The sequence below is a fragment of the Symphalangus syndactylus genome, chromosome 21, assembly GCF_028878055.3.
Source record: "Symphalangus syndactylus isolate Jambi chromosome 21, NHGRI_mSymSyn1-v2.1_pri, whole genome shotgun sequence".
Taxonomy (NCBI): domain Eukaryota; kingdom Metazoa; phylum Chordata; class Mammalia; order Primates; family Hylobatidae; genus Symphalangus; species Symphalangus syndactylus.
In genome coordinates this window covers 54,590,381-54,734,067 of record NC_072443.2, presented here as the reverse complement: position 1 = coordinate 54,734,067, position 143,687 = coordinate 54,590,381, and the positions used below count along the sequence as shown (strand labels likewise).

At 50.1% G+C, this 143,687-nt stretch overlaps 1 protein-coding gene across 1 annotated transcript; it reads right to left on the bottom strand.

The window, feature by feature from the left end:
* Window positions 1-75,898: 75,898 nt before the first annotated feature.
* WNT7A (Wnt family member 7A) lies at window positions 75,899-137,134 on the bottom strand. Its single transcript, XM_055259454.2, has 4 exons — window positions 136,890-137,134; window positions 132,140-132,366; window positions 111,863-112,134; window positions 75,899-76,776 (listed from the first exon to the last, which is right to left on the bottom strand). Exons 1-4 carry the CDS (start codon window positions 136,958-136,960, stop codon window positions 76,297-76,299), a joined length of 1,050 nt encoding a protein of 349 aa, XP_055115429.1. The 5' UTR covers window positions 136,961-137,134; the 3' UTR covers window positions 75,899-76,296.
* Window positions 137,135-143,687: the final 6,553 nt, after the last annotated feature.

Genomic DNA, 143,687 nt, shown 5'->3' with positions numbered 1-143,687 from the left:
TCTTGTGCTGGTTTTCAAAGGGAATGCTTCCAGTTTTTGCCCATTCAGTATGATGTTGGCTGTGAGTTTGTCGTAAGTAGCTCTTATTATTTTGAGATACGTTCCATCAATACCTAGTTTATTGAGAATTTTTAGCATGAAGGGGTGTTGAATTTTGTCAAACACCTTTTCTGCATCTATTGAGATAATCATGTGGTTTTTATCATTGGTTCTGTTCACGTGATGGATTACATTTGTTGATTTGTGTATGTTGAACCAGTCTTGCATCCAGGGGATGAAGCTGACTTGATCGTGGTGGATAAGCTTTTTGATGTGCTGCTGGATTTGGTTTGCCAGTATTTTATTGAGGATTTTTGCATCAATGTTCATCAGGGATGCTGGCCTGAAATTTTCTTTTTTTTTTATTGTGTCTCTGCCAGGTTTGGGTATCAGGATGATGCTGGCCTCATAAAATGAGTTAGGGAGGATTCCCTCTTTTTCTATTGTTTGAAATAGTTTCAGAAAGAATGGTACCAGCTCCTTTTTGTACCTCTCATAAAATTCAGCTGTGAATCTGTCTGGTCCTGGACTTTTTTTGGTTGGTAGGCTATTAATTACTGCCTGAATTTCAGAACTTGTTACTGGTCTATTCAGGGATTCGACTTCTTCCTGGTTTAGACTTGGGAGGGTGTGTGAGTCCAGGAATTTATCCATTTCTTCAAGATTTTCTAGTTTATTTGCATAGAGGTGTTTATAGTATTATCTGATGGTAGTTTGTATTTCTGTGGGATCAGTGGTGATATTCCCTTTATCATTTTTTGTTGCGTCCATTTGATTCTTCTCTCTTACCTTCTTTATTAGTCTTGTTAGTCGTCTATCTAGTTTGTTGATCATTTCAAAAAACCAGCTCATGGATTCATTGATTTTTTGAAGGGATTTTTCATGTCTCTATCTCCTTCAGTTCTGCTCTGATCTTAGTTATTTCTTATCTTCTGTTAGCTTTTGAATTTGTTTGGTCTTGCTTCTCTAGTTCTTTTCATTGTGATGTTAGGGTGTTGATATAAGATCTTTCCTGCTTTCTCTCTTGGGCATTCAGTGCTATAAATTTCCCTCTAAACACTGCTTTAAATGTGTCCCAGGGATTCTGGGACGTTGTGTCTTTGTTCTCATTGGTTTCAAAGAACTTACTTATTACTGCCTTAATTTCGTTATTTACCCAGTAGTCATTCAGTAGCACGCTGTTCAGTTTCCATGTAGTTGTGCGGTTTTGAGTGAGTTTCTTAATCCTGAGTTCCAATTTAATTGCACTGTGGTCTGAGAGACTGTTATGATTTCCATTCTTTTGCATTTGCTGAGGAGTGTTTTACTTCCAATTATGTGGTCAAGTTTAGAATAAGCGTGATGTGGTCCTGAGAAGAATGTATATTCTGTTGATTTGGGGTGGAGAGTTCTCTAGAGGTTCAGCCATGCACTCCACTTTGGGGTAGTTTGGCCTCAGTCAGGAGAATCTAAGACTAGAACCCTCGCCAAGGCTGTGTTTCTACACTCCCCAGGCAGCCTTCATGTAATAATGGCCTCCCAGGCAACTCATGGCACTGAGGTCTGCAGTCTATGTGATGAGCCCAGTGAGAAGGAGCATGGACTTTGGAGTCAGACAGACTGGAGTCAACTTCCACATACAACTTGAACTTGCTGTGTCATTAATGAACTTGCTGTGTCGTCTCAGAAAGTTACTTAACAAAAAATAAATAAACAAAGGCAGGGTACGATGGCTCACGCCTGTAACTCCAGGACATTGGGAGGCCAAGCCACACAAAACAATATTAACCTTAAATGTAAATAGGCTAAATGCCCCAGTTAAAAGACACAGACTGGCAAATTGGATAAAGAGTCAAGACCCATCAGTGTGCTGTATTCAGGAGACTCATCTCACTTGCAAAGACACACAAAGGCTCAAAATAAAGGGATGGAGGAAGATGCACCAAGCAAATTGAAAGCAAAAAAAAAGTAAGGGTTGCAATCCTAGCTCTCTGATAAAACAGACTTTAAACCAACAAAGATCAAAAGAGACAAAGAAGGGCATTACATAATGGTCAAGGGATCAATGCAGCAAGAAGAGCTAACTATCCTAAATATATATGCATCCAATACAGAAGCACCCAGATTCAAAAAGCAAGTTCTTAGAGACCTACAAAGAGACTTAGACTCCCACACAACAATAGTTGGAGATTTTAACACCCCACTGTCAATATTAGATCAATGAAACAGAAAATTAACAAGGATATTCAGAATTTGTACTCAGCTCTGGGCCAAGCAGATCTTAAGCTCAGAGGTTTGAGACTAGCCTGGGCAACATAGTGAGACCCTGTTTCTATTAAAAAAATATATAAAATAATGAAAAAATAGTTGCTTAATCTTTCTGAACATCATCTGTAAAGTGGGCTTATGATAATACTGACCTCATAGGGTTGTGAGAATTAAGTGAAATAATCCATGCAAAACCCTCAGGACAGTGCTTGGCACAGAGGACGAACTTAGCAAATGAAAACTATTATTATCAATTTCATTATCTGGAGCCTGGTCTCTCTGTTTCTCATTGGGAGTTGTTGCCGTCTGGTCAATCTGAGAATGAGGCACTCCAAAGATGAATATTTGAGGTTCTGGTGGGCTTTGTCCTCTGGTGACTTTCCTCTCAAGGGACTGATTATTTTGTTGGGCATCTCCCAAATATCGGTATGTAGAGATTTTTTCTCTGGTTTTTCTCTGAGTCTGTTCAGTTTTCCTGAAGATCTTTCAATTTCCTGTGTGGAAGTTGTCCTGCTGATGTCAGTGTGGGGCGTGGAAAGGGGACAAGTGTCTGACCATCTTTGTGCTGCACTGTAATTAAGCTCTTTTCAATGCTCTGTCTTCTGTCACCTGAGGTCCTGAGCCCCTCCCTGTCACCTGCTCCAGGGAGTAAAGCTCTATTCTCCTGTCCGGATGAGGCCAGGGGGGTGGCAGTGAGGATAGATGGGCACCTGGTTCCTGGGGTCTCTTGCAGGTGTTGGGGATACAGGTAGATTATTCCAGTGCAGAGACCTTCAACTTCTCCTCACTCCCCACTCCCATTGTCTGCTGAATCTGGGGCTCCCACATCCTGAGGCTCCTGGGGCCTGTGGGGGAACTGGTCCTCTTTGGTACCCTCCTTCACAGGTACTTAGGATTATAGTTTCTCTGTCCCATTGAACTTCCTTCCATCCGTTTTTCATCTCTTTCAAAAATCTGTTGAGGTCTCTTGCCTGTTCCCTTTCTCCTGGTGGAGATCAGAGATGGGCACTGGAGTCTCAAGACTTTGCTTCTCTGTGCTGAGCAGGCCTCACTACCTTAGACCCTCCATGAGATTATCAATCCCCACACATCCCTGACCACCTTCTCTGGACACTCTTGGTCTATTCCCGGGCAGGGCCTGGAGCTAAGCACAGGATTTGGAGGAAAGTTTGAATAGCACAGACTAGCGAAGGTCCCTCCTCTCTTCTGGGCATCAGATCTTTGTTAATGCAATCCACATATACAGTTTGCTTTTTGAACTGGTACCTCCCATGGGCTAGTTAGTATGAGCCAAGGGGAGGCGGGGCAGCACCAGGGGTGGGAGACCATAGGACAGAGCCAACACCAGCAGACTTGGCAGGGAGGGAACCACAAGGAGCAGCTTCCAATTTAGTGTGAGAAAGAGATTCCTTCCCCTGGAGTTGTCCAGGGAGGATTGCCCAGGTGGGAGGAAGCACTTTACCATGGCAGGTGGGGAGCAGGGTTTGGGTGCTGGAGGAAGTGCAGGGGGGAATTTGGGCATTTAATGGGGTATGAGAGGCAGGGAACTGGATTCCTTTGAAGGCCTATGAGGTTCTATGTCTTCCTGGCAGAAAGAATTCCATCTGATTAGTGAGAAGCTCCCCCAGGCTGCCCCTTGAGAGCACAAATGCCATTTGTGTCGCCTTAGCACTCAACCCATTGCTGTGGGAAACTCATTTCCCAGCAAAGGGAAAGGCATTCTTTTTAATTTTAATTTTAGATTTAGGGGGTACATGTGCAGGTTTGTTATATATTACATGATGCTGAGGTTTGGGCTTCTACTGACCCCGTCACTCTGATAGTGAACACTGTACCCAATAGGAAGTTTTTCAGTCCTTGCCCTCTCCCTCCTCCTTTTGGAGTCCTTGCTGTCTACTATTGTCATCTTTTTGCCCATATGTACCCAGTGTTTAGCTCCCACTTATGAGTGAGAATGTATTATATTTGGTTTTCTATTTCTGTGTTAATTCACTTAGGATAATGGCCTCCAGCTGCATCCATGTTTCTGCGAAGGCCAGGATTTTATTCCATTTTATGGCTGTGTAGTATTCCATGGTGTACATGTACCACATTTCTTTATTCATTCCACCACTGATGGGCACCTGGCTTGATTCCATGCCTTTACTATTGTGAATAGTGCTGTGGTAAACATACCAGTGTAAGTGTCGTTTTGGTAGAACAAGTTATTTTCCTTTGTGTATATGCCTAGTCATGGGATTGCTGGGTCTAATGGTGGTTCTATTTTCAATTCTTTGAGAAACTTCCAAACTGCTTTCCATAGGGCTGAACTAATTTACATTCCCACCAACAGTGCATAAGCATTCAGGAAGGTAATTTTTTCTTTAAATGAGGCGCAGGACAAGGATCCTGGCTGTTTCCCTCAAGGCCAGCTACCCCATTGCCCATCTTGCCAGCCCCTCCACCTCCCTGAGCTTGGCTCTAGCCTGTCTTTGATCTTTGCACAGCTGGGCTTGGTCCAGCCTCAGGGCCTTTGCACCCGCTCTTCTCTTGCCTGGGGTGCTCTTTCCCCAGTTCCTCACAGCTCTTGCCTTGAATGTCATCTGCTCCTGACCACCCAGTCTAAGGTGGATCTCCTTCATTCTCCATCACAGCAACCTCTGCTAGTTCCTCTTTTTTATTTCTCAAATCCTCATCTGCAATTATTTAAATTATGTAAGTATTTGTTTCTGGTTTCCCTCTCCCTTTATAAAAGGAAACCCCACAGGCTCAGTGTATTAGTCTGTTTTCATGCTGCTAATAAAAACATACCTGAGATTGGGCCATTTATACAGGAAAGAGGTTTAATGGACTTACAGTTCCACATGGTTGGGGAGGCCTTACAATCATGGCAGAAGGCAAGAAGGAGCAAGTCATGTCTTACATGGATGGCAGCAGGAAAAGAGAGAGCTTGTGAGGGAAAATCCCCCTTATAGAACCATCAGATCTCGTGAGACTTATTCACTGTTACGAGAACAGCACGGGAATGACCCACTCCCATGATTCAATTACCTCCCACTTGGTCCCTCCTACAACACCTGGGAATCATGGGAGTTACAATTCAAGATAAGATTCGGGTGGGGACACAGCCAAACCATATCCCTGGGAACGTGTCTATCCTTCACATCGCACTGGGACTGCTGCAGAGCTAATACCCATGCTAACAAATGCAGAGAGAATGGGTAAGTGAATGAGGGAGGTAGAGAGGGAATGAATAAATGAGTCAGTGAGTAGTGTCTGTGATCTTAGAGCACCTTGATGTAAAGCTCCTGGGTGGGGGCAAGAGGAGGGGGCATTTGGGCCTGCACCCTGCTGAGAACCAGGGATTCACATGTGTGTAAACCCAGGCTGTGTCTAATTGCCCAGAAAGCTTTATTGGGGGACTATGATGTGCTGGGAGTGAATCAAAACTGACTGAATTTCCTGATGCTTTGGCAAACACAATAAATAACTCCATTATATACTGTCATTTAATATCCTCTATGATAAAACAGCTCCTCTATGTTAGAAATAAAGCAGAGAGAGGGAGAAAACGCTGGAAGGACCAGCTGCAATTTAAAATCATGTACATGTCTCCCCAGGGTTATTACAGAAAAATAAAATATAAAACATTGCACGTCATATTCATTCTAATATTACAGACAATATATCCCTTGTTATATTTATATGTTATAACACTGTAATATCATGTAATACAGTAATATGACATATGATACAATATGTTATATGACAACATGTAGGTAATTATAACATAATTATGATATAATAAATTATATGTGATGATGATATATAATGATATATTGTATTATGTGCTCTATTACTTATATTCATATGGAATTCTGACCTCCTGCAGGCAGGCTCAAGGCTGACTTCCATGGGAACATGGGGAGTGCCTTAGGCCCCCTAAGACTAAGATACCAGGTAGCCTCAGTTCTGGTCCCGTGACCATCATTGCATGTCTCTGAGACTCAGCTGCTCACCACAAGGGTTGTGGGGATGATTACATGAAAAGGGATGAGGGAATTATCCTTAATAAGCACCTACTGGATGCCAGTTAATTTTCACACCCAGCAGAATGAGTCTTCCAACATTGCAGGCTGACATTCCTTTTAACTTATTATGATTATTATTGACATGAAAAAAGAGCTGAGAATTGGAGGGCCCAGCATAATCATTATACAGACACGAACTCTCCTGCACCTCTGCCCCAGCAGCAGCCATTGTTGTCCCATTCTGCTGCTCTCATTTCATCCCAAAGTCTTTAGGTGTGTGTGTGTGTGCACGCGCGCGTGTGCCTAGGGGGAGGGGCTGGAATGTTTTCAAGGAAATCCTGGACTTTACAGATAAGGATTTTAAAAAAACGTAACCATGAAACCCTTATGGCATCCAAAAAAAATTGACAATAATTCCTTGCTATCTTCTAGCTTAGTCCATGTTCAACCACCCATGGTCCTCTCAAGGGTGTTTTTTCACACCCAATTTATTCAAATCAGGATCCCCGTAAGATCCATATAGTGCTTTTGGTTGATAAGTCTCTTAAGTGTCCTTTATAACATGTGCTCCCTCTGCTTTTCATTTCCATGCCATTTATTTCTTAAACAAGCAGGGTCAAAGTGTGTCCTATGGACATACTTTGGAAATGCATGATAGCTCACACTCATTCTCTCGGGGCATCTTTGCAGGAAAAGTGGGCAAGTTTTGAGTTCAACCTGAGGCCTCAAGGATGTGTGCAACCCATGGTACTTGAATTTACTTATTGACTGTTTTTTTGGAAATCCTTATTTCCCAAAACTTGTGGAAGGAGCTGGCTTCTGGCAGGAAATGTGGAACTGGCAGCGTGTCGTGCAAGCATCTGCAATCCCAGTCCTGAGCTGGACTTCTCAGAGAGGCTGGGCATTATTTATGGAGACGTTGGAGTGACAGGGGGAACTTCTGGCCAGGAACTGCCGGTGGTGTCATATCCTTAACCTGGCTGACATCGGAACACCCTGGGGGGAGCATTTCTCCAGGAAAGGATGGTGGGTCAGGAGCCCCCATGGTGTCTTTTCAAAGCAATAATAAAGATATCAGAAGGGCAATCTGTCAGGCACAGACACTACTGGGCCTTGCTGAAGCTGGGCAGATGGTGCAGAGGAGAAGAACAGGGCTGGGAACCAGATGTTTCATTTCCTGAAAATAGACATGTCAGGTCTTCGGGGCTGTCAGATGCCCCCTCATTAGCCCATCAGCCTAAATGGAGCCATTGAGCACTGACATCTCACTCAGCTGTGGCACCTGGCAGAGGACCCAGGCCCAGAGCTGTCCAGCCTGGGGCCCTGGCCTGGGGTCTGAAAAGGCCAGGAAGGGGGCAGCTACAATGGACAGTCCTTTCCCCTCTACAGATGAGGAAACTGAGGCCAAGAGAGGGGACGGTGCTTCAAAGGGTGGCAGTGATTCAATGGCAGAGATGGAATGGACCAGGTTTTGGCTCAGGGGTTCATAGAATTTCAGTGCTCAGAGTCTTTGGGAACCCACACGGGAGGGCTTCTGGTTGGTTCAGATGCTCCTGAGTTGTTCTGGAGCTGCCCTGCCCCTTCCTATTTTTGCCATATCCTTGGGAGACTTGTCTTTGGGCTCATCTTACTTCAAGCACACTCACGTTTTTCCACTTAAGCAAATGGAAACTTGATAAACCACCTTAAACAACAACAACCCCAAACCCAGCATCACACACCATGCATGCGAGGCAGTGTGTGATGAACACACTGAACAATGAACCCAGTGATTTCTAAGGAGTGGTGACAAATGCTGGTGAGCATGTGTCTCAGGATGCCAAGCCTGAGGTCCATTCCCTTGGCTAATAAAGGCGGTGGGTGGACATTGGAGGGCACTAGAGACAGGCTGGCAGCAACCGAGACCTTCCCTATGCAGCAGTCAGCGGGAGGAGGAGATCATGGACCTTCTCGTCAGGCGGGCTCACATTACTTAGTGTTCTGGTCCCATCTAACGGCATATTTTGGGAAACTTGGGGAACCCAGGCCCAAAGAAGAGGGGGCAAGTGCTTGAAGACCCACAGCAGGAGGCTGGTTCTGAAAGACTCATGGCTAGGGGGCTGGCTCTGCTTTCCAGAGACCACCAGGTGCCGGTGACCACACAGAGAGACACACAGACAGACACACAGACACAGACACACACAGACACAGTCACGCACACACAGAGACACATCCACAGAAGCACACAGACGCACACACATGCACACAGACACAGACACACACACACAGGTGCAACCAGATGCACAGACACACAGATGCACATGGACACACACACAGACACACACAGACACAGACATATGCACACAGATGCACACAGATACACACACAGACACACAGGCACACAGACACACACACACACACCACGTGACCGTGACCCTGGGAGAAGCGCCTGCCCTCTCTGGGACTCAGTTTTCCCATCAGTACAATCGGAACAATAACTCTCCCTTTTCTAGGTTGGTCGTGAGTTGTCATTGGGTCATTCAACAAATACTTGCTGGACATTGGATGTGAGGCATGTAGTAGGTGCTCAACACACAGAACCTCCTTCACCTCTCAAAAGAGGCTCTGACCTATGAAGCACCAGGTATTAGCACCCACTCTACAGCAGCACGTGGCCAAGGCTTTGCCTGCCTGTGCTCATTTATCTGCCACTCCTTATGCTGGGTGCCTTCTAACCATCTAACCCATGAGGAAACTGAGGCTCCCAGACCTGAAGTCGTGTGCTCAGGCATGAACAGGCGCTCTGGACAGTAAATAAGCTGGAGGCTCCTGGCGGGCAGAGGCAGCTCTAAGACTCAGGCCCAGACCTTGGGACCCAGGAAATAGAGGCCCAGAGAGAACAGCCTTGCCTAGGGCCACCCACCCTCTATGTGAGCATCTAAGCTGCCTCCTGGTAATTCCAGATTCAGGGAGCTGAATTTCCAGCCCTGGGAGAAGAGCAAAGCCTGTCTCCGAGCGCCTTGGGGGAGAAGATGTGTAATTATTTCTGCCGATTGAATACTCTGACAAAAAGAAAGAGGGAGGAGGGAACAATTAGCCCCGCTTTGCAGGCCGCTGGTATTTCTCTTGCAGTGAGCACTGCAGCCCGAGACGCTGTAATTAGGCTTTGGTAATAACAGGCTCGGTCGCTCCCGCGCCCTGTCAGGGAGAAGAATCCATCTTACGGATAATTGTAGGGTTGGCGGTCTCTGAACGTCTCTTTCCGCTAGCCTGGGCCTTTCCTGGTGGTGGATGGCAGGGCTTTCTGAGCGAACACTGCCTGGGCCGGGATGCAGGGAGGGGTGGGGGTGGGGACAAGTCTGGAGGAGCCTCCCTAAGAGTTGGGATGAGGCGCTTCCCTGCCCCACTCCTGGTTACCTCCTGGTAACCAGGTGAAAACAGGTACTGTTTTCACCATTGGGGGTACAGCAGTGAACCAGCCAGACAAAAACCTGTGACCTCATGGAGCTGACAGCCTTGTGGGGAAGAAAGTTATGAGTAAAATATATGGTGAGTTAGGGGTGAGAACTACGAAGGCTGAAAATAAGACAGCCGTATATTGAAACACAGACACTATTCTTCAATGTAAACACGTTTTTAACTTTTCAACAAACTTAAAATGGCCTTAGCAGAATTTGATACTAGCAAAATCATGGATAGATATAGCAACTCTAAAGTATTTAGGTTTTTTTTATTATTTTTATTTTTCAGAAATTTTATTTTGTTGATTAGGAAATATAACATGGTTCCTTCAAATTTTAGGTGGATAAATTATAAAACAATATGCCCTTTGTTTACTTTCTTTTTTGTTTGAAGGTTTTTTTATTATTATACTTTAAGTTCTAGGGTACATGTGCACAACGTGCAGGTTTGTTACATATGTATACATGTGCCATGTTGGTGTGCTGCACCCATTAACTCATCATTTACATTAGGTATATCTCCTAATGCTATCCCTCCCCCCACCCCAGTATTTAGGTCTTTAATTGCCTAGAGTCCCTCAGCGAAGGAGCCTGGCCTTGGTAAACCCTTTCCTCCCTCATTAGTGCATTATAAATAATTTTTAATTGGGCAAAAGGGCATCCTGCAGGTCCCTTGATGGGAGCTGTCAATAATAAAATAGGAACACACTGAAGAAAATGGGAGCCTGGCACTTGGTATCATGAGAACAGTCTGAGCATACTCCAGAGTGGTTTGAAGTTTTTCCACGTGATTTTTTTTTTTTTTTTTTGAGACGGAGTTTTGCTCTTGTCACCCAGGCTGGAGTACAGTGGCATGATCTTGGCTCACTGCAACCTTTGCCTCCTGGGTTCAAGCGATTCTCCTGCCTCAGCCTCCCAAGTAGCTGGGATTACAAGCACCCACTACCATGCCTGGCTAATTTTTGTATTTTTAGTAGAGATGAGGTTTTGCCATGTTGGTCAGGCTGGTCTTGAATTCCTGACCTCAGGTGATCCGCCTGCCTTGGCCTCCCAAAGTGCTGGGATTACAGGCGTAAGCCTCGGCCTCCCAAAGTGCTGGGATTACAGGCATGAGCCACCATGCCCGGCCTCCGAGTGATTTTTAAAATGACTTTATGCAAAGCACTCATTGCATCTGTGATGATCCTGACAGTTTGACTGAAAACATTTCTTAGGCTTTCACAGCAAATATGATTGAAACAACATTGCAAAAGAATACTTTGCCCTTGAAATCTTGTTCTAAGTGTATTTACACTTAGAGTACTTACAATATGAAACACTCAGTGAACAAGACCTTTAAAAATCAGCCCCAAATCAGGGCTTTGGCATCCTGGCTTTCTCTGGAGTAACGGGCAGGCTTGGATGATGCAAAAAATTTCTGTGACATCATCAGAGCCCATCAAAATTTTGGCCAGGCGAATTTGGGATGTGGGAAACACGAGGTTTAAAAGATCCTTTTCATGTAGCTCGTAGGAAGACAATAATATTATTCTTTAGGCATTGATCCACGATTCCAAAAAAGTCCTGTCCACCCTTTCATTCAAATGTCTTGTCCAACGGCTGTTACATCTGAAGCAATTTGTCTTTTCTAATATTTTCGAAGTCTACCCAATGCTTAGGTCTTCAACATGCTGGAGAAATATACATGCAGCCTCTTTGCACCTCAAAGAAATCAAGGCAAGCTACACTCTTCCTGGATGATCTGAAGAGGAGTTCTAGCTCTGGGACATTCAGGGTGAACTTGGCTGTCCAGTGGCTCATGGATATAACCTTCATAGCAGTTGTTCTTTGTGCCTTTCAGAAGAATCACACAGTGAGCCCACTATGTTGGGATTTGTAATTTCCACCTTCAGAATTTCAGATACAGGAGGTTTGGAGTGGGGCCCTGAAATCTGCAGCTTATCCCAAGTATCCTAGTGATTCCTAGACAGGAGGCCCGCGAACCACACTTTGGGAAACAGCTATTTGCCAACTCCTGTCTATATTTCCTTCAGTACTGGATGTGTTTAGCCCATTAAAGTTCTGGGGGAGGGGTCTTTAACATACTGCACCACTGACAGGATGATTGATTACTCTGTGGGTCACTGGAATAGAGATGCACACAAACATTTGTGGAATGTCATCAACGGTATTTTCAAGAAGGCCCATCAGAAATGAAAATATGTGTAGTAGCGTGATAATACCATTGCCGGATTTTAACGAAAACTCAGGCATCGCTATTTTAATTACAAGAGTTTTAGAACACATTCTGATATCTGATAAGGCAAGCCTTTAATCTTCTTCAGGTATGTCCTGTCCTGTTTCTTCTTGTCATATGTATATGTATATGTATGTACATATATATGTATTTTTATATATGTAAATGCTATATAAAATATTTATAAATAAAATTTTATATATGTAAATACATATATGTATTTTTGGTATTTATCCTTTTTAAAAAAATTGAGATATATTACACAATTCAGGGGCTTTTAGTATATTCACAGGATTGTGTAAGCATTACCACAACCAGAACATTGTCATCCCAAAAAGAAACCCTGTCCCTATTAGCAACACTCTCCATTGCTCCAAGCAACCATAAATCTATATTCTGCCTCTATGGATTTGCCTATGCTGGACATTTCACATAAATGGAATCGTACTACATGGCCCCTGTGTCAGGCTTCTTTCATTCAGCATCATGTTTTCAAGGTTCTTCCTGGTCACAGCGTGTGCCATACTTCATTCCTTTTCATGTCTGCATAATATTCCAGTGTGTGGATAGACCACATTTTGTTCACCTGTTAATCAGTTGATGGATATTTGGCTTGTTCCCACCTTTTGGCTATTGTGAATAGTGCTGTTATGAACATTCATGTACAAGTTTTTATGTGAATATATGTTTTCATGTCTCCTGAGTATACACCTAGGAGTGGAATTGCTGGGTCGTATGACAACTCTAATGTTTAACTTTTGAAGAGCTGTCATATTGTTGTTCATAGCTGTCACACCATTTTACATGGTCACAAGGAATGTATGAAGGTTCTAATTTCTCTACACTCTTGCCAGCACTTGCTATTATTTGTCTTTTTTATTGCAGTCATCCTAGTGGGTGTGAATGGTATCTCATTATGGTTTTGGTTTGCATTTTTCTTATGACTAATGATGTTGAGTATCTTGTTTTGTGTTTTTGACCATTTGTCTTATTTGGAGAAATGTCTATTCAAATTGTTTGCACATTTAAAATTAGACTATTTGTCTTTTTATTGTTGAATTGTAAAAGTTCTTTATTTATTTATTCTGAATACTAGACCCTTATCAGATATGTGATTTACAAATATTTTCTCCCATTCTGTGGGCTTTTTCACTTTTTTTCTCTCCTTCTTTTTTGGGGTAGGGGAAATGAGGCCTTGCTGTATTGCCCAGGCTGGCCTTGAACTTCTGGGTCCATGTGACCTTTCCACCTCAGCCTCCCAAGTAGCTGGAACTACAGATGTGGGCTGCTGTGCCTGGCTGCACTTTTAAAATGGTATCCATTGAGGCATAAAAGTTTTAAATTTTGATGAAATCTAATGTGTCTATTTTTTCTTTGGTTACTTGTGCTTTAGGTGTCACATATAAGAAACTGTCATCTAACTCAAGATTGCCAGAATTTACTCCTATGTTTTCTTCTCAGGGTTTTATAGTTTCAGCTCTTACATTTAGGAATTTGACCCATTCTGAGTTAATTTTTGTATATGGTGTGAGGTAGGGGTCTAAATTTATTCTTTTGCTTGTGGATTTGTAGTTGCCCCAGGACCATTTGTTGAAAAGACTATTCTTTCTCCATTGAATTATCTTGACATCCATGTTAAATATCAATTGATCATAGATGCATGAATTTATTTCTGGGCTTTTAATTTTTTCCTATTTATCTATATATCTGTTCTTATGCCAGTACCACACTGTCTTGATTACTGTAGATTTATAGTAAGTTTTGAAATTGGGAAGTGTGAATTCTTCAACTTTGTTATTTTTCAAGATTATTTTGGGTCCCTTACATTTGTTTGGGTTCCTTACATTTCCATATAAATTTTGGGATCACCTGGTCAATTTATGCAAAAAAGGAAGTTAGAATTTTTATGGAATTGTGTTGTATCTGTATATCAGTTTGAGGATTATTTCCATCTCAACAGTTTTGTCTTTTGATAGATGAACATGGGATGTTTTTATTTTTTTATTTAAGTTTTAGGGTACATGTGTACAACATGCAGGTTTGTTACATATGTATACATGTGCCATGTTGGTGTGCTGCACCCATTAACTCTTCATTTGACATTAGGTATATCTCCTAATGCTATCCCTCCCCCCTCCCCCCACCCCACAACAGGCCCCTGTCTGTGATGTTCCCCTTCCTGTGTCCATAACATGTGATGTTTTATGTTAATTTAGGTCTTCAATTTCAACACTGTTTTATAGTTTTCAGTGTACAAGTCCTGTACTTCTTTTATTAAGTGTATTTCTAAGTATTTTATTCTTTTTGATATTATTAAAAACAGACTAGTTATCATATTTTCATTTTTTGATTATTCGTTGCTAGTTATAAAAACATAACTGGTTTTTGTATATTGATCTTGTTTCTTACAATTTTGTTTAACTTGTTTATTAGGTCTATCTTTTTGTTGGCCAAATAATATTTTGAATCAGCTTGCTAAGGTCCCCAAATAAATCTGTTGGGATTTAACTGGAATTGTATTGGATCTATAGACAGTTTGTGGTTAAATTGACATCTTTGCAATATTATATATCCCTATTTATGGTCATAAAATATCTCTCCATTTATTTAGGTCATCTTTAATATCTTTTAGCAACATTTTAATTTGCTGCATACTAGTGTTGCACATAGAAATTTTTTCTTAGATTTATTCCTAGGGAGTTTGTATTTTTTCTACACATTTACAAATGTGTCTTAAAAGGCAACTTTTAAAAACCATTTAGTTTCAGGGGCACATGTGCAGGTTTGTCATATAGTGTCATACAGTTACGTGTCACAGGGTTTTGGTGTACATATTATTTCGTCACCAGGTAATAGGCATAGTAGCCCATAGGTAGTTTTTCAATCCTCTCCCTCCTCCCACCTTCTACCCTCAAGTAAGCCCCACTGTTATTGCTCCCTTATTTCTGTCCATGTGTACTCAATGTTTAGCTCCTACTTATAAGTAAGAACATTTGGGATTTGGTTTTCTATTCCTACATTAGTTCAATTATGGTAATGGCCTCCAGCTCCATCCATGTCCCTGCAAAGGACATGATCTCATTCTTTGTCATGGCTGCATAGTATTCCATGGTGTATGTATAACACATTTTCTTTATCCAGTCTACCATTGATGGGCATTTAGGTTATTCCACATCTTGGCTATTGTGAATAGTGCTGCGATAAACATATACATGTATGTGTCTTTATGGTAAAATAATTTATATGCCTTTGGGTATATACCCATTAACAGGATTTGCTGGGTTGAATGGTAGTTCTGTTTAAAGTTCTTTGAGAAATCACCAACTGTTTTCTACAATGGCTGAACTAATTTTTATTCCCACCAGCAGTGTATAAGTGTTCCCCTTTTCTCTGAAACCTTGCCAGTATCTGTTATTTTTTTGAAAAAGATAATGTTTTGAAATGTTTTTTGTTGGTATACAAATATAATTGCCTTTTTCATATTGATCTTATAGTTAGTAACCTTGCTAAGCTTTTATATTATGTTTAGTAATTTATCTATAGACTCTTTGAGTTCCGAAGAATTCAGGATTAAGATTAACCAGATTCTGTGTATTTGAGAATAGGACAAAGGGAAAGAACCAAACTGATGTCAATTTAAGTAAAATACTATTTGTTTCCTGACGGCATCACACTGAACTTAAACACAGTAAGCCATGCAATAGCATGATCTATGCTATTAAAACCTTCATCTCTATTGGTTCTTTTATTGATCATGGGCTTGGATGTAATTCGAGAGGTGCAGAAGCTTATCCTCATCATGGGTGGAAGCAGAGTCTACAGAGGGCAGAACAGGAAGAGCAGAATTTCTGCTCTGTCCTGAATTTCTCCTAGTAAAAGTTGAGGGGGGCAGTTAATGGAGTTAGACAGGAACTGTCATGGCACCATGCAATGGAGGATTCATTTTGTGTTTGCACTCAAGCAGGAAGAGACTACTCCTCAAAGCCACTGAACAAACCTATTTCCTGGTACAGAGATTTCGGGGGACACAGTCCACAGGCATGGGTGAGTCTGAGTGAGAAGACAGAAGACTTAATCCTCCACTCACCAAACCAAGACCTAGAGCACCCTGAATTTGGAATTAAGGCCTGAACCGAGGAAGTATGTAGGGCTATTTCCTTGCATAACTCAATCCGGATACACAATCCACATTGCATTCTAGAATTACCATTTACTGGGCACTTACTCTGACCCAGTCCTGTTCCAAGCCTTTTACTCCAAGGGCTTATCTCATCCTGCCCACATCCTTACTATTCTATTATATTATCCCTGTTTGTGTAATGAGCAAACTGAAGCTTGGAGGAATAAAAGGGCATGTTTAAAATCGCCATCTAGTAAGCAGCAGAGCAGGGGCAGATTCTAGAACCCTGGCTCTCAGTGGCTGTACTATATGACTTCCCAGCCAGGAATAGAGAATATGAAACAGAGAAAGCCCCAGGGAGAAAGAAAGAGAGGGGCTCTGTCCGGATTTCCCCTGAATTTCCAGGTCTTAGCTCCTTTCACTTCTCAACCATTCTAATAAATCACTTTAAATTACTTTTTCTTTTTTGAGACAAGGTCTTGCTCTGTCACCCAGGCTGGAGTGCAGTGGGGTGATGACAGCTCACCACACTCTGGAACTCCTGGGCTGCTCAAGCAATTCTCCCACATTAGCCTCTCAAGTAGCTAGGACTACAGGTGTGCAACACCATGCCTGGCTAATTTTTTAATGTTTATTTTTGTAGCGATGCGGATCTTGCTATGTTGCCCAGGCTGCTCTCAAGTCCTTTCTTGTCCATACCTCTTCATGACGCTGTCTCCTCCATCTGAAAAGTGTTGCCACATTTCTCTTGCTGAAAAACTTACTTCAAAATCTGGTGTACCATGGAACAGAATACAGAGCCCAGAAATAATGCCACACACCTACGACCACTTTATCTTCTACAAAGGTGACAAAACCAAACGATGGGGGAAAGGACTCCCTATTCAATAAATTGTGCTGGGAGAACTGGTTAGCCACATGCAGAAGATTGAAACTGGACCTCTTTGTTACACCATATAGAAAAATCAACTCAAGATGGATTAAAGACTAAATGTAAAACTGAAAACCATAAAAACCCTGGAAGATAACCTAGGAAATACTACTCCAGACATAGGCAGTAGCAAAGATTTCATGACAAAGATGCCAAAAGCAATTGCAACAAAAACAAAAATGGACAATTGGGACCTAATTAAACTGAAGAGCTTCTGCACAGCAAAAGTAATTATCAACAGAGTAAATAGACAACTTACAGAATAGGAGGAAATATTTGCAAATTATATATCCAACAAAGGTCTAATACCCAGAATCTATAAGAAACTTAACAAATTAACAAGGAAATAATGAACAACCCATTAAAAACTGGGCAAAGGACATGAACAGACACTTTTCAAAAGAAGGTATACACGTGGCAAACAAGCGTATGAAAAAAATGCTGAACATCACTAATCATCAGAGAAATGCAAATCATAATCACAATAAGATTCCATCTCATACCAGTCAGAATGACTATCACTAAAAAGTAAAAAAATAACAGATGCTGGTGAGGTTGCAGAGAAAAGAGAATGTTTATATATTGCTGGTAGAAATGTATATTAATTCAGCTATTGTGGAAAGTGGTGTGATGATTTCTTAAAGAACTCAAAACAGAATTACCATTCACTGGGTATATACCCAAAAGAATAGAAATCATTCTACCATAAAGACACATGCACTTGTATGTTCATTGCAGCACTATTCACAAGAGTAAAGACATGGAATCAGCCTAAATGCCCATCAACAGATAAAGAAAATGTGGTTCGTATACACCATGGAATAGTACACAGTCATAAAAAGGAATGAGATTATGTCCTTTGCAGCAATATGGATGGAGCTGGAGGCCTTCATCCTAAACAAACTAACAGGAAAACAGAAAATCAAATACCAATTGTTCTCACTTATAAGTGGGAGCTAAACGTTGAGTACAGATAAACACAAAGAAGGGAACAATAGATACTGGGGCCTATATGAAGGTGGAACTGGGGAGGAGGGAGAGGATAAAAAAAAACTATCTATTGAGTACTATGCTTATTACCTGGGTGATGAAATAATTTGTACCCAAAACCCCCACAACACACAACACCTATATAACAAACCTGCACATGTACCCCTTAACCTAAAATAAAAGTTAAAAAAAAGTCTGGTGTATTCCATTGAGTCTAAAATGTCACTGATTGTAAGATGCACCTTTATTATATATACATCTGAGGAAAAAACATTCTGCCACTTAAACTTTGATGCAATGATTTCTTTTGAAAGCATTGGCATAATGCTTATCTTAAAAATTCACTTGGAATTTTTATTTCATTAAAGAGCTCTTATAGACATAGATTTTTTCATTCATCCCTCTGGTGCATAAAAAGAAAGAGAGTAATACATTGGTTAGTTAGTCCTAAAGCTTTTTTACACTCAGAGTCTGAGTGTTTTGAATAATTTTTGACTCAGTCATTGATGTCTGGTTTTCTATATAGTATTGTCCTCTGTGTCATCAAGGTCATTGATGCTGCAGCGTTTTTAAAAACCTCTGACGCCCATTCTGCAAGTTCCCATGCTGGTGTTTTCTTGCTTGGTGTGTGGTGGTCAACCAACTCACATGGTTCAGTAACAGAAGATGACAGAGCTTTGTCTATTTGTGGAGATCTTCCCTGTTGGGGCCTGGTAAAGTACTTGGTGGTCACTCTTCAAGAAAATATGATGATTCCTCCTATGGTAAACATTTGCTTCACTAATGTTGCCTTTATACTCTATTTCCAGAGGCAGTGGTAGCCACACTCCACATATACCTGGTGATGAGAATGGTGAGCTGCTGAGGTTCCCTCTCAGAGATGTTAGAGAAAAACAGGTGCATGGCAGAATTAACAAAATACACTGTCAGATGCTGCCTGCTGCCAGAAGGTGCCTGTGCTGGCTGGCATTCTGTTGTCTTGTGGCTGTGTGTTTACCTGATGAGCCCTCTGAAGATAGTGAGCTCCTGTGGGCAGGTGATATGGCCCATTTTTCCTGGTACCCCCCAGGGCCTGGCCCAGGGAAATGTTTTGGGGCAAATAGATGAATTGAGTTAGACACACAGTAGCTGAGGGCAGAGATGGTGTAGAAAGATTCCAGAAAACACTACAAAGCAGATGTAAGAACTCAAATCACGGAAGTCTGGGGCCAGGTTGTGTAGGGTCAACATGCCCACTTTGCCTGAAATAGACTCTGAAAGTGTCACAGATTTCCAGCACAGAAAACAGTTGGTAATGAGATAAAGGCAGACCTGAGAGGCTCCGAAGAGATCTTGTCGAAACCTCACCAGATAATTTATGGGGGATCCAAGATTCAAACCTAAGTGGGTCTGGCTCCAATCATGGTGCCACTGTTCGCCACCTCTGGCCAAGCAGGGCTGCCTTGGGTAGCACCCAGCTCCCTGACACTTGAGGTTTACAGGTAGTGGCAGGAAACTTGGAAACTGGACCGAGTTCCACTTTTGGCAGTAGACAAAGGAGGCTATGAGATGTCCAGCATTTCGAAGTCTTATCAAATAAGTTTAGCCCAGCTTGAATGTTTTATGGATGAGAAAATGGGCTCAAATATCACCTCCTTTAGGAAGCTTCTCCTTCCTCTTCCAAACACCCTTCAGTGCCCCAGGCCATTTGCCACTCGGTTGGTGGTTTGCCTGTTCCTCTGCCATAGTGTACCAGCCATTCATGTCTGAATTTCTTTCCCTGACTACATGATAAACTTCAGTAAAGACCCCATCTCCTTAGAATGGCCGCATGATCTGGTGGAGGGAGGGTTGACTTTGAATCACTTACACAGCTGTGTAATATTGGGAAAGTTACCCATAATATCCACGCCTCAGTTTCTCCCATCTGTAAAATGGGGACTAAATGAGTGGACTAAATGAGATTAATAGTAGGAAAATGCCCCAAAGAGTGCAGGCATTACGAAGTGAGTTCTCAGTAAATGTGAGGTTTGAGTCATCATCACCCTCATCATCATCACTATCATCATCTAGGCTTTCTCCACAGTGTGAAGCAGGTGTTTGTCTCTGCAGCACCCATTACTCCTTCTCTGGCATGTGTCCCATCTTCTTGTGTAAATTCACTCCTCTACATACAGTGGCTAGCCCCCAGGCTCCTGGTGGGTTCCACCCTAGCTCAGTGGCTCTGGCCCCATACAATCTGTGCATCACTTCCTCAGCCACAATGATTGGCTCAAGGATTATCACATAACTGAGGTCTAGCCAATCGGAAATTACAACAATTCTGGTCTTTGTGCTGTCTTTGCCCCCAGGGACTTTGAGCTGGGAAGATGTAGTGTTGACACCTCTACAGTCCTCCTTTCGCCCCAAAAGAGGAGCCTGCCTGAGAATGGAGCCAGTGCAGAAGGTGTAGACCCCATAGAAGGAGTAAGAGACATCAGTGCCAGTGACATAATTTGACCCTGAAGGCAGATCTATACCTTTTAAATTATGTGAGCAAAAGAATAATAAAATAAAATAATTAAAACTTGTTAAAAATCCCTTCTAGATTAGGTTAGGTTTTCTGTCACATGCAACTAAAAGGGTCCTACACAATAGTTATTCCGAGTCCGTATGACAAATTTACATACATTCTAATTGAATTTTTAAAAGAACTTATGTACATATGTAAAATACAGTGCAGTCAGTGTGGAGATCACAAGATACTTGGCCTTTGACTGGCTTATACATACAAATACCTGGCTCTGTGCCTGCCTGGAAACCTGGTCGCCTGCTTCCCTCCACATCCTCCACAGGGTCTGAGCTGCAACCAAGCTGTCTTGTGCTAACACTGCTACCCTGTGGCCAAGGGCTGACTCGATGTCCTTCCCACACCTTTCTTCACTGTGTCCCAGGAGGAAATTATCATCATCTGTAACCTTGTAGATCTTTTTATATATAGTCATCTCAGCTCAATCCAGGCAATTTGGTAAGTTGTGGTTTGCTTTAGGAGCTCCCTTCATCTTCTCCCATCTCACCTCTGCCGGTACCTGTTCCCTAGACAGTGTCACTTTGAGCCACCTTCTGGGCTAGGCTCCCATGGCTTAGAGCTCAAACTCCTGTCTCCCTTTCAAACAAGTATATTGTAATGGTTCCTTTTCTCTCCAGAAATCAAATTCATGCATAATATTATCTACTTGCAACCCATAATTTAAACAAATCAACATAATTCCCTAGTTGTCGTATTAAAGTGAAATAATAAGAAAAATAACCCGTGAGAAAATGACATATATTTCATTATATAAATGCTTGATTAAGACTACCCCAAAAGGGAGGATAAAGTTGTCAAATGACTGCTCCTATTTAATAATGAATACATGTAGATTTAAGAGAAATAAGACTCTCTAACTGAATAATGTGACCCTTTGAAATAAAGGGCTAAAAATATACATTTATACATATGCATAGAATTCACCATGAATACAACAACTGCAAACACAGACAGACACAGGGGTGGTTCATTGATTACTGAGGGCTGCAGGTGATTTTCTGAAAGAGTGAAGCATTCTTGGAAAAGTCCGAGGAATAGAAAGCATAGCTATCCTTGGATACCTGATATCATACCTGGTAAGTTCATGTGCATTAATAAACCTTGCAAATAATAAAGCTACTCTGTTTAAATGGAAAATTGAGTGAAACTCTGGACACTGGTCATCATAGGTCCAATGTCCAGTATCCCAGGATGCTCTTTGCAAACTGGGAGTAGCTCTACCTGCCAAACACTGGTCGACATAGACACCCCAAAGATGTCCACATGCCCCTGGGGTGATACAACGGCCTTTGAAAAGCTCTAGTCTAGGAAAGAGTCTGACAGCTGCAGGAACCAGGGTGGACTCTGTGTAGCCATGGGCCGACTGCTCCCTGCGCCTTGGTTTTCTGCTCTGTAAAGTAGGGCTTTTTAATGTCAGGTAAGATGGTGCATTCACACCAGGCAGGCACTCAGCAGACAGTTCTCCTCTTGTCTATTCTGTGGTCCTCAGCCAGGCCCTCCATCCCCCACCCTTCCTTGCACTCCAGGATGCTGGGCATCAGGCCCTCCTAGCCCTGCCTGCTTTAGCAGCCTCCGTGGGTTGCCTCACATTGCATCTAAGCTCCCTCGTCCTGGAGGATGAGGAACTGAGCAGGGCCCTGAGGGTGAAGAGGGCTTAGATGTGAAGCTCTGAGAAGGACATTCTGGGTAGAAGTGTTGGAGCTAACATCTGAGAGGCTGGAACATGGAAGGGAATGGAAAATCACTCTGCTTACTACCTGCCTGTTTCAGGTGATAACCACTCCGATCTGCACTATTGCAACAATGCGTCCTGGCCCCAGCTGTGCCCCTCCAGTCCAGCCCCGACACCTTCTGCCAAGAGGAAATAGTCCCCAAATTCACGGTTAACCTTGCTTGTCTAGCCCCTGCTCAATCAAACCCTTAGTCGCTCCCATCTCTCGTTGGACACTCAGGTCCTTGGTGCCTTGGACCCACTGATTGTTCCAGATTCTACCCCATTACTTCTTGCCCTCACCTGCTAGTTTATTCATTTCTTCATTCAACAAATACTTACTGAGCACCTACTGTGTGCCAGACCCTGCTCTAGAGGCCAGGTATAGAGTAGTGAATCCGAACAGAGAGATTCCTCGTCTCATGAAATTGATACTCCAGTTGGGAGATAGAAGATAAAGCAAACAAAAAAATATAAGATGACGTGGAGTTAAGAGCAGATTAAAAAAATATAGCAGGATCAGGGAGCAGAATGTGAGAAAAGAGGTTTTAAAAATGTATATTTTAAAATGTAAGGGTTGATCAGAAACTATTTTGTTTTTGCTGGTTTAAAGAATACAGATTGGCTGGGTGCGGTGGCTCACGCCTGTAATCCCAGCACTTTGGGAGGCTGAGAGGGGCAGATCATCTGAGGTCAGGAGTTCAAGACCAGCCTGGCCAAGATGGTGGTGGAACCCCATCTCTACTAAAAATACAAAATTAGCTGGGCGTGGTGGCAGGCGCCTGTAATCCCAGCTACTTGGGAGGCTGAGTCAGGAGAATTGCTTGAACCTGGGAGGTGAAAGGTGAAAGTTGAAAGTTGAAATGAACCAAGATCATGCCATTGCACTCCAGCATGGGCAACAGGAACGAAACTCCATCTCAAAAAATAAAAATAAAAGAATCCAGATTTTGTTGCTGTGACTGTTTGGTGGCTAATTCTGAGAATACATTCTCATTGGATTTGGCTGATTTTGGCAGGCCCAGTCTCCTTTGCCAGGGATGGGTCCAGGGATGGTCACGAAACTCCGCTTTGGCCAATAGGGCTTAAGGGAAAGACCTCCAGGGGTTCCTGGGAATGAGTTTCTTAGAAGGGGACATGTGTGGAGAAAGCCCTTTTTTCTCTCCTTACTTTTTGCTTTGAGCTGCTGTCATGCAATGATGTTTGGAGCTATAGCAGCTATCTTGTGACCATGAGGTCTTGTGATATCATGGCATGCAAAGAGTAGCAGAGTGTGGAATTAGAAAGACTTATGTCCTCAGGGACAACACTGAACCCCTCAACAAGCCCAGGGACCTTATCTTGGAACTTCTTATTCGGTCAACACTAATGTTTTAGACAAAACTTCCTAACCAGTGGGTGACAAACAGCTTTTAGTGTACAGACAGTCCTCAACTTATGACGGTTGAACTTAGGACTTTTCAACTTTCCAACGGTGCTACTGAAAATGCATTCAGTAGAAACCATACTTTGAATAACCATATGACCATTCTGCTTTTTACTTTCAGTACAGTATTCAGTACATCACATGAGATATTCCACACTCTATGATGAAATAGGCTTTGCGTTAGACACTTGTGCCAACTGTAGCTAACGTAAGTGTTCTGAGTGTGTGTAAGGGAGGCTAGCTAAGCTACCATGTTTGGTAGGTGAGGTGTATTTTTTATTTATGCTGGGTTTATTATAAACCATGGAGCATTTGTACTGAGTTGACTCCAGGTAGCTGGAGGGGGCCAAGTGGCCTCAATGCCTTCTATTTCCCACCAATGATGAGATGAGCCAATGCATGCCATCATCTCTCTGCACACCATGGTAGGACGGGGTGAAAGCTGGGAAGCACTGCTTGAGGCCCCAAGAGTTGCATGCCCCACCATGGACAATCCCTCCCCATCTTCACTCCCTCCACTCCTCCTGCTTCCCAGACACCTCAGACTCTATCTAACTCCATGTTTTTGCACTTGCTGTCTTCTCTACCTAAATGCCCTCCCTATCTGCTCATATCTTCCTGGCAAACTCCTACTTACCCCTCAAAGCCCAGGTGTTGCCTCTTCTGTGAAACTCCTCTGAGCCTCCAAGCCTCCGAGCCTCTGCTCCATCTCTCATTTGTGCTTCCTGCTGCCCCACTGTTCATTCCCACTGACTGATGGTCTATCCTGCTATAGACTGGGCCCTCCCCAGAGCTAGAGACTGGGTTTCATTGGTGTTTGTACCCCCTGTTCCTAATGCAAGGCCCGGAGGGCTCAGACCAGGGGCTAACCATTTTTGTTGGTTAGCTAAATGAGCAAGGTGAGTGAATGAATGAGCAAATGTTTTCAGCTGCCAGACCTAGGGCAGAGGCCAGGATGGTCTCTCCCCTGAGCAGGGCACAGTCCAGAGGTGGTGCTGGCACAATGGATGTTCCAGTGGTGGAGATGACTCTGCAAAGGTGGGCCAAGCGCCTGCTGCCGATGGGCGGGTGGAGGCCTGCCTGCGCCCAGCCCTCCTGCTTCCTCTAATCCCGCTTCTCCCCCTGCACCTCGGGCTGCCTCCTGGGGGCCGGTCCCACCCTCATTCCTCCCCCAGGCTTCTGCCAGCTGAATTATTCTCTCTGCCATCTCCTTCCCTCAGATGTGCTTGGGGGCTGGGGTGGGACACTGGGGTAGGAGACAGGTGATAGCCCTCACTGCTCTGGGGAAAATTAATTAGCCTGGGTTCTGCAAGTCACTTTGAAGACAAGAAAAAAAAAAAAAAAAAAAAAGAAAAGAAAAGAAAGGAAAGGAAAGAAAATACTCACATGGGCCAACTATTATTGTGAGGTGAGGCTCATCGCTCCCCTATGCTAGGGCAGGGTACGCACCCATCATTCCATTCCATACCTGTTTTTTTTAGAAAATCCATCTTCTGAATCTCAGCTGTCTGGTGCACGGTGAAAAAAGGCACAAGGAAAGCTGCATTGGTGCCCTCTCTGGGCAGGCCCCACCTGCGGAAAACTGATTCCCAGTTGCTGCTGGGATCCAGAGCTTCAGAGCTGGGTTAGAATTCCCAGCCTCCTGACGCCTGCCTGGGGACCGGCCTTTCCAAGCCTCGGTGTCTCAGCAAAGTGACGACCTCAGTGCTTCTGGCATACAACAGGTGCTCAATAAACAGAGCTCCCAGCCTCCTGTCACTGTCTTGGGATGGAGCCGACAGCATCCGCACAGCTCAAGGCTGTGCCTGCTGTCAGGTCAAGGCTGAGCCTGCTATCAGGGCCTGGTTTTCCGGCTGCCTCCCTAGGGACCACCCAGCCAGCCCGCCTGCTGCACTCCACTCCAGCTCAGAACCGCAGAGCAGCTGACAGCCCTGGGCGTGAGGATGCCAGCTTCCTCTCCACAACCGGGAAGGCCTCGCCAGGCCATGCTGGGCCAGGGCAGACCTCAGGGTGGACCCTTGGCATTAACACCCCCAGACTGGAGTTGTCTCCTTGACATACCCTGGAATGCTCTCCCTGCCCTTTCCCAAGGTGGAAACTGAGGCTCGGAGGGGTCTGGTCTCTGGTTAACAGATACCCAGCCGGGCTGCCGGGCTTCCAACCCCAGCTGGGCTGGGGGAGGGGGTGGCTGACAGGCAGGCAGGTGAGGTTTGGCAGAGGGAAGGTCTGGGAGCTTTTTAGGGCTTCAGAAGTTTGGCATAGGGAGCTGGAGGTGAGCGACGCTTCCTTCTTGGGACCCTCCTGCTCTCTGGTCTTGGCAAACCTGCCAGGCACAGGTGGGCCTCAGAACCAGCCCGTTTATGGCTCCAGGTGAGCACTCATGGGGCCCCCCACTGAGGAGTGGGGGAGGAAGGCCGGCCGTGGGCTCCAGATGAAAGGCCAGAGGCGCCTCTGCTATCTCCGCTGCTCCTCACCTGGTGTTCCTGGCTGGCTTCATCACCTGGAAAACCAGAGGGCTTCTCTTTTCTCCACCCCTACCCCCACCCGGGCTCCGCCCTCTCCAACTGAGTCTCCTTTGCCTTGGAAGATGTATTATAGTGCCCAGTAGGTGCCAGGCCTGCACAGGGCACTGCAGGGGACCCTTGACAGAAGGACTGGGTTGGTGGGCTTCATCTAGAGCAGGCCCTTCACCCCTTCGAGCCTCAGTTTCCTCTTCTGTAAGGTGGAGATAAGAGTCACCTCCCTCACAGAGTTCCTGGGAAGACAAGAGAGCTAGAGAAATAGCTGAGTGGAGTTGTGGCCCTATCTTCAGGGGACCCCCAGGTGTTGGTTCCCAGCAGCCATGGGCTTGGCCTGTGCAAGGCACCTCAGATAAAGAGAGGAGGGGGCCTTGGACTCTGTCTCTCATGGGAAGGCAAGATGGCTGTTTACTCCTTTGTCTGACAAGTAACTCTCGGCACCTACCTGGTGACAGACCCAGTCTGAGCTGGTCTTTGCCTTAGAGAAACTTTCAAAGTGATACAGGAGATTAAAACATGCTGATGCTATGGGGAGGGAATAACAGTGACCAGCATTTATTAAGCACTTACTGTATGCCAGGCCCTGTTTCCAGTGCTTTTCATGTTTTAACTCATCTAAGGCTCTCAGCCAACCACAAGGTTGGTATTTTCACAGGCTGAGGACACAACACGCAGCTAGGAAGTGGCAGACTTAGGATTTGAACTCGGGCTGTTGGGCCTGAGAGCGCCTTTCAGAGAAGGCTGAGGATTTCTAAACTAAAGAAGTGTGGCTGCAATGCCATAAAGGAGAATGGAAGAGGAACTTGGGAGAGGCCTTGCTGTTCCTCCTAGATCACCACCCTCTCCTGCTCACATGCTTTCAGTGACTTCCCAGTGCCTACAGGACCAGTGCAGGGCCTGGGGCTCCTGACCCCATGCCCTCCGCTGGCCTCACCCTTCACCTCTGGCTGTGCCCTTGCCTCCCGCACAGGGCTGTCCTGCCTTTTCTCCCTTTCCACAGGCCCTGCTCTGGTGTCCAATCCCAATCTCCCAGCTCCCTGGGTTAGGGTCAGTCTGAGCAGTGGCACCATCTCGTGAGTTTCTGGTCCTGCCAGCCAGACGCACTCATGCCAGGAGGTTCAAGGGGTGCTAGTTTTTTAAAACTGGGATTGTCTTATCACATTTTATTGTCTTTCTTGGTTAAACCCTTGAGTATACAGTAGATATATATGCATAGCAGAAAACCTGGAAAATAGGACAGTAAAAGACCAGCAAAGACTCAGAATCCTGCAGCCCTCCCCAAGAGTTAGCTGCTAGTAAGAGATGGCATCTGGCCAGTGCACCTTTTCTTTCCTTTTTTTCTAGTAATGCATATTTTTAAAATGCATTTTCCTTTCCTACTTCAGGGTTTGTTCCCCAGGTGATCAGTGAGTCCTTCTTGCTTCTAGCCTAAAACTCTCGTATGGGGTTTTCTCTCCAGAGTGGGGAAGCCCTGAGAAGATGCCATTCTGGGTTGCAGGGTGGGCAAGAAGAGGGTCTTCCCTGACATGCGGTCAGAGAGACCAGGGGTTCTGAGTATCCCATGAAATGAGGACTGGGGGTCGCTAAGTGACCTCTACAACCTGGAAGGCCCATTCCACAGGGCAGGTGCCTCTGTCTGTCTCGTCCATTCTTTAATCCCCGTAGCTACAGCAGTGTGGGCTAGGAACAGGCACTCACTAAGTATTTATTGAATGAACGAGGCCGTGCGTTCTGGACAGAGCAGAGAATATGCAGACCAGAGGGGAGAAGGCCTTGCCCATGGCCCTATGCTCAGGAGGCAGGAATCAGAGGCTGGGTTGTCCCTGCACGATGGGGTGGGGGTGGGGAGCCCTAAGGCCAGGATAGGGTGCTGCAGCTTCCTGGTGGGGTCAGAGGCCCTGCCCAGCCCCCTCCCATCATAGGGCAGAGGAAGTGGAGGCTGCATGTCAGAATGCCTGAGGACAGCCTGGCTGCAGAGCCATTTATCACCTGCAGCAATTCCAGGAATGTGGAAATAGGCCAAAGTCAGAAAAGCTTGGAGGGTGGGAGGCCAAGGGATCCCCCCAACCCCTTTTTTCAAGAAATAGAGAAGCCTTGGCACCTGGGATGTGTGTTCCCTGAAGAATCAGACTCATGGAGCATGGGTTAACTTTTGCTTTTAGAGGATGCCCACCGTGTGCCTGGCACTGTGCAGTGTACTTCACACCTGGTCATCTGGGGCTAAAGCTTGTGCAGTGACGCCCTGTGCTTTCTTCAAACCCAAGCCAGGCTGGGGCCAAGCTGTCTGCCTAACACCCTGCATAGCTCCCGGCTACTGAGAGGAAAAGTGGAATTCTCACAGAGGCCACAGCCCTGACTGAGCCAGGCCTCCTCCAGTCTCCTTCCTGCTCACTCTGCTCCAGCTGCCGCCCTGAGCCTGCCTCAGGGCCTTTGCCCCTTCTGTTTCTTCTGCCTGGGATAAGTCTTCCCCATTCAGCTGCTTGGTTTATTCCTTTGTTCCCAGGGCCCTGATCAGAAATCACTTCCTCCGAGAGGCCTTCTCCAACCACCCTTGTATGAGAAACACCCCTAGCTGCTCCCCAGTTGCCTAGACCAGCACGGTCCAATACAGCAGCCACAAGCAATGTGTAGTCTTGAGTATTTGAAATGTGCCCAGTGACAATCCAGGTGTGCATAATGTCCAGTACGCACTGATTTCACAGACATGGCGTGAAAAAAATAACTTATTAATCATTTTTTACATTGATGGCATGTTGACATGATAATATTTGGACCTAGTAGGTTAAATCACCTATATTGTTAATATTAGTTCCATCCGTTTCTTCTTGCTTTTGTTCAAGCAGCTATGAGAAAGTGTAGAATTACACAGGTGGCTCGCACACTGGGGCACCATCACCTGATCTGGTTTTCTTCCTGGCCCTCACCCGTCTGCCACATCGCAGGTTTACTTCTTCATCTGTTTATTATCCACCCTCCCCTGGAAAACGCCAGCTCTGTGAGGGCAGGGATTTGTGCCCATTTTGTGGCTGCTGTACCCCACACACGTAGAGACTATGAATGAATGAAGGGGTGCCCTGTGCCCGCATTGTGCTCAAGTGCTTAACCTTGAGGGAAGGTGGGGAGGAAGGGAGGCGTGAGCCCACGGTGGGTGGCCAGAGTACTACCGGGAGATGAGACCTGGTCTCGGGTCCAGACACTGCCTCTGCCTATGGGTGGCAGGAGCCTCAGTTTCCCTGTCTGTCCTATGAGGGTCTTGCTTTCTGCCTAAAAGTTCAAATGGGGGGGTCCTCCATGAGGCTGTCTTGGGAGCTCCAGCGGGCAGGGGAGCTGGGGACAGCCCTCTGCTGACTCGCACCAGAGCTAGACAGTGGATGAAAGGAATCGCCTCCAGAGTGAGCCCACTGTCTTCATCATTCCTACGGAGGTGGTGGGAATGCAGGAGCTGAGACTGGCTTGGGCAGGAAGTCTCCATGCCTCAGGGTGGGGGTGGGGGCCAGAGGTGCTTGGGGACACAGAAGTGGACATGGCACGGTCCAGGTTCTTGAGAGAGATGTCAGATAGCTCCATTGAAGTGAGGTGGATGATGGGAGGGTGTCAGAGGGGCGCTGTTGGCTTCCAGGGCAGGGGTGGCCACTGCTGGGGTTGATGGAAGAAGGACTGATTCCCAGGGGCAGAGGCGTTCCCACTGGTGAGAAGGCTGCATGGGTGTCTGCAGGGCAGGGCAGCCCAGGGGGAGAAGAGCCGGGCAAAGGTGTAGCGGTGTTTGGGGCAGCAAGGAGGCCGATGAGGCTGGGAGCTGGGGGCCCTGGGTAGTGGTGGAAGCTGGCAGGAGGGCTTCTCAGGGGCCTGGCTGCTCCCAAGTGGATGGGGCCTTCCATAGACTCTGTGGTCATGGCGGGCATGGTGGCTGCTGCTCCCAGTGTACTCAGAATGGGGCCACCTGGAGTGATGAGGAGAACGAGGGACCCTGGGTATCCCTGCTTCAGGGGTGCTGGAAAGTCAGCCAGCCACCAATCCAGCTAAGATAGCACTCCCCACCCCCCCGCAGAGGATGGCTGGCCAGCCCCAGCTTGCACACCTCCCAGCACGAGGCAGTTGCTTCTTCACAGCAGCTCAGGATGGGGATAGCTGTTCTCCACAGGGCAAGTGGAGTTTGTCTTCCTGTGACCCTGCCCCTTCCCAGGCCAGGGCTCTGTCCTTGGGGACAGAGATGTAAAACAGCCCTACAGGGACTGGGAACCATGATGAATTCTCCAGCTGCTCCTTGAAGCCTATCTCCAGCCTGGTTCCTCCTCCGGTGACTCCCTGCCTGTCTCTGCTCTTTCTGCTGGGAGACGCAGAGGGGGAAGAAGCCCCGTTCTGCAGGACCAGGGAGTGGGGTGCCCCCAGATTACCTGTGACTTTGGGCATGTCACGGCCCTGCTCACAGCCTTAGTTTCCTGCTCTGGGAGGTGGGTATGAATCACAGAGCTTCCCTCGCAGGGTGAGCATGAGGCCCTTGCAAATGGCGCCAGGCCTGGCCCCATGGGATTGCTGTGCGTGCTCCCCTGCTTTCCTGGGGAGCTAGGTTTTGAGTTTGGGCTGCCAGGCGGGCAGGCAGGCGGGCAGGCCTGGCCCGTTACAGGGATTAATGGGTGGCTGGCTTTGGAATGATCACCCCCCATACATGGGAGGTAGGGTGGGGGGCAGCCAGGGAGCCAGGAGTGATTTCACACCTGCACATAATTACCAAAGGATCTGCCTCCTGGGAATTATTTTTATCTTAATATTTTATGTGGTTCCAAAAATTGGGAGCGGGTTGAGCAGAGCCTGGGACACAAGCAGCAGGGGTTGCTGGGGCACCAGGAGGTCACTGCCCCTCATGGCCACCTGTCCAGGCACCTGGCACTGGAGTTTGCCTGCCATCGGGAGAGGATGCCCAGCTGCTCTGGGGCCTGCAGATCATCCGGGAAAGGCGAGAGCCCATTGAAGGCAATGGAGGCCCTGTGCTGCTGTGGCTGGGAGAGCACGTGTGTGCACACGTGTGTGTGCAGTGTAGTGGCTGCACACTGTAGTGGCTGAGTGGAGCTGGATGTGTGAGTGAATTTAGATGGGACATATCTGAGCAGGTGGGTGTGCGTCTGAGTGTGCTAAGTGTGTGTGTCAGGGCAGTGTGTGCCTGCGCATCTGAGTGTGTCTTGGAGGAGGGCTGGGGTTGATCTTTAGTGGGGGTCGGTTGTGGGTGTGCGTGCACCACAGTGTGATGGTGTGTGTCTGTGCTGTGGGGTTGTCGGTGCATTTGGTTTGGGTGTGTGGCAGTGCTGGGCTGTGAGTGTGTGGCTCAACTGGGCAGCTACTGGAAGAGGTGGGGAGATTGTGTGTGGGGTGGGATGTGTACACGGTGGGTGCTTAGCACCATAGGGAGATGCTGAGTCAGTGGCAGTGAGGGAGAGAGCTGTAAGTGCGCAGGGGTGAAGGTGTGAGGGCTATTTGTGTGTGACTTGGTGGGTATGAGTATCTATATTTGGTCTGAGCCCAGATAGGGTGTGTGTGTGTGTGTGTGTGTGTGTGAGAGAGAGAGAGAGAGAGAAAGAGAGAAAGAGAAAGAGAGAGATGAATATGTGTGTGGGATGAGTGGGTGGGTGTATTTACATCTGTGCAGTTTTATGGCTCCTACCTGGGTTGAGGGACTGGTGGCTGAGTGCCTGTGCGATTGCCTGGCTGGGGCTGACCACCAGTGGGTGTGGGATCGCCCAACCAGTGACGTGCCTGTAAGTGTTTAGCAAGGGTGCGATCTGGGCTCACTGTGACCTATACCTCCTAGGGTCAAGTGATCCTTCTACCTCAGCCTCCCAAATAGCTGGTACCACAGGCATGCACCACCATGCCTGGCTAATTTTTGTATTTTTGTAGTGTTGGGGTTTTGCCAGGTTGCCCAGGCTGTCTGAAACTCCTGGACTGAAGTGATCCACCCCGTCTTGGCCTCCCAAAGTGTTGGGATTACAGGCGTGAGCCACTGCGCTTGGCCGGATTGTTATAAACTTAATGAGATGGTGGCTCAATCGTGGCAGCTGCCTCATGCTTGTTTGCTTGTTTTTAACGTAGAGCAAATCAGTATAGCCCCTTGCAGCTGGTGGCACCTGCTTTCTTTGCTCTCCTCATTCAAGGGGCCCTGGAAGGCTCTGGCTGCCATCTGGAAGGGCAGCAGCACTCCTGCCCTTCTTGCCCTCAGTGTTCTAACAATTCACCAGCCCTCCCTTGAAATCCAGAGCACTCAGCCATCCTGCAGGCCACCATGCTGGTCTGCTTCATTGATGACATGCCATTTGGTCCTGGGAAATGAGAACCATGAACATCTTAGACACCTTGGTCAGATCCATGTTGTGAGGAGATAGGAAAGAAGCCCCAGAAAAATTCAGGAAGCTGCCACCTTGGTGAAACTTCTAGGGGTCCCATAAGTTGAGGCCTGTCAGGGTATCCCTTCCTGGGTGAAGACGGCTAGATGGCTGCACCTCACTCCTCTTGCCACTAAGGAAGAAGCCATGCCTAGTGGGGCTTTGGATTGTGAGGACAATGTTGAGTGTGTGGCTCTCACCCAGATTGCTGCCAGTTTTGAATGTGACTCCAAACAAGAAAAGGCTCTGCAATAGGTCCAGGTTGCTGTACAAAAGGCCTTGTCACTTGGGCCATATGACCCAGCAGACCCAGTGGTGTTTGGAGTGGCAGCGGCAGATAGTGAAGCTACATGGAGCCTTTGGCAGCTCCTATAGGTGAATTGCAGGGAGGATCCTTGGGGTATTGGAGCAGAGCCATATGATCGTCTGCAGAGAATTGTTTTCCTTTGGAGAAAAAGTTTCTGGTTTGTTACTGGTAGAGCTGGGAGAGACTGAATGCTTGATCATGGGCCACAAAGTTACCATACTGCCAAGCTGCCTGTCATGGCTTGAGTGCTGTCTGGCTCACCAGGCATAGGGCTGGGTGAACTCAGAAGCATCCCATCTGAAGGTGGAAATGGCACATACAACACTGGTCTGGAACAAGTGCTGAAGACACAAGTGAGTCATATAAACAAGCAACTCAGACTCCCGTGTCACCTGCTTCTCCTCTCCTCATACTTATGTTTTGTGGGGATATTGCTACAACTACTTGGTGGCAGAAGAAAACATTCACCCCAGTTTACAGATGACTCTGCATGATGTGTTGACACCACTCCACAGACAGCGACAGCACTATAGCTCCACTCAGGGTGGCCCTGAAGGACAGCGGTGAAGAGAAATTCTCTTTGTGGAAAGAACTTGAACAGTGTATCTGGATGGTCATTTTGCCTTCAGGGAGAGATAAAGGTATGGATCTACATAGGTTCATGGGCAACGGGCTAATTATTTGGCTGGATGATCAGGAACATAGCAGGATGGAAGGAACACTATTGGAAAATGAGTGACAAGGAAGCCTGGGATGAAGTATGTGGCTAGACCTTTGCAAATGAGCACACACTGTCAGGACATTTGTGTCTCATCATTGTGCCCACCAAAGGGCAAGCTCAGCAGAGGAACCTCCCAGCAATCCAGTGGCAAGATGACCTGTTTTGAGGATGTCAGTCAGCCTCTTTCCCCAGTCACATCTGTCATTAATGGCTTTATGAACAAAGTGGCCATGGTGGCAGAAATTGAGGTTCTGCTTGAGCTCAGAAAAACATGGATTTCCACTCATTAAGGGTGATCTAGCTGCAGGCACTGCTGATATTCCATCCTGCCAACAGCAGACACCAACACTGAGCTCCTCTATGCCCTTATTGGCATAACACCAGCCAGACACCTAGTGGCAGGTGGATGACATTGGACCACTTCTATCATGGAAGGAGAATGATTTGTCATCACTGGAATTGTCACTTTTTCTGGATATGTATTTGCCTTCCGTCTGCACTGCTTCTTCCAAAGCCATCATCTGTGGTCTACAGAATGCTCAACCCATTGTCCACAGTATTCTACACAGTACCGCATATGGCCAGAAGAACTCATTTTACAGCGCATTAAGTGCAGCAACAGGCTTGTGTTCGTGGAATTAACTGGTCTTTACATCTCCCCATCTCCCTGAAGCAGCTGGCCTGATAGAACTGTGGAATGGTTGTTTAAAGACTCCTAACTGCATGACAACAATTTGTGGGGCTGAGGGAATGTCCTACAGGACGTGGCATGTGCTCTAACACAGTGACCAATAGATCTGTGTGGTTTCTCCCACAACCAGGATTCACAGATCTGAACATCAAGGGCTAGAACTGGGAGTGGATCTTCTCACCATGGTCTCTAACATCCCATTCACCAGTTGCTTGCTTCCTATCTCCACGACTTTATGCTATACTGGTTCAGAGATTTTCATTCTCAAGGAAGAAATGCTTCCACTAAGAGACATAAAAAAATCGTTCCATTGATTGAAAGTCAAAACCACCACCTAGCCCTTCATACCACTGAACCAATGGGCTTAGAAAGGTGTTTTTCTCATGACTGGGGCAATTGATATGGATAATCAGAAACAGAGGGCAGGCAGAGGGGAGTATAGCTGGTACAAGTGTTCTCTGGGGCACCTCTTGATACTCCTGAATCCTGTTGTTACTAGAAAACTATAGCAGTGTGGTATAGGTAGAACCATAAATAACATCATCCTTCCAGGAATGTAGCCATCAGCCTAGGAACTAAGCTGAGATGAGGGCAAAGGGGATACGGAATAGGGAAGGAAAGATGGAAGTTACAAATACAGCCATGTGACTAGTTGCAGAAACAGAGACTGCAGAATTTGTGTGTGTAGTGTGTTTCTTGCTTTTCTATGCATATACCTGTATAGATTCATCCACCATCTTTCTCTTTCCTTCCTCTCCTATTTCCATACTGTTGAAATACAAAGTAGATGAATAGTAATGAACCTGTATCTTTGCATTAAAGTTATACATATCAAAGGGGGCATGTGCCTCCGCTAGCAGAGGGGAAGTGACATGTGTAACATGTGTCTCCTCTTGGGGGAGAAGGTAGTTGCTTCCAGTTGGTTGAGAGGTAGTTGCATTGGCTTAGACATAAGTGCAGTGTTATGGTCTTCATTCAGAGGTTAAATGTAGTTAAAACAGGTGTGCGGGATGCCGACTGGACAGAGTGTGGTCGTGTTGGATCATCTGTCATTCAGCTTGGCACACTACAAAGGCTGGGAGCAATGTCTTCATGGATCCCTTCCTGTTTGGTCCAGGGAAGAGTTTTTCCAATGAGTGGTGTCCATGTGAGGTTGGGAGGTAGAACAGACGTGGCTTGGATGTGGCAGGGTCAGATGCTGTGGCCTGGGCAGACGTGGTGGCTTCCACGAACCTCTGCATGAGCTCTCATTTCATGGCCCCCTCTTGGGAGGCAGACCCCACAGGTTATCAGATTTCTTGACTTTTCCTATATGGAAATGTATTGACCAGCTGACGTGTGATAAATGCCTAGTGCTATGACCTGAGTATTTGTGATCCCCCGCTGAAATTCATATGTTGAAATCCTCACCCCGCAAGGTGATGGCATTAGGAGGCGGGGCCTTTGGGAGGTGATTAGGTTATGGGGCAGAGTTCTTATGAATGGAATTAGTGCCTTATGAAAGAGGCCTGAGAGAGCTCCCTGGCCCCTTATGCCATGTGAGGACACAGTGAAGGAAGCCATCTGTCAACCCCAAAGTGGGCCTTCACCAGACACCCAATCTGCAGGCTCCTTCATCTTGGACCTCCAGCCTCCAGAACTATGAGAAATAAATTTCTGTTACTTATAAGCCACTGAGTCTATGGTATTTTTTTTTTTTTTTCCACAGGGTCTCACTGTGTCACCCAGGCTGGAGTGCAGTGATGCATTCTCGGCTCACTGCAGCCTCGATCTCCTGAGTACAAGCGATCCTACCAGCTCAGCCTCCTGAGTAGCTGGGACTATAGGCGCACACCACTGTGTCCGGCTAAGTTTTGTATTTTTTTGGTGGAGACAGCGTTTCTCCGTGTTGCCTAGACTGATCTCTAACCCCTGAGCTCAAGTGATCCACCTGCCTTGGCTTCCCAAAATGCAGGGATTACAGGCGTCAGCCACCATGCCTGGTCTTATGGTATTTTGTTATAGCAGCCTGAGTGGGCTAAGACACATCTACAAGCTGCTGAAAGGACAAAGGTATCTCCACATGGGTGGGGACCCCAACATTGCAGAATTGCTAAAATGGTAGCACCCAAGTCCTCACCCCAAAGCTACTAAATAGGCCAGGATTTCTTGGTGCCAAGAAATCTGCATTGTTAGCAAGCTACATCCCTTCAGGCAATTGTGGAGGCTGCGCAGACAGGCTGGGAAACTGAGACAGAAGCCTCAGACCTTATCTCCTAGTCGTGGTCAGCATACCACACTGAAGAAAGATCGAGCCATCCAGTGAAGAGTTCTGATGGTTCTGATGACTCTTTGAAAACAACGGCAGTAATAATCATCAATAAACCAAAGCAGCACTTTGCACTCAAAAAAATCCTAAATAACAGGGGTATCCAATCTTTTGGCTTCGCTGGGCCACATTGGAAAAAGAAGAATTGTCTTGGGCCACACATAAAATGCACTAAGACTAATAGTAGCTAATTTACTTAAAAAAAATCACAGACAAAAAATCTTATAATGTTTCAAGAAAGTTTATAAATTTGTGTTGGGCCACATTCAAAGTTGTCCTGGGCTGCATGCGGCCTAAGGACCGAGGGCTGGACGAACTTGCTAAATAATATAAAGCAGTGTTGGTCAAAAGTGATATGTGTAGCCTTGGAGTTCATTGAGACAATTTTAGGTGGCACAGGGAAAAAAATATTTTCTATTTTAGTAGCTGTAGCATGTAAAACCTATCACAGTTTGAGGGATGTTCTTGCTTATGGTTACATTAAATCAGGCAGCAAGTTTAAAAGAAGAGGGTTGGTTTAGGCAAAAACTAGGTGACAGGAGAGGTGGGCAGCAGTAAGACACGCCATTGTGTACACCCCTGGGCAAGGCCTTGGGAAGCACCCCACGTCACTTCTGTGACATTCTTGCCAAAAATACATAACCTCTTTCTGATCATGAGTAAACATCAGACAGATCCAAACTGAATCCAAACTCTACAAAATAACTGAGCTGTGTTCTTTAAAAACATAAAGTAAAACATAAGTGACCAATCACGACTGAGGAACGGTCCCAAGTTGGCAGAGACATGACAACTAAAGGCGATATGGGATCTGGATCTGATTTGGGACCAGAAGAAGGACATTTCAGGAAAATTGGCAAAATTCAAGTAAGGTTTTTATGTTGGTTAACAGTATTTTATTCATGACAATTTCCTGGTTTCAATCATTGTACTTTATTGTGCAAGATACAAACATGGGGGAAACTGAGTCAAGACTATACAGGAAAACCTTGTGAGTCTAAAATTATTCCAAAACAACAAATTAAAAAGGAAGATAAATGGTATCTGATTGAATTGAAAAATGAAAGAAAAACAGTAGGGACTATGTGGAATGGGCAGAAGTTTTGCAGGATGTGTAAGGGTGTCTGACTCAGGAGAAATTCACTCAGAAGTGTCTGCTCATTCGAAAGTTTGAATAATTCTTTAAAAATCAAAACATTTGGAAGTTCTAAGGATTCCAAACATTCTCCCTTCCCTCCCAAATCGAATATTCCCCAATTCTAAAGATTGGAGAATCAATTATTGCAAAGTTCTCAAACTGCCAAATATTCTACAATGTTAGAAGCATTGCCTTATTTTAGGCAATGCTCTTCAAACTGGAGGATGCACGGGGTCACATTGTTTAAAATACAGATTCATGAACTTTGTCTCCAGAGATTTGGAATTGGTAGGTCTGGAATAGGGCCCAGGAATCTGCGTGAATGCCCCATCTGTGAGCTTGTTGTAAGCACCCCAGAGGCCCCTCTGAAATCTCTGCTCTAGGGGTCCCCAGCTGCCCTCCAGATCAGCCCAGTAATAGGGACCAGCCCGACTGGGAAGGGGTCTGTGTGGAGCAGAGGATGGAGCATTCTCTGGTGGGTGCTGGACAGCAGCCCAGCAGACCTCACCTGTCCCAGGCTTGAGCCTGGCTGTGCCAGGGGGATGGGGAGATGGGGTGTGGTCTCTGGGGACTCAGGGTTCCTGCCCCCTCCTGATCCTTGTCCATCTGCTGCCTGGGAAGCCAGGCCACTTGTGGGGCTGGATGTGTGGGGCAGACAGCCTGACTGGGTTGCCACAGGTGCCCTGTATCTTGGGGATGAAGCAGGCATGCTTCCTGCCACAGGGTCAGGAAGGAGCCAGGGAGGGAGCAGGGGGGCCTGCAGCAATAGGCAGGGTGGTGACACAAAGACCCATTCACCATCTCCAGGGCAGTGGCGACTCTCAGGGGAATCTCTCAGTGGCTGAGGGTGGAGAGAAGCCAGTTCCCAGCAGACAGCTTCATGCCTGTGTGGTGTGACATCTCTATTTCCTCCCGAGATTCTAGAACACAGGAGCCTGCAGCTTAGGCCCCTCCACCCCGCCATCCTAAATAATGGTGGCAGGCGCTATTCTCAACACCTTAGCTGCTTTTGCTTGCTGAATTCTCACAACAACAGAGATCTCATGGGGAGGTGAGTAGAGGGACATCACTGGGTAAGGACGTCATGGATCAAGGGCTCAAACCCCAACCCTGGGCTGCAATCTGCTCCCCAGCACCTCTATGCAGGCTGTCCTGCTTGCACCCCACCCCCAATACCATGGCTTCCCATTCAGTCCCACACAGCTCTGGCAGTGAAGATGCTCTTTCTTGCAGGGAGCTAGAGTCTGCCTCCCTGTGAGTTTCCTTATGGTTCTGGCTCCTCCCAGGCTGGAGTCTCCAGCCCATCTCCTCCTCTGTTCTAAATGTACCTAGGATATTCCTGCTTCTCCTCAAGGGTAGGACCCAGTTCTTTCCAGAAGACTCTGCATTGTACAGAATAAAACTGAACAATCCCTCCCTTATGCTGGGTATAGGTCTTGGTTAATGTGATCTGAACTACTCACTTCTTTAGAGAAGCTATCCCACTGTTGATGCCAATCAGTTCTCTCAGGTAGGCCTTAAAGTGTTAATGCTTTTCACTTGGCTTTACTATGAAGTCTGCATTCTGTGCATTTTCCTTTTGCCTCTTTTTAGCTCCATCATGCTCAAGGGAATCATGGGGCATTCTTGCAGGGCCTGACTCTAGTGCCCTCATCCCGGCAATAACCAACACCAATAGCACCCATCACATACTCACCACTTCACGCAAACCTGCTTTCCCCCACTGGTATCTCACGAACACCTTGCAAGCATCAGGAAACTGAGGCTTGGAAACATGGAAGGACTTGCTCAAGGTCACACGGTGGAGAGGAGCAGAGCTGATGACAGCGCTAATGACCACTTTTTAGCTTTGCGGTGTGCTAGGTATTGGGCGGGGTCTCCCTTACAGCGACCTACAGAGGTAGACTCCATGCCACCTCCTTTGTATAGGTGAGGAAACAGGTGCAGTGTGGTGTAATCTCCCATCTGCTGCTTTGGGTGCACAACCAGTGTGAGATTTGAACCTGATGGGCAGGTTTGGGTCTATACTCTTCATTCCTGAGCTGTTCTGCCTTCCAAGGCTGTGAGGCTCCCTCAACCATGCCGGGCCCCTCTAAGACTCTTTCCTCACTGTGATTTGGGGAGAGCAGTGGCTTCCCCATGGGCTTAGGGGCTGATGTGCATCAGCTGACCTCCCTCCCCACACAGAGCAAGTGGTCAGGGAATGAGCGTTTATAATGAAAGGAAAAGGAAGGGGTATTCAAAAGCCTTTTCTGATCCCTGAATGGAGTTAGACTGCCTCTCAGGTTCCCTCCAGCTCCCCCAGTTCATTCCTTTGACAAACATTTTTCAAGCACCCACCCAAGTCCCTAGTGGCCTATAAGGCCCCTGTGATCTGGGTCCTGTGACCTCTCTCACTCCATTCCCTTCACCCTCCTGCAGTCACTGCACTCTGGCCACACGCTCTCAGCTTTGCCTGGCACTCTCCTGCTCCAGGCATTTGCACTGGCTGTTTCCTGTCCCAGAAATCTCTTCCCCCAGATGTCCGGTTGGCTCACTGCCTCAGTTCCAAAGACCTTTCATTTCTCAGGGAGATTTTCTGTGATCACTGTGTCTAAAATTTCCACACCTGGCCCACACAGCACGTCTCGTCTCCCTTCCCAGTGTCACGGTTTCTTGTTAGTCTTTATTGTGCTCCCCCACACCAAATACCTTCCTCATGTTTGTGGTTGTTGCTGTTTGACTGTCAGCTCAACTGGGAGGGGACTGTTGCGTGGTATACTCACGGCTGTAACCTCAGCCCCTAGCCGGTGCCTGGCACCCAGAAGGTTCTCCGTGAACATTGATGGGGTGAGCGCAGGCTGTGTGCCTGGAGTAGATGTGTGAGAAGCAGATTATTCTTCAAGGAGCTACACCTATCTTTGTTCATTTGTGAATATTTCTTGGACATCCTCTGTTTCAAATTTCACAGCCCTCCCCATTTTGTTTTAGTGATCACGCAGTGTCCCAAGGCATGGATGGATGGCTCATGACTTACTTAGCCAGCCTGCTGTTTCTGTTGGATATTTGGACTGTTTCTGATTTTCACTGTCCCGAGCTACAAACCCCCACACTGGTGGCCACCATCCAGGAGGTGGCAAAGCCCCTGCTGAAGCCAGCTGAGGTCCTCAGAAGAGCTGAAGCGGACCTTGGGCCCTTGGCTGGCTAGGAAAGGGCATCAGAGTTGGGGGAGGGGCAGAACTTACAAATTTGCCATTAATACCTCAGGACCTAATTCATAAAAGCATCTAATTATGGGGTGCCAGTGTTTAATTGTAATTTTGGTAATGACCTGCAACTGCATACAAATTATAGGGTAATCAACTCAAACGTGCTGACAGCTGTTATAAATGCCATTTAATCTGACGTGGAGCACCCAGCCAGTGTCTCTGGGACTCAGAAAAGGGCAGGATGTGGAGGATGGTCTGCATTCGGCTTATAATACCAAGACAACGGGAATGGCATAAGGCCAGACTGCAAACACCAGCTGCCACACAGCCCCTGCCCATGAAGTTTGGCCCGGGAAGGATTGCAGCAAGAGTTCAAACCCAGATTGAACCTGGAACGGTTTGGAAGGTGGAAGAGGAAGGCTGCCTCGCTGGGCTGGCTTGGGGCAGGATAAGGAGCTCAGAGACTGGGGCATGGCTGAACTGGCTTCCTCTGCACCTTTGGCAGGGGGTTGGCCAAGTCGGAGTTTAGAAATTGGTGGCCGCTGATGTGTTTTATCTGGCCTCATATGCTCTGAAATAATATATCTGGAAACCTTAGGTGAGGCACATGCTGCTTTTTAACCACACTCCCCACCATTCTCTATCATCTTCCCTGTAGCCTACTCTCTTCCACTTTCACCTTTACCACCTGGGTCCTGTTGGCATTGAGTTGCCAGCACCTTTCCAGAGATAGTGTCTGTGGTCAGGGGAACACGGGCTTTGGAGCCGGACACGCAACTTTAAAGTCTGCACTCTGTCCCTTGCCAGCTGAGGGGCTGTGGGCAAGGAAGAGATCTCTCTGTGCCTTTCCACGTGCCAGAGAGACTGTGCACACATGTATAATGCCCCACTTGAAGGGTTCAGTCAACAAATTCTCCAGCTGCGAGGGTAATGCAGTGCAGTGTGGGCTCTGGTGCAGACCGCCCAGGTTCCCATCCCAGCCCAGACACCAGCAAGCTTCTGGAACTTGGGTTAGCTGCTTCAGCTCTTAAAGTCACAGCTTCTTTATCTGTAGAGTAGGGAAACTAATAAAGAGTGCTACCTACCTCAGAGGGTTATGTAGAGTTCACGAATATGAAGGGCTAGGACAGCGCCTGGCACACAGCTGGCACTTCACAAATGGTAGCCAACACTGATATATGCAATGTTGGCTTTTGACATCTGATGTGTCTGACACTTGGAGTACATCTCGGTAAGTACCTACCATCTGCTGGGGAATTGAGGACAGGGTGAAGGACAAGACAGACAAAGACTTTCACATACACACACCATCCTCTTTTCCTCTCCCTCTCTTTGAAAACTTTTCCTTATTGATCTGTCCTGCAAACTCATATTCATCCTTCAAGACCCAGCTGGTTTCTCCCCCTTTGCCCAGTCTTTGCTGCTACCCTCCCTCCTCTGGGGCAATATCTGTTGAGCACTGGCTGCCTTTGTGGCATTGAGCTGAGGAGGCCATTGGCTTGTCTCTGTCTCTGAGCGGGGGTGTTTTGGTGGCTGGATTATGACCACACTGAATATGGCTCTCTGAAGAACTTGCTCAATATGGGTTGAACTGATCCTATTGAAATAGCAAGTCAGGAGGACTTTAGAGGACTTCTGTGCCAGGGCAGTTGCCTTTCTACTAATTTGCTTTAAAAGGAAATTATGTTCATAGGGTAAAAAAATCTATTACACTAAAGAAGTACATAAGGTACAAAGTGAAATTTTCCTTTTCAATCTTTTGAATTTTTTAGAGATTACCGATGTCAACAGTTTTTTGTGCTTCATTGCAGACATTCTCTATGCATCTCCACACTGTCTATTTCCCCTCTAAACACACTCATCTGCACCTTTCTTTGTTCATTTGCTAATATTTCTTGGACTTCCTTCCATTTCAAATTTCACAGCCCTCCCCCATTCATTTTAGTGGCTGTGAGGGGCCCCAGAGTATGAATGGTTGGTGATTTATTTAGCTGGTCCCCTATTTATGGGCATTTGGGCTGTTTCTGAGTTTTGCTATCCCGAGCCTCACTGTGTGAGTGTTTTGGTATGAACCTTCCCATGTGTAATCTGCTGCTGGTGATATACTCAGCGGGGGTGAGGCCCCCTGAGTGAGCTGGCCCGTCCTCTATTGTTGGGCCTCTCGGTTGCTTTCAGTCCTTTTGTATTTCACACACCTTTCAGGGGCTGAGTGCTGCTACTAAACCGCTTTAGAAACAGCCATATCCCGTGGGTCCCTCCATGGTTCAGGATCTCCAGAATTTTGCTGGGAAACACTCCGAAGGATGGACAGACAGGCACATCCCTGCCACCCTCTTGTCCTGCCCCCACCCAAGTGGGACAGCTGTGCCTTGTCCTGTATTGCATGCATTTTTTACTGTCAACTTGGAGTTTCTCAGCTACAGAACTAAGTCTGAAGGCACTCATTTAGTTGGGAGTCTTCCTCTGCCTCCCCATTTCAGGTCTAGGGAAGCTGAGGCCCAGGGAGGGGGCTATGTGCCCCCAGGTCATCTGGAAACCTCAGCTGCAGGTTTGAGGCCTGCCCGGTCTGGGTGGGCAGCGGCTGACACCAGCCTTCCCTGGTGTGGCCCCCCACAAAGGGGCCTTCAGCCCCGTCCTTGGCCTAATCCCGTTTTCTGCCCAGCTGAACAGCCGAGAAGGCTTATTTCTCGTCCCATTTTAATGCAAAGGAGGCTGCCTGGCCTGGCCTGGCTTGTTCTGAGTGCAGTGACAGTGGCCGTGAATGGGGACCCCAGTAACGGGGACAAAAATGTGACAGGGCCCTCCATCATGGCATTGTACGACAATCGGGACATTATGGTTGCTCCTGGAACCCTCTCCGGGAAGGGGTGGGAGCCTCCGCCTGGTATGCTAAGCAGACAGAGGCCAGGCCTGCCTTGGGCCCCCGGCCTTGGCCTGGTCAGTGATTCCATTGTGTGAGGCGCTTGGACCTGAGCAATTCAAAGGGTTCTCCAACTGCCTCCCTCCCCCCTACCTCCTGTTACCGAGGCCTGGGCATCTGGGGTGTGGGTGGAGGGGCTTTCAGATCCCACTGCTGGTCCCACCATCTTGCTGTGTGTCCCCAGGACAGCTGCTTCCCTCCCTGGGCCTAAGCTGGTAATAACAACAGCAGCAACAACAACAACCACGTAACAGGGGACATTTGAATGTTGGCCATAGCGCTTGACACGCATTCCCTCTACCATTCCCACTGCCTTCCGCTGATTGAGGAGGCCATCGAGGCCCCGTATGTTAAGTGACCAGGTGTGAGAGGCACAGTATGACATAGGGGATGGGCCTGGCTGTCCCACAGAAACACAGTGCAAGCTTCACATGTGATTTCCAACTTCCTGGAAGTTACGTTAAAGAATATATCAAAAGGAACAGGTGAAATCAAATTTGATTATCTAATTTACATAACTCAATCTACCCAAAATATTATTTCAACATGTAATCTGTATTTCAGCTACTACGAATGAGACATTTTGCATTGTTTTTCATGAAGCCTGGTGTGCATTTGACACTTAGAGCACAGCTCAATTCAGCACTCACCACATTTCAAATGCTCAGGAGCCACACGCGGCTGGTGGCTGCCAGGCCGGACAGCGCAGCTCAAAAGGGGACCAGGACACGTGCTCACTTCCAGCCTGTGCTGCTCACTCGCTCCATGACGCCAGGCAGGTCACTCTGCCTCTCTGAGAATCAATTTCTGGGCGATGAAGAGGAGCAAAGTAATCTCTGGGGTCCAGGCTGCTTGGGGACAGGTACCCTGAAAGGGGCTCTCTGAGGCCCCTGGGTCATTCTTCAGCCCCTCTACCCACAGGGGTTTTCCTCCCAGACCGTGGCTGGGGTGATCTCTCTTCCATTCAGGCACCAGCAGAGCCCAGGCACCTTCAGTAGGTTTTGTCCTGGGATGGGGGTCAGGGGTGACCTAGATAGGTCCTAAGTCAGGGAGGGGGTCCCCAAAAGATTGTTTCCCTATGTTAAGCCTCCCCACAATTAACCCATTTTGCAGCAGTGGAAACAAAGGCCTCTTCACCTAAAGACACATAGGGAGGGAGTGGCTGAGCAGGACTTTCTCCTGCCTCTTGTCAAAACTGTAGCTAGGAGCGTTTCCCTGTCCTCAGGTCCCTCAGGGCTCCATGAGATTCTCCCACTGACAAACGGAAACGCTCCTCCCCTGGATGAAAACCAGGGAATTTTCCACTGGGAATTGAGGCTGCCCCACCTCAGCTCCGGCTGGGTCTATCTGCTGAGCAACTTCCAGTGGATCGTTTCCTCTCTCTACCCCAGTTTTTGCGTGGGCAGGTCCAGGGTCCCTGCGGGGGGGGCGGGGGCGGAAGGGGGGTTGGTCAGTGTTTGCCGCCACTAAGGGCGGGTTCCAGGTCAGGGGTTGGAGGCCAAGACAGGGGCAAGATGTGGCTCTTTCCTCTCCCGCAACAGCATTCTCCCCAGACCCCACTGATCAGAGGAGGCTCCCATCCTCAGAACCACAGACTCGCCTGCTCTGCCAACCCCTGGCGCCTTTCTATTTGTGACTGGACAACTTCCAGGGCCGGAGTTGGGATAGGCGGTAATGGACCACAGAGTGAGTTATGGAGCCGTGCAAGGCGACCTCAGAGGTAATGGGGACTGGGTTGCAAAGGACACAGTCTCAGGGCCCCCATGCAGCTAAGGGGTGGTGCCCCACCTGTCCTTACTCCCTCAGCCCCCAGCTCCTCCCCTGCGCCCAGTCCTGTGCCTCAGCTAAGCCTCTCTCCAGCCCTCCTAGGTTAGCTTGATGGCTCCGTTGTCCAGAATTGGGAACTGAGGCCTGGAGGAAGAAGGAGCTTGTCCAAGGTCACATCGTAAGTGAATCTGGAGTCCAAGGCCCTTCTCCCCCTGGTCTGGAGGTCCCAGCAGCCCAAGCCACGGGCCGTCTCTCCACCCACTCCAGTGCTAAGGGGTCCCGCCTGAGGCTCCCAAATCTGTTCTTTCCCTGCCTTGGATTGGCTCTGCCTGCCCTAGGATGCTGGTCCTGCTGCTTCCAACCTTTATGTGTTGTGGCTTTGGCCAGGTCACTTCTCACTGAGTCTCAGTTTTCTCACCCATAAACTGGAGACAGGCACCCTGGTAGGGCCTCTGTGGGATCCCTGGGTCACAGAGTAGTCAGGGACAGTGTGAGAATTACCTTGGACATTCAGGAGATGCAGGAAGATCCCAGAGGATAATCAGGAGCTTCGTATTAGCCTCATTATGTTGCACATGCATGTGAGACCCTCAGTGGACAGGACAATGGAGACAACAAGGCAGTAAGCCCATGGCTGGGCCAACTTGAACTCAGGTCCAATTAATTAAGGTCTATGCCAAAAGTGAGGGAGGTGAATTCTGTGCTTTACGCTGCTTAGACTTTTCCTGGATTTTGTCCTCGGGGCTGGTTGAGAGAAACCAAACATTTGGCTTCTCCATTCGGAGAATGTACTCCGAATGGAGAAGGGGTTGCTGGCAGTCACTGCAGGCTGTCCTAGGGCAGGGGAGGAAGTAGGGTTGTGGGTAGAGAGGGTGGAGTTGGGCTCCAGTGGCCACAGCAAGAGAGGCAGGCTCCAGGTTGTCGGGAGGGAAAGCTTGCTCCCAGGCAGGCCCCACAGGGCTGGGGCAGGCTGGCCCAAAAGGAGGTAGCTTCCTATTCAGGGAGCTGTGTGAGCTGTGGATGGACAGCTCTGCATGGAGGGGGATGCAAAGGGTCTCAAGCATCGGATCGGGGCTGGACTCTGGGATCTGCAGGGCTCCTCCTGTTTAGAGATGCAGACTGGGAGCAATGTTCCCAGGGAGCAGCAAGAACCATGGCTGATTACAAATTGCTCTGTGATTTTCTCCTGTTACCATGGTGACAGCTGGTCTAGCATCTTAAGCAGCAGCAGGATGCAAGTGGATATTTTAAAGCCCTTCAGGCTTCTTCATCCTCCCTTTCCCCTTCCCCTCCCTGCCTCCTTAACACTGTTGACTCACGCCCTTATTCGCCCATGATTACTCACCCTCTCTGTGCTTGGCATTAGGAATCACATATTTCCTGCTCACCTTCCCAATCCTGTACTTTCTCCTTGTAACTCATGCCAAGGCTTCTTGCTCACTTATCTGGGCCTCAGTTTCCCCATCTGTAGAACAAGGAGGGCATGAGCCTGGGTGACCCTATCTATCCCCACATGTTCAAATACAGCTCACCCTTGGCTATCCAATGCCAGTAATTCCTCCTCTAGAAGGCCTCTTGATTTCCCCAGCCTGAAGCAAACTCTCAATCATTCATTCATGGTTGCATGCATTCATGAACCTGCACTATCTCATATGGTAGCTGCCAGCCATGTGTGGCCACCAAGCACTTGAAATGTGGCTGCTGCTGGGTATTGAAATACTATTTGGGGCATATTGGATAAATAACATACTAATATTATTAAGATTAATTACACCTGTGTCTTTTTTGCTTTGTAGACAATTTCAAATTACCTATGTGACTTGTATTTTATTTCTATTGGCAATGGCACTAAACTAACATTTGAGAATGCATACAGGGTTGCAAGGACAGTAGCAGCTACTGTTGACAGAGTGCGGTGACTCATTTCATCCTGACAAACCCGGAGAAGTGCATTCTGTGAGTATTTTTATTTGACAGGTAAGAAAAAGGAGGCTCAGAGAAGGGGAGTGGCTTGCCCAAAGGCACACAGCTCTGGATTGTGGCAGGTGCTCTAGTCTAGAAAATAAACTGGACAGCAATATGGTGTAAGGAAGAGACCTGGCAATTTCAAAGCTGGGGGTGGCAGTGGGCTCAGCTCCTGCTGCAGGCACCCAGGTTAGTAGTGGCAGCCAGTGTTCTCCAGGAGTCTGGGGTGTCAGAAGGTGGTAAGCCCCACCAGGGTGAGAACCAAGCTGGTCACGGCACCCTGAAACTCCAGCTTAATTTCATCCTGTGCTTGGATCTAACATTCAGGTCCCACCTGCCATTCTGCCCACAGGTGGAGTGATGGTGGCTGAGCCCCACACCTATGCAACTTCATTGCAGTTTCGGTAGCACACTGGCCTGCCAATCATGCTTGGCCCAAAGTCTCTGAGGCCACAGTCGCCAAGGGGAAGCAGCAGGGCCACAGCCCACCTTAGTGTGGAGCTGTCACCCAGACCTAGTCAAAATGGCTCCACAGAGCCAGCTGGGCTGGTTACTTTTTACCTACCCACCTCCAGCCCTGCCCTCCACACTGCCTGCCCTGCACCCAGGAGGCTGACCTCCCGAACCATCAAGGCCTCCTGCCCTCCTGCTTCCCATTGGGTTGAGCCTCCCAGGGTCCCAGCTCTTGCTGGGTTTTGGAACCTTCCCTCCCTTCCCCCTTCAGGCCCAGGGTGGTGGTGGCTCCCCACTGCTCCTCACTCCCCACTGCTCCTCACTCCCCACTGCTCCTCACTCCCTACTGTGCTGGCCCTGCTCCTTTCTGCGTGGGCTCCCTGAGCCTGGCCCACACCCCTCTAAATAGCACTCCCCACAGGGCTCTTCAGCCACCCCTCCTGAAGGAGCCGTGTGCTGCCTGTCTGGTCCCATCTTAATCCACCCATTGCCGTTCGTGGCCTGGAATTCGGTTCTCCCTTCTGGTAGAGTCAGCAGTGGCTTCCCCTCCCAGTCTCCAGGGCCCTGAAACCACCCTTCTGTCTGGTGTGCAGCATGTCTTGCCTCTGAGCATGGCCAGCTCCCGTGAGTCTTGGCTTCCTCACAGGCTTTGAAGGCCTGAGGAGGGGGTCCTGGTTTTCTCCACAGCTCTGGGAACACCATGGCTTGATGCCGGGGTCTTTGGTGCAAAGGGCTTCTCAGACACCATTGTTCTGTGCCCAGTTCTTCTCTCCACCTCCTTTTTCCTGGGGCCTGGGACTCGGCTGACCTCAGGGCATTTTGTTCAATGACTAAGTGAGGTAATAATCCAGGACATCCACGAAGTCTGGAAACACAGATGGATATGTGTGTGTGTGTGTGTGTGTGTGTGTGCATATATGTACATATATTATGATGTACATGGCTGTTACACATATTATACATATATGAATATAGTTAATGTTGTCTAAGACATCTGTGGCTTGTAAAACCATCTAAAAATGTCATGTAAGTATATATCTAGACGCTCTGGCCATCCTGCAGGTGCTGATCGGATAATGTGCACTTGCAGTGGATGGAGGAGAGAATGCCTTCAGCAGCCTCCAGAGTTGTCTGGTTCACCCTGTATCTGCAAAGCATCTAGCCTGAAGCCTCCAGCCTACTCAGCATGAAGAGCGTTTAGTAAAGGGACGGATAAGCGCTTCCTGGATGGAGGCACTTTATCCTTGTGACTTGGCATCATCTCTGTGGCCAAGGCCAGGTCTGAGGACTGGGGCTGGTCCCAGGCGAGCTGGTGGACAGATGGAAGCCTGCAAATGGGTAGGTGCGTGTGCTTTGTAGGAGCCCGGCTCCAGTTTTGTGGAGACAGCTGGCTGGCTCTTCCCTGTCAGCCCCTCCAGATCCCTTCTTAGTCCTTCACCCTTCTCCGTGCCCTGGGGGCTGACCCTGGGGCTGTGTCCACAGGCTCCCAGCCTGCTGGCTTCTGTGGGCCTGAAACGGGGCTGGAGGGTGAGCAGAGCTCCCGCACCGCAGGGTTGCAGGTGGCTGGGGCTGCGTCCACCGAAGCTGCAGCTGTGGGCGGCTGCCTGCTTCTCTAGCCTCAGCTCCCTGAGCAGGTTCCAGGAACGGCTCTATTCCCGTGTCTCAGGCCTTGGGAGGGAATGCTCCCTACTGCCACCAGCCCCAGGGCGCCTCACCATTTCCCTTAACCCTTCATGCGCCTCTGTGACAGGTCCCTTTTCTCATCACCCATTTGTGCTGCTTCCTGCCAGGGCCCTTCCTGATTCACCAGGAGTAACCACCTTAAAGGGCGGCTTAGCAAGTTAAGTGAGAGAATCCACCCAGGAGTCCAACTGGCTCATTGCTAGTGCTCAGTAAATGGCTGTTATTAACCGTGCCGTGGAGGGCAGGGTAGGGTAGAGGTTAAAACCATGGATTCTAGAGCCAGATGGGTTCAAATCCCAGCTCTGCCACATCCTGGCTGTGTGACCCTGGGCAAGTTGCTCAACCACTGTGTGCCTCCCCCGTGGGAGTTACCATAACACTCATCACATGGGGCTGTTGTGAGGATTAAACACTTTAACATCACTAAACACGTTAACAGCAAGCACTGGCACCCACTCAGTAAACCTTAAATAAGCACTCAGTCCACCACTGTCACCTGGCGGACTCACAGTCCCCACGTGTGCTGGTTAGAAGTGGAGTCTCAGCGGCGTGCTGCAGCCAGTACCTCTGAGATTTACCCTTTGGGGATCGGCAGGGATGGCAAAGGCAAGAGCTGGTTCCCAACGCGGCTGGAAACCTCCTGCCCGCTCATCTCCACTCTCCACTCACAGTTTTATTTCCCCATGTTCTCCTCAACTTCCCCTTCCTTTCGGAAGTTGGACACAGTCAAGCAGTCCCGAAAGTGTGCTCCCAGCCCCTCCTTCCGAGGTGAGCTCACACCTGGGGGAAGGCTCACAGGGCCGTGCCCTCTTCACACCTCACATCACCTCCCAGCCTCGTTTGTCTCAGCTTCTCACCTTCTCGCTCCGCTGGCTGGCTCCCTGTCGCCTGCCCTGGGCATGCGGCAGATGGGGGCACGTCAGCCGGGCCAGCAGCTCCGTGGGCCCTTCCCAGGGCTGGCGCACCCCCCTTGCCCGGCCGGCCATGTAACTGGAGCTGCAGGCACTGGAACTGAGTCCCCCAGTGGCCAGATCGCACAGGTATCAGCTGACTGCCTGTGTCCCGTTTTCCTTCACACACGGCGCGGTTAACAATGGCCGACAGTCCTCATAGGGGGCTCGGGCCCCCCCCCAGGGAGAGGCCCCGGCATGCTATCGGGCCACATGATCTTGCCCCTTAAAAGGCCTGCCCTCCCTGCTGACATAGCACACAAATAGGGCCTTTACTCGCTGCCAGCGACCGTCTGCCGCCCTGGGAGTGTGAGCCGGAACCCGGGCCCCTGTGCCAGCCAGGCCCTCAAGGCTCGCTCTCTCCCTCCATGTGAACCTGCTCTCGATACACCTGACCATTCTTCTCCCCTCAGCCTGGATTACACCCCGTGAAAGCCCTTTGTTCCTCGGCCCTGGACGAAACTGAACCTGGTACCTCGGGGGGCTCTGCCAGTGTAGCCATCTGCCCTGACCCACTCTTGGTGGAACACCAGCTCCGGGCAGGGAATCAGGTTGGGGGTGGTGAGCAGGGTGACGGGGGTGCTGCTATTGCCCCAGATAACCCTGGTTGGTCTCTGTGGCAAGATGCTGGGCTCCTTGGCTCTAGAAGTTTCTCTGCAGCAGCACACGGGAGGTCTGGGTTTGTCGTCTCGTCTGGCCTCTGCTTTCCTGGGGGACCTGGAGAAGCAAAATGGGATAATAATGATTCCTGTGCACACCTGGCTCCTAGCAGTCCCTCAGTTAATGCTGGCCATGGCCAACAGACAGGAACAAGAGTGGGTCTGTCAGGGATGAGGATTTCTATGCAGGGATGGGGAGAAGGACTGGGCCCAGGTCCTAAAACTGGGATTGAGACCTTTACAAATACACCTGTCAGGCGGGGTGGTGGAGTGTCGTGGGGAGGTAATTTGAAGAGGCTCCAGGGATTTGGGGTTCTGGAGAGATCATTCTAAGCTAAGACCTGCCCTTGGAACTGAGTCTGAGTCTGTAGAGAGCCCAGGTCCTGGGAAGATGCTAGAGCTGCTCTGTCCAATGCTGTAGCCACTAGCCACAGGTGGCTATTTAAATTTATAAAAAGAAAAATGTAAAATCCAGATCCTCAGTTGCATCAGCCATGTTTCAAGTACTCAGTAGCCACTCGTGGCCCATGGCTGCCACACTTGGTGGTGCAGAATATGATATTTTCATCATCACAGAAAGTTCACTTGGACTGTGCCACTCTGCAGGCTCTGGGGGATTAATTCAACACAAACTGCTGAGCGCCTCCAATATGACGTCACATGAACGTGACAGTCACAGGAGCCCTCTGAGCTTCCATGGCTTGCTCCTTCCATGCTCGTTTATTAAACATGATGGTGGGGTGGGCTGGCGCTAGAGAGAGGGGTGCTGAGCTCTGCCCTCAGCAAGCTCGCAGGCAAGCATCCCAGTCATACAAACCTGCATGTGCAGGCCAAGTGCTGGGGGCCCCGTGGAGGAGAAGTAACCCTAGGTAGGGCCAGGGATGCTTCAGTGTTTCCAGACGGGCTGAGGATGAGTTCCCAGGTCTTCAAGTTCTGAGTTAAGCATCCAGGAGCTTCACTACCAGGGTTTCCAGTGGCCCCAAAATGTGCCTATAGACATCCTGGAAGGAGGAGATCATTACCTCTGCTTCAGCAAAACGCAACCTGGCTCAGCTGTGGTGGGCAGGATAATCGGCCCCAAATATGTCCATGGCCTAGTCTCTGGGACCTGGGACTATGTTACCTTATATGGCAAAAGGGTCTTTAATTATGTGAAGGAATGAAAGCTCTTCAGATGGAAAGATCACCCTGGATTATGCAGAGAGCCAGGCATAGTCATGGCATAGTCATGAGGGTCATTACAAGAAGGACGTGGGAGGTCAGAGTCAGTGAAGAAGGGGCAGTGATGATGCAAGCACAGAGTGGAGCCATGTGCTCTGCAGGTGGGGAAGGAACCTCAAGCCAAGGCGTCCAGGAGCTGAACAAGGCAAGGACACAGCTTCTCCCCTCGGAGCCTCAGAGGAGCTGACCCTGCCCACACCTTGACTTCAGCCCGGTGAAACTGATGACAGACTTCTGGCCTCCGGAACTGTAAGAGAATACATTGGTGTTGTTTTAAGCCAGTGAGTGTGTGGTCATTTGCTTCAGCAGCGAGAGGGAAGTCATGCACTAGCACAGAGGTGACAATCGTGGGTTTTGGCAAGAGATAGAAACAGGTTTGAATCCCAGCTACTCCCTTTTCTAATGGGATAGTCTTGAGCAAGTGGCTTCATCTCTCTGCTCCTCAGTTTACCTTATCTAAGAACAGGGGAACATAATGATACTCACCTAATAGGGTCATTATGGGACTTGAAGGAAATAAACCAAGTGGATTGTTCCGAAAACGCTCCCTGCTGGCCTCAGTATTGCTATCTCTTGGTTTATTGAGCGTAGAATGCCCAGAGCCAGACTATCTGGGCTGTAAAATTACTCCATCCTGCCTCAGTTTCTTTAAATTAGGGTAATAACAGAGGATATAATGATCACCAAATGAAATAATCTGCACGTGGCACTAAGAATAGCGCCTGGCCTCTGGTAGGCATTTTGTCAACACTGATTATCACTGGTGTCATTTTATTCCCAGCTCCAGTACCCCATGCTGAGGCCCCGCACAGGCCTGTTCCTTTGACAGAAGGGCCCAAGGTTCAGGGTTGGGCACGTGGCCAGGAGGGCTACCCAGCAGTGCCCTGAAGAGGAGCAGGGCAGGAGGGGGCTGGGCTGGGCCTGGCCAGGCCTGGCTGTCGGCGACTTCACTTTTTCTGCCCCCGCACACCTCAAGCTGTGCAAACACCAGCCAGGCACCCAAGGAGGACTCCTGAGGATCAGCCCTGGGAAAGGCTGGCTGGCTGCAGCGTGCGGTTGGAGGAAGTGGCCCTTGTTTGCTTTCCCGCAACCCTAGGAGCTTCCTTCCCTCTGCGTGTTTGCTTTGCTTTCTTGCGGCTGCCTGCTGTGGAGGGCTAGCCGCCCGGTGGACATGGGCCCTGGGGCCCCGGATGCTTCCAAACCTGGAGAAGCACCCAGAACAACAGCTCTGTCCCGGGCCTCTGCTCCCAGGATTGACTCTTGGACTCATCGCAGTTGAAGCTCAGGACAAAGCCACCAAAGCCAGCATGAGCTGCACACCCACTGTGTGCCGGACCCCGCTTCAGTGGTCCCTGAATGCTCTCACGACACCACGAGCCCAGACATTCTCTCCCCATTTGCAATCCAGGAAACCGAGACATGGAACTGGCAGGCAATGTGCCCAGGTTCTATACACTACTCAGTTAGACTTGGTCTTCAGTAGCCTCGCTCCGAAAACTCCTGCCCTGTGGGGCCGCCCTGAAGCTTTAACATAGAATGAGAGGCTCAGAATCACCAGATCAGAGCATTGAAAAACAGAATCACAGAATCCAGGAATCTGATTATGGAAATTCTCAACAGTATTACAAGATCTCGTAATGAAATCAGATTCTTAGATTCTCTGGCTCATCACATTTTATCGTCAAAAGAGACCCTAAATGTTCTATGCTCACCCCTCCTTCTCCGCCCCTTTGCCAATGCATTTCCTTGCAACCCCCAGCACAGGGCTCCCCCAGCCCGCTCATCCTATAGCGCTGTGGTTAGAATTGTCTTCCTGCCTCTTCCACAGCCCCTCTTCCATCTTCCAGCCCCCTCTGCTCATCTCTCCTCTTCCTACTTGCCTGCATAAATTAGCACCCCAGCCTCTGAACATCTGGTGACAAACAGTGGCACTGATTCTAAAAGGCTGTGTATTTCTTGTATGGATTTCACAGGGCCGTCTCTGAGAGATGGATGGGGAAATTTCATCTTCAAGCTGTTTGTTTGGCTCAGGGTTGCTCTAGTTCCCCCAAGCAGGCTCTGGGAGAGGGAACTTCAGCTGCGAAGGAACCTCACGCAGCTCTCAGCCAGGATCGGCCCCTAAAAGTTTGTATGAAAATAAAATCTGCTAGTGGGAACAAATGACAGGTCATCCTGGGCACCCAGCATTCGATGGAGAAACCCTGCCTGCAGCATCCTCGTGGGTGGTTGTCTGAAGCCCCTTGCATCCCTCCAGCACAGGAAAGCTCACTACCTCCCAGGCTCTATGGGGTTTATCCAGGCCCATGGTATAGAATGCACAATGCTCCAGCCCCCAGGTGCTGACACCCTCTGTTGAGTAGAGTCAGAGGGGGCATCTCTTTTGACAGGGAATCTAACAAAAATGTAAAAACCACCACTCTCTGGCCCCAAGACCCCACTTCTAGGAGCGAATCTTACAGCAACACTTGTGCAAAAGATATGTTCAAGGATCTTTGCTACGACGTCGTTTGTGATGGTGGCAAACACATGGAACCTTATTCAATGTCCATAAATAGGAGACTGATGAAATACCTTTGGATACCTTCAGGCTGTGAAATACTCTGACCATTAAAGAGAATGAGGTGTGTTTACTTGTGCTTCTTCTGACGTTCAGAAAACAACTTGTAAAACAGTCATATAATGGGAATATGTATGTATATGTTTATGATTCACATAGGCAAAACTGGTCATAGTGGTTACTTCTGGGGAGCAGGATTTTGGAGGAGATGAGTATATTTTAACCCTTCGCTTTAGATACTTCTGCAGGTTTTTAAACTATGGAACATGTATTACTTTTGTTAATAAAAATATAAAGGATATGGCTGGGTGAGGTGGCTCACCCCTGTAATCCCAGCGCTTTGCGGGGCTGAGGCAGGTGGGTCACTTGAAGCCAGGAGTTTGAGACCAGCCTGGTTCGAACATGGTGAAATCCCGTCTCTGCTAAAAATATAAAAAACAGCCGGGTGTGGTGGTGCGTGCCTGTACTCCCAGCTACTCAGGAGACTGAGGCAGGAGAATCACTTGAACCCAGGAGGCAGCCATTGCAGTGAGCCGAGATTGTGCCACTGCACTCCAGCCTGGGCAACAGAGTGAGACCCTGTCTAACAACAACAACAGTAATAACTATATATATATATATATATATATACACACACACACACATATATGGATATTACTTCTTTACACTGGAGGGAGCACAGAGAGGCAAGGGCTGGCTCAGTTCATCCCATCTATGGGTTCACTCACTGAGATCGATTGGGCACTGGCCTACTCTGGTTTCCTCCTCCAGCGAATGTGATGGACCTGCCTCAATCCACGTTTTAGTTGGTTATTCCAGTTGCGGCTAAACCGAGGTATCCTGGTGGCCTAACACCATGGAGGTTGGTTTCTTGTGTTTCAGCAGCCCAGGAGGGCATGCAGGAAGGGGGTCCCCATGGGCAAGGTGGGTCCCAGCCTCCTGCCACCTGTGGCTCCTCTATTAAGGTGACTGTCCAGAATAGAGGTGGGCTAGGTCCACCGGCTTCTCTCCACCCAGGTCTGGCTGTGGTGTGTCTCCACTCCTGCTCGCAGTTCCCTGAAAAGAAGCCGTCCTACAGAACCATTACTAGGTGCACGGGGCTGGGGGTGGGTGGGAGATCCATGCTGGGGCCTGCAGGAAGTGGCTGTGCTCTGAGGAGGTGCAAGCACAAATGCACTTGGCCTGTCTGCCTCCACTGCCAACACCTTTTCTGGTGCTGATTAAGCCGCCAGGCCTTAGGAGCAGCCAGTGGAGAGGTATTAGGTGGAATCTCATAAATGCCATAGTTTAAACAGCCCTGGGCACTACGTCAGGGCAGGGTGGGGAACGCACCCGGGGGCCTGGGCTCCCATATGGGGGCTACACTTTTTATTATGGACTTGGCATTCATCAGCTGCCTCACCTCCAAAAACCCACAGAACATGCACGACCTAATGACCAGATTGGTAAGGGCCAGGAAAAGACAAAGCTAGCTCAGGGGGTGGAGTGGAGGCAGGTATCCTTGCACTGGTACTTCAGGCAGGGAGGTCAGGGAAGGCCTCTGGGAGGAGGTGACTTGTGACTTTTTTTTTTTTTTGAGACAGAGTTTTGCTCTGTCACCCAGGTTGGAGTGCAGTGGCACGATCCTGGCTCACTGCAACCTCTGCCTCCCAGGTTCAAGTGATTCTCCCGCCTCAGCCTCCTGTGTAGCTGAGACTACAGAGGCCCACCACCACGCCCGGCTAATTTTTGTATTTTTAGTAGAGATGGGGTTTCACCATATTGGCCATGGCTGGTCTAGAACTCCTGACCTTGTGATCCACCCGCCTCACCCTCCTAAAGTGTTGGGATTACAGGCGTGAGCCACCGCGCAGCTGGGAGGAGGTAACTTCTAAATGAGGGCCTGCCTGGAGGAAGGGAGGGTGGGGAGGAGCATGGCAGGTCAGACCCAGCCAGGAAGCCCAAGGGGCTTAAGCAAGTGAGCAGGGACATCAAGAGTGCTCAGAGTCAGCTGGGCCAGAGTGGACCCTCTGGCCATGGTAAGGAGTTTGAATTTTATCCCAGTTGTGAAGGGAACCCAGTGGGTGAATGAGTGAGGCAGACAGGTGAGCAGGGGTGAGGATGCAACGCAGTCCCTGCCTCCGGCTGGGGAGGTAATACCCAGGGAACTATGGGAGTGCAGAGAGCTCAGGACGCGGTGGGTTGGTGCAGGCTTCTGAAGGAGCCAAGGAGGCTGGCCAGATGGGAAGCTCAGAGGAGGTTTTTCAGACAGTGGACCCAGTGGAAAAATGCACCAAATGTATAAACCAGCAATTTATAGAAGTGGAAACAGAAAAGGCCAAACAGCTCAGAAAGAGATGGGCAAACTCATTAGTAACCAGAGTAATGCAAATTAAAAATAACAATGAGCTGTCACCTTACATTGATTAGACTGGCAGGAATTAGAAAGCTGGGTTATGCCAAGTGCTGGCATGGGTGTGGCATAAAGAACCTCTGGTGTCCTGAGTGGGAGTGGTCACCAGTGGAACCAATCGAGAAAGCCATCTCCTAATCTCTCGGTTCTTATGCACATGAAGTCACACACCGAAGAAGATATTTCTCCTGAGACATTCTCTCAGGTCCCTTAGGCCACATGCAGTGTGTGAGGATGTGCCCTGCAGGCACCTGGGTGCCCAGGACTCAGGTGCAGACGGACCTGTTCTCACCAACCATCACTTGCTGGGTGCAGGGCAAGGCACATGACCTCATTCCTTCATTGAAGAAAGAATCCCTTATTAATCCCCATTTGACTGCTGAGGAGACAGACTCCTTGGCAGGTAGAAGCCCTGGCCCAAGTCATGCAGAGAGTCAGTGGCTAAGGTGTGTGACTCTACCTCATCAAAGGCAGCCAAGGTCCCAGAGGAGCCCTGTCCCCAGTGGTTTTACTATGCTCCCCATTAAGGGGGCAGGTCCTGCAGAGATGGAGGCTGTAAGTTTGAGTGGAATGTGGTCTTGCAGCACACACCCTGGCTATTTTGGGGAGCCCAAGTCTGAATCCTGGCTCTGCCACTCAGCAGCCAGTGCTTGGCAGGCTCAGACTTCCCACCTGTGAAGTGGGCCCTCATGAGACCCGCCTCAGAGGCTTTGGTGAGGTTTCTTATACCAAGCTTCTGGTATAAGAAATATGTTTCTTTCCCTTCTCCCCACTTCCCAAGTTCAGGGGGAAATCAGCCATCACCGCCCCACATTTAAATGAGGAAGAATTCTCAGATGGGGTGTGTCTAATCATGGAAGCCAGTTTTGCAAAAATGAAATCTGGGCAAACTGAGCACTTGTGCCTGCCGTGCAGCCTCTGCTAAGTGCCCATCCATCTCGGGGCCTCCAGTCCACTCACTGTTAAATGCAGGGGCTGGACCAGCTGGTCCAGGTGAGTAGATACTCTATGACCCAACCAATGCTACTTGGTCAGGGACCAGGAGCACTGGATGCTCTTGAAGAAATTGCCCAGAGTGGGGAAGAGGGGAATCTCAAAGAAGCGTGGGATGATCTACACATTGACTCATGTGGGACATGTTGAAGGGTTCCAGGCAGCCAGAGGCTGCATCCTGGTGCCTGCTACACCTCCAGCCCTGCTCTGACCCGGAGCCCCTCTCCCACATAACCCCCTTAGCAAAGCCAGCTGGAGCCTAGCATGCCCTGCCCTCCACCTGGTCCCAAATATATCCAACAGGGAAGCCTGGCACTGAGCTGCAAGCCTTCCTTGGATAGCAGGCTGGAAGCTGGGATGGGAATGGCGAGAACCTGAATCGTGAGAAAGGTAGAAACACAGAGCCACCTGATGTGGGGCTCACTTAAAAGAGTCCAGGCCCTGGAGCTAGCCTGCCTGGGGTAAGTCCTGGCCCTGCCATCTCACAGCTATGCACCTGGGCAAGTCCTCTTGCCCCCTATGCACCTCCAAGGGGACAATAGCAGTAACTGCTCTCTGGATTGTGCTGAAGATGAAGTGGGGCAGTTGCAGGATGGTCTACACACAACACAGATAAGCCACTGTTACTGTGACACCTGCAAGGCCACCCTTCCCAGTGCCGGGGTGGGCAGTGGGGGCAGCAAGCTCTCAGGGTAACACATAGACAAAAATTGCAGATTCAGATCTATCAGGACCAAAGAGCTTATTCTGTTGGCATCAGTCAGGAGAGGCGAGGCTATGCTGTAGTGACAAAAGGCCCCAAATCCCAGTGGCTTAATACAACAAAAGCTTATTTCTCATGCATGCCACATGTCCAAATGGGCTAGCAGCAGCTTTGCTTTGTGCCACCCTCACTCGGGGAGCAGGCTGATGGAGCAGCCACCATTGGGAACACCGCCAATCTTTGGGCAGAGGGGAGAAGAGAATGGTGAGTCACACACTGGCTTAACAGCCAGTTAAGTGATGGTGTCTCATCACTTCCCCTTCCGTTCAAACTGGCCGAGGTGTGTCACATGATGAACCCCAGTGGGGCAGGAGGCACAGCTCAATTATATGCCTGGAAGTTGGACAGACAGAATATCTGTGAGCAGTTCCAATGACTGCCACGCCGCCCAACCTCCTTTATTACATTATTGTTGTTGCTATTGTTGTTCTAAGGATGAGTATGCAGGAGCTCAGAGGGATTGAAGAGTTGGCCCCAGACCACAGAGCAGTCAGCACAGAGCAAGAGCCATTTTTCTCATTCAATAAGTATTTATTAGACACTCATGTTAAACACACACTGTTTTAGGCACGGGGGAAATTACACAAAACAAAGATCTGTGTTTAAGACAATTGTTATGCTGGTGGCAGGTGGGACACAGACGATAAGTGATAAACATAATAAGCAAGTGAAAGGGATCCTAAGTGGGAAGGTGGGAACAACAAAGCAGCAGGGAGGGGAGGTTGGAGTCCTGGAAGGAAGCAGTTACTTTCAGTTCCAAATAGAGTGGTCGCACCTCCTTGACAAGGTGACATTTGAGCAAACACTTGCAGGAGGCAAAAGGGAGAGCCATGGGGATGTTTGGGGGAAGAGCATTCCAAACAGAAGGCCCATTATGTTATTCAATCAGCAAACATTTATTAGGGTCTGCTCAGGCAAGGCCAGTGCTGAGAGCTTGGCACACAGAGCAGAATAAAAGGATCTTTCACTTTGAATCCTTGGAGCCCAATAGGGAAGAAGAAAAAGACCTGATCATTAATGAATTTGTCATTTATTAATTCCCTCATTCATTTAATTCATTGACTCATTCACTAAGCATTTATTGGTATCCATAGTGTGCCCTCCCTGTATGGGGTGCTAGGGCCCTGTTGAAGGATCAGATGTGGTCCCTGTCCTTGAGGAGCCCGCAGTCTGTTTGGGGGAGGCAGGAATAGGTAGGCAGCTACTAGCCAATGGAGACAGACAGGGGCACAGCGGTCAGAGGAGCCCGGAGAGGGACTGCGGCTTGGAGAGCTGGGAGGCCTGGCCACATTTTGGGGAAAGACTGGGGAGGCCTGAGTAGGTGACAACAGTGGGGTTAGAGTCGGGAGATTTGGGAGATGGGATCAGCGGGACTTGGTGACTGATAGGATGTGCGTGCTGGGAAGAGAAGGGGGAACCAAGATTGACTTTGAGAGGGGGAGATCCCACCTTGAGTTCTGAAAATCTGGAGAAGGGACCATTCTCTGGGATCACAAATAGGGAATGCAGAACAATTCTGGTAGAAAATGCTGAGTCCAGACTCGGCCATGTGGGGAGTGAGGAGTCTGGTGCGAGAGTGTGCTGCATTATAGCAGGGAACGGGGTTCAAACCTAGGTCTGCCCTTGCCTGGCTATGTGATCTGGGACAAGTCAGAACTCAATCCCGTTCTGGGTCTTACTCTATCATCTGTGACTGGGGAATGACGAATATCTGCCTTGCAGAGTGCTAGGGGGAGAGGGCAGTTCTAGGGAGGTCAAGTAAGTGCTACATCTGTGGTCACCAGCCCCGGCTGCTCCCAGGCCCAATTCAATCCCAGTTCTGGGATGGGGCTGGGTTCCGGGTATCTGTCTTCCCCAAGCTCCACTGCGATGCTGGTGTGCAGCCAAGGTCAGGGACCGCTGTGGCATCTGCTGTGCCTGGTGCACCCAGTGAGCCTGATCGGTGGAGCTGCTTTTTTATTTTTATTTTTGATGCAACTATTTCTTGTACTATTATTCAGATGGCAACATCTAGGAGGCAAGTAGAGAGCTAGCTCTGGAGTGAGGTCCTGCTGGTGGCTGCAGACCCCTGGTCTCCCGCCACGTGGGCCACAACATTGCCAAGTGGGAGTCACGCTGCCTTGGGGCTTCTTGAGAAGGGGGCCCTGTGGACACCTGCTCAAAAATGGGTAAGAAAGGAAATAGATTGTGAAAACAGTTTCCACAACCCTGTGAAACTAGGGATTTTATTCTTCTCTAGGTAATTTAAATTTTTGCCCCAAATCAGGATGAAGTAAAATTACAAAATACAGGCCAGGTGCAGTGACTCACGCCTGTAATCCTAGCACTTTGGGAGGCCGAGGTGGGTGGATAACCTCGGGTCAGGAGTTCGAGACCAGCCTGGCCAATATGGTGGGTGGTGCACGCCTGTAATTCCAGCTACTTGGGAGGCTGAGGCAGGAGAATTGCTTGAACCCGGGAGGCAGAGGTTGCAGTGGGCAAAGATTGCACCACTGTACTCCAGCCTGGGTCACGAGTGAGACTTGTCTCCAAAATAATAATAATAATAATAATTATGAAATACAGATAAGCAAAAAACCCACAAAACTCATAGGCCCACCACCTGGAAAAACCACTGTATACACCATTCCAGGCAAATTTCATGTAAATAGATTCATTACCTAGGCATGTATATATATGCACACACACACATACACATATACATATATATGTGTGTGTATGTGTGTGTGTACGTAAGTATATCCACTCACAGCTGACCTTTGAGCAACACGGGTTTGAACTCCTTGGGGCCAATTATCCTCAGAGTTTCTTCTGCCTTTGCCACCTCTGAGACAGCAAGACCAACCCCTCCTCTTTCTCCTCCTCAGCTTACTCAATGGGAAGATGAGGATGGAGACCTTTCTGACGATCCACTTACACTTAATGAATAGTAAATATGTTTTCTCTTTCTTGTGATTTTCTTACTGAAATTTTATATTTTCAAGCTTACTTTACTGTAAGAATACAGTATATAATACATATAGCATGCAAAATATGCGTTAACTGAATGAGGATGGAGACCTTTATGATGATCTACTTCCATTTAATGAATAGTAAATATGTTTTCTCTTCCCTGTGATTTTCTTACTAGCATTTTATATTTTCAAGCTTACTTTACTGTAAGAATACAGTATGTAATACATATAACATACAAAATATGCATTAACTGACTGTTGATATTATCAGTAAGGCTTCTGGTTAACAGTAGGCTATTAGTAGTTAAGTTTTTGGGGAGTCAAAAGTTATACATAGATTTTCAACTGCAAGAGGGGCCTGTGCCCCCAACCCCCACATTGTTCCAAGGTCAACTGTACTTATAACTATTATATTTTTATTTCCACCAAAAAGGAAATGAAACTCTTCAAGCCTGGATTCACATGCACCACACTGTGCAGCAGGCGATTTATCCTTTCTGTCTCTCGTTCTCCACATTTAAATGATAACCTCTGCAATAGGCTGGTATTTTTGTTTAAACAGTCAGATGTGGTGGGGCATGCCTATAATCTAGCTACTTGGGAGGCTGAGACAGGAGGATCCCTTGAGCTCAGGAGTTCAAGACCAGCCTGGGCAAAATAGTGAGACCCTATCTCTAAAACTACATTTTTTAAAAAAGTCAATTCTTGAAAGATATTTAAATAATATAAAAATCATCTTTTATGTCTCCCCATGGAATTACCATTTCCAATGCTCTTTGTTCCTTTGCATAAATCCAGGTTTCCAACTGGTGTCATTTTCCTTTTGCCTGAAGGACATTCTTTAGAATTTCTTGTAGGTAGTGTAGGTCTGCTGGTCACCTTTTGTGTGTCTATAGAAGTAACATCTTGTTTTCCTCTGGCTGCTTTTAAGATTTTCTCTCTTTCGCTGGGTTTTGAGCAATTTGATTATGATGTGCCTTGGTGTGGTTTCTTTCATGTTTCTGTGCTTGGGGTTTGTGGAGCTCTGGGCTCTGTGGTTTTATAGTTTTCCTTAGATTTGGAACATTTTTGGCTATTAATTTTTCAAATACTTTTTCTGTTCCCCTAGCCCCTTCTCCTTCCCAGATCCCAATTCCTTGCATGTTAGGCTGCCTGAAGTTGTCCCACAGATCACTGATGCACTCTTTCGTTTAAAAGTTACACTTTCTCTGTATGTTTCATGTTGGATGGTTTCTATTGCTCTGTCTTCAGATTGCTAATCTTTTCTTCTACAATGTCTAATCTGCTGGTAGCCCTGTCTAGTATATTTCTTCATCTCAGAACTTGTAGTTTTCATCTTTAGAAATTTCATCTCTAGAAAGCTTTTTTCATATTATAAGTATCACAGCTTAACATTCTGAACATATGACAACTGTTAATGTCCTTCCCTGCTAATTCTACTGTCTGTGGCAGTTCTGGCTTGTTTGGGGTTTTTTTGGTGGGGGGAGAGGGGAGACAAGGTCTCTCTCTGTCATCCAGGCTGGAGGGCAGTGATATGGTCATAGCTTACTGCAGCCTTGACCTCCTGGGTTCAAGAGATCCTTCCACTTCAACCTCCCCAGTAGCTGAGACTACAGGTGCAAGCCACCACCCTTGGCTAATGTTTGTATATTTTGTAAAGACAGGGTTTTGCCACGTTGCCCAAGCTGGTCTCAAGCTCCTGGGTTCAAGCAGTTTGCCCACCTTGGCCTCCCAAAGTGTTGGGATTATAGGCATGAACCACTGAGCCCGGCCCTGGGTTGGTTTTGATTTTTCTTATCATGGTGTTTTCCTATGCATGCCTGGTAATCTTTGATTGAATGCCAGACATTGTGAGATTTTCCTTGTTGGGTGCTGGATATTTTTAAGTTCTTGTGAATCTCCTTGAGCTTTGGGGTCTTCTCTTTCAGAGAAGTCTGAAACCTCTTCAGGTGCCCAGGCTAGGACGAATCATTCCCCACTACTGAGGCAAGACCTTCCTGAACAGTCTACCTGCTGCCCTGGCAATTGTGAGATTTCTCAGTCTGACTGGTGGGAACATGTACTATCCCCAGCCCTGGAACACTACAGGCAACCTTCTCTCTAATCCTTTCAGATGATTCTTCACTGGCCTCAACTAGTTTCCTCACACACACGCCCTGACCAGTGCTCTGCCAAATACTCAGGGGGACCCTCTGCAGGTCTCCAGAGCTCCCTCTCTCCTCGCTGGCACTTTGCTGTCTGAACCACAGCTGCCCCCATCTTCCTGGACTCCCAGGAGTTCTCTGGGCTTTGTGTAGCCCCACCTCCCCGGGCCACCACCTGGAAGCTCTCAAGGCCATAACTGTGTGACCATTACATTCTTTGTTGCCTGAAATCCAGTTCCTTTAAAATCACTGTCTCAGGGATTTTGTCTGCTTTGCTTGTTTGTTTCATGTAAGCGCCTAATTTTGGCTGCCATGACTCCATCTTCCCCAGTGATTCCGTACCTTGTTCACCTGAATTCACTTCAATTATTCTCCTCTCCTCCCTCTTCCCTTCTGCAAACTGAGGCTGATAGGTCCCCTGGTTCAGGCCCTCCACTGCACCTCAAGGGAGGCCACAGGAAGGTGGAATCACAAGGTTTGGAGAGCCTTGGACATCAAGGGTCCCAGCAACTGGGAAGAAAGAGGAATGACTCATGTGGCAGTGCTGTCCCAATGCCCAGTGGCATATGCTTAGGGGGACATCTGGGAGCCCATCGGAGCCTGGCAGCAGACATCTGGGGAAGGATTACTACCCAATCTGAGAGAGGAATGAAGTCTCCAACCCCCAGGCCACAGAGCCATGAGAGATCAGGGCTGCATTTGAACCCAGGTCTGGCAGACCCTCATATTAACAGCTAACAGGTACTGTTCCAAATACTTCATAGGGCTTAAGGCATTTAATGCCCAGCACAGCCCTGCTAAGTATGACTGCCTGGCTCAGTTTTGAGCAGGCAATACTGCAGAATGATTGAGAGTGGCCTGGGTTTGAATCCTGCCTCTAGCTCCCTGATGTGGATGACCTTGAAGCCACCACTTTGACTTCTCTGCCTCAGATTCCTCAGCACACCCAGGTGTTATGGGGTGAATTGTGCCCCCTGCAGAAAATTCCCAAGTTGAGGTCCTAACTCCTGGTACTTCAGGAAGTGTCCTTATTTGGAGATAGAGTTAATCAAGTTATTTAGAGTTAATCTAGTTAAAATTAATTTTAGAGTTAATCAAGTTAAAATCAGGTCATTTATAAGGATATCAGTCATAGTTCAATATGACTGCTATCCTCATAAAAGAGGAAATGTGGACATAGAAATGCACACAGAGGGAAGACAATGTGAAGAGATGAAGACACAGGGAGAAGGAAGCCTTCTGCAAGCCAAGGGTTCTCCCTCATGGCCCTCAGAAAAACCAACCCTGCCCAACCTTGATTTGGAACGGTGAGGAAATAAATTTCCATTGTTGAAGCCACCCAGTGTGCAGTACTTCATTACAGCAGCCCTAGCAAACAAATGCACCAAGGCTGACAGCAGTGCCTCCCCCGCGGTGTTACTGTGAGGATTACAGCAGTGCATATGTGCAAAATGGTTGGGGTAAGGCCTGGCACGCCCTAGCATGCAATCAAGGATGAGGGGGCTGAGGTCCAGGGAGGCTGAGCCGTAGTGTGTGGATCACACCGCACGCAGTGTGTGAGCCCTGATACTGTGCTCCTGGCCACTCTGCTGCCCTGTCTAGACTGTAGTCCCGGCTCTCTCCTGAGGACACTTTGCCAGGATCCCTGCCACCTGTGCCCTCCATGCCCTTGGTTGGTGCTCAACCATGTTAACTGAACATCCTTTCAGAGATCAAAGGAAAAAATGAAATAGCAGAGAGAGGCCCAGGCTGGCGGGAAAAGGATGTTACTCAAGGAAGTAATTACATATTAAGTGAAAAAGTCCACCTGAGTGCTCACTGATTCTCCCCCCGCATCCCTGATGGATGTGTGGCCCTGGCTGCCTTCCAAGGGCAACAGCTATGTCAGAGCGTCTGCCACGTGGACTCTGCCGCTGTCCAGGTGTGCTGGCCTGCAGGTGGGGACCAGCAGATGTCCTTATGGAGAGAAGGGCCCACCTGGCACCTAATTAAATGCTAAAGGACACATCCTGGGAGCTGAGCCTCAGTTTCCTCAGCTGTAAAATGGGTGTCACTATTTTACAGATGGGGAAACCCTGGGACCTGCAGATGTTCCAGATCCTGTTGTCAAGTGGAATCTCCACAGCTCAGTCCTCCTGGAGGACACACTTGTGCCCAGAGAGGGTCAGAGCTGGGCTGCAGAGCACACAGCTCTCCTTGGTCGCCCAGGGTGGGGAGGCAGAAGGAAGACAGAGGTCACTTTTGGGGGATGGCAGAGGGGAAGGGGGTGGGGTATGCAGATTCCACAGCTCTAGGGACAACCTCTCAAAGCAGGCGTCACTGGCTATGAGGGGAGCCTGAATTTAGGGGAAAGTGTTGCCAGAAAAAAAAGTGCCCATAATCGCCACGACATCTAAGCTGCCCACCCTGCCCCCATCTCCACCCTAGAGAGAGGGACCAGAATGCCTCCCTTTGCAGCTCAGAGTGGTGGAGGCACTGGCTTCAGGGTGCACAGCTGGAAACAGCTGGGCAGTCCTGCCTGGACCAGAAGTCTAGGAGACAGGGGCCTGCCTATCTAGAATTCAGCATCCAGAGGAGCCTGGCACAGTTAAGGTTGCCAGATTTAGCAAATAAAAATATAGGACACCAGTGAAAATGGGAAGTTCAGATGAAATTCAAATGAACGATTTTTAGTATAGGTATGTCCTGTGTAATATTTGGAACATGTTTATACTATAGTTTGTTATTGTTGCTTATCAGAAATTCTAATATAACTGGGCATTCCTAGGCACAGGGAGAGACAAGAGCTGGTGGGGTTTGAGGTGGGGTGGGAGGGGATGGCCTCACTTCAGACTGCCTTGGTTTGAGTCCTGACTCTGCCACTTCCAAGACCATGACCTCATCAAGTTGCTGGAAACTCAGCCTTGGTTTCTTCTTCCATATTTTTTTAAAATAATACATTTAATAGTTTCTATTTATTTATTTATTATTTCAATAGATTTTTGGGGAACAGGTGGTGTTTGATTTCATGAATAAGTTCTTTAGTGGTGATTTCTGAGATTTTGGTGCACCCATCACCCGAGCAGTGTACACTGTACCCAATGTGCAGTCTTTTATCTCTCACCCCACTCCCTCCCTTTCCCCTGAGCCCCCAGAGTCCATTGTATCATTCTTATGCATTTGTGCCCTGATAGCTTAACTCCCACTTATTAATGAGAACATAAAATGTTTGGTTTTCCATTTCTGAGTTACTTCACTTAGAATAATGGTCTCCAATTCCATCCAGGTTGCTGCAAATGCCATTATTTCATTCCTTTTTATGGCTGAGTAGTATTCCATGGTGTATATATCTATATTACATTTTCTTTATCCATTCGTTGATTGCTGGGCTTGGACTGGTTCCATATTTTTGCACTTGTGAATTGTGCTGCTATACACATGTGTGTGCAGCTATCTTAATAGCACCTACTTTGCACGGCTGGATTCCATGCAGTAACTCTTCTAATGCCCTCAGAACAGGGCCTGATGCACGGGGAAGACCTGAGGATGTGCTCCTTATTTTTATTATTTACTAAATTAGGGTGATCGGGGAACTATAATTACTTTCTACCAGTGTGTCTAAGGCAGCAATTCTCAAGCTTTTGGATCTCAGGACCCTTTAACGTTTAGAAAAATTAGTGCAGGCCTTGAGCTCTTGTGTATGGGTCTGTCGTATCTATCCGTATTTACAATAGTAGAAATTAAAGCTGTGAAAAAATTACGTATTAATTCACTTGAAAATGTTAATGAATCTATTTTGTTTACATAAATAATACATTTTTCATGAAAAATAGCTCTATGTTTTAAAACCAATAAAATAATATGAAAATGAGAAGTGACCTCATTTTACATTTTTGCAAATCTCTTCACTGCCTGGCTTAATAGAAGTCAGCTGGACTCTCACATCCGCTGTTGCCTTCATTCTGCTACAATATCACACCACGTGTAGCCCTGGGAAACTCCACTGTACACCTGTGAGAGCATGAGTGTGAGAAGGCAAATATCTTCCTATTGCTATGAAAATAGTTTTGGCCTTTTGCTTTCCTGATCCTCTGAGAGACATCTTAGGACCTCACTTTGAGAATCACTGTCTCAGGTCTATTAAAGGCAGGGGCCTCTCCAGCCCCTGATGCCCTCCTGGCACCTGCTGGGCCCGGGGCTGAGTCCAGGCTTGCAGAATCTAGTGGTGGCGGTGTGGTTAGTTGATGGTGTGCATTTGCAGCTGCTCTCTGATCCAGTAGCACTGTGGAGGCATGTGTGGGACTTCCCTGCACTTTACAGTGAGGACACTCTGGCTCAGACGGTGGAAGGGCCAAGAGTGGGGGCTGTGCAGGGGGCATGCTGCTCTGCGTGAGGCAGGAAGGAGCCTCAGAAGGGTGCTCTCTTTGGCCTCAGAGGTTGTCTGTCTTCATGCTCAAGTACCTCTTGCCTCATATGGCCTCTTAGGGGAGTTGGCATTGGGTCTGTCTCCAACCTACACATCCCCAAGTCCACCCTATCACCCTGCACCCAACACACCCTCACCTGCCTGCCCATCAGCCCCCCACAATCCACACACTGGGGCCTGCTGCCAGGCAGGTGCGGGGACTGCAGGTGAATGATGAAGGTCAAGCCACGGGTGCCTGGGTGAGACAGGTTTGCCCGGGCCTCCCTGAGCCCTGGTCTGTGGCCTGGGTCTGGACGGGTGTGCATTATGTGCATGTGACCTCTACCCCTGGGGGTGGCCCGTGTGTGTCTCTGAAGCCTCTTGCGGGGTCTGTCAGACCTTTGTCCCTCCTTTTGTGAGCGTCTGCTCACTCCCGGGGCTGTGTGGCTCCTTCTGGGTCTCTTGCTCGGTGACTCTCTCTCTGTCTCTCTCTCTCCCTGTGTGTGTGTGTGTGTGTGTGCACTGCACATGCGTGGTGTGACACTTTCTCTGGGTCAGGGCAGCTTGCCATTTCGGGGGCTAAGCTGAGGAGTGGCTGCAGAGCTCTCCCTTTGTCTCCAGCACATTCTTCTAGGGCCAGAAGCGTTGTTGTGGCAACTGGTGGCTGCCCTGTCAATGGGGCAGATGTGCCTGTGACCACGTCGAGGGGGCTTGATCTGTGTCCACTCCCCCACTGGCCCCTGGGCAAGCAGGCGGCCCTCAGGACAGACCCTCCGCTTGTCCTCCAGCTCCTCCACTCAGACGCCTGCCCAAGCCCACCTCCTCTAAGCCTGGCTGGGCCCAGGCAGGGGGCCTGGCAAGTCTGGGAACAGGCTCCAATCTCATTCATTCTCATTCAACAAATATTTATTAACCCCAACTGTGTGCTGGCACTGGGAACCCAGCAGCCACAAAAACAGACAAAGTCCTGCTCTCGTGAAACTTAATGACCATATTAATAGGCAAAGCTCACACTTCCACACCCTCACGGCATGCCAGGCACTATGTTTAGCAACTTACATATATTAACTCATTTAGTCACTGTGATAATCCCATTACTCTTCCCATTTTACTAATGATGAAGTACAGGCACAGAGATGTTAAGTTATTTGCCCCAAACCACACAGCCAGTAAATAGAGCCAGGAGTGAATCCAGGGCATCTGGCTCCAGGGTCCATGCTGTTAATCACTATACTGTATAGCCTCTAACAAATGAGAAGTGTCATTTCAGATAGTGGTAAGAGCCACAAAGAAACAAAAACAGCGGGTGAGGGGATGCTGGGAGCCAGGTTGGTTGTGAGTATATCCTGAAGTGCTGGCATTTGACATGAGCCCTATTAACAAGAAAGAGCCAGCCATGTGATGACCAGAGGGAGCAGCCTGTGCACAGGCCCAGAGGCAGGGTGGAAGCTGGCTTGTTAGAGGAACAGAAGGAGGAGGGATAGGCTAGATCCTGGATAGAAAGGGGCTCAGTGCTGTACCAAATGAACTGCCGGATCCCACAGCCGTGTATTTCTTGCCTGTGGATATTCCTGACCAGCAGGTTGACTTTCCTCCGGGTGGCGAGTCAGGGACCCAGTGCCCTTCCTTCTGTGGCTTCACAGCTGGCATCCCATGGCCCACATAGGTAAGGAGTGTTGGGGGTGTTGATGGGCCAGGAAGTGGAGTGCATCGCCTCTACTCCATCATCCAGAACCCAGTCACATGGCCCAGAACAAGAGGATCTGGGAGCGGCAGAAAGCCAGCCAGACTCAGCCCCATAAATGGCTGGTTGTTGTGCAGACAGAGAGAGCTCAGATTTGGGTACAGTTTGAGGTTGAATCAATGGGACTTGTTGATGGATGGAGTAGAGGAAGACAAGACCCATGACTGACTCCAGGACTGTACAACTGGCAGGGTGAGCAGCTGAGGCTCAAGGGCTCCACACGACAGAGTGGCTGTGTCCCCACCACAGCATCAGTGCTAAGGAGCTCACCTTTTGTCCCGTGGTTGAGTTCTGGGAAATCATTCCCCTCCCTGTCCCCACACCCTTTTCTATGTAGCTGGGCAGGTCCTGCTGGTAAGAGGTGGCATCTGTTTCCCTACACCTTGAATCTGGGCTGGCCTGGACTTGCTTTTGCCAGTAGGACATGGAGAACTAATGTAGTGATGGTACTGAGCCAGGGCCTCAAGAAGCCTTGCAGCATCTGCTCCCACTTTTGGAGTCCTTCCCCTCTGATGGAAACCAGCTTGGGCCAGCCTGCTGGAGGATGAGACCATGTGGAAGAGGCCCTGGTTGTCCTAGCAGAAGCCACCCTAGAGCAGCCCATAGACAGCTGACCCCAAAATATGTGGAAGATTCTGCTAAGCTCAGCAGCGCCACCTACTTGACCCACAGCTGACCATAGGTGTGTGAGAGAGCCCAGTTGAGACCAGAAGTGCCCGGTGCACCCATGGACTCATGAACAAAGTTCAACCCATAGTGTCTGGAGGCAGTTAGTTTGGGGGTAGTTTGTTATTCAGCCATAGCTCACTGACACAATTCCCCAAGCAGGAAAGGAGCCTGGTCATCGAGCCTGGGACATGAGTTCCAGCCCTGTGCCTGTCAGTGAATTTTCATGTGGGTGGGCCTTGTAGCAGGCTCTGGAGCACCATCAGGGAGTGTGGTTCTGATTCCAGCAGGCCAGGAAGAGAATGTGGGCAAGGGCTGCCTGTGGGTGGCCCTGGGTCTCATCCTCCCTGCAGCAGCATGAACAGACTTTTCAGAGGAGTCTTCAGAAGAGTTTGTCAGGTGGGGGAAAGAAAGGTGAGTGCTCTGGGCAGAGGAGACAGCAAAGGACAAGATGTACAGAGAAATGGGACCACAGTAATTCTGTGCTGGAGACAAATAGGGCGTGGTGATGAAAGAGAGGGCATGAGAACTGCTAGAACCTCGTCTGGCAGAGTGCTTATCTCCTAAGTGGCACCATTGCTACTGCTGTGCAAAAGGCTGCCAGCATGGCAGGTACAAGGTCACTGTGGGATAAGGAACTTGGACTTTACCTACAGGACAATGGGGAGCCATGGCTGGTGGTAGGTATGGTGTGAGTTGATCTGGCCAGAGCTTGGAGGCTGGCTTGATGGGGTATGAGTGGAAGCAGGGAGACCTGGAGGAGGCCTTGGCATTCTTTCAGATTCTCACCTGAAAGAGACAATGGTGGCCAAAGAAGGTGATGGGCAGTGAGAAAACTCATGAGATGCCCCAGGGAGAAACTGCCAGAGCTTGGCAGCCTGTTGAATGTGCCTAGTGATGGGGAGGAAGTTGACAATGGCAATCTACGTCTGGCATGGACAGCCTGTGTGGTCCACAGCCTGAACCTTTTATCTCCATCTTCCTCAAGTCTCTGTTTGAGGTGGTGGAAGGCTCAGGTGATGATGGCTCAGATGATGTGTGACAGCCCAAACTATAGCCTTCCTTCCCTTTCTTCTGGGTGGTGGAGCCTTGAAGAGGTAATTTGTCTTCCCTGAGACTGGTTGTCATCTGCGAAGTGGGAGCAAGAGGCTTCCTAGGGTCTCAGGAAACATGTCTTAGACTTGCCTTGAAGTGTACAGGGGACAGCCCCACCTCAGGTGGGAAAAGCCTCCACAGGACTGTCCTGACCTCAGGTGGGAAAAGCTTCCCCGAGGGGACTGTCCTGAACTTGGGCAGAAAAACCTCCCCAGGACCGTCCTGACCTCCAGTGGGAAAAAGCTTCCCCGGGACTGTCCTGACTTCAGGTGGCCCTGGGTCTCATCCTCCCTGCAGCAGCATGAACACACTTTTCAGAGGAGTCTTCAGAAGAGTCCCCAGGACTGTCCTGACCTTGGGTAGGAAAAGCCTCCTCAGGACTGTCCTGCCTTTGGGTGGTAAAGCCTCCCCAGGACTGTCCTGACCTTGGGTGGGAAAAGCCTCCCCAGGTCTGTTCTGACTCAGGTCTTGCTGAGGGGCTCCCTTGCCAATTGGCAGGGCACCCTCTGCAGAGAGGTTCAGGCACTGGTTCATCTCCTCATGGCCTTTGGGAAAGTCCAGTTCCTGCTCCGTGAAGCCATGAGCTAGTTTTAAACTCAAGTCCAGAGGCTGTGTGTGTGTGTGTGTGTGTGTGTGTGTGTGTAGGAACTTTATCCCTCTTAACCCTTTCCCTCAAATTATTTTGCTGCCTCCATTTGTGCACTATGTTGGTGCAAGGCCATCCCCGGGAAACACATGTCCTGGACTTGGTTTTCTCTCTGCCAAATTTGCTGTGTGGCCTTGAGTAAAACCCTGGCCCTCTCTGGGCCCCAGTTTCTCCAGTTCTAAAACAAGAGATGGGTCCAAGTCAGAGACTGTACGCTGGTGGCATGAAGGCCAAGTTCAGCCCACAGTCATGTTTTGCTTCTTCCTCATGGTGTTTGTCAACGTACTGAAAAAGTGGGATATTTTACTTAAAAACCTAGATGTTTGTCCTTTCTTGAAAAATCAGAGGCTCTGACTATGAAGAGGCCCACATTCCCATGTGGCAAAAATGCCCTCGTGTTGAGCAGCTTCCTTTCTGAGACTGGGTTCCTGCGAAGACCCCAGGCATCTGGTTTCTCATCACTATAGTCCTGGGCTTTCTGATGTTTTTGTTTCAGCCTCTAACGATTTTGGCCTTTGTAATGTCAGTTTTGTTGAAAAGCCACTTTAGGAATAGACCAAAGGGGCTGGTGGATACCTCTGCCCAACGCAGAACCAAATATTTATTACCATAAGCCATGTTTGAAGAATCCCATAGTTGTGGAGAGAATAGTGATAATAATAATTAATAATAATATTTAGCATTCATCCATTGCTTTGCAACTCAAAATGCCATACAGTCATTACCGGGAGGATCCTCACAACAGCCCTGTGAGGTAGGTGTTATTATTCTGATTTCACAGGTGGAGAAACTGGGGCTCAGAGCACAGCTGAACAGGGCACCAGAGAGAGGGCAGGCCCCAGAGCTGGGAACCCACAGTGAGGGAGGACATGGGGACGACTCTTCTGAGACTGTGTTTACATAACTATCATTGAACACTCATCTGGGGAGGCTGGTCAGAATCTCCCCCATTCCCAGGTGCCAAGGAGGCCAGAAGCAGAAGGGTTGCAAGGTTGGGAAGCCATCCTGCTCATGGCAGATCTCGTAGGTTTTCCAAAGCAAAGATAAAATGTGACCTGCGGACTCCCAAGAAACTCCTCACTTACCTATCTGTAGGTGTACCTACCTCATCCACCCACCCACTTTCCTATCTATTCATCCATTCATCCACTCACTTATCTATCCATCCACCCATCTGTTTATCCCTTCATCCATCCATCTACCCATCCATCCATTTATCCATCCACCCACCCACCTACTTATCCATCCACACATCTACCCATTCACCTACCTCCCTACTCACACATTCATCCATCCCTCCATCCATTCACTCCATGGCCCCTTCACATGCCCACTCCTCCAGACACCCAAGTAAAAGAAAAATGGAAAAAAAGGTCCAAGGGAAGAAACCATGCAACCATCCAGTCACTTTTATTTGCCCATGCTGTGATCCAGGCTCAGTGTGGACATTGAGGAGTCAGACACAGCCTAGATACTGAGGGGCTCCCAGCAGGTGGGGCCATGGGGCTGTGCTGTGGTCTCAGAGGTGTCTGGTTTTCACCCATGCGTGTGGGGACAGAGTTCAGAGGTGCCATCTCTTGGTGGTTCAACACAATCACACACAATCTCTGCTGTCTGCCTCACACCACCAGCCCTCACATGCAAGCAGAGACCCTGGGGAGCAGCAGATGCAAAGGCACGCAGTTCCATGCCTGAGACCTGATCTCCCAGGCACATGGAGAGAAACAGTTGCTTGGGTAGCACTGAAACGCAAAGACACATACACACACGAGTATGGCGGAGGCGCTGCAAGGCGCAAAGTCACGTGACTACCCCCAAGTCCCTAAGGAGATACAGTACACACACACACACACACACACACACACACACACACACACACACACACCGGAAATGCAAACGGACACATATTAGAACACCCCCAGCCTGCTGGAGGACAGCTTTCTAGGCTGAGGCTCTGGGTGTAGCTGGACCCAAAGCAAAGTGGGCTCGCCCAAACCTCTCCCTGCTGCTTGGCCTTGGGAGTAGGATATCCAGGAAGCCTCGCTGGGCCCAGCTGTTCATCGGCCCCTCACCCCACCTGTTTTGGGTCCCATCATCTGAGGACTGCATCTCACCTTCCAGGACATGCAGGCAATGGCTAGTGTTTTGGTGAGGTGCGGGGCTCCCTGAACTGGCCTCTGCTGCATGATGACGGTCAAGTCCCTGTGAAGGGCATGATGACCACCCACCACAGTGACTCATTTCGAGGCCACCACTCAGTGGCCCTGCTTGAAAGGCCTGAGCTTAACAGGCTGAGGCTGGGGATTTGATTTCTTTCCCGGCTAACATGGATGAGATGATGCCTCAATCCCAGGCATCCAGGGGCAGCTTGTGCCCACTTGGCACACAGAACTCAAGAATCCAGCTGTGCAAGGGGCCCTGTGGGGCCTGATCCCACAACCAGGCATCGCCCCTCCTTACCCCAAAGTGAGTACCAGAATTAAGAAGAAGCACAGGCCGTGGAATGATACAGCAGACTCGATATAAATAAAATATTCATATAAAAATAGTCTCTTACAAAATATTCTCTTATCCGGTGGCTCACTTTCTGAAAGATGGAAACTGCTGGGAATTTATTATTATTTTTCCTCTTTCTATATATTCCAAACTGGATTTTTCTAATGGTGAAGTTTGAACTGGGGAGGGCAAAAGGATGGGAAACATACTCTGGAAAATATGTCTCCAAATCTGGACCAGCTTAAATTTCTGGATAAGTAGCAGCAAACAGCAAAAAAAATATAAATGTGTGTGTGTATATATATCTATATATGTATAAAAGATGTCTGCGCTTGTACTTAAACATCTAGCGCTGCAAGGGGGGTACTTGCAAAATCAACTAGTAGAAATTCTGCATAAAGAATAGTTATGTACACTTCTACATGGCTCCTTGTCCTAGCAACAAAATCATCCTGCTAGGAAAGCAAGCAGTCCACTTTGATTGCAGAAAACGGATCCCGACGAGGTGGAAGAATTCTTTTTAATTAAATAAATTAATATTATTTTTATCAGAATAAATTGTTAAATATTGCTATGATGAGGCCCAGGGGTCCAGAGTTCCTGCTGCAAAAGGCTTCGCTCCAGCCGCCGAGGGACCTGGGCTGTGTCTGGGGAAGGGTGGAGCAGCATTGGGTGTGGAACAGAATAGTTGAGGGCTCTGAGAGAGTTTTTTTTTCCCCCCACAGATGCCTGCAGGAAACCCAGGAAAAGTACCCTCCTCAGCAGAAAAGACAAGCTCAGCATTCCTGCAGTTCCCTGTGAAGATCCAGGCAGTGATCTGCCAGGGAGCCCGCAGCTTGCAAACAGTCCAGTCCTCCCAGCAATCCGACTTGCAGCGGGAGGGTGGTGTGCTCACGGGGCTCACTTGCACGTGTACATCTCCGTGCGCTCGCTGCACGTGTTGCACTTGACATAGCAGCACCAGTGGAACTTACAGTTGCACTGCCACACGCGGGCGTACTGGTGGGTGTTGTAGCCACGCCCACAGCACATGAGGTCACAGCCGCTGGCCTGGGGAGCCGTCTTGTTGCAGGCGCGGCCCTGGGTGCCCACACTGCCGGTCACCGGGTCCTCCTCGCAGTAGTTGGGCGACTTCTCGATGTACACCAGGTCCGTGTCCATGGGCTTGCGGTACGACAGTGGCTTCTTGATCTTCAGGAAGGTGGGCCGCTTGTTGCGGCTGGCACGCACAGGCTCCACGTGAACGGCCTCGTTGTACTTGTCCTTGAGCACATAGCCTAGCTCCCGAAACTGTGGCAGTGTGGTCCAGCACGTCTTGGTGGTGCACGAGCCTGACACGCCGTGGCACTTACATTCCAGCTTCATGTTCTCCTCCAGAATCTGCAGGGGAGGGCGGGGAAGAGCACAGCACAGGTCACTGCACTCCAAGGCCAAGTGCAGCCCCCAGCTCCCCCCCAACCCTGCCCCACCTATCTGGGTCTGGCTTTAGTTTTTTCTTTCTGGTGTAGGAAACTCAGACCTGGATTCCAGGCCCTCTCACTCCAGCTTTTGTGCTGTGCAAGCCACTTCAGTCCTCTGTACAGCAGTTTCCCCATATGTAGAATGGGGATAACGATAGTGCCTAACTGTACTCATACAATGAAATACTACACAGCAAGGAGAAAGAATGAATTGCTCACACATGCACAAAGAATGGATCTTTAAGAGGTAATGTTGAGTGAAAGAAGTTGGACACCAAAGAGGACATACTTTATGATTCCATTTATATGAAGTTCAAGAATTGAATAGCAGATGTTTTTCATTTAAACTTTATTCACCTACAAAGACAGTGGACTAGAGTTGGGCCATGAGCCATATTTAGAATAGCCCAGCAATAAGAGAAGGCAACATTTTACCCAACACCCAGAGTACAGCATATTCGGGTTATTTTCAGTGTACTTTAAAAAATCGTTTTTATTTCTTTCTCTCACTTTTCTTCCTTCCTTCCTCCCTCCACCCTTCTTCCTTTTTCAACTATAAAGAAATATCTTTGGGTCTAAAGCTTCTCTTCCTTCCTCCACCATCCTAAGACATGAATTGAGCTCCTACTGTGTACCAGGCACAGAGATGGATTTCCCGGTGAGCACAGTTGCTGGGTCACCGTGTGTGAGCATTTTTATTATGCTTCATTCAGATTGTCAAATTGCTTTTGCCTGTTATATCATGAAAGAATGAATGGAGGAAGGGGTAAGTGAGTGGACATTTATTAACCCCCTGCACACACACTGGGCCCATGCTTTTATGTGTGGCATCTTATTAATTCCATGAAGCTAGTATGATTGGCTCCTTTTTACAGAAAAAAAGCCTTGAGGCTAAACTAAGTCTCAGAGCTGGTCTGTGAGACATTCTGAGGCAAGGGGCTTGGAGCTGAGGGGTGAACTGAGTGCCTGCTGTCCACTTAGTTCCCATGTGATGCTTCTTCTCTGTGTCTCAGTTTCCTTAACTCTAACATATAGTGAAGACAATTCCATCTTTTCTGAGAAAATCAGGGTGCTGGAAGAGAATCAGACATTCAAAAAACTCACTAGTATTGCCTCTGGCCCTGGGCCTGTTCAGGATGCTGGGGTACTGAGGTGACAAGATTAAGTCCCTGTCTCTGAGAATTGGGTCTATGTTCAGGGTCCTCCTAGCCCTAAGAGCTCCGCTTCCAGGAGAGGTGACCAGTGTTTGGTCAACAGAACCACCAGGGAGGGAGAGCCACCATATTTCAACCTCAGTATCTGCAATCAAGTGAGCCAGTGATGCCACAGGCATCCAAAGTGTTCAGGAACAGGACTGGCTGGTTGAAGGCTCTGGTTCCAGAACACCTGGCATCACAGAGTACCTCCTGTAGGCAGCAGTCTCCCAGGACCCCTCCACATGCAGCCCATGCTGGATGAGCAACCCCTTCAAATGCAGGCTGCGTCCCACAAATCTGTGTCCCCAAAACAACACAGATATCCCTTTTGGTTGTCAGTGAGCGGATAGTTCCCAAATCTCCAGCCTGCCTTTCTGCCTTGGCTTAAGAAGTAGGACAAAGAGCAAAGGCTTGGAGGTGTGATGACACAGTTGGGGGCAGAGTGAGGCAGGTGTTTCTGATGCACTCAGGCCCAGTTGAGCTGGAGGCTTTGACACAGAGATACCTGGGGGGTGCTCAAAATGGATTCTGACCTTACTGAGTGTTGGCGAGCATACGGAGCACCTGGAGCCCTCAGACACTGCTGGAGGCATGCAAACGTGGTACACGTATATTAGAAACCCGTTTTCCAGTATCTACTAAGGCTGAGGATGCACATGCCTATGACTCAGACCTTCCATTTCCAAGACACATACCCTAGAGAATCACACTGTGTGTGCAAAGGAAACAGGTTCAAGAATGTCCACACAGCAATGTTCATAATCACTCTGACCTGGGCACCATCCAGATGACCATTCACAGTGAGTGGATAAACCACAGCGTGTGCATTTCAATGGAACACAATAGGGCAATGACAATGAACAGCTCTAGCAAGCCACACTGACAGGGACTAACTCAGAAGCATAGTGTGGAGGGACAGAAGCAAGCAAGAAATGATTTCCACAGAGTGATTTCATTTGGATCAAGGTCAAAGGCAGGCAAAACTGGATAGTATTGTTTAGGAGCCCATCCACCAATATCAAGACAAGGTTATTCCCGGGGCAGGGAGGGGCTGTGGTTGGCCAGGGGCACCCAGCTGTCTTCTGGGGGTCCTGGCAATATTCCACTCCTTGATATGGGTTATGGTTATATGGATCATGCTTTGTAACTATTCTTTTAAGTGAATAGGGATGCTTTGTGTACCTTTTTCACATAAGTAATATCTCAATTTATAAAAGTGCAATGGATACAATCAATGGCCAACAAGCACATGAGAAGATGTTCAGCAGCACTGGTCCCCAGGGAAAGGCAAATCGAAACCACAACCACATGCTCCTTTACACTCACTAGGAGGCTAAGACAATAACAAGTGTCAGCGAGGGTGTGGAGCCATCAGAACCCTCCTGCACTGCTGGTGGGCATCTGAAACGAGGCAGCCACTCTGGAAAACAGTCTGGCAGCTCCTCAGAATGTTAGACACAGAATGTGTGACTCAACAATTCCACCCCTAGGGGTATGCCCAAGAGAAATGAAAACATGTCCACAATAAAATGTGTACATGATTGCTCATAGCAGCATTATTCACAACAGCTAAAAAGTGAGGGGAATAACTCCCTCAACTATTAATGGATAAGCAAAATTAGGTATACAATGGAATGTTATTCAGCCATAAAAAGGAATGAAGTACCGACACATGCTACAACGTGGATGAGCCTCGAAAACATTATATGCTAAGTGAAAGTAGCCAGATGCAAAAGGCCACATATCATGTGATTCCACTTACATGCAATGCCTAGAATAGGCAGATCCATGATGACACATGGGAGACTAGTGGTTGCAGAGAAGAAGGGAAATGGGGAGTGGTGGCTAATGGGTACAGGTTTCTTTTTGAGGTGACGAAAATAACGTAAAATTCATTGTGGTGATGGTTGCACATATCTGCAAATATATATTAAAAGCCATTGAATTGCATACTTTAAGTGGTGACACTGTATGGCATGTGAATTATACCTCAATAAAGTTGTTTTCTTAAAAAAGGCAATGGGAAGCCCCTGGAAGGTTTTCGTGGGAAAGCAATACCAAGGCTTGCACGTATTTCCACGTCTGTGATACTGAGGGCTACTATTGTGGTGGGCCCTAAGCAATGGCCCTAGTGCAGAAAACGGCTCCTGTGTCTTGGATGGGGGTCACTGCTCCTTCTGCCCCTCTTGGACCCCTGAATGTGGCCTCCCTGTTCCTCTGAGGCCATTGATGGCCTGACGCCATGGTGGTATTGAATGGGCCCCAGTCAGGTGACATCCAGCCTGCTAGCCCTGCACACTCTGCATTTTGAGAGCTGCAGTGACTGCATTATGTCCACATTAAGCCGGGCATAATCACAGCTGCCTGGCCAGGGCTGGTCACCAGACACGCACCCAGCCCTCTCCCTGAGGCAGGGGACAACAGCAAAGGAAGTGTGTGAGGGACAAAGCTGCACTCTGCACCCTACTGCTTGAGGCCAGGCTTCCGAGCTGCCCGAGGGGACTTCTGAGCTCACTTCCCCACTTGAAGAGCCTGGGCTCTGTGCTTCAGTGTCAGGAGGTCTGAGGGCTTTCAGGCTCAGGCTCTAAGATGACACGGCTCCATGCAGCTTCCCAGTGCCTGGCACATAGCAGGTGCACAGAAAACGCCCGAAGGTAATTCACCAAGGGGGTGCATTCAAATCACTCCACAAGCAGTATGCCCTAGGCCTGAGCAATTGTCAGTTGAATGTTCAGGGTTCCACAGGCCCTCCCAAGCTAGCCAGGCATCAACCCTCCATTGCTGGATATAGGTGAAGTCGAAAGGATTCAAGGAAAAGCCATGGCAAAAGTGGGGAACAATCGAGGGGCTTGGAGCAGCTGGCAGAATGTCAGTATTTTATATTGGTGGCTGCACCATTGGGTTGCAGGTTAAAGACCAACTGCATGAAACTGCTAGAGTTTGCCATTTTGCCATCTTGTGATGCTGAGATTTCACAATATATGAGAAAAATAAATGAGGAAATAAATCTGTGAATCTGGGGTCTGGACTCAGTAGGCCCTTCCAGATGGTTTGGCCAGTGGAAGGTACTGGCAGGAAATCAGAGGGCAGGAGAAAAGTTCTGGGAGTTATTCCCCCTGGTTGCTCCCTGCTGGGCCCTTCAGGATGTCTGCACACCCCTATCAAAGGTCACAGCTCCTGCTGGGAAGTCCTCTCTATACAGCCCCTGGATTCTAGCAGCTCAGCCTCCCCTGTCTTCAGGTGTAAGGAGTAACCGCTCCCCAGTGTAGCCAGCCCCAGGGTGCTGCACCAACTCTTTGAGTTCCTTTACTTTTGTGCTCTTTTACTGGCAAACTCTTTCTTTTTTAAAACAGCTTTACTGCAGTACAATTCACATACCATACAATTCTCCCATCAAAAGTGTACAATTCAATGGTTTTTAGTATATTCGGAATTGTACAACTATCACTACAATCTAATTCTGGAACATTTTAGTCACCTCCCAAAGAAACTCCATACCCATTGCAGTCATTCCCCATTTTCCCCTTTCCCAGTCCCAGGCAGCCACTAATCTACCTGCTGTCTTTGTAGATCTGTCTGTTCTAGACAGATCTATTCTATAAATGGAATCACACAGTATGTGGCATTTTGTATCTCTAGCTTCCTTCACTCAGCATAAAGTTTTCAGGGTCTGTGCATGTTGTAGCATGTGTTAGAATTCTTTTCCTTTTCATGGCTGAATAACATTCCATGGTACAGGTATGCCACATTTTATCCACGCATCCATCGGTCATAGGACAGTGGTCTCTTTCTAAACTCCCTTAATTTCCCAGCCTGAATGTGCCTGTGGTATCCAGCCACGACCACAGTGGATACACCTGGCTCCTCTGGGGCAGGGCCGAGCCGAGCCCCACCCTCCTGGCCCCCAGGCCCGTGCCCTCTCTACAGCAGCTGCCTCCGCTTGAGCAAGCTCACCCCTTCCATGCCTCTTGGCCCTGCACATGCTGTTCCTTATCTGGAAGGCCAATCTTTATCACCATTACAGACGATGGCCCAACAATTCCACTACTGAATACGTACCCTGCGGGGAGGCTTGTGCTTGTGCAAAATGTCAAAGAGCCTCACAGAGACCTTATCTGAAATATCCAAAGGCCAAAAGAATCTGAAGATCCACCAGTGGGGACTGGTTATGTAAATTACGGCACATCTATGAGTTGGAATGCCCTATAGCTGCTAAAGAGAATGAGATGGCTCTTACTCACTAACCAAGGACACTGTGCAAGGTCCATGGTTAAGAGAGCAAAGCAAGGTATAGAAAGGCTTGCAGCGTGGGAGCTTGTATGTATGAGAAAGAAGACTCAAACATGTATGCTTGTAGGAGCACAGGGTATTTCTGGAATTATATGAGGGGAATTGGTAAGAGCAGCTGTCTCTGGGGAGGACACCAGTGCCAGGGGACCAGGTGGACAAACAGGAGTCTTACTTTTCATGGGATTGTCTTTTGTAGTGTTTGAATATTCTGCCATGTCAGGAAAAAAGTCACCTCCTCACAAAGCCTTCCCTGATTGTCAGGATAGACAGTGACTCCCTCATGGTTTCCATGGCTGGCCTGTGCTGTTAGAGTCCTTGTCTCCTTAGCACTGTGATGACCTGCCTATATGTCAGCATTCCCCCAGGCCAATTGCCCTCCGAGGGAGGACTTGCTTCATAGCTACAAGTAGTGGTATGTTGCTCAAACTGGCTCTCGAAAAAAAAAAAAAAAAAAGCCCTGTTACGTAGTGTTTCCCAATTTCTGAGGAATAAATTAAACATTCCCACCATGGCTGACTTTAAGCTACCAACAGTTAGCTTAAAACTTTAAGCTACCAACAATTGACAAATACTGAATGTTTAGTAGTGGGTCTTCCAGCTCATAGGAGTGGGTTCCAACACACCACTGGCCTGGGAGTGTGATTAGCACATAGCCTCCAGCTGTCAGATCCTTCAGGGTGTGGGGCCCTGCATCTGGGGACCAAGTGAGGCAGGGGTATAAAGGTCTGGCCATTTTAGCCAGAGGCAGTCCAATGTAATGGGCAGGACCGAGTCCAGCGCTCCCCATCAAGGCTTTGCTGAGCCAGCATCCAAGTGTGAGTCCTCCATCTGCCCAAGCCTGCTCCTCCTCTTCCCCTTTATTCCTTTATACAGATCCCCAGTAAACAGCTGGGACCTGAAACTCCATCTCAGCCTCTGCTTCCAGAGAACCCCACGGGCCACACTCCTCAGGCCAGGTCATTCGCCTTGAAATCCCCAGCCTCTGATGAAGAGGCTTGCGTGCAAGCGGTGCTGCCTGGTGTTTGCAGGGGGAACAGGACCTAGGGCGTGTCTGTCCACGTATGCATTCACTCATGCACCTGTTTTACAGTGAGGACCTGCTGTGTGATTTTGGCATCACCCCTGCTGGGGAGTTCCTAGGAAGACTATGACACAAGCAGGTGCTGCTCTGGTTTTCTCTGAGCTCCCGGTCCCTACCTTCCCTGAGTTTGCAGTCCTTGCCACCTCTGAGCTTGTGATTCCAAACCAGAAGTAGCTGTGGAATTAATAATTCCCCTGAATCTAATCATACATTGGTAAGTGCTATGAAGGAGTGAAGACAACAGAGAAGGAAACTTGAACCCGTGAGATGCTCCTGTGTGCATCTCAAGGAAGCCTCCCCCAAGAAGGCCAGGGCTGAGCTGGAGTCAGATAACAGGAGGGATAAATTAGAATCGGCCAAACCCAGGGAAATGGGGAAAAGGCATTTCAGATCGGGAAACAGAGACAGAGAACTGGAAGAGGGAGCAGGCTTAAGGAAGAGCACATGTTGAGCACATAATGAGGACATTTCAGGCATGGTGAGTGGCCAGAAAGAGGGGCATCTGGGGAGTAAAAGGGTCTTTTGGTGCTACCGAAATCAGACTCCAGTCAGCTCAGGCATCTACAGAGGATAATGTGAGTGAAGTGCCAGGCAGACTTCAGTCCCCTCCACAGAATAAAACAGTGGCTGAAACCAGCCAGAAGAGGGCTAAACATCTACAATTTTTGATATCTAAAAAATTGATTGGAAAATCACAGTATGGGAGAGACTGAGAAAGACTGAAATTGACCACAAGTTCAATATGAGCTAAGAGGCTACTGAAAAGCCAACACTCTGGGGCCTAATGCCCACAGTAAAGGAGGGGATGGTCTTCCTATACAGTTTTCAGAACTGGACTGTGCCTCAGCAGATGGAAAGAAACAGAGCATGTCTAGAGGAGAGGGCTGGAGGACCCACAGTGAATGAGCTGGAGCTGCTCAGCCTGGAGAAAGGTAGTTTCTGGGATCCCTAGTCACTACTCCACAGGGTCTGCAGGCCTGACCCAGGACAGAGTGAGCAGGAAGGACTGTGTATCCAGAGTGCAGAGCTGGGACCCCAGTTGATGGTGGGAGTCACAGAGCAGTAGATTCCTGCTCAGTGAGAGGCCAACCTCCCCAACAAATCTCACCAGGGCTCAAGTCGGTTGCCAGTGAGGTAATGAGCTCCCTGTCCTGGAATGTGTGCAAGCAGCAGCTGGGGTCTGTAAAGGGGACTCCTGCACCAGGTTGGGTGGGGCTGCAATCCAGAGCCTTCTCTGCCTCCCAGCCATGCCCCAAACCTGTCTGGAGCAGCAGGAAGGATTTTCTGCACCACTGGAGGGAGAAAAATCAATCTCTTTTTGACAGGGCCCCCAGGAAGTGCCAACAATGTACCAGGTGCTGCCCAGAGCCCGGAATTACTCAGGGTGAGGTTCTCAGGCCTGGGAGGGGACTGGGGAGAAACTTGGCTCCAGAAAATTCCTTGATTCATAATGCCAAATAGATACTATCGAATTTGGCGCTTCTGGGCCTGTCCCAGACCCTCGGGCTGCCCAGGGGACCTGGGGGTGAACTTCCTGGAAGAAGGAAGGATCCTTGGGAGGGGACGTCAGACAGCAACCTCTGGCTCCCACAGGGTCCATGCCACATGCTGCTCCTATGACTGGAAGTGTCTGCCACCCTCCATAGCATTCTGAGGGTCATCTAATTTTAAAAACCAAAGGCTTCCCAGCATTGAACACACTGCTCGCTATCATCCCTGCCCCCAGCACCCATGGCAGGCACTCTGAAGCACTGGGTGCTCCAGGATCGATCCTGCACTGCCCTACTCCAGGAATGTGTCCCCATTCATCTCCGCAGGCCCAGCCCAACCCAGCCCTCTACAGGCCTCCACAGTGCCACTTCCTCCGCAGAGCCACCTGTCCCAGCCCCACCCGACCCCAGTCCTTATCTTGGTGCCTTGTTTTCTAGCAAGCCCAGTGAGACCTTGGAGCTTTGCAAACAGTGACTCCTCAATGAGGCCTTCCCTAGCCCCCGAAACTGAAGTAGCCCCGTTGGTCATTGCTAAGGATGGGTGACTCAGACCAGTCAGGGCCAAACTGAAGTGAGTCCTGGGGATTCTGTGCACACAGAAGACAAGAGCTGTTGATTATCTCCCACCAGACATGAACAGGAGGGAATGCAGGGGCCAGAGCTGTGGACAGGCATCGTGCAACCACATGGGGCAGAGAGTGGCATCAACTAGGAAAGCAAAGCTGAGAAATAGAGAGGGGGCAAGGAAGGGGTGCATGCGGTTGGGTCCTGGGAATATCATTTGCACCCTGGATCAAGCCAGACCTGAATTCATTAACCCAAGACCACTGTGTTCCAGGAACTAATGAATGCCCTTTGCTCTTAAGCAAGCTTGAGTTGGGTTTCTATCCATTACAGCTTAAAGTACCCTAACTGGAATAGAAATCCTTTCATCTGGGTGGTGGAGGTGCCCTTTGTAAAGCAGACAGCCAGCCCCTAGTTGATGGGTTTTAAGCCACACATGGCATGGCGCAGGTCTGGGGAGCCAAGGACTGGTTTGCCTAAAAAGGCCTTTGGAAGGCCAGGACTTCGAGGGCTGGAGCTCGAGACTCCGGATTCGTTGAGTATCTGCTGCTTCCTCCCCTCTGGAACCCCTCTGAGTTTGGCCAGCCTGGCTTCTCTGCAGGGAGTGGTCTGTTCTGGACTACTTGTACCTCAGGTTACAAGCAGTGATCTGGGCAATCAGAATCAGTCTCCATGTAAGCATGATGTGGCCAAAGGCAGCCTGAAGCAGAAGAGCAGGCACTGTGGCAGAGTCAGGTCACCCAAGAAGCTCAGTTCAAATCCCATCCCTGCCACCACATGCTGGTGATGGCAGAAATGGCCCAAGGGAACATGGCACACTCTCTGGCTCTCCATTTCCTCATTGCTGCTGGCCTACCTCTGACCACGGAGGCCGAAAACACAACACATCGCCTGAAAAAAACAGAGACCCGGAAGAGCAACTTCTCCCTTTCTATCTTTGGATGCTGTGGTGTAAGAATGTGATTCCTGGAGCTTAGGCAGTCATCTTGTGACCATTAGGCAAGACCTATGAGGCTGACAAGGTGACAATGGCAGAATGGAAGGATGAAAAGAGCTGGGGCCCAAGAAAAGACGATTAAGCCTCTGAAAGAAACCATATCCAGGTTTTTATTTTGCAGGAAAAAAACAAACTCCTATCATCAAAACCACTTTTGGTAATAGTAAGGCATTCTGTTACTTGCAACCAAATGCATCCTAAGAGATTTGTTCCTTGCTGTAAAGTAGGGACAGGTCCTCTCAAAGGGAACAGTGGAGATTAAATAGGAGAAGGCTCTTTGGGGCCTGGCACCATGTATCTCACAGAACTGGCGCCCAGCCTGTGGGAACTTTTCTCATTTTGAGCAGTGGATGCTGGGATGAGCGTGCACAGGGCTGGAAGGGCAGGGCAGGGAGAGTGGCGCTGTGGGGCGGAGGGAGCCGTCGGATGGAGGTCCCGCTTCTGTCTGTACACTGCTGTGTGCCTACAGGCAAGTCCCTTTCCTTCTCTGAGTCTCAGTTTTCCCTACCAATGAAGGCACCACAGGGGGATCTCGGGGAGAAAAGACGGGGACGGAGGGAGACAAGGAAGGCAGGGGGAGGAGAGAAGCAGGTTGGCTGAAGTTGTCCACACTCTCCCAGATGCCCCTGGAGTGAAAGCCCATTTCTGTGCAGTGCAGCAGCTGCAGAGATGAGAGGAAGTGACCATTTCCCCCGGAGGTCATTAGGAGTTCCTGGGAGCCCTGCTGTTGAAGCCCCAGCCCTTCGTCCTTTCTCCTGCCTTCTCCCACACCCAGGTCAACTCACCCCAGAACCCCTGTCCTATTGCAAACACCCCCCGCCCAGCGCCGGAAGCGTGTCTGTGCTGCCGCCACCTGGCATGGCAACCCCAGGGCATCTTTAAGCAGCCCCTGCAATGGCTGCCTTTGTTCTCCCCTCACACGATGCGCTCCTGGTCCCCGCAGCGTCTTCTCCCATCCACATTGCTGGTACTGCTATCTCCCATGCTCAGACCCCAGCCACCCTCCCCTAAGCAAGAGGCTCGTTCCTGAACCTTCTCCAAAAAGGTCCAAGCCAGCTGGATCACACGGTAAAGGTGGGCCCCGGTCAAAAAGATGCATAGAAAGCAGGTGGGAGCTTTGCTGGATGTGGAGGCCCCTCGCCCTCAGGCTGGAGGGCTGATGGCTTAGTTTTCACAGAAGGCCATGCCTGGGTCAGACTCCAGAGACTTGAGGCAGGAGATGGTCACCAAGTTCCTCTGGCTTCCTCTCCTTTGCCCCATGCCCCCATCTGTTCATGTTTCTTGTCTCCAAGCACCCACCCTGCACCAACCAAGTGAAACGTGGGTCCGTCATCCTCTGTGTGTGGTGGAAGGTGTCCCTGGCTGCTGCTCACCCCTGCTCTGCCCCGGGAGGCTGAGCTGTGTCCCTCCTTGCCCTCCAGCTTCCCAATGGGGGATCCCACAGGGACTGGAGGGCAGGAGAAGATACAGGCTAAACTTTTCCACCCTGGACTCCCTGTCCATGGACCACATGGCAGCTGTGACTGCCTCCCTCTACCTAGAACCACAGCACCTGCCAGGAGGCCCCTTTCCCCAAGCCACACTTTCTCTGCTAACACTGCCCTCCAGGGCAATCAGAGCTCCCCACCGTTACCAGCCCTAAGGCTTTTTTAGAATTCCCTAAATCCTGCCCACATCCCTGTAGTCATCCTTTACCTAAACTTTCCTCTGTTACCCCTGACTACACCATCTCCCAGACTCTGGCAGGCACACTGGGTGAGTGAGTCCCTCCTTGAGCCCCAGCTTTGTCTCCTCATGACATGGGCTCAATGGGACACACCTGGTGAGGCAGCATCTGGGTTAAATGACCGAAGGTGGAGTTCCAGGGGAAGGAGGCACTCACAATCACTGCTGTGATTATGTAGGATTGTGCCATTGTTCAAGGCTCTGCCGGAAATGTTGGTGTTGGTGTCAGGATCAGAGTGAGGACAATTTCTCGGCCTAGGGTTCAATGCTGGCCTCAAGCCCAAGCTGCTCAGTGCCATTTCTTCCTATGTGTATGCCTGAACTTCTCAGCAGACTGAGCGGCACAAGGGCAGGATCCATGCCCACCTCTAATAAAAGCCGCTGCCTCCGAGGTAGCTGCAGTGTCCAGTGCCTGACATGAATGCACACAGAAACCTTATGAGGAAGGTTGACCATCATCAGCCTGTTTCACAGATGAGCAGACTGAGGAGCCAAGGGGTGGCAGTATGGGCCACAATCACACAGTCAGGAAGCTTGGAACTGGTATCAGAATCCAGCAGTCTGGCTCTAGAGCTGTGATGCGGCCAAACAGAAGGAAGGTGGGTGGGCTAGGATGGCCTTGCCCCCTCGGTGATGTTCACCTGGGCTGGCTTGTGTAATGGACACTGCCACATGCCACCGGGATCTGTCCTTCAGGACCAGACACTCCCTCTGCAGCTGCTGGGAGTGTTGCTGCTGATGGCTAGCAGCTGAGTTCCTCCCTAGGCACTGCCCTCCCCTGATGGGAGCTGTATCATCCAAGGCCACTCCCCCTCCCTGGGCAGCCCCCCAGCCAAAGACTTGTTGGTGCTGGGTACAAAGGCCCATCTCCCTGCCTCCATGGGGCTAACCCAGCTCCAGGTTTCTCACGGGACCAGCATAAGTCCCTGTGGCTGCTGCATCACTGGCTAACTTCTCTCGATGCCCAGGGCTGCCTTCCTCACTGCCTTACAGGTGTATCTCCCCAGAGTCCTGCCCAGGACCAGTCCTGCTTGCAAATGTCCAAACCAGGGACCTTTTCCAAGGCACTGAATGAAGACAATGTGGAGGTCAGTGGGCAGGCAGCCTTGGACCCCCCACCCCAGGAGACAATGAGTGTGGATACCCACACCAGGATAGGTGCTACAGGCTTCCATCCAGAGCTGCCACCACCTGCTCCCCTCCTGTTCCTGCTCCTGCTTCTCCTGCTCCTGACGATGTTCCTCCTCCTCCCCCTCTTCCTCCTCCTTAGGCTCCTCCTGCTTCCCCTCCTCCTCCTCAGGATCCTCCTGCTCTTCCTCCTGCTCCTCCTTCTTCTTCTCAAGCTCTTCATGCTCCTCCTTCTCCCCTTCCTCCTCCTCTTGCTTCCCTCCTCCTGCCCCTTCTCTTCCTCTGCAGGCTTCTCCTCCTCCACAGGCTTCTCCTTCTTCCCAAGCTTCTCCTGCTCTTCCTCCTTCTGCTCCTCATCCTCCACAGTCTCCTCCCACTCCTCCTCACAGGCTCCTCCTCCTTCTCAAGCTTCTCCTTCTTCCCAAGCTTCTCCTGCTCTTCCTCCTCCTCCTCCTCCTCAGGCTCCTTCTACTCTTTCTCCCGCTCCTCCTCCTCCTTCTCAGTCTCCTCCTGCTCCTCCTCTCCCTCCCCATGTCGATCCATCTTAGCAGAAAGCTGCATCTCAGCCAGCTGCAGCTGTATACCTCTGGGCGACTCAGATGAAAGAGCAGAAAAAATGGCTTTTTTTCTGTAAACATTTGAGGTATTTTCTTTTTGGTGCATTCTTTAAGTCATTCTGGATGCACTGACTTCAAGCAAATACTCCTGCCTGACATGGAGGGGATGGCAGGGAAAAGGTGCACCCCATAAGACAGGGCCCCTGGAATGCAGCCTGGGAGGTGCCGGAAGAGAGGTTTCCACTCAAGCCAGAGACAGGTTTTCTGGTCTATACTGGGGGCCTTCTGAAACTCAGTGTTTGCCAGGTTACAACTGCTCAGATGCTGTCTATATCTCCTAAGGTTAAAGCCCAGATTCCTCTGCCTGGCTTTCAAGGCCCTCCATGAACTGATCTCTGCCCAACTTTGGGGTATTGTAGGAGTCTGAGAACTGTGGACACACAGCCCCTAACCCCAGACTCATCTCTTTCTAGGCTCCTACCCCCCGCCATTAACCTGTGCGGCCTGCACACAGTCACCCCCACCATGTGCTTACACACACACAACCTCCCCAGGCACAGCCCCATGCAATCCCCCACAGGCTTACACCCTCACACTCATCAGCACACTCAAAGCACACACTCTTATGCCTGTGCACACACTCACACACTCCCTCACAGGTATGCATGACCCATATGCTCACACACAGGTGCTTCTCATGCTGTCCATCCCTACACAACATATGCACAGATAGCCCTTCACACACACTCCTGCCCACATACTTCCTGGCACACAAGCTCACACACACACACCCTCAAACATGAAGGGAGCCCATATGGTGGTGGCTAGCAGATGGACCCACTGCACACTGGCACAGGGGGCCTGGGGCCAGGCCTCAGCTTTGCTCCCCTGTAAACTGTGGCATTTAAAGTAGCAAACCCATTTAGAGGTGGAATAGTCGAGCCCCACACGGTGCAGCCCCACACAGTGCAGCCTCTCCTAGATGCATTCTGGGTGCCTCTCTCTCATAAGTGACTTCCCTGCAGGCTGCTAGGTTGACTACGGGGCAGGGGTTGCCTTGGGCAGGCCTGTCCCAGAGTCTAGGTTAGTGGGGATTGTGGCCTGTGACCTGGGGTGAGGCAACTGGGTGATCCCAACCACAGTATGAGGGGCAGGGAGGCTGACAGCGGGCACATGAAGCCACTGAACTTATTTGCTTCTCCCAACTGCTGGAGCACCCTGAAATGGCCTTGGCAATCAGTCATTCATTCACTTATTCATTCATTCACTCATTCACCTTTCCACTACATGCTAACTTAATCCCTTCCCTGGCCAGGCGCTGAGGTTGGTGGCCAGGTGGGCAGAAAGAGGCAAGCCCCCGACTCCCTTGAAGCTTAAGCTCTGGAAGGGGAGGTGGCTGTGCTGTCAATTGTCACACGGGCATGAGGCTGATACCAGCTTCCACCAATGTTGGCCCTGAAGGAAAGCGCAAACTTGCTCCCGTTCCTGTGGTCACATCTCCCAGAAGTTTCCTCCGCAGCCTGGCTGGAAAATGTTTTTAAAACAATTTGAGAAATCTGAATCAGGCAAGGTATTAGACAGCATTGAGCAATTGTTTATTTCGCTCAGGGTGATAATGGCACCATGGTTATTTTTTTTAGAAGTCCCTATTGATTTGAGATACACAGTCATGTGTGGGTGAAATAACAAGTTGTCTAGGGTTTTCCTTAAACCCTTCCAGTTGTGGGGAGCTGAGGAGAGAAAACGAGGTAGAGGACTTGGACCACAAGCTGGGGTTGCTGATGCTGGGGGTCAGGTGCACACTGGGGGTCAGGGGCACGCTGTGGGTCAGGTGCATGCTGTGGGTTGGGTGCATGCTGGGAGCCAGGTGCATGGGGCTCCTTTTACTGTTCTTTCCATCTGTCCTCCAGGCATCCCCTGCTGCCTCTTTGACTTCATCTCCTGTGCCCTCATTCACTCCATGCTGGTCACAGTGGGTTCCTTGCTGTTCCTCCAGCACCCCAGGCATGCTCCTGCCTCTGAGCCTTTGCACCTGCTGCCCCTCTGCCTTGGGGTACTCTTCCCCACTCTCCACATGGCTCCCTTCCTCAGTGCTTCTAGCCTTTGCTCAAATCTCACCTTCCCTGTGAGGCTCTCCCTGACTTTTGCCCTGGTCTTTCCTACCCCTGCCCTGGCTTGTTTGGCTCCCTAGTTTGCGTCAAATGTGACACAGCACACATTTTAGTTGTCGTGTTTATCATGTCTCCCACCAGAATGTAAACTGCCCAGGGGCAAGGACCTGGTCTGTCCATCCCCTGCGGTGTCCCCAGCAGCTAGACCAGGAACATAGCTGGTGCTCAGTAAATACTTGCAAATGAACGACTGAGAGCAGTAAGAAAGAAAGCGACTGGAGTGATCAGGTGAGGAAGTGACCTTGAGCTGAGAACCAGACATTGAAGAGGAGTCGATGAGACAAAAAGGAAGGAAAGGGCAGGCCAGGCAGAGGGAAGAGCATGGGCAAAGGCCGAGGGCAGAAGGAAGCAGGGAGCAGTGAGGAAACAGGAAGGAGGGCAGTGGGCCAGGCTGGAGGGCCGGCAGGGTCTTTGTCCTGATGGTTCTCACTGGGGTCAGAGGAGCACATGTGGAATGGCATTGGAGAAGCTGTCTCAGGCGTCCATGCAGAGGACAGACTAGAGACCTGAGCAGAAAGGTCCTGTGACGCAGGAAGACGCAGGGTGGGGGCTCAGTCAGGCAGAACCAGAGACAGAATGGGGAAGCACACAGAAACCAGAGGACCGCCCGCCTGGCCAGCTCCCAGGGCAAGACTGCCGTGAACCCCTTTGGTGGTAAATCAGCTACAAACTGTGCATCTGATGAGGGCTGAGCCAGCATCCACAGCTCCTGCTGACCTGCCTGACTCTGACCAGCCCCATGAGGATGCAGAGCAATGGGACACAGAGCTAGAGGACCCAGAGCACGGGCCCCCTACATCAGTCCAGACCCTCCTCTCTTGGCCAGAGACCTGGGCTCTGTCAGGGACAACCCTAAAGGTGGTGGACTTCAAAGAGGGATGGGACCTCCCCACGAGGCTGGGGGAACAGTAACACCAGAAACACACTCACACACAAACTTGTCCACGAATGTCAATAACAGCATTATTCGTAATAACCAACAGGTGAAACAACTCAAATGTCCATCAATGTATGAATGCGTAAACACAATGCTGTCTTTCCATACAATGGAATATTATTCAGCCATAAAAAGGAATGAAGTACTGACACATGCTGCAGCATGGATGAACCTTGAAGACTTTATGCTGAGTGAAAGACGCTAGACACAAAAGACCACAGCATGTATGCTTCCAGGTGTATGCAATGTCCAGAACAGGAAATCCACAGAGACAGAGAGCAGAGGAGTGGCTGCCAGGGGCTGGGAGAGAGGGAATGAAGACTGACTACTAGTGGGTACAGGGTTTCTTTGAAGGGTGCTGAGAAGTTTCAAAATTGATTGTGGTGACAGTCGCACAACTGTGAATACACTAAAAGCCTTGGACTTGTACACTCTAAGAGGATGGATTGTATGGCATGAGAATTATATCTCAGTAAAGCTGTTTTAAAAAAAAAAAAAAAAAAGACTGGAGACCCCGTTGGGCCAGTGTCCCTAGGGACTTGGGCCATGGAGCACAGCTGCTCATGCAATGACAGGGGCGTCAGCCCTCGTGTGGGCATGCAGGACTCAGCCCTCGTCTCCAGATGGGCACAGCAGCATCCGTACGCTCTCCCCAGGCTCTGCTTCAGAGTCACCTGCAGAGTCCCAGGCTTTTAGAATCTGCTGATGCCTGGACCCCACCCCCAGAGGTTAGGATTTCACTGGTCTCAGGTGTGGCCAGGTGTCTGCTATTTTAAAAAGCTTCTCAGGATTCTCACATGTGACCAGGGGTGGAGAGCCCTGGTCATGTCCTCCATCCACTCTGGCAGTCCTGAACCCTCCAGCGGAAACTCCCACTGCAGGGCCTGTGCTGGGTGCCAGTAAAGTGAGGGTGGTTGGACAAAGTCTCTGTCTTCAAGAAAAACCCAGGTAGTCAGGGAGACAACCAGACTGGTAGAAGGAAGACTGGTCCAAAATAAAGGCCTGTATGTACTGCCATGGGGCCCACGAGCAGCTGGAGGAGGTGACCTGTGGGGTTTGAAGGATGAAGAGGAGTTCACCACCAGAAATTCGAGGGAAGGGTGTCACCTGTGCCTGAGCAGGAGTGCAATACCCTGGGGCTGGAAAAACCAAGGGAGCGGGTGTAGGTGCAGAAGAGAAGCTTGGTGCAGCAGTGACAGCCCCAGGTAGGAAAGGAAGGCAAGTTGGGACCTGAAGGGAGGCCTGGATGGAACCGCCATGAAACTGAGTGCTGAGAGCCAGGGGCCTTGCTCCTGGCTGGAGCCCAGCACACTGCAGGGAATTACTGGGGGTGTCTGGTTGTGGGGGTGTGGGCAGTTACTGGAGGCCAAGTGGTAGCCTCTGATGAGAACGCCATCCTCTGCCCTGTCCCCTGAGGCCCCAGGGCACCCACTGCCTTTCAGCCCCACCAAAACCCTTCTGTGAACACTTAATGTCAGGTATTCCAGGACCACACCAAGCCCATTCCTGCCCCAGGATTCCACAGCGGCTGATCCTTCTGCCTGTGACACCCTTCCTCCAGTTTCTCAGCTCTGGCTCAGCAACGTAAAGCCACCCTGGATGGCCCCCTCTCCACAGTGCCCTGCGTCAGCCCCTCTCACATCCCCTTGTCTCACATCCCCCCGTCTCACATCGCCCCGGCCACTCGGGGTACTTTGGGATGACTTGCTTGCTCTCCCCTCCCCTCCTGAATGTCAGCTCCAGAAACACAGAGCCCCCATCTGCTGTATTCAGGAGCATCTAGAGGAGGTCTGCCTCTCAGGAGACACCCAGCAAGCATTTTCTGAATGAATGAATGAATGAATGAATGAATGAATGAATGAATTCACCCTTGCAAAGGAGTCTAGATAGCCATTCTTTCATGACGGGTTCTTGTAGAAGAGGCCCTGACTTAGTCCACAGAAGATCAAGGCTGAAGCATCCCGGAGAGTCTCTGGGGCAGGGACACAGGCGACAATGCTCCAGAACATGGAGGAAGGACCCAGGAGCCGGGTCACACCTGGCTGAACATCCTCTGTGCCCTTGACCACCTCCATCTGAGCTGCCTGGGCCCCAGCAAGGCCCTGCCCAGGTGGCCAGCTACCAAAGAAGCCCTATAAACTTCCCATCCCAGACAGGAGCTCCCTGAGACATGAGGAGCAGCTCTGGCCTCTCCCGACTTGTGTTGGCATCCAGCATGCGGGAGCTGGTGTCCAGGAGGTTGGACTGGCCTGAACCAAGTTTCCACCCCGCCCTGCAACAGCCCCAGGATGTGTGTGAAAAGAGACCTCCTCTGAGATATTCTGTTCCTGCCTGTGGTGGGGTAGAGGTTTTCCAGCCTGGCAAATGGAAATACACCCCGGTTGTCTCTATGCGTCTGCAGTTCCCAGCTGAGGGTGCAGTGGGGCCTCTTCCCCTGGGCAGAGCAGGTGGGGGGCATGGTTGAGAAGTAACAAATTTCTCAGTGCTCTGAGCTACAAGGAGCTGCTGCAGGAGTGGAGACCCAGGGCCCAGAGGGACGTGGGTTTCTGTCTCAGCTGTGTGGCTTCGGGTCCTCACCCTCCTGCTGTCCCTGAGGTTCTGTTAGCACCATCTAGGCCTGCTGGCTGGTGCATGTGCAGGAGCAACAGTGGACCTGAAAGGTCTGAAACCACGGTGTGTGGAAGGAACTAAAGCCTCCCACAGCAGACAGAGGTTTTAAAGTCCTTTCTTCAAGCCCCAGCTCTGCCACCTGTTGGCTGGGTCACCCTCAGGATACCACTTAACCTCTCTGAGCCTGGTTCTTCAACAGGAAAATCAGAGATTATGAACTACCTAGAAAACCACCTCAGGGCTGCTGTTGGGGCTGGCTCAGGCAGAGAACAGGAGGTACCTGACTCACAGGAGGGAGCTGGGAGAGGGCTTCAAGGGGACCTGGTTGGAGCCTCCAAAGTTTTGCAGGACTGCTCTGGGCCAAGAATGCCAACTGGCTTAGGGACCCAGAGAGTAAAGCTGGGTCTCCCCAGCTAGTCTCAAAGGGCAACTCTCAGCTCAGTTTCTGTAGGTATGGAGTAGACCTTCCAGAAGGTAGCGAGCTCCCTATCACCAGGGTACTCAAGCTGGATTTAGATCTGCATCCTCCAAAACGGGAGCCACGAGCCATACGGGTGCTTGAACTGTGGCTAGTCTGAATTGAGATGTGCTATGAGTGTAAAAAAATGCCAGACTTCAAAGACTTATTACAGAAAAATTAAAAAGTATCTCAGTATTTGCATATTGATTACATATTGAAATGATATGTAATCAGTATCAGATAGATATTTGGGATATCTTAGATGAAATAAAATATCTTATTAAATTTAATGTCACCTCCTTTTATCTTTTCGATGTAGCAACTAGCAAATGTCATATGACCCATGTGTTTGGTATTATATTTCTACTGGACGGTGCTGGGTGAAATCCCTGCTGCTCAAAGTGTGGTTCCTGGACCAGCACCATCCGCATCATCTGGAAACTTGTTGGAAATGCAGAATCTCAGGCCCCGCCTCAGACCCACACATGGAATCAGGAGCTGCATTTCCACACAGTCCCCAGGTGAATTTTGAGAAGCTCTGAAGAGCCTGGGGCTGGGGGTCTCAGAGGGGAGCCCAGATAGGGGGTGGGAGCACATGGCCCGAAGCCCAGTCCGTATCAGGTGAAATATCAAGTCACTGATGCCTTTGGCCCTTAGTCATACCCTCAGCCTGTGGCGTCCTTTAAACCTAACCCTCACCAGGAAGTGCACACAGCTTTTAAGGAGAAGGGGACAACTTTGCAAGGGATTCGGCTCTGTGGCTTAGCAATGAACGCTATCAGGGAATACACCAGGAGCTGATCCCCCTGTGACTTTTTAAAGCCTGGGAAATAATCTCAGAAAACAACCGAAAAATACATCTGCGTGTTTTAAAAACAAACAAACAAAACTTAACCGACCCCTTCCCCACTCCACCACCAAATTCCTCCTTCTTTTTCTCTCTGAAAACTTGGCCAACAAGCATTAAATGGCACTAAATATAGAAATGGTGAGCAAGTAAATCACTCAGAGGTGCCACATGTTGCCCAGGGCCTGTTTTACGGTTGAGTTGTAAACCATTGAGACCGTGGAGCTGTAATTAAAATGCTGACAGCCTCCCAACTGCCAAGCAGCCAGGAGGCAGCAGGGCTGGGAACCAGCAAGCAGGGGTGCAGGGAGGGTGGTGCCCTTCCTAATGCTGATCAGCCCAGGTTCAATGTCCTCCGCAGGCTTCCAAGACACAGGCAGACCCTTCTCTCACAGAGAAGCAGGGCCCTGCACTCCCCAGTCTCTAACACATCTCTCTGTGACCTCCTCTCCTCCCTGAGAGCCACACTGGCCTCTTTGCCTCTGGGCTCTGACCTTGCAATTCCCTCTGACTCAAATGCAATTCCCCAGATGGCTCATTTCCTCACTTCCTGTTCAGAACTTACCTTCTCCAGGAGGTCTCTCCTGATTGCCTAACATAAAATGCCCCTGCTCCTGCCATCTGTGCCCTCTCATCCTGCTTTGTTTGTTCATCATAGCATTTATAACTCTCTGACAATAGATTCCATATATATATTCTATTATTTGTTTGTTGTCTCCCTTCCCCCGGAATGTCAGCTCCATAAAGGCAAGTACCATGTCTAATCCCAGAGCCCAAAACAGTACCAGATGCATAAATAGGTGCTTAATAAATATTTGTTGAATGAATGAATGAATGCATGGATTTCCATCCTTTCTTTCAGCTGGTCTGGTGATCTCACTGGGAAAATGTCCAACTTTCCAGCAGTGAACTCAGCTTTTTACTCATCCATTCACCCAACCATCCTTCCAAATAGCTATCCATCCATCCACCCATCCACCCATCCATCCATCCATCCACCCATCCATCCATCCATCCATCCATCCATCCATCCATCCATTCACCCATTCAGCCATCCATCTATCCTACTACCCAAACATCCATCCAACCACCTGCTAAGATCTGTCCGTTTAACCATCCATCCATCTATTCATTCATATTCCATTCATTCAACCAGCCTTCCCATTACTATCTATCTAGCAAATATCCATCCATCCATCTATCCATTCGTGCGTGCATGCATCCATCCATCCACCCACCCACCCATCCATCCATCCATCCATCCATCCATCCATCCATCCATCCATCTATATATCCATCCATTCATCCTACCACTCAGCCATGCACTCATCCAAACCAATCCCCAAATGGTTAGAGCTCCTATCCTGGGGTCCCATAGTCCCCTACACACTCCTCTACTAAATCCAGTTCATGTTGTCATATTTACATGCAGTAATTCACTCTTCTCCCTCTGTCATTAGAATGTAATCCCCCTCAAATTCAGAAATGGCATATTATTTATCTCAGACTTCAGTGCCTAAAACAGAGCTGGCATATAGGGATTCGGCTCTCTGGCTGAGAAATGAACACGATCAGGGAATACACCAGGGGCTGCCCCCCTCTAACTTTTTAAAGGCTGGAAAATAATCTCAGGCATCAGTGAATCGTTGCTGAATGAATATGTTTTTCCTTTTCCCTTATTTACTTGTTCACCGTTTCCAACTAGACTGAGCTTCCTGATGGCAGGAACCAGTTTTTAGTCATCTGTTGGTCTCTAAAACCTTGCACCTAAGGCAAAGAAGACACTCTATAAATTCTTAATGAATGAATAAGTGGATGAATACACAAAAGAGAGGAAGTAGAGCAAGAGTGCAGCCTCTGGAGCTGGACTGCCTGAGTTCATATCCTGGCTCTTTGCTTATCAACTGTATGACCTTGGGCGAGTCACTGAACCTCTCTGTGCCTCAGTTTCGTCATTTGTAAAAGGGAGACAATGCCAGGCTGATCTCACAGAGTTCTTATGAGAATTTTAGGAATTCATGCATATGAAGTAATTAGAACAGTGCCTGGAGTAAGACAAAAGCTGTACAGGTATAAACTATTCATGTGCTGCTGGCCCACTGGAACAAATATCGAAGGCACAGAGGGAAAAAGGTGGGAGGGAAGCTTCTGTCTGGGCCTGTGCTTTTCCCACAGGAGGCCTTCTAAGCAGGCACTCTAACTTTTCCCAGCCACACTGGGATCACTTGACAAAGTACCAATATTATGTCAGGTGGCCATGAGTGCTACACAGAAAAACAAAACGTGGAAGGGAACAGGAAGCAGCGAGACAGATTTGAGGGCGAGTTCAAATATGGTGGTCAGGAAAGGCCTCCTTGAGAGGTGATATTTGAGCAAAGACTTGAGGAGGTGAGAGGGTGAGTGTCTGCAGGCAGAGCGTTCCAGGCAGAGGGAACAGTAAGTGCAAGGGACCTGGGGCAGGGACATACCCAATGTGTGTGAGGAGCTGCAGGGAGACTGCTGCAGGGGGACAGAGAGAGGGAAGGGGAAGGAGACGGAGTGAGAGAGGGGCCTGTGAGCCACTGTGAAGGCTTCTGCATCTACTCTGGGTGAGATGGGAGCCATGGTGAGATTATAAGTGAGGAAGGCAGGGTTTAACCCACATTCGAAAAGCCTGCAGGGGCCCACGTTAGTAGGCTAGTGTGTTCCTACAGGGAAGAGACACTGATGGATAAGACCCCGGGGTAAGGGGACTGTCATGCCACTGCAGGGAAGAGATGCTGGTGGATAGGACTCTGGGGTAAGGGAATTGTTTTGCTACTGCAGGGAAGAGATGCTGGTGGGTAGAACCCTGGGGTAAGGGGACTGTCGTGCCACTGAAAGGAAGAGATGCTGGTGAATAGGACTCTGGGGTAGGGGATTGTTGTGTCACTGTAGGGAAGAGATGCTGGTGGCTTGGATCATAAGCTCGGGGGTATAAGTTATTAGGTGACAGACTCTGGACAGATGTTGTAGGTGGAACTGACATGTTGGATGTGGGGTGTGAAAGAAAGAAAAGTGTCATGGCCAAGGCCAGGGCCAGGGTTTGGCTTACACAACTGGAAGGATGCAGATGCTATTTACTGAACCAGGGGATGGAGACAAAGTCACCAGCAAGTTTGTGGGAGAAAGATCAGGAGTTAGGTTGGGGTAGATGCGTGCTCATGGGCCAGTGGACATCCTGGAGCAGGGAGGCAGGGTGGCAGCTGGATGCACAGGACTTGTGCTTGGGAGGCAGGTCTGGGCTGGAGACTGGACTTTATGGAAAACTTTAAAGGTCTTGGAATGTGGTGTGTACTTGGGTATGTGTGGCATGGGGCTGAAAGGACAAGGGCAGAGGACCCCTCTGGAGGTGGCTGCTCAAAAGGACTGAAAGACCTAGGTGGACATCACCTATTTTGGATAAAGGAGGACCAGCGTGGCCTTGCCATGGCTTGGTGTCCTGTGGCCCTCCCTGCTCAGTGCAGCAAAAAATCTCAATGGCAGCCTGGACCGCTCCTTCTCTTGAGTCTGCTAGCACACTCTATAGCCAGCAAATGGACAAAACAGAGTTTTAGAGCTAGAACAGTCCTTAGGAATAAGATGTAAGAATTAAAACTTGACCGTGGCTTTAAAATCACGACTACTACTGATACTAACAATGATATTCATAACAGCAATGACTGCTTTCCAAGCACTCATCGTGCCTGAGAGTGTAGGACGAGGCACTCCAGGGGCATTATCTTATGCAATCTGCACAACAGCTCTGACAAGTACAAATCCTCACTGCCTTTTTTCAATGAGGAAACTGAGGCTTGAGAAGGGTGACTGCCCAAGGGCACACAGCAAACAAGTGGCACGGTCAGGGCTCTGATCGGAGCTCTTCCCACATCCAGGTCATTCACACCTCCCCGCATGGTCTGGCCAGGAGCTCCTGACCTGCCTCGCATGCAAAACTCTCAGCCCAGCAGAGAACACCTCCGGGGGACTGAGCAGTACCCAACCAGAGCCTCAGCTGCCTCACCTGCAAAATAGACACAATTACACTGCTCACCTGGAGGACAGCTGTGAGACTTGGCCAAGAAAAGATGTTGAAAAAAAAAAAGGTCTTGCAAATCATAAAGTGTTTTACCAATGTCATGTCGGAATATATATATACATATTTTTGAGATGGAGTCTCACTCTGTCTCCCAGGCTGGAGTGCAGTGGTGCAATCTCAGCTCACTGCAACCTCTGCCTCCTGGGTTCAATTGATTCTTCCACCTCAGCCTCCCAAGTAGATGGGATTACAGGTGCCCGCCACCTTGTCCAGCTAATTTTTGTATTTTTAGTAGAGATGGGTTTCTCCATGTTGGCCAGGCTGGTCTCAAACTCCTGAACTCAGGTGATCCACCCACCCTTGGCCTCCCAAAGTGCTGGGATTATAGGCGGGAGCCACCGTGCCTGGTCTTGTTGGACTCTTTATTATTTCAAAATGCTACCAATCCATCCAGGTCCAAAAATACACATATACCCGCACACACACACAATTGAGAGTTAACAAGAGGCTGTACCAAGGATGAACAGAACTTGGGTTGCAGAGTTGGGATGGCTGGAGGGAACCCTGGCTCAGATGCTTTTTACCTGGGCAACCTCAAGCACACCACTGAACTGCTCTGTGCCTTCAGTTTTCTTCATCTGTTAAGTAGGAATGACAATAGGCCCTTCCCTGTGAGATCATTTACAAAGAGCACTTGAGATGGGACCAGCACATGGAAGGGCAGGCCTTGAGAGGGGCACACAGTGCCTTGCAGTGAGCAGCTGAGTGCTGGCCTCACTGCCCATGCCCAGCTGGCCGGGAATCTGTCCCTTCCCCACCATGGCCTGGGGAGGCCCTGAGACCCTGAGTCCGGCAATCCTGCCCAGGATCCTGGGATGCTGCTCACATTCACTGCCCGGACCTCAGCTGCCCATCTGAGAAATGGAGTTACCAAGGGTACCCAAGGATGTTGGGCCAATCAAATGGAGTAACCCCGGGAAAGCACCTAGAACCCCACCTGGGACAGAGCGAGAGCAAGTGCTTGCCACTGTGAGCAGCCTTGACAGCGTCTCAATGCACACTGAAAGGAGGTAATTTAAAGAAGTGCCTTTGTCAGGCAAGGAGTCCTTCCTAGGGATACAGTTGCACCTGGATTTCTCTTCAAAAGACACAAGTGTTGAGGATTAGGAAAAGTGACAGCTGCCAGCTCCTGGTGCCAGACCCTCCAGAACACCTCGTTTCTCCTTCCCTCTAGGACCACTCCTGCCCCTCTCCTCACCCACCTTCCTCCCATCACTTGGCTCCCCTCCCTCCCTCTTCCCGGCAGATTTGATAACACCCAGGAGTCCCAGTCCCCCTCCCGAGGACAAAGGCAGCAATTGTCCCCGGTGGGCGCCTTTTGACTTGGTCTCACCGTGGTGTAACTGAACCCCTGACTCTACCTCACTTAGGGGGCTCTCAGGGCCTCGCCATGCTGCCCCCTCCCCATCTCAGGTGGGTTTCAAACGAGTTCCCAGCTGCAGGGCCAGGAGCCACACTGGGAATTCCTTCCCAGATAAATCAGATTAGATGGCCAGCATCTGAGACCCCCTTGGGCTGGCGGGAGGCCAGGGAGGTGACAGGATGAGCTTCCACCACAGCTGAGACCTTTTCAGGCCCCTTAGTAGTAGTACCAACGTCTCAGCCCTTACTCCATGCCCGCCACTCTAAGACAGCGATGTCCAACAGACCTTCCTGCCACCACAGAATGGTCTAGTAGGAAGCCACGAGCCACAGGTGGCTATCAAGCACTTGAAACGTGGACTGTGAAACAATTTTTAATCTTATTTATTTGTAATTCATTTAAATTTAAGTGGCCCCATGTTGCTTGTGATCATATTGGACTGTGCAGCTATAAGCAGTTTAAATTCTTTTAATCATGTAATCTTCATAATACTCTATAGCGCTATTAAGTGTCCCTGGAGAAACTGAGGCACAGAGAGGCAGCGTAACATGGCTAAGGCCACATAGTTAGCAAGCAGCAAAGCCAGGAGTGGACTCCAGAGCCCACCTCACAGCACAGGGAGCACCTGCCTCTCGCCTGCCCTCTGTGCACGCCTGGGAATGAGAAGGCAGGGACAGATGCACCCAGCCCTACTGCCTGCGGTGCTCTGGTGGCTGTTTGTGACATGGCCTAGGATGTGTGCCACTTTATGTCACCAAGAGTATGCCAGGCCCAGGCTGGGCTCTGGGAGACACCGAGGCGAGTCTCACAACTGCCTGGAAGGATCGGGGGAGAAGTCTCTCCCACTGCCGTTCATCAGGCTGAGCAAGTCCAGAAACTCTGCTAAAACAGGAGGTGCCCTGGTCCCTGCACCAGGTGTGGGTCTCTGTCTGGCCATCTCCTTGTCCAGTCTCATCCTGAACCCCCATGACAGCCTGGGGCCCTTCACCTGCCAAGGTGGCACACAGAATCCCCTCTTCTCACTCACAACAGGGTTCCTCCCTCGCCCTGACGTGTCCTCTCCCAGGCAGAAGGTAGTGGCTCAAGGACTGCCCCAAGGCCACAGTGACCAGAGTAGGAGAGGATGCACGTGTGCTTGCCTGGATAACCCACAACCCAAATGACCACATAGCGGGGCCTTCTGGGGGCTGAGGACTGTAGTCTCCAAATTCCTCAAATCAGAGCATCTGTGAATCTTAGGGTAACATCTTGGAATCACAGGGTTTCAGGATCAGGAGACTGTGGGGATAAAAGCATCTGAGTCCAAGACTCCTGGGGGTGGCAGCATAGTTTGAGATTAAGACCTGGATCTGGAGCTAGGGCTGCTTGGGTTTAGATCCCAGCGCTGCACCTGCCAGCTGTGTGGCATTAAGCGACTTTCTTAACCTCTCTGTGCTTCCGTTTTCTTATTTGTCAAACGGAGAGAACAGAGAATGCTAATCTCATAAGACTACCATGGGGATTAAATTAGTACATATATTTCAAGTGCTGATATTAGAATCATGTCCATATTCTCCCAGCAAATGAAAACCTTCCCTCCACCTGTACCACCTGCTCTGACAGGGACTGCATCCCGCTTCCTGATAGTAAGTTCCTTCTCACTTGAGCTGCCTTTTCCCCATATTCTTCCATCCCATGGGTCCTGGTCCTGCCTGCCACCCTCCCAACCACACCACCCCCAGTCCTCAGGGACTGCAGGATGGTGACACCTTCCTGAGGCTGCTCCACTCACGGCTGAGCCACCTGACTCCTCCCAGGACTGGGTGTTCAGCGCCTCCTCAGGGCCTGCCCCGGCTGCCCACATCCATCCAGGTTGGGGGTGGGGTGGTCTTACCAGCCCAGAGCAAAGTGGGATGCTATGGACCAGACCGCATGAAGCTGGGGTCACAGACGTTTCCAGTCTCCGTGGGAAGGGCTGCCCCTGCCCCTACCCGTGTGGCCTCTCTTATCTCATCCCCTTCCTCCCCGGGTACTGTTCACTGCTATCACTGTGGCATCACTGACAAGACCTGGCTGGGCCCTGCCCTTGCTGTGTCATCGGAGAAAACTGGCAAAACCTCAGGCCTCGTGGGCACCCTCCGCCCCAGCCTGGGCTGGTCCCCCTCCAACCCGTCCTTGGTAGCTTCCTCTCTGGTCTCGTCTGGGCTCCTTTCTCTGGGCCCAGACACCCTGGTCTGATCATCCCACTAAGCTTTTCTCAAGCCCACGACGGACCTCCTGGCCCCTACCTCAGCCTCTCATCCAGCTCAGCTCCCCGGCCCTGGCCAGCTCCAGGGAGCCGAAGGGAGGTCTGAGCCCGGAGCCAGGCCCTAGGTGCGGCTCTTGCTTCTCCACTCCCTTGGTGTGCGGCCTTGGTTGGGCCCTTCCAGGTCAGGGTCTCAGTCTCTCATTGATTAAACGCCCACAGAAGAGAGAATCTCTAGCTCTAAAACAACCCTATAGCTTTCCTTGGTACTGTCCCGAGGCCACTGTCCTTGACAGTGGAGGCTAGGGAGGGTTCCCGGATGTAGCACATAAATAGGCTGAAAAATGAACCCCGACCTAAACTTACACCTCATAGAAAAGTTAATTCCAAGCAATCACAGAACCTTTCGGACATTACGCTAACTGAAATAAGCCAGACACAAAAGGACAAAAACTATATGATGCCTCTTATGTGGGGTGCCTAGAGCAGTCAGATTCAAAGAGACAGAAAGTGGAAAGGTGGGTGCCAGGGGCTGGGGTGGGGCGGGGGGACATGGGAGGTGGTTGTTTAACAGGGACAGAGTCTTCGTTTGGGAAGATGGTAAAGTTCTGGAGATGGAAGGTGGGGATGGCAGCACAACAGTGCGAGTGTGCTTAATGCCACTGGGGTGCACACCTAAGAATGCCTAACATGGCAAGTTTCAAGCTAAGTATATTTTATCACAATTAAAAATAAATAAAAATGTAACATACAATTTAAAAAAGAAATTTTTGTTGATTTTTTTAAATTAATGAATTTTTTTTAAAAAAAAAAACAGGTCACAGAGTTAAATGCTAAACATAAAACTTTTAGGAAAAAAAAAATATGGCAAAATCTTTGGGATCTAGGGCTGAGCAAAGAGTTTTTAGATGATACTAAAGGTACTGTCCATTCAAGGAAAAATAGATACATTGGACCTTATCAATTAAAACTTATCAAAGTTAAACACTTTTGCTCTGTGAGAGACCCTATGAAGATGACAAAAAAGACAAGCTACAGACTGGGAAAATATATTTGCCAACCGCATGTCTGACCAAATACTGGCTGCTAGAATATATAAAGAAATATCCAAACTCACCAGTTAAAAAAGTAAACTACCTACTTAGAAAATAGGCAAAAAGACATTAACAGATGCTACACTGAAGAGGCTATCCAGATGGCAAATAAGCACATGAAAAGATATTCAACATCATTAGCCATTCAGGAAATGCCAATCAATACCACAATGAGGTATAACATACATCTATCAGAATGGCAAAAAAATTTTAAAAACAGTGATGTCATCAAATGCTGGTGAGGATGTGGAGCAACTGTACCACTCACACATTGCTAGTGGGAATATAAAATGACACAACCACTCTCCCACAAAATGGAAAATGGTTTGGCACTTTCTTATAAAGCTAAACATACAGCCACCATACATTTGTGCTCCTGGACATTTATTCTAGGGAAATAGAACCTTACATTCACACACACAAAAAAACCTGTACACACATGTACACAGCAGCTTTATTTGTAATAGTCAAAACCTGCAAACAACCCAGACATCCTTCAACAGGTGAATGACAAAACAAACTGTGGAGCCTCTGTGCCCTGGAATACTATTCAGCAAGGTAAAGGAACCAGCTACTGATACACACACAACACTTGAAGAAGGCTTGAGGGAATCGTGCTGAATGAAAAGAAGCTCGTCTCGAAAGGTTATACTGTAAGACCCACCTACGTAACATTGTTAAAATAATGAAAGTATACAAGTGGAGAGCAAATTAGTGCTTGCTGGGGATTCGGAAGGGGAAGGGAAGTAGAAGTGGCTATACAAGGGCAACTTGAGGACCATTGTGTGTTCTGCATCTTGACTGTCCTAGCATCAGCATCCGAGTTGTGACGTTGTCCTACAGTTTTGCAAGCTGTCACCATTGGGGGAAACTGGGCAAAGGCTACACAAGATCTCTTCATATTCTACAATTGCATGTGAATCTACAATTATCTCAATATCAGCTCAATTCAAAAACACAAACTCAGTTAAATCTGAATTTGAGATAAATGGCGAATCATTTTTTAGTATGTCTTGTGCAATAGTTGGGATGTACTTTTATTTATCTCGAATTCAACTCTAAATGGGAGTCCTGTATTATACCTTGCAACCCTGCTCCTGGAAATCCCCCCAAGAAAGAGCAAGCACTTGTCATATCATTTGTTCACTCAACAAATATTTCTTGAGCACTTACTATGTGCCAGGCACTGTTCTAGGTTTAGGGGTGAACTTAGGCCATCACTACCCTGTGGTGCTGATCCTGCAGTGGGAGGCAACAAGCAATAAAGACACAAAGAGCTGTGCAAATGAAATCATTCTGTGCAGTGGTTTCACATGCAAGTAAAGTAGGATGATGGAGAGAGATGAGACAGACAGCGGGGGAGGGAAGTTAGGGAGGACTTCCCTGTTAAGGTGACATCTGAGCCGGGAATTGAAGGAATACAAGGAGCTAGTTCTGCAACGATTCAAGGAAAGAGCTTTCCAGACAGAGGAAGTGGCCTGTGCAATGGCCCTGAGGTGCAAACAAGCTTGGTTGACTGCAGGAGTGTGTGGTTGGAAGGTGGTGTGTGTGGGAGAGAAGCTGGAGACAGGGTTGGGGTACAATGGTCCCAAGAACCCCATGTCATTCCCCAGCCCACATGTCAGACCTGGAGACCGTCCTGGGAGTAAAGGAAAGAAGCCCCTGCCATGGAAGAAACCAAGGCCCTGAAGGGCTGAGATGTGTCCAAGACCATTCCTGCTCCAAGTCCCCTGAGTCCTGGCTGCAAGCCTTTCCATTCGCCAGGGCGAGAACCCACACCTGTGCCCAGGGGCGGGGCAGGAATGGAGGGCACGGCAGACTGAGGATGCCTCCTCCCAGCCTGGCCTGGCCAGTCAGCTTCGGGCTGGGCGGGGCCTGGCTCCTCAGGCCCTCGACATGCCACCACTGGCCACTCTATCTGGTCAAATATGCAAGTGGCCCTCGGGAGAGCAGAGAGGAGCATAGCTGAGCAGGCCTTATCTGGGCTCCGCCCCAGCTGCCAGGGGCTGGTCCCTGGTGTCCCCTGACTCACAGGCCTGCCTGCGGCCAGGGCAGGGGTGGGAATCCAGCTCCCAGGAGCACCCGGACCAGACGGGGCAGGGCAGGAAGGGACAAGACCGACACCCCTCCGTGTGCAAGAGGCTGGGCAGGGACTGGGAGGTGACTTTTCACTTCGATGGAATTCCATCCCCCTGAGCTCACCTCCCTTGGAGCAAGCGGCGCATTCCAGCAGGGGCCAGCCCCATCCCAGCTGGGCCCCCATCCCCAGGGCTGCCTCTCCTGGGCTCAGTTACCACACTCTCATGAAAGGGTTGCTGAGGGCCTCCACCCTCCCCCAGGCCCCCGGAGCTCTCTGGTGTACTTCTCTCTCCGTACGGTAAGGCCTCGAAAACCTGGCCTGCCAGGTACAATATTATCATGGAGGCTCGGAGACCCCTGGCCCTTGGCTGGGTTTCGCAGCTGCCCAGGCTTCTCTGCACTCCTGCAGGGGGATGTCTGCACGCACTCACAAATGCACCCAGAAGGCCCAGGTTCTCCTGGTTCTCCTCCAACCTCCCTGACTGTCCTTCCCTTCCCATAGCCCTCCTGTCCCAGTACCCATTTGCCCAGGCTGTGGCCCAGGCTCTCTCCTGCTTTCCCCCTTTAACCCTCCCATCGGGCAATCCTACAAACACCAGGGCTTCCGTTACGACCCTGCTCCTCCACGCCAAACACACCTGACACAGCTCCTACCTATTATGCTTCCTAAACAGCCTCCCCAGCCATGAGCCCCGAGGCTCCTGCTGGGTTTAGGCACCAACCGTGGCCACAGCCCCTTCACTGTGTACTCCACTCTATCTCAGACAGGGCCAGAAACCTGCCCAAGCACTGCCCCACCAAAGCCTCTTCTGCGCACCTCTGGCCTAAGACAAAGTCCCACTCCTTGTTCTGGCATTCAAGGCTGTGTGTTAGGATCTAGCCCCCTCTGCAGCCTCGTCACTTGTCCTCCCCACCCTCGGCCACACGGAGCCCCCACAGCATGCTTTGTTAGGACTTCATGCTTTTGAACATGCCTGTGCTGCCTGAACTGCCCTCTTCCTTCCTGATGCCTCGTCCACCTGGACTCCTTATCCTTCAAAGCCCTGCTAAGAATTCCCTCTTCTGCCTAGCACTCTTCAGACTTCAAGAGGAAACAAACCACTCTTCCTCTGACCTCTTTTCTTCACTTTCTATATCACGTTTCTCCTACAGTGTGTAACCCTGAATCACAATTTTTGCTTCTTGTACCTGATTCTCTCACTAGACTGAGCATCTAGTCTTGAGGGCAAAAACTGTGGGTAGTTAATTTCCTTGCTGCCCAAAAGGCTGGAAAGAAATTATTCAAAGCCACAAAGATTCTACCATCCAAAGATTTCAGCACGATGCTTCTGACTCTTCCCTTCCTCCCAACTGAGGAACCTATGATTCCACACATCACACACTAGGATGTGAACTTCGTATTCTAGGACGCCGACCTGAGGGGCCACTGATTTCAATCCAAAGTACAAAGGCCCCGAAATGCCAACAGGGGAAACTATAATTCTAAAATCACCTTGCCAAAAGATATTGGCACCTAACCATTCTGATTCGGCCTGCAGACCACACAATTGATGAGAAAGTGAGGGAAAGGGGGGGATGCCCCGAAGCTTCCTTGCAGTGCTGCCCCTGCCCCATGGCCCACACCCTGCTGGGCTCAGACTCAAACTAGGGACCTGCAGGACGCCCCTGCAGCATTTACTCTCCCTCATCTGCCAGGGGAGTCGGGGGCTCCCCTGCAGCCCTGGGGCAGCCCCTCATCAGGTCTGCAGAAGCCACATGGTGCACCCCCCACCCCGGCCTCCCCGCTTCCCCTTCTCTCACACCAGCTGCCAGCAAGCCCCAGAGCCCGTGGTCAGGTTGAGTCTTGTTTCCTCACGGCAGGAGTGAGGGAGTGGGTGATAAACACATCTGCGAGCCTTTCCGAGGCGCTCAGCCAGGAGCAGCAGCGGGCTGGCCCCTTTGCTCCTGTCGGTTCCCCAGCCCTGCCGTGTGTGGGGCCCATGGCAGCCTGTTGGGAGGGGACTTCTGGGGTGGGGTCCCATGCCTTCGAGTAAATGGCGTGTTGCAAAATCCCGGGGAACTGACTGGCACTGGTCAGAACAAGGAGTGGGTCATAGTCCCAATCGACAGATGTGGAAACTGAGGTCGCAAGAGGGGCTGGAACCCACAGCAGCTGGCAGCTGTCTTTGTTCCTGCCCTCGTCGGGGCCCTTGAGGTGTCCCATGGCAGCAAATGAGGGTCTGGCCACTTGGGGCTAGGCTGGAAGACCACCTCGCGTGCTCTGGCTGAATGGTGTCTGTGGTCACTGACCTAAGTCCCCACGGGTCAGTTGGTACCCTCTCTGAGCCTCCATTTCCATCCCTATAGCACAAAGGGGTGGGGTGGGTGCGACTCAGGCCTTTCTCTGCATACACCAGGGAGTCCACAGTCCCACCTCTTCGCTCAGGAAATACATAGTGTCTGTAGAAGTGCTTTTCTAGAAAGCCATCCCCAAGGGTCCTCCCTAACCAGAGAGCGCTGGGCAGGCAGGAGGATGTATGGCCCTCCACTCGGCTTTCCTGAGCTGGGAGGGCTGTTCCTGCTCAAGAACATCAGGTCAGGCCCAGCCTGCACTCCACTCACACCCAGCTCCTGACCCCACTCAAGGTAGCCCTCTGCCTCCCAAGGGTCTATGACTTCTGCCCCTCTCCTGCCCCAGAACTATCAGAGGCTCCCCAGCAACCACAAGGCACTCATCTATTTACTCCATACATATTGGTAGAGTGCCTACTGTGTGCCACGCTCTGGAGTGCTGCTGTGTCTGAGACAGCCCAGGCCTCTGTCCTCAGTATGCTTACAGTCTAGAGACGGGAGAAAGCCACAGAACAAGGCAACCTCGGAGAAAAGGCTAGGAAGGAATGTAAAGGGAAACCCCTCTGGGGAGAGGACATCATAGCTGAAACCTGAAGGACAAGGACACCATGGCAGCCACAGGCAGATCTGGGGGCAGAACACAAGGCTACATTCTTCGGCCCCATCCTTCAGGGGTTCCCTTTTCAGGAGCTCACAGACTAGCCAGTGTGGTCCCTAACTGGCCCCCTGTCCCTACCTCTGGGCCTGTGTCCATTCCTCCCCCACTCACCAGATCTTGGCTGCTTCCACCTCCTTTCCCTGCCTAGCCAAACCTTACTCATCTCTTGGGGCCTGTCTCCTCCAGGAAGCCCACTGAGATTGGTCTCATAGCCTCTGGCAGTTCCCAGTGTCTGTGTTGCCCACGGGCTCATGGCAATATGACAGAGCAACAGCCACAAGCCTCATGCCCAGTGGAGCTATATGGCTCACAGAACACACTCCCACGGGATCCACCCTGACCCTGACTTGCTGCGGGCCATGTGCTATTCTCTCCTTTAATTCTTACCATGGCCCAGCCAGGGAGCCGTGGGTGAGGAAATCGAGGCTGGGAGAGGGAAGCCACGTGTCCTTCTCCTGTCTGCCTCGAGGAAGTGGGGGCTTCAAGCAGGAGGGAGCCTGGGACCTGGGACCTGCAGGGTGATCTGACCACAAAAACAGGGAGGAGGGAGCAGCTGGGACCACTGCAGGGATGTACCACCCTGGGCAGGAGCTCCCAGCCATGAGACTAGACAGCAGGGCCTGGTAATTTCCCCCAGGACACCATCCTGGGGCAGACCAGGTGAGCAATTCCCCTGTGTGACTCACCAAGGCCACCTGGGAGGCTCTGACACACAGGATGTGGCCAGAAGCCTGAGAAGAGGGAGGAAGGGAAGGAGGGAGGGAGGGAGAGAAAAAAGGAGGGAAAGAGGCAGGAAGGGAGCAAGGGAGAAAGGCTAATTTGGTCCCTCCCAAGGATAGGAGTTCACATCCGTCCCTCTTTCCATCTTGCTGAGTAACATTCAATTCATCTTAAGGGAGACTCAATTATCCAACCTCTTCAGTAACTGACAAGCTTTGTGCCATACACAAATCCTGACCAGCCACAAGCTGATGCCAGCACCAAGCAGAATGAGGCTGAGGGCAGAGCCCTGTGGCTCCTCAGCAGACCCCCAGCACCAGATGTTACAAACAAGCCATTTTGCAGCATCTCCGCGAGCGCCGCCCAGCTGCCCTCCCTGGCTTCCTACCTTTCGGCCTGCCTCGTTATTGTGCAAGTTCATGAGAGTCCGGGCATTCTGCTTGATCTCCCGGGCATCCACAAAGACCTTGGCGAAGCCGATGCCGTAGCGGATGTCGGCAGAGCAGCCACCCCACTTCCAGCCCTCGTCCCGGTGGTACTGGCCTTGCTTCTCTTTGTCGCAGCCACAGTCGCTCAGGTTGCCCTGGGTACAGGCAGCTGTGATGGCGTGGGCCACGCCGGCGGCAATGATGGCGTAGGTGAATGCAGCCTCCCGGCTCCCTGCGAAGAGGAGAGAAGAGGAGACAAGTTGGGGTCAGGTCCCAGGCATCTGAGAGGAGGCTGGGCCTGACTAAAAGAGTGAGGCTGAGCTCAATGCAATGGCTCTCCAAAGCTCGACTGAGTAGCCGTTCCTAACTTCCAACAAAGCTCCCTCTTAGGGTGATGAGCTGAGCACCTCCCATTACGCATACATCCATTCAACCCCAGAACCTGGGGAGTCAACTGGGCAGTAAAGGAGGAAGGTATGTGGGCTGGTTGCCCAGGATCTGGAAGGCCAGATGTGGGGGATTCCTCTAGCCCACCAGTCCCCACTCCCCACTCCCGAGCACACTTGACGTAACCATGTAACCTGCACACATGCATAAAGCTCACATCATCGTAAAGTAGCATTTCCCCAACACCCACAGAGGGCACTGGCTCTGGGGCCAGAAGGCCTGAGTTTAAATCCCAGGAATATCAATCCCTGGCTCTGTGACTATTGGCCAGGGACTACCCCTCCCTGCACCTCAGTCTCTCTGGCTGTAAAGTGGGGACATATCATTGGTACCTTTCTCATGGCAATGAGGGAGAACAAGAGTTTGTCCATGGAAAGCTCTTGGCCCCACGTTTTGTTCATGGAACCTGACTGCACCCTACCTCTTGCTTTCATGGCCACTACTACTCCTTCTGTGTGTCACCTGCTATTTCAGATGTCCATCCCCTCCCTTCTTCTGTGGCCTCCTCACTGGACTGTGAGTATCTCAGGGCAGGGTCCTGAGCAGCTGGGGTGCAGGAGACAGCGTGGGACAGGCAGTCGCTCAGAGCTGGTGTAAATATGGTGCTGCCACTTAGCCTCTTAGCCTCTCTGAGCTTCAGTCTCCTCACCTGCAAAATGGGTTCAAGGGCTACGTCTGCTTTACAGGGTGAAGACTGACCAAAGCAACCTATGGGAAGCCCTGTGTGTGGTATAAGCCCTGAGGAGCACTGGGCAAGTTCACTCTCATGTAGCCTGGGTGGGTTTCAGGGAAGGCACCTGGAAGAAGAGGCCCTGGAACCCAGAGCAGGCAAACGGGGGCCAGAGAAGGTGTTTCAGAATGCCAGGATGGAGATGGCTTAAGCAGTGAGTGAGGATGTGGATGACTTGCTCCAAGTTGCTTCCAGCCTCAGGTCACTCTGTTCCATGCTCAGGGAGGTCCTTTCCCCACCCACCTTCTCATTTGCCTTGGGATTTCCCTCCCCAGGAGGGAGACAGACACAAACAACTTGTCCCCCCACCCCATTGCTGCCCTCCCACCCTGCAGAAGGTAGGCCTGTCCACCTGCCGGACTGGACAGCTTCCCTATGCCAGGGCTGGCTTCGCCGTGGCGTGCCATGCCAGCCAACCCATGGCGTCCCTCCTAACACAGAGGCTCTGGAGCCAGAATGCTTGGGCTCAAGTCCCAGCTCTGCCGCTTACTGACTGGGACTTGGGCGAGCTCCTTCTCCTCTCCACACCTCAGTCTGGAGAGTGCCAGCGCCTACCTGACAGGAGCTGCTGAGAAGGTACAGGAGAAGGGGCCATGTCAAATGCAGAAATGCATAGCCAGTGCCTGGCTCCACAAACATGAAACTTGGCACCAAGGGGAATGGAGCCCCTGGGGAACTCAGCTTAACTTTGGGGGCCGGGAAAGGATATTATTTTAGCACCTACCGGGCTCACAACTCTCTGCATTTGTCATTTTCTTCCTATAGAAAACATCTCTGAGGGTGCCAGCCATGGTGGCTTATGCCTGTAATCGCAGCACTTTGGGAGGCTGAGGTGGGCAGATCACTTTAGGTCAGGAGTTCAAGACCAGCCTGGCCAACATGGGGAAACTCTGTCTTTGCTAAAAATACAAAAATTAGCTGGGCATGGTGACACATGCTTGTAATCCCAGCTACTTGGGAGACTGAGGCAGGAGAATTGCTTGAACCTGGGAGGTGGAGGTTGCAGTGAACCAAGACTGTGCCACTGCACTCCAGCCTGGGCGACAGAGCGAAACTCCATGAAGGAGAAGAAGAAGGAGAAGGAGAAGAAGAAAGAAAACATCTCTGAGTAACACATGCCCATCAGAGGGACTAGACAGGGCAGCAAGGACAGGGGAGCCATGGGGCACAGGCACAGGCTCGACTTCCGGTCCAGCAATAAAACCCAACAATGCTTTTGCTGCATGAAATCAAGAATTGCTGTGTAAGATCTGCATGCTGGACTGGGCCACAGGAGGACAAGGGAAGCTGTCTCAGCCACAGGTTGAAGACAGAACTGCCAGCAAGATAGGTGGGAATAGACACATGTTGCTGAGCTCTGCCAAGGAGGGAGCTTTGGGATTAAGCCCACGAGGTGTCAGGAGACCAGGCTTTGAGTGCTGCTGAGGCAGGGCCTTGGAAAAGAGCTAGAGCCTCATGGATAGATCCTCAGGCAAAGAAAGGGCAGACAGACAGGAAAAGTCTGCACCTGTCCCCACCCTCCAGCAAGGCTAGACAGGCACGCAGGTCCACCCCAGCCAGCGCAGGAGGTGGGCAGGTGGGGTTGGAGGAAGCCAGAATCTCCTGGAAATTGATTGCCGCTTCCTGCATTTGCATAGATTTGAGGCTCAAATATATCCCCCTGCATGCTCCAAGGGCTCCAAGGCAAGTGGGAAGACTCACCCCTGGTCCAGTGGTTCCCCGGGAGCCTAGAGGAGCAAAGAGAAAGCTCTCCAACCCCAGGCACCAGCTCACACTCGAGAGTATCAAACTCACAAGAAAACCAAACCCTCAGGGAGACAGTCAATATCAAGAATAGACACTCAAGGACATGAGAGAAAAGGACAATCAGATGGAGGGCAGGGAAGAAATCTGTTCCACTGCTTTCTAGCTGTGTGACCTTGGGTGAGTCACCTAACCTCTCTGTGCTCCAGTTCCCCCACTGTAAAATGTGATGATAAAAATTAACGCCGGGCACGGTGGCTCACGCTTGTAATCCCAGCACTTTGGGAGGCCAAGGCGGGCGGATCACGAGGTCAGGAGATCGAGACCACGGTGAAACCCCGTCTCTACTAAAAATACAAAAAAATTAGCCGGGCGTGGTGGCGGGCGCCTGTAGTCCCAGCTACTCGGAGAGGCTGAGGCAGGAGAATGGCGTGAACCCAGGAGGCGGAGCTTGCAGTGAGCCGAGATTGTGCCACTGCACTCCAGCCTGGGCGACAGAGCGAGACTCCGTCTCAAAAAAAAAAAAATTAACAATGGTAGAGCACTTAGCACAGAGGTTGGCATGAGAAGGTGGCCCCAAATGCTCCAATTATAACAATTCTTATCTATGATGGAGGTAACAAGTCTCTACAAGTACAAGAGGGCTGAGAGGTAAGGAGTAGGGCTTTTCATTTACAACTGAAGACACAAAGGCTTTTGGCTTGCCTGGGACACCCAACATGTGGGCAGCAGAGCTGAGCTGCAGACCCGGCCTCTGGGCACTCCATATAGACCAAGAACTGCCTCCAGGGATGAAATGATTCCCAGGTGCAGTGGGCAGGCTCCAGCCGTTGACCGGAGACTGTGTCCTCTTTATCAGACCAAGAATGGAGTGTGCGAATCGAAGCGGGGCAGAGAGCCTGGCCTATCCTCAAAGACTGGCCCCTCTCCCTTGGGTTCTCCCTGGGGGAAGGGCAGGTGGCAGAGGAGGGGGCTGCCAGCCCAAGACTCCTGTGGTAATTTCGTGTGTCCTCTGCTCTACAGCCCAGTGGTGACCGTCCCTGGGTCTCTCAGTCTCTGGAGCAGTGCATGATGGTGCAGATGGTGAGAAATGGACAGCTAGCCGCAGATGGCTTCCACCCACTCACCATTTCCATCCCACCCCTGAGGTAGGGAAGGGCAGCTGTCCCTTGGGGCCCATTTCATCCCCCAGAGCTCCAGATGGAGAGCTTTCTTCCCCACAGCCCAGAGCGAGGTCTCATCAAGTGCCATGGCCTTCCTCTCCCCACCAAGCTGGACTTCCTCAGCACCCACTGCCCCTGAGAAGCGAAGACTGTAGTCAAGGCGCCGATGAGGGCCAGTCATTCTTGGCTTCAGAGCTCTCAGGGACCCAGGTACTGGCTGGTAAAGTCCAATCCTTCTGGATGTGGAAGAGTCACTTTTGACTCTTGCCATTAACTTTGATGTTGGCCTTACCCGCCCACATTAGACTGGGATGATCCAATCCCACTCCACCCCACACTACCATGGAGGAAACTACCCTGGGCATCCAGCTGGCTGTGTGACTAACGTCAGGGCTGTTAACCTCTTTGACCCTTCACTGCTTCCTCTGCGAAATGGGTACAATTACACAGCATCTATGTGTCTAAGTGAACTGAATTACAAAACAAGGGGTGCTGAGCGGTGCTGAGCAGTGTCTGGCATGTCGTGAGTGCTCAGTAAACATCAGCTGTTGCATTGTAGTCTTGTTGTTTTTACTGTCACCGAGTCCCATTTCACAATGTCTTGAAGGTCACAACAGAGGCAAGTATGTGAGGCTGATCCAGTGTTTGTCTGCCCAGCCAAATTTAAGGTTTACAAGATGACAGGGACCATGTCTGTCACTCCCACTGTCTCCAACCTCCTCCAAAATGTGTGAGGGGTGAGACAGACCTGAGTCCCAATTTCAACCCTGCCAAAAGCTGTGTGACCTTGGGCAAGTCACTTAACCTCTCTGAGTCTCCATTTCCTCATCTGTTATTAGCACCTACCCTGTAGGAAGAGGTAGGCATCACCTGGCACCTAGCAGGTACTTAAACAAATAGTAGTGAGCATTATAATTATAATCATTGATGAAATTATGGGTGCCACTGGGTGGTACAGAGAACTTGCCCTGCATCTGTTTTATCCATGGCCCTTATTGCTCCCTGCCATTTTAGACTTAGCTGCTGATTATCTGTTCCCCGTACCAGCCCTACCACCATGACCCCTGCCCCTCTAGGATATAATTGCTTTGAAGATAAGCACTTTGTCATGGCCCTTGCTGTGTCCTCGGGGCCTGGCACACAGTAGGTACCCAGTAAATAGCAGTGGAATGAATAAATGAATGAAAGAAAGCTCTGACTTGGTCTCCACAGACTGTGTGCCTTCAACCACATGGTCTTTCTTGGGTGCTTTTTCTCTGCCAGACTCCATGCTCAGCATGTTAGAAGAGGATACCCATCTATTCCCTAGGAAAACAATCCTCAAGGGAGGTAATAATAGCCTCTCTGTTTTACAGATGGGGGAACTGAGGCTCCAAGGGGATCTAACCAGGCAGATGTGGAGCCTGTGATAAACTCCAGCCCCTTATAGGCCATCTCCTAGCCCATTCATCAAAACAAGACTGCCCCAAGGCATCAGCACAGAGTTAGCCAGACACTTGGGTTTTTTTTTTTAAGGAAGATGGGAAAGAGTAGAGAGAAGGTAACATTTGTTGGGCACCTACTAGGTTCCGGACCCATGCTTGGTCCTCTGTGAAGTGTTTCACAACATTCCCCAGTGTAGATGTCATTCCCCATGGTTTTACAGTTGAGGAAATGGAGGCTCTGAGTTAGAGTGATTTGCTGAGGTCACCCAGCTAGAAACTGGCCAGAACTGGGATTCAAGGCCTAAGCTGGGCAGTGTCCTTCCTCAGCCCCCTACCCCAGCTCCCTTCCTGACCCACCAGTGCATGGAAACCCCATGGTTAGAGATTATTCTGGCTTAAGACATCAACTCTTGTCAGAATGCACTTACTTCTAAAACAAGACTTATCAATAAATAATTTATCAAAACCATTCAAATCGGATGGCTTGCTGAGCTGAGAACAGGGTTTGATGGTAGAAAGTAGAAAAGTCTCCTGGAATCTTAAAATAAATCTCAGACTCCATCCATGTCTGCCTCCTTTACTCATCCTAGGTAAGGTAGGGAAACTGAGGCTTGGGGAGATGAGGTGACTTGCCCAGGAAGAGTTAGGATGCAAATCTGGGGGTCACCTGCTGTGCCTAACCACTCCAGAGAACTCCCTTGGACCCTGGTCATACTCACTGCTCCGAGAACAGCCCTTCTCTCAGCTGTATGGGGAAGCCCCTTCATTCAGGTGGGTAATTTCCCGAATGCCATCTCATTTATCTTAGGAGATACCTGCAAGGGTGGTCTGTTCTATTGCTGTGGAAATGGGATGAGATCATATATCCAATGACATATAGTACATAAAAAGCTGAGCAAAGACATACAAAATGTTTCTTATTCACCAGGCTCTGTTCTAAGCCCTGAGTATAGATCTACAATATATGGCAACAACATGTGAGGTGGGGGCTGCTATTATCTCCATTTTACAGATGCGGAAACTGAGGCCCATGTGATACAACCTGTAAGGATTCAAACGCGTACAGCCGGCCCCAGAGTTTGACCCACTCCCTTGCCTCAAGGTCTTGATAACCATTCCAGTCCTACTGACTCCAGGCCTACATTCTTGCCCAGATCATCCATGTGGAGCCTGTGAGTGAACCCTGGGCTTGGCCACCATGGCCTGTGTGCCCTCCAGGATCAGATCCTCCACCCCCGGCAGTGGGGACAGCCTGCTGTGAAGGACCTGTCTCTGCCATCTGTTCCTTCACTCATCAGGTATTTCTTGAGCATCTACTATGTGCCAGGCACTGTTCTAGGGCATGAGGAAACTCAGATGAGGAGTTCAGACATGGCTTTGCCTTCGTAGAAGGACAGGCAATAAGATCATGCCACTCCGTGGCAGCTGAGGACTTTGAAGAAGGTGACACAGGGCAGTGATGGGAGTGGGGGACATCTGGGGTGGTGCCTTGAGTGGCGAGGTCATGAGGCTCTCTAGGGGCAAAGAAGGCATCAGGCCAAGGGGTAGCCTGAGTGATGGCCCTGATGTGGTGTGGTCAGCTAGTGGCGGGAGCAGGTGAGCCAGGGAGGCACCGGAGGAGGTGAGGCTGTGGGCGGGTGTGGATTCTGCCAGGCCTTCCTCTCCCCAGAATCAGAGAAGAGATTTCTAGAGCCACAGAAACAAAGCCAGGGGGCTCCTACTGGAATGACAGCTTCAAGGAGAATGGAAGACTTGCTCAAGGTCACCAGTGACTCAGCAAGACCAGAAGATCCCCTGGCTCCCTCACCTCCCCCATGCCCTCCTTACCTCTCCATCCACCCATATCTCCAGGTAAAGTTTTCATCCAGAAGCCCAGAGACCTTCCTTCCTGAGATATCCCAGGTGACTTCAGCTCAGAACTCAGATAAAATGAAATCTGTCAGTCCCTCCTGTCTACTTCTCATTCACTGGGGGAGCCCCAAGCAAGGACTCTGCCTCTCTGAGTATCAGCTTCCCTATCTGTGAAGTGGGAACCCTTAGGAGGACATTGCCAAGTTGTGAAAATTAAATGAGACCTCTGTGGAATGAAGCCTCTATGGAGCTCCCAGAAGGCGCTGGATAAAGAACGATACATATTATCACTGAGATGAAAATGGGGAGCCCAGCTGACGCCCTCTGTGGTTCCAGCTCCATAACGATCCCGGCGGGTACAGAGGAAATAAACTGATGTCCAAGCCTGCCCAAAAGATTCCATTCCACCGCCCTGTGTAGCCACTGTAAATGGTTTGCACCGGAATATTATCTGGGTGTATTTACGGTATCTTACTGGAAACCACAAAGTGCATTGTATTTTTTTTTCTTTTGCTATTTAAAGCCAATGGGTCAGAGAGCAAGCAATCTGCAGTGACACAAGCTGAAATATATGATTTGGAAAATATACAGATGGAAAAAGGTTGCGCTTGCCAGCCCCGTGGCATGGCAGTTCATAGCCCCTCTGGGCTCAGAATGCCACATGGGGCTGTCTCATCAAGAGGAACCAGGGAGCCTCTCAATGAATAACTGGAAGATTTGGGGGTGCAGGGATCTATGTCTGGGCAGAGCTTGGTAAGGTAACAGGCCCACAGCTAGGGAAACTGTGGAGGGGTGTGTGCAAGCCCCAGCCTCTGTCTTTCTCCATCCAAGGGTCTCTCTTCCCACTGAGCAAGGCCAGAGCACACTGCTGACCACTTGCCAACGGTCAGCATCTGCCCCTTCCTGGCTTCACGCCTTTGCACATGCTGTTCCCCCAGGCTGCAATTGTCTTTCTTATTCCATCTGCCTGCTAAGGGGCAGTGAATGTAGCCCAGGAGGTTTTAAAGCAAAGCCCTGGAGGTGGGTAAATCTGGGTTCACGTCCTGGCTCCCTCTTCCTGGCAGCGGGACCTTAAATGAGTTAACTCACCTCTCAAGGCCTCAGTTTCCTCATTTGTAAAGTGGGAATAACAAAATTTCTACCTCCCAGGGTTGTTGGGAGGATTAAATTAGCCAATGCACATGACAAGCTCAGCCCGCACTTGGTAAGGGATCAATAAACAGTAGCTTTTACTAGATGCATTATTGGTTAGCACCATATCCATCAAGCCATGGCTCCCAAGTTCCCTACTCTGAGGGGCCTCCAAGATGTCCCCTCCCTCCATCTGTGGCCCAGCACCCTGTCCATCCTTACTTTGTATTGAATTGAATGATCAGTCTCTCTTCGCTAGGTTGTGGGGACCTGGATTATTTATCTGTGAAGCCTCAACAGTTGAATGAATGAATGAATGAATGTGCATGTGAAAGCAAGTGTGTGTGTGTGTGTGTGTGTGTGTCTGCATGTTGCATGCACACGCACGCCTGCCTGCCTGCCTGTCTACCATATGAAAGCTGGGAAGAGAACATTATAACAAAAGACTCATCTCAGAGAATAGTGTCAGGAGAGCTAAAACCCAGGATGAACTGAGGCTTGCAAAAAAAAAATGCAAACGAGACAAAAAGTCCTTTGTTAGCTGCATTCTAAGCAAGAATAAGGAAAGAATAGGTCTTTTGCTTGGGCAAGATGGCGCATTGTTAAGAAATGGCAGAGAGAAAATGGAGCTGGCCCGCCCCTTGCTTCTGTCTCTCTCACTGGAAAGGTCTTCAAATCCATCCTTCTAAGCATTCACCAGCTCACCAGACATGTGTTGCACTCTCACAGCCCTAGATGGGTAAAATGATGGAGTCCTTTTTGCAGAGTGTGGGGATCCCCAGACATGGGACTCTCAGCCCAGGCAGTCACCTTGGGGAGAGGAGAGAGCTGCTCAAGTGACTGCCCAAGAGAAGTGGTGACAAATTCTACAGAGGCAGAAGCCCAGAAATGCATCAGAGTTTCCCAGATTGTAGACAGAGGAGGGTGGACTCCAGGGGTTGACTCCTAGGTCATTTGTGCCCATCCCTGGAAAAATTCCGGCAGGGGGGTACCAAACAGGAGGTCGTGAGCATGTGGAAAAGAATGCACCCATCCCCAGGAGCACATGGCGGGAAATCACCATTTCTTTGCCGATGATAATGCTGGAGACATAGCAACGTTCTGTGTGTGCAGAGAATTTGATTATCTTCCTACATCCTGTCTCTCCTCTGATTAAATACCTCTGACAACTTCCCTCCCAAGCAAACCCCCTGAGTCTGGTCCCAAAACCCTGCAGGATGCCTGGTCCCACCTCTTTCCCCAGCCTCTTCTACCCTCCCTACCTTACGCCCTGCAGTCCCTCGTGCCAAGCCACTCTGGATCCCAGGGCTCCTGTCTGCGTCGCCCAGCCAAGCCCTTCCTGCTGCCACTCCCCTTCCCTCCTGGGTTGTGGACGGCCCCTACTTCAGGTGACCCGTGCAGGCAGCTTCTCTGCTCATCTCCCAGTGCCTGTTTCTCTTCCACTAGATCCTCGGAGCACTTTTCAGCCTTGACTCCCCACTTTGTCCCCACCAGAGAGCAAGTGCCCCAGACACAGCCTGCACCCCAGCATTTACTGCAGAGATTCTAGTAAATATCTGTGGGATGAGGACGTGAATAAATGAGTGGACATACAAGGGGGGGAGTCTTATCCCATGAACATTTAACTTGCATAAATTGAACCAAATGTACCAGAAAAAAATTAAAATATTATATACTTATATTGTGGATATATACTCTTCATTCTATACACCATGTTGCCATATATACATTTTACATGTATGTACACGCTTTCCTGCACTTGTATGGAAACTCAGGCATTCTGAATTTTATGCATGATTGAAGGGACTTCCAATGGCAATGTCCGAAGCGAGAATATGCCTCTTCTGTACCCCTGGGGAAAGATATGGAAATTGGTGGTGGGTGGATGTACTTTTTGGTAGATTCCAAGTTGACCTATAAACCACATTCTGAGTATGGCCAATCTGTGCGGGTCTCCAGGGTGATATTCCCCAGTGTGTGTGCCCCTAAGAGCAGCTCCACTGGACAGTCAGTGAGTCCAAGGATGGAAATGAGTGGACCTTCCAGATTGAGTCACCTCAAGCTGCTGTCTTGTCTACAGGCCGTTTCAGCACCTTTAATATGCCGGCAGGCACCCTGACTCTCCAGGAGCAGGGAGTGTAACATGCTGAGTTCCCCCATTTTATTGTTCATGGGAATGTCCTTTTCTCCCCAGGGCAGCTGGCAGTAGGCGGCGGGTGGAGCCTGGGAACTGGTGATTTGCTGAGCAGACCCTGGGCACAGCTCCTCTTGAATCATGCCATAGGGGTCTTTCCTAGGCACTAGACCTAGTCAGCATTTTTATCCCATTTTGAGCCAATTCAGAGATGGACAGGATAGCTGACAGGATGGTTGATCAAATTGACATTAAAAAGATCTTGATGAGTGAGACTGCCCAGCTAGAATGGAGCTCAGTGAAAATGTGCAGACATGAACGTGCAGTTTTGTATTTGGGGTGAGAAGTGAACAGCCGTCACACACAACAGAGAAAATGGAGCACCTGCTGTGCACGAGGTGCTCCCCAGACCCGGCATTCAGAAGATAAACAAGGCCAGGCCTGTCCTCAAGGGCTCAGAGCAACTGGGGCCACACAAAGTAGAAAGGAGCTGGCCTGCCTGGGGGCCATACACTTCTTCACGTGTTCCATGAGGACCCACTGTGTGCCAGGCCCCAGGACAGATGCTGGCGGTCTGGGGAGAAGACGATCAGCAGATCTGGGCCCCATGGAGCCTCATGATGGCAGAGAAGACTAATGTCAGACGGGTTCTTGCAAAAGTAAACAAATTCAATTCCAAAAGTGGTAAGTGCTGTAAAGACAACAGTGCAGGGTACCCTGTTCGGGAAGGGTGGAGGGTGCTGTCTTGGGCAGGATGGTCCAGGAAGACCTCCTGGAGGAGGTGGCCTTTGAGTGGAGACCTGCATATGCAGGAGAGGACAGGTTGCCCACCATCGCTCAGCTGCTTCTCCCAAGCACGCTCTGTGCCATCTCCTGCTGCAGAGAGGAGTTGGGGCAGGGGGCTGCTCTGGTACCTGTGATGTCCCTACATCCACTGAGCACCTCCGCAGGGACTGTGCCCTCCATGTACCAGGCACTGGGTCAGAGGCCCCTGCTCTCTCACAGAGCTGCCTTCTGGCCAGAGAGACAGACAATAATAACAACACAGCTACGATGTATGGAGCACTTCCTGTGTGCCAGGCACAGTTCTGAGTGCAGTAAGTAACCTCATCCTCCCGCCACCTGTGAGAATGGTGCCATTATCACTCCCGTTTGGTCAAGGCCCACTGTTGGTAAATGACCAAGCAGGAAGCTTCAGGGCTGAACCACTACACAGCGCTGCACAGATGAGCAAGTTAGAGAGAATACATCCTGGAGTAACAAAGTGACATAAAGAAAATGCTACACAGTGAGAGCGGACAAGGACAGGAGGTGTACACTAGAGAGGGGGTAACGAAGGCTTCTCCGAGGGGCTGACAGGTGAGCAGAGGATAGAAAGACAGAGGGAGCGAGCCAAGCTGGCAAAGAACATCCAGGCAGAGGGAACAGTGAGGGAAAGGCCCTGGGGTGGGAGGGACTTTGGCAGAGGTCCATAAAGGAGCAGGGGATGGGTGTGCATTTTATTCTCAGAACAACAGGAAACCGCTGGAGGGTTTTACACAGCAGGATGCCACGCTCAGAGCAACACGGAGAAGATGTCATGCTGGATGGCTGCATGAGTTGCAGGATGAAAGGGAGGAGGTGGAGTGCATTTGGAGGTTGATGTCTTTGTCCAGGCAACAAGTATCTGAAGATGGCGGTTTGAATCAGGAGGTGGTGGTGAAGGTGGTGAAAACTGGACAGATTGGGGGATATAGTTTGGAGGTAGAGTCAAAATGGTCAGCTTAGGCTGGTAAACACTAAGAAAATCTAGAGCATGGGTCTTGGGTTCCTTGAGCTTGTGTTCATATGACACGGGCACACAGGCCTCCTGGAAGCGGGCAGGGGATGTCATCCAATGGATAACAATGTGCCAGGCTCTTACATCCCATATCATACAATGCCACTACCACTTAGCAAGGTGGGTGCGTGGCTCCCCCATTCTGCAGACTGTCAGAAAGATGAAGTACTCACTTAAAGTCACCTGCAAGGTAAGGGTGGGGCTGGGATGCAAACCCAGCCATGTGACTCTGATTTCAGTACTCACTTGTCAGCCCCACACCTGCAGCAAGACAAGGGGTTCTCAAATACATGGCAGACTTGAGACTCTCTGGCAGGATCACACAAACAGAAGAATCCCTCTAGCAACGGGGGACTCACAACTGATTTCAGCTCTGCCACAAAACAACCACAAGATCTTGGTCAGCCTCTGCCTGACTCTAAGCCTGTCTCCCAGGAACGAGACAGAGGTGGACACACTTTCTTTCAGGGGTGCCAAGGACCCAATGAAGTGATGGATGAGAAAGGGCTGTCTTGGCTCCTGGTCCACACTGATCCTCAGTGAAAAGATACAAGATAGAGTGAAGCCTCCCACAGCCCACTCACCCTGAGGAACCGACTCACCCCGAGGAACCCACTCATCCCGAGGCATTGCCTGGTCTAACCCTGGTTTCCCTGCACTGTGACTACAACCACACTGGCCAAACCCAATGGGAGAACCTACAACCCAACAGAAAAATGGGGGAAAAGCATGAAGAGGTAACTCATGGAAGAGCGAGCATGCACAGCCAGTAAATACAGGAAGAGATTTCAACCTCATCACTTCTCAGGGAAGTGTAAATCAGGATGCTGTTGAAATTGTCTTTCTCACCCACTCACTGGGCAGACATGCAGCTGGCCAGTCCCAGTGTTGGAGCTGTGCCGCCAGTGGGGGAGGAGCTTGGCACAATAGCAATTCAATCCAACCAAAATGAAGTCATTTACTTCTGGAGAAGATCTCCATATGATACATTAAACATAAATAAGCAAGGGAATGGGAAACTCAAGATTCAAGATAGGGAAAGTGTAGCCAGGGAGGGAGAGGCAGGGGAGACACGAGGGAGGCTCACAGACGTGGTTGACAAGTTGTGTTGGGGGTGAATTTGAGGGAGGTCACAGTATTATTTAAGAAAAAAAATGGCCAGGTGCAGTGGCTCACACCTGTAATCCCATTGCTTTGGGAGGCCAAGGCAGGATTGCTTGAAGCTGGGAATTTGAGACCAACCTGGGCAACACAGTGAGACCCCTGTCTCTACAAAACAACAGAAAAGAATTAGCCAGGTGAGGTGGCGTGTGCCTGTAATCCCAGTGGAAGGATTGCTTGAGCCCAGGAGGTGGAAGCTGCAGTGAGCTCAACTTGCAGTGCTGCACTACAGCCCAGGTGACAGAGCGAGACCCTGTCAGAAAAGGAAAGAACGAAAGAATGAAAGAAAGAAAGGAGGGAGGGATGGAAGGGAAGGGAAGGGAAGGGAAAGGGGTAAGGGAGAGAAACAAAGAAAGAAATAAAGAAAGAAGAGAGAGAAGAAAGAAAGAAAGAAAGAAAGAAAGAAAGAAAGAAAGAAAGAAAGGAAGGAAGGAAAGAAAGGAGGGAGGGAGGGAGGGAGGAAAGGGAAGGGAAGGAAGGGAGGAAGGAAGGGAGGTACAGAGGGAGGGAGGAAGGGAGAGGGGGAGAGAGAGAAAGAAAGAGAGAGAAAGAGAAAGAGGGAAAAAGAGAGAGAGGGAGGGAGGAAGGAAGGAAAGAAGGAAGGAAGGAAAAGAGAACGAATGGAAGGAAGGAAGCAAGGAAGGGAGAAAGAGAGAAAGAAAAAGAGAATGAGAGAAAGAGGAAGAAAGAGAGAGAGAGAAAGAGAGAGAGAGAAAGAGAGAGAGAAAGTGAGAGAGAGAGAAAGAGAGAAAGGGAGAAAGAGAGAAAGAGGGAGAGAGAAAGAGAAAGAGGGAAAGAGAGACAGGGAGGGAGGAATGAAGGAAAGAAGGAAGGAAGGAAAAGAGAGAATGGAAGGAAGGAAGCAAGGAAGGAAGGGAGAAAGAGAGAGAAAGAAAAAGAGAAAGAGAGAGAGAGAAAGAAAGAGGAAGAAAGAAAGAGAGAGAAAGAAAAAGAAAGAGAGAGAAAGAAAGGAAGAGGGAAAGAGAGGGAGGGAGGGAGAGAGGGATGGAGGGAGGGAGGGAGGAAGGAAGGGAGGAAGGAAGGAAAAGAGAGAGAGAAAGGAAGGAAGGGAGAAAGAGAGAGAAAGAAAGAGAAAGAGAAAGAAAGGAAAGAAACAAAGAAAGAAAGAAAGAAAAGAAAAGAAAAGAAAAGAAAGAAAGAAAGAAAGAAAGAAAGAAAGAAGCAAGGGGAGGGAGGGAAAGAGGGAGGAAGGGAGAGAGAGAGAGAAAGAGAGAAGGAGAGAAAGAAAGAAAAAGAAAGAAAGAAAGAAAAGAAGGAAGGAAGGAAAAGAGAAAGAGAAAGGAAGGAAGGAGGGGAGGAAGAAAGAGAGAAAGAGAAAGAAAGGAAAGAAAGACACAGCAAGAAAAGTGAAAGAAAGAAAGAAAGAGGGAAGGAGGGAGGGAGGGAGTGAGGAAGGGAGAGAGAGAGAGAAAGAGAGAAGGAGAGAAAGAAAGAAAAAAAGGAAGGAAGGAAGGAAAGAAAGAAAAGTCTAGAGGGAAAAGTCTTAGACACCCCCGCCCAAGGTAGCAGTTGGTCAAACTGATGTGCGGCCACACACCCCACTCAAATAATCCCTGGCATTGAAGGGTCTTGACAGCTAGCCTGCCATCTCATAGGGGACTCCCTGAGCCACCGTCTCCTGAGGCTGCAAGCCCCTGCTCACTCCCTCCATAGCTCTCACACGACCATGCCTTTGCTTTGTTGTTTCCTCTGCCTGGGATCCCACTCACTGATAAATTTCTCCCTACCCTCCAAGTCCCAGATCAAGGGCCATCTCTACTGTCCAGACTCCTCCCTCCATCCTGAGGTCTCACTTCGGAGAGCCCACCACACTCCCTATGCCTTCTCCCTAAAGCCTGAACCGTGCTGCACTCTGGTCACTCATTGCTATGGACTGAGTCAATACCTCAGAGTGTGACTGCATTTAGAGATAGGAACTTTAAAGTAATTAAGTTAAAATGGGACTGTTAGTGTGGGCCCTAGTCCTATATGACTCGTGTCCTTACAAAAAAGGAGACCAGGACACAAGAGATTCCTGGGGCACATATACAAGGGGAAAGGCCATGGGAGAACCCAGGGAGAAGGTGGCAAGCCCAAGAGAGAGGTCTCTGAGAAAGCAGCCCTGCTGACACCTGGATGGCAGACGTCCAGCTTCTGAAACTGGACAATTCATTTCTGCCGTTTATGCTACCTGGTCTGCAGGGCTTTGTTCTGACAGCCCTAGCAGACTAGTACACTCGTGAGCAGTTCCTCTCCCCTGAGAGATGGTCTGGTGGGGCTACCAGGCTGGGCCAGCAAAAGCACTGTTGCCCTTGGCCACTGTGATTAGTTTGGGATGGGCACACAACCAAAAGTAAAGCCCCATTAGCTGGTCCAATCTGAGTGAATCTTAGAACTTCTGCAAGTGCTGCTAGAGAAAGGCCAAGGCTCTTTCTGGGGGTACTTGAACCTGGAAGGTGTGGCACTGCTGGTGCAAAGGCCGTCCTGCTGCCCCAAGAGGTGGCCCTGGGGTTGCTGGATGCCAGCGCTACCTCTGGTCCAGTCCATTTCGAAAGTCAGCACCACGCCCTGGCTCTCCAGTTCCTTAGGCATACATAAGTCCCCCTTTCACCAGAGGTGGCTTGAATTGGGGTTCAATTTCTAGCATGCAATGGGACCTTGCCTGGTACATGCCGTTGCCACCCCTCAGCTCTATGCAGGAAACCTGAACACTTAGAAGGGAGCCAGGCATGGGATGAAGAACTCTTCCTCTTCAGTCACAGAGCTCCAGCTGGTCTCATGTCCACTCTGAATACAAGATTACGCTTCCCAGCTTCCCTTGCAGCTAAATGTGGCCATGTGGCTAAGTTCTGGCTAATGATATGTAAGCAGAAGTATGGGGTGGAGCTTTGGGAAGTTTCTCTTTAAAGGCAGACAATGGGTCCTGGTGCTCAAAGTCAGGACTTAATGGCCACAGCTCCAAAGGCCAGATCCTTACCCCTGCAAGACAGCCCTTGTTAGCTGGTCATTCCCAGAAAGTGGCAACCCCATGGGGGTGAGAGCACTGAGGAGGAGCCCAGTGACCCTAAATGTGATGCTTGCTTCTTGATGTCTTGGAACAGGACACCTGTCTCTATATGAGGAAACCTAAGCTCAGGGGCGTTTCAGACTCTCAGGGCTCTCATCTTGACTCATCTTCCTCTTCCCACTGCCATTACCCTAGAAGTCCAGACCAGAGTGACTCCCTCCTTCCTAGCAGACCTTTAGGTTGTCACCCTCCCTCCCTCCTGGTTGGCCTTTAGTTTGTCACCCTCCCTCCCTCCTAGCTGGCCCTTAGTTTGTCACTCTCCCTCCTTCCTGGCTGGTAGATTTCAAAGCAGGTCTCCATGGCTGTCACTGAGGCTGAGCCACCATCACCTCCTTCTTGGAAGACTCAACAAGACTCCAGACTCCCACTGCCACCCCACCCTGCAGTTCATGCTTTGCCCAGCAGCCAGAGTGATGCTGCTAAACCCAAAGTCGGATGCTGTCCCTCCCTTATTGTCTCCCCTCCAGAAGCTCTCCATTCCCATGAAGGGAAATCCAGACCCCCTGCCCTGGCCTGAGGGATACTGCACCATCCAGCTCCTGGCACCCTGAGCCTTCCCCTTCAGCCTTCCTCACTCTACTCCAGCCACCCTAGCCGCCTCGCTGTTCCTTAAGCCACCCCCAAGCACGTTCCACCTCAGGGCCTTTGCACCTACTGTTCCCTTTGCCTGACATGCTCTTCCCCCAGACATGCCCATAGCTCACCTCCCTCACAAATCCAGAGCCATTCCCTGGACACACACACTGGAACAGGAGCCTCCAGCCACAGTGGACACCCAATAACTTGGTGAATGCATGAATAAATCAACAAGTATTATGATGAATGAACTTATACCCACTCTTTCATGAATCTTCTAAAATTCCTATAAGGTTGAATGGATTCCTATTCCTATTAGGGGGTATGGATTCAACCAGAGACCTGACCCTCATGGGGAGTCCTGAATGCAAGTCAATGCATAATATATGCATATCAACATATATTATGTTGCCACTTTTGTGGGCCAAAAATCATTTCATAGTGGCAATTTCATAAGTTCATCCTATCCTCTGGCAGTCACTCCCACACTCAAAATCCTCCAACGGCTCCCACTCAGAAATTCAAACTTGTTAAATTGACCCTATATACCTCCTGGCTCCAGCTCCTATTTCCTTCCAGGCTCCCCCGACCAACTGCCCTGCATCGCTGTCCCAAGGATTTTCTTAGGCACCTCTCTTTGCTGGAATTCCCCCAGCCACCTCTGCCTGCCAAGTCCACTAGAATGCCTCTTGCCACTGGCCTCTGCTCCTTGCTGGTGTGCACTGGCAGTATTCCTCCTCAGCCTCTCTTCTACAACCATGGCCAGCTGGGGGCTGCTCAACAGGAGGGGATCCTTGTCCAGGCACTGCCCTGCACTGCAGCCCTCCTGCTCCACCCCAGGCCTCTGTGGGGACTATTCCAATGCCAGCTGATATACTGACTGTTCTGAGACTGAAAGTTATACTGGAATGAACCCAGTCCTGAGAGGCCCTGCCACTCACTTGACTTGACTTCAAGCAAGTCCCTTTTGAGCCTCAGTTTCCTCATCTATAACATCTTATATATCAGAAGCCACAAATTTAAAACAATGCTGGAGCCCATGCCTGGGTCCCAGGAATGGTGTGTGTGTGTGTGTGTGTGTGTGTGTGTGTGTATGTTATCTGAGTAGAAGAAAGCACAAAAACCACAAGTGACAAGCAAGGGGAGGTTCACAAGACAGATTAGGCAACCTAAACTGGAGTCTCAGTGTTGATGTCACTCACTATGTGACCTGGGACAGTCCCATTCTCACTCTGGACCTCTGTTTCCACCTAAAAAGTGAGCCCTGGGGTTGGGAAGAGGGAGAAGCAGGGCAGATGGTGCAACGCAAAAGTCTACACAACAAAGACCCTGGAAAATGCTTACCTCGGAAAGGTCCTCTGCCAGCTTCACCAGTGGCCCAAATGTCACCGGGTGACATTTGTCACCCGGTGTCATTTGGGTCACTGGTTGCTGGTTTGCACCTCTGTCAATAAACTATTGGGATGGTATGGATTCAACCAGAGACCTGGCCCTCACTGGGAGTCCTGAATGCAATTCAGGACTGCATACTGAGATCCTGTCTGCAGTTCTGTAAGGTGCAAATAAGTCACAGAACATGGTGACAAAACCAGGCCTGCTGCAGGGATGGGTAAGGCTGTGCTTCCTTCCAAAAGGCAAGGGGAAGTAAGTGTTCAGTGGTAAGCATGGGAGTAGGGCCCCTGCCCTCATGAAGCTGACATTGCAAACCAGTTCAGAATGGATTCAGACAATGTGAAGTGCTTGGCTGATGGGATGGAGCTTTGAGGTGAGAGGGGACTTTTGACAAGGTCGAAAAGTTGTAGAAGACCCGGACAGGGTCAGGGGCACGGGACTGAGGAAAGGAGCTAAGGCAGAAGAAATAGCTGGTGTCCAGTGCGGTGTGTTTGGGAAAAAGGACAAGGCTGAGTGAGCAAGGTGAAGGGGGAAGATGGCAGCAGAGGTCAGCAGCAGCTAGATGAGCAGTGGGGATTTCATTCTGATGCAAGAAAGCCTCCAGAGGGATTTAAGCAGCGCAGTGACATGATCTGATTTCCATGTAAAAGGATGATCCTGCCTGCTGGGTGCAGAAGGGACTGCAGGATGGCCAGGAGCAACAGGGCAATGAGATGGGGGAGCATGGGACAGTCTGGGAGCCCAGATGTGACAGTAGTGTGACCTGAGGAGGAGGCGGCAGGGATACCCAAAGATATCCAAGGCTGACCTGGCTTTCAGAGAAGTTCACAGTGCGGAAGCCAGCCTGTGGCAGTTTCTGGTCCCCTAATGCACACGCACACAAGCCAGAAGACACACAGCATGGTCTCCTGCCACTGACCAGGGCCTCCTGGAGACCAGCATTGCTCTCTCTGACCCTTTTTCACCAGACTTCTGTTATAATTGCTTCAGAAGTCAAATGTGTGGCTCAAAACTCTGTGTGTATGTATGTGTCTGCACGCACCATTCCCATAAAACAGTTGCAAAGTCAAAAGCCCACAGGGGTCAAGCGGATCATGTCACAGGATTGCACACACTGGGCAGCAGTAGGGAGTGGTGGGGACTGCAGCAGTGAATGGGTTGCCCATTCACTGCTGCAACTAAAGGGAGCTGTGTTCTCAGTTTCAGGTCTTTGCAACCACATGGGCACAAATGTAAATTATAAGTAGATCTGCCAACTTTTCAAAAGAAATCAGAAATTCCTATGTTTTAGGTGAAACAACAAATTTTAAAATTTGGGCTTCAGTTCAAAACACAACATCAGCACTGTACCAGAGGTTAACATTTGGGTCACTGGTTGCTGGTTTGCATCTCTGTCAATAAACGATTGAGGGAGTATGGATTCAACCAGAGACCTGACCCTCACTGAGAGTCCTGAATGCATGTCAATGCACCTGCAGGACCCCATACTGAGGGACATTCTAGCAGGGGCAGGTGAGGGAGTTCCAGAGGGCACCTGAGGGTATTCTGGTGTCCCTATAGCCTGTAAGACTCTGCTGGGGTGTTTGGGTGAGCACATACCCACTTTGAGCTCCTTCCCAAAGACGGTGCGCTCTCCCAGTGCAGAGCAGTTCCAGCGGCCATTGCGGAACTGAAACTGACACTCGTCCAGGCCCATTTGCGAGCCTTCTCCTATGACGATGATGGCGTCAGGCCGGCTCTGGCAGATCGCCCGCTGTCTGGGAGCCAGGCCTGGGATCTTGTTACAGATGATGCTTGCGCCCAGAGCTACCACTGAGGAGAAGCCGCTGGAGGGAGAGACACAGAGAGATGGAGCATTAGGCCAGCAAGGGGCCATGGCCTGGGAACCCTTCCCAGGTGTCCAGCACTGGCCACCCCACGGCCCCCAACAGTGGTCTCCCAACTTTTTTGATCCTGCACCCCTAACTCATGTCCTTTCGAGTAGAAACCCTATAATTTCTGCATAGGCTCTTGTATCAATGCGTATACCCAATATCAGTGTAACACACACACACTTGATTTTTGTTTTAGAAACAGAAAAAGATGATGTATGTCACAAACATTGCATTGAGTGAAAAAGGCAAGTTGCCTTTGAGTTTATGGTAGGATGCAATTGAGATGAAGTTTAAAAACATGCAAAAGAAGCCTTATATTGCTAGGGAATAATCTCTTTGGTAAAATTGTAAAGGTAAGCAAGGAAATGATGACTTCAAAGTTTCATGCAGCAGGTGCCTCTGAAGGAGTGCTGGGTGCACAGATGTTCATTTAAAAAATCTGTTTTTTAATGTGTATGTAACATACACTCTCATGTATGTATATGTTTTATTGTTGGTAAAAAAAACTTAAAAAGTAATTGCAAGTAGAAGTCCTGGCATTTTCTTCCTGCTGTCAATGGAGTACACGTATCCCACTCCAGGCAAGACTGGCCTAGAGGATGTGTGTGAGTATTACGAGGAGAATTCCTATCTTCCTCAACTATTCACTGATTTATATCAGATACCCATCATGTGCCATGTGCCATGCTAGGACACAGCTGTGCACCTGACAGGCAAAGCCCTGCCCTCAAGGAAAAAGGGAGGGTGACAACACAGATGTCACAAATGAATATGTACTATGAAGAAAGTAAAGGACGATGCTGGGATGGCAACTGGGGTGTGGGGGTGGTGAGGAAAGTGAGGGCCACTTTAGCTGAGGTGATCAAGAAGGACTTCCTTGAGGACATGACATTAGAACAGAACAGAGATCTGAATTGCCAGGAGGCATCTGTGGGAAGATCTGGAGAAGGGTAGTCTATGCAGAGGGAACAGAAAATGCAAAGTTCTGGGAGACAAGTTCGGGGTCTTCAAGGAATAGAAAGAACCCATGGAAACTGCTACAAAACCAGGGCTTGAGATGCAGGGAGATCCTGGGGAGAGGAGATGGCCGAGAGCTGGCATTTTCTCAGGTGCATCAGGCAGCACCAGGAAACACTGAAGGGTGTAAGCAGGACACTGACATGACCTGGTGGTCCCCGCTCCATGTAGGAAAGACCTGTGGGGTGCCAGAGCAGGAGCAGAGGGACTAGGCAGGTTAGGGTTGGTGGTGGCTTGGCTTGGTGGCAGTGGTAGGGCTGCAGGTAGAGCCACTGGGCAAGTGCCTCGTCCTGGGGCTCAGCTGTGGGCCGTTTTCTGGAGTTGCGATTTGTTAGAGCGAGGTTCTCCTGTACCAATAACTCGAGGAGGTGACATGGACCCATGCCCTCCAAGCACACAACTGATCACTCCTGCTGTTTCCCTAGGCTCCTGCCACATGCCAGCCTTCTCCCTGCAGTAGGCACTCTGTCCTTGCTGGCTCCTCTCCCTGGAAGCGCTCTCACCCCTGATCTTCACAAGCTTGGCTTCTTGCCATTATTCACATGACCTCAAGGGTCACCTCCCTGACCAGCCCAGCTAAGGGAGCCTCCCTCCCCTCCCTACCCCTAATAAATTCCCATCACAATCTCTGTTTTGTTTACTGGATATTCTTGATTACTCATGGTCTCCTGAAATGTTTTCATGTATGTGTTTTTAATTTGCATGCTCACTTGATCACTTGTCTTCCTCCTGAGAGGATGAGCTCCCTGAGGGAAGGGAGGCTGTCTGCTGGTTCACTAAATGACTACTGAATAAATGGATTGTGGCACTTCAAAGATGTAGCTCCAGGTGAGTACCTATTAGACGGCAGGTGCCCCCAAATATGCATCAAATGCATCAGTAAACTTGGGCAGTCTCCCTACTATGTGCCAAGGGAGTATGGTGGGTGCTGCCACAAACAGCAGCTCATGTGACCTTTCCACACAGCCCTGTGGGGCAAGAATCATCACATCTGTTTCACATATTTGAAAACTGAGGCTCACAGAGGTTGGGACCTGGAGGAAGGTTCTCAGCTAGCAGGTGTTGGAGGTGGGACAGCCTGGCTTTGCATCTGCATCTCAGCCCTAAACCAGAGTCTAACACACACTAGAATGCTGGGAATGTCTGAGGAAGAAGCAGCATGAGATTAAGTGGAGATGTTTTGGCATCATTTGTCAGGAGGACCCTCTGAGCACCTAGCTGGCCACCAGGAAATTTCTACACCAGCAGAGAGTGGACGGGTTGGCATACTGGGGCCAAAAATTCATAGGTGCAATAGACTAGCCCCTAAGGGTCTGGCCTAGGTTCCCATCTAAGCTTCCTTCACTTACTAGTTTTGCGATCTTCGGCAAGTTTCCTTCCTTCTGCACTTCAGTTTCTCCACGGCTAAATTAGGGTATTGATAACTAGTCCCCATCTCATTGGCTGCTGTGAAAACCAAACGTGCTAGAACGTGGAAAGTGCTTAGAAGGTGCCAGGCACATAGTGAGTGCCCCATAAATGTGGTGGTGGTGTTGTAATTATCATTATTCTTATCGGATCTGATTGTTGCAATAGGCTAGTGCGGAGTCACCTGAACTATCCGAGTAAAATAAGAATACCACAGATGCCCCACCATCAGCCAGAAGCGGGTAGGGCCCAGTCACATCTGGGGAAATGGAAAAACCTTTTCGGGACGTTGAGACTTCACCCCTCATGCCCACTATACAGATGAGTAGCCCGAGGTGCAGGGAGCAGCAGGGCCTGGCCCGAAGTCACCTGCAACTCTCACCTCCCCGATCTGGACCTCTCCCCACCCCAGAGGGCAGCTTGGGGCGGAAGACCAGCGCTCTGCAGGACTCCCTCCCTCCCTCCCTCCCTTTCGGGCAGCTGGGCCCCCGCAGGGCCAATCCGGGGAGGCTGCGGCGCCAGCGGGAGGGCGGCCCGGGGAGGTTATTTTCTGCTGTTTTCCCTTTCTCTCTCCCCCGCCAACCGGGTCCCTCCTCCCCGTTTCTAATTAAAAAGGAGATAAAGCCGCACGCGGCCCGAGCCAATCGGACCGACTGGCTTCCTGGATGCTGGATGTGCGCGGGGCGGCGGGGCGCGGGCCAAGATGAAGATTAAAGCAGGGGAAAAAAGAAAAGCCACCCAGACGCGGGCGAATCAATAACACTTAAAACACACCGGCAGGCTGGCGGTACTGGCGCGAGCCCCGCAGCCGCCTCTCCGCCGCTGGTCGGGCTGGCGGCCCCTGGTAGGCTCTGCACGCACCTGCTAGCGGCCGCGGCCGGACAACTTGCGAAATCCCCGCTCCAGAGACGTGGACTGGGGAAGTGACGGGGTAGGGGGGTAGCAGTGACAAAACACAAAGGGTCTGCCGCACACACCCCCTCGCCGCAGCCCCTGCGGTCCACCCCTCCTCAAAAGGGATGGTAGCGGGTTCACTGCTGGGGGCTGGAGGGGCAGGGTGTGTGAGACCTACCAAGCGGGCCCTTCAGTGCCAGAACCTCTATCCATGCCCAGACCCCCCACACCCCCACCGCTCCGAGCCTCACACGCGTTGTCTTAAGTACAAAGGGTGACCGGCTTTGCACAAGCAGCTCCAGGACGCGTCCCGAGCTGCCCTCTCCCACCTTCCAGCCAGAGCGCCCCCGAGCCCCACCTCCACAGAAACGCTGGGTGAAGCCGGGGGGCTGCTCGCGCGCCCGGCCGCCTCTGCTGCCCAGTTCCAGGGGGCGGGGTGTCCCGCCTCTCTCTAGCGCTTGTCTCCCTTGCTGTCTCAGGCCGCCTCTCGTCCCACCTTTGTGTGTGTTTGTTGGGGGTGGGACGTGCTGTCCCCTTGGCCCGGGAAGGGGCTCTGGGAATCTAAGGGTCCCTGGAAATTGGGTGGTGCCAAGGCTCCGAGCGGCGGTTTATGTTTTTGCCAGCGAATGTCCTTCCTCCCGGGTACCTGTTCCCTGTTTGCACGGACCGGCCCAGCCAGCCATCTGGGGACTGCCCAGTCTCTAGGAGCGGCTGTGCCGCGCCGCCTGAGAGAGTTCCTCTCGGGCTCCGAGGACTGAGCTCCCCGAGAGCGGCTGTGGTCCTGGCTTGATGTTCCTGCTAGACCTGCTGTCCCTATGCCCGAGTCCGAAGGGTCCCCGGGACGGGCTGAACCTTCGCAGCAGCTAGCCCTCCCCCAGAGTCCCTCAGGCTGGAGCGTCCCTACCGGCTCTCTCTGGTCCTGGGGGATTCCAGACTCAGACGTCCTCAGGATGGCCAGTTCCCCTGCCTATATCTCCTGGGGTGTCCGCCTGCGGGGGGCCTTTGTGTGTCCACCGCTCCCACACCGCACCCACCCGGCCTCTCAGAGAAGCTGTGGAAGTTGGTGGCCGGCAGAGGCTCGCAGGCGACACACCTCCCTCCCCGGGCCGTGCCAACTTTGCCAAGACACGCGCGGAAAGGGCGCAGGCAGCCCTTACCCGATCCGGAGGTAGACCATGCCCAGGCTGAGAAAGAGGTGGCCCAGGCAGCGCCGCGCTTTCCGGTTCATAGTCCCGGTTGGCCGCCGGGGCCGCGGGCCGGGCTGTGCTGATCCCGCGGGCCGGCCCCGGCGGGGCAATCAACATAGCCCGCCCGGGAGGCGCGAGCCGAGGCGTCCCCGGGGCCGTCTGTCGGTGCGCCCGTCCGCGCGCTCGGCGCCTGAGCCTCGCCAGGAGCGCGGGAGCCACGGAGCGGGAGGAGGGAGGGAGGAGCGAGCGCGGCGTGGGGCGACGCCGGGCTGCGCGCGAGCGATCAGTGCAAGTGTGCGAGACGCGGGGAGTGCGGGGGCGCTGCTGCCTCCCGCCCCCGCCCCTCCCTCCTTTCCCCCGTCCCTCTCCCGCCCCCTCCCCCTCCCCCGCCCGCCTCCCCGGAGCGCCCGCCCAGCGCCCCTGCGCCCACGGGACAGGGCAGCTTGCAGTAGGCGCGTGCTGGCGCCTTTCCATGCGCGCTCCCGGGGGCCCCCTCCCTGCTCCGGGGTGCAGGTGGGAGGCTGAGGAGCACAGCCCGGTTGCAGGCGGTAGGAGCCCGCTCGACCCCCACCCGTCACTAACTTGCAGATTGCAGGGCGAGTGGGCGTCCAGAGGCTGCCCTCGGGTGGAGTGGACCAGACTCGGCCGAGAGCCCTAGTGCCTTGGTCTGCTGCCCAGCTCCCTCAAGCCCGGAACAGGGAGCTGGGGCTGACAGGGCACACCCCAGTTCCCCAACCCCAGCTTCAGGGGAGGGCGCCCTCTTTCGCGGAGCGAAGGGCAGACTGGCTCAGCGTGTTTCTTCCCTATCCCCACCTATTCGAGGGTGGCGGCAGGGGATGCCCAGGTTGGGCAGCCTCCTCTGGGATCCTGCTGTTAGCCGACAGACGGAGTCGGGCTGAGGCGCAGTAGCCCCGCGCGTAACAGCCGCGGGGCGCCTGAGCCGCGGGAGTGTGAGGGGCGCAGCTGGCCGCTCAGAGCGCGCTCGCGGCGACACCAGGCGGACGCGGCGGGTGGTGCACCTTGGCCTCGCTCCGGGGAACAGAATGCTTCGAGTGCCCTGGCCGACCGGGGCGGGCGGGGGGGCGGGGGCTGACCCCCTTCTTTGGTGTACACCTCATCCAGTGAGCTAGGGGGAGTCTAACTGTCCCTGGAAATTGGGTGGTGCCAAGACTCCGAGCGGCAGTTTATGTTTTTGCCAGCGAATGTCCTTCCTCCGGGTACCTGTTCCCTGTTTGCACAGACTGGTCCCGCCTGCCACCTGGGGGATGCCCAGTCTCTAGGAGAGGCTGTGCCTGCGCCTCCTGAGAGTGTTCCTCGCGGGCTCCAGGGACTGAGCTCCCTGGGAGAGGCTGTGATCCTAGCTCGGTGTTCCTGCTGGACCTGCTGTCCCTATGCCCGGGTCTGGCAAATCTGAACTCAGGTTTCAGCTGAAGACACTGAGGCTCAAGGAGGTGAAGGTGTTTGCCCAGAGTCACCAGCTAGCGAGTGGCAGAACCATATGGGAAACAAAGTATGCCCAACTGTAGTAACCTCCTGCACGCAGCCCTGCCTATCCTTCAAGATTGCCTTTCTAAATTACACACACACACACACACACACACACACACACACACACCCGAAAGCCACCATTCAGGCATTCATTCATATTCCATATTCTGTGCCAACCACGATAGTGGGCACCGTGGACACAAGGAAGAAGAAAGGCAAGAGTCTTTCCTCTTGGGTCCAGGAAGGAGACAGATCATAAGTGAACAAGAACAGAGTTGCAGATAGTAGACCATTAAGCAGGGTGATGGGAGAGGGAATACTGGGTGTTGGAGGGTTAATTTTAGATCTGAGGAGATGGCATTTGAGCTGAGACCTGAAGGACACAGCATCAGGGGTCCAGCACTGCAGGAAGGGGACCAGCAGGTGCAAAAGCTCAGAGGTGGGCATGAGCCCCAGGGAGGAGATGGTGGGCTGCGATAGAAAGAGAGAGAAGGCCTGAGCTTGAAGGGAGATGGGGCTACACAGATCCACAAAGCTGTGTGGGCACGTCAAGGAGCTTGGATTTCAGTGGTGTGTTCAGCTGGGGACATTGGAGGGATGAAGGAGGTGACTGATCTGATTTGTGTGTTCGAAAGCTCCCCGTGGCTGTCCTATGGGAACACACTGTGGGAATAGTGACAGGTGAATAAATTGTGCCATCAAGCAGACCAGAGAGGAGATGACAGTGGGGGTCCAGGTGAGACATTAATAGTTTGGGTTAGGGTGGTGCCCTTAGAACATGACCACAAAATTATTTGACACTCCTCCCATGAAGAAGTGGGTTCTCTGTGCTCTCCCTGCGTGAATCCGGGTGGGCTTGTGATGGCTTCCACCAATAAGATGTAGCAGAAGTGATGCTCAAAAATTACAAGTCTTCACGATAAAAGACAATGCAGTCTTTGTTTTGTTGGCTGGAGCACCAGTGCTGGGGCCTAGAGGTCACCATGCTGTGAGGAAGCCCAGGCATAGGCAGAGGCCACCTGTGCTTGCTCCAGCCCACAGTCCCAGGTGAGTTCAGCACTGGAGTCACCTTGCCCAGGTGCCAGAAATGTGGGTGAAGGTACCCCCACCATAGTGTCATGCTGGCTTTGTGTCTGCCAAGCTACGACATGGTGGACAGTGGCTGTGTAGTATCCCCAGTGTACCCTGCCCAACTTCCTGAGCCCTATAACTTGTGAATATAATGATTGTTTTACACCACTAAGTGTGGAGGGGATGCTTGTTACACAGCAGTTGTAACTAGGACAATGAGGGTGGAAGTGGGGTGCAGAGAGGAGAAAAGGACCCAGGATACGGGGCCTGTGTCTTGCACAGACAGGACCTGAAAGGATTCAGGGGAGAGGGGGGAGGGGTAGACAAAGAGAAAGAGGAATGGTAGGTGACCCCGATGTTGGCTGGAGTATTTGGGTGAATGGAGGTACGTTGTAATGATCTGGAGATGGTTGGAGGAGCTAAGGCTTTGGTAAAGGAAATCACAAGGTCTGTCCCGGCCATGTTCTTCCCTCCTGCATTCTTCCTCCTCCTCTTCCTCCTCTTCCACCCTCAGATGCAGTCAGCACAAGCCCTGAGCAGTCTACCTCCAAAGAATCTCTCAAATATGACCTTTATTTTCTGCATTCACCATCATTCCTAGACCAAAGTTTCACTCATGTCACGAATGCTGGGGTGTACTTGTGACCCAGTGTCAGGCCAGGTGCTAGGCACATACCAACAGCTCTGTGCAGGTGCTGGGTACATCGGAAAGTGAGAGAGGAGGAGGAGGAAGAAGAAGAGGAATATGGGAGGGAAGAATATGGCCAAGACAGATCAGTATATCAAATAAATCCAGTCTCTGCTCCTCCTGGAACAACCCATCTGAGAACTGATTTCATGATCAAACACATAGGTAGCACTATTGCATGCCAGGCACTGTCACTTACAGCCTCAGCATATCAACTCACTGAATCCCCTGAAAATGCCAAGGGGTAGGTGCTCCACTTGTTGATATCATTATCACAGCCATCATTATTTGATAGAATGAGGAAAGTGAATCAGGGAGGGATTAAATAAAGTATCAAATTCCCATAGCCAGTCCATGGCCGAGCTGGGCTTCGAACCTAGAAAATACTGATTTCAGCATCTGCTCTTAACCCACCCCCCAGCCCCATTAGGCTGCCCATCTAATGGAGGAGGGGGAAGGACTCGGGACACTCCAGTAGGAAAGAAGGTGTTAGGCACTAAGATGTATGGTGCGCTGAGGGCCGTTGGAACACAAAGGAGCTCCTTATCCAGTCTCAGTGGATCAGGGAAGGCTTCCTAGAGGAAGTGTTCCTAAAGTGGGATCCTAAAAGAGTGAGTTGGTATTAAGCAAGTAGAGTTTTTGAAACCAGAGGAAACAGGGCCATGGAGGTTCAAGGTGCCTGGATATTGGGGCGTTAGAGGGAATGAGGGTGGAAGGAGATATGCAGGGAAGAGGCCCAATAGGGAGTCTAGGAACACAGGGCATATTAAGTGGGGCAGGGGTGTTACCTGATCAGGTTTATGTTTCAGAAGGTTCATGGTGGCTGTCATGGGAGCCAACAGAGGAGGGAGCAAGAGAGGAGGGCAAGTCAGGGGGTCTCAGTAGTTACCTGTGGGAGAGAAGGCTTAGCCTGGACAGATGGTGGGGAGAGAAGGGGGTGGATTTGAGACTGAGTTTGAAGGAATGATAGACAGGATGAGGAAGGCCTCCAGGACAGTGTCCTGTCCTGTGAGAGTGTGGCTGGTGAGAAAAATACAGACTGGGGACCCTGGGAGCAGGAGGTCTCAGGGAGTGAAACTTGGTTTTGGACATGCTGAGTCTGAAATGTCTGTAGGTCACCGAAGGGTGACTGGTGCTCAGGGACAGGCTTGGGGCTGTCACTTCTAGGTTGGATATCCCCAGCTAGAAGTGGGCAGACATTCAAATCAAGGCAAGGAGAGGATGCCCTGGGAGACCAAGAAGGATGAGTGGGGAAGGCCCAGTGCAGAGCCCCCAGGAATTCAGCATGATTTAAAGAACCAGCTGGGGAAATGGAGTGACTAAAGGTAACAAAGACAAGCCTGAGAGGCAGGGAGTTCATCAGAGAGTGAGAGAAGGAAAAGGAATTTGTAGTGTCTGGCTTCACAGGGAAGGAAGGAGAGGCAGAACTAAAAAGGGTTCCATCTTACCAGCCTAGCATCCAGAGATCTTTATGGTCTAGCTCAAAATTATCTTTACAGCCTCCACTTTCCCCCAAACACTTGTGCCCATATCACAACAAATTAGTGGGTTGCCACTAGCATTTACAAAAAGAAATAGATCAGAAAATAACAGAGGGCATTATGCATAAGGTTCCAACTCTGTGTGTGTGTGTGTGTGTGTGTGTGCGCGCGCGCGTGTATTGGATGTGTATGTGTATACATTGTGGGTTAGGATTTTTTTAAAAGTTGAGAGACTACTACTGCAGGCTGTTTTCCTTTGCATATGTCTAGAATGCCTTTAGCTGTCTTTTCTACCTGGTAAACTCCTAACTTATCCTCCAAATCCCACCCAAATGTCAACTCATCTGAAAAGCCTTCCTTAATCTGCATTACTCCTATCCTAGGCACTTGATGTCTTCCTCATTCATTCAGTCATCAAACATTCGTTGAGGATTAAACTGTGCCAGGCCCTGGGGTACAGCAGTAAACACAACAGACATGATCTTCGAAGGGACCACCTTTTAATGCATCTCTTCTTCTGTGCTCCCACCCTTCTTGTGCTGATCTTGGCAGAGCCCTTCCCACCCCAAATGTTGTATGGCCTCACTCCCCTCCCTCCTCCATCAGAACATAATCTCCTCGTAGGAAAGATGCTGTATCCTTCATCTCTGTCTCTAGCACCTAGGACAGGGCTTTCATCAATGTGAGGACCATGGTTTGGTAAAAAGAGTTCAGACTTTTGGGTCAAATAAGTCTGAGTTTGAATCCCAACTCTGCGACCTACTAGCTTCGTGATCCAGAACGGTTTACTTTTAACTTGTTTGGATTTCTGTGGGCCTAATAATGTTCAGGTAATTTAATCCTTCACCTGACTGGGAGCTCCTCCAAGGATTCATTCGAAAACCTGGAACCTAGTGTGAATAACGGTTTCATGACTGTTTCAATGGGACCCATTGCAGAAAGTTCTTCTTTGGCAGAGTCATGCCAGCCCAGAATTTTTCTCCCCATTTAGCTCTCTCTGCCTGGATTAAGAAGTGAGAAGGATACCTCTTCAGCAGGTACTGTTCCTCTTTGAGCCAAATCAACCATACCTGGGGCAGGTGCACTGTCGGCCAGGTGCTTTGTCGCCCCCTGCTGGATACAGAAGGAGATCAGCTTAGATCTCGGACGCAGCAATAATCACTTAGGTATGGAGTCCTGCTGTATACCAGACACTGCTGTCAGTGAGGGCTCTAGAGGGGTCCACATCCTGGCTCCACCGTTTATTAGCTTTGTAACCTTGGAAAAGTTACTTAAATCCCTCGTTGCCTCAGTTTATCTGTAAACTGGGAACAGTAATGGTTTCTACCTCCTTGGGTAGTTTTGAGGTTTGAGATACTACACGTAAAGTGCTTAGCACATTGCCGGGAACATAGCCAGTGCCGTGTACACGCTTGTAAATTAAATTAAGAGAGAGGCCACCGCCACCATTGGTGCTGCCACGGATCAAGAAAGGGTGTTTGTGTTTAAGGCGGTCTCCAACGGCGGGTCCCCCAGGGTGAGCTTGTAGAGACTTTCCACCTCTGTTTTGGTCCCTCCGTTTTCTTCATTGATGCTTAGAAGAAAACTTCAGCAGCACAAACCATAGTCAAAGCTTTCGGTACTAAAGTGTTTGGAGCTGCTGGGAGCCCTGTACTGGGAGCATCTTTTTCTTTTCTTTTCTTTTCTTTTCTTTTCTTTTCTTTTCTTTTCTTTTCTTTTCAGACGGAGAGTCTCTCTCTGTCGCCCAGGCTGGAGTGCAGTGGAGCGATCTCGGCTCACTGCAAGCTCCTCCTCCCGGGTTCATGCCATTCTCCTGCCTCAGCCTCCTGAGTAGCTGGGACTACAGGCGCCTGCCACCACACCCGGCTAATTTTTTGTATTTTTAGTAGAGACGGGCTTTCACCGTGTTAGCCAGGATGGTCTCCATCTCCTGACCTCGTGATCCGCCCATCTCGGCCTCCCAAAGTGCTGGGATTACAGGCGTGAGCCACCGCGCCCGGCGCGAGCATCATTTTTGTTGAATGAATGGATGAAGGAAAG

Coding starts and splice junctions, on each gene's coding strand:
- WNT7A (XM_055259454.2), bottom strand. CDS start 136,960: ATGAACCGGAAAGCGCGGCGCTGCCTGGGCCACCTCTTTCTCAGCCTG. Junction 132,367..136,889: donor ATGGTCTACCTCCGGATCGG/GTAAGGGCTGCC, acceptor CTCTCCCTCCAG/CGGCTTCTCCTCAGTGGTAG. Junction 112,135..132,139: donor TGGGAAGGAGCTCAAAGTGG/GTATGTGCTCAC, acceptor TCCTCTTCGCAG/GGAGCCGGGAGGCTGCATTC.